Source organism: Notechis scutatus, chromosome 1 (assembly GCF_049901735.1).
Source record: "Notechis scutatus isolate UNSWTSFEM ecotype Mainland chromosome 1, rNotScu1.2, whole genome shotgun sequence".
NCBI classification, from domain to species: domain Eukaryota; kingdom Metazoa; phylum Chordata; class Lepidosauria; order Squamata; family Elapidae; genus Notechis; species Notechis scutatus.
This window is the reverse complement of record NC_142009.1, coordinates 327,180,220-327,287,056: the sequence shown is the minus strand read 5'-3', so window position 1 is coordinate 327,287,056 and position 106,837 is coordinate 327,180,220. Positions and strand designations below refer to the sequence as shown.

Here is a 106,837-nt window from a genome sequence, read left to right as displayed (position 1 = left end):
TATATTATATATATTGGGTTCTGTTTTTTTAAAAACTAGGATTAGCAATTCTGTTCACACAAAGAAATTTTCATCTAAAACCAGAGGAATTTGGAAAAACAGTGAAACTCTGTGTCATAAGGCATCACTATGAATACAGCACTTTTTATAAAAGGTCTTTTAAGGTGGCAAATATTATGCGCAGTTTCCAAAACGAGTGCTCCAAAAACGTTGAAATAGGCCATCTAATGTACAACTTCTTATTCTGAAGAATCTTTCAATCCTAAAACCTTTTTCCAAAAGACTGAACAGAGTATTTCATCTGACATTACATAAACACAGCTTATACTTCCAGTAGCCAAGGTTCATTTATTTTTAAAGGGGAAAAAAAAACCCTGAATGAATGAACACCACACCACACCACATCACAATGCAAACAATCTACAACATGATGCAGAATCAGAATAGTAGAGTTAATTCTCCACAACATCCATCTCTTGACCCAAACCCATGTTGTTGGGAATAATGTAAACATTTACAATTTTTTTAGAGTTGTAAGTACATTATATTAAGACAATGGCGGACATGATACATTGGCAAGCGATTTAGTTCTCAAAACGTTATTCTGAAGGACAGCGTGATTTGAGGAGAGCTAAGAACGCCAGAATAGAAACTGCAGCAGGAGGTCATGGTTGGCAGGGTTCCTGGAGTGGGCAGAGCATGGCAGAGAAATGAGGTGGTCTTGTGAGATACCCTCACCCAAATATTTGTCAAGACCCTTTGGCCACCATTTTCTGCTTGGATAATTTGATTTTGCAGATCTCATCTAGGGCATTTTCTTCTCTGGTATTAGAATTCCCTACAGGTACCCAGAAAGGCCTACGCTACAAGCCCGCTCCCCGCCTTACTGCAAAATAGTCCAACAGGAGCAATATTTGCTGCTGCTGTTTAACTGGCGTTAAAGAACTTGAGGGGTCTTTGCTGACTGAGACTCCTGCAGAAGGAACAGAACCCCTCCACAATTTGGCAAGAAGTCTGGTCCCACTTCGCCCCACTTTTGAGAAAACGGCCATCCATCTGGGAGTCCACCAAGATGCTTTTAAGGCAGCCTTGTACCCAGGAGTTGCCTGCCTGGATACCCTGAGTTTCAAGAACCAGTCAGCTCATTTCTCTTCCCAGCAGCCAAACTGGGAAGTCCAAAAGTGCAGGGTAAAAAAAAAAAAAAAGCAACTGGTGGTACTGAGGAAATGTTTATCTTAGGGCTGGGATCTGGAGGAGGTTCCTCTGAGGAAATGGAGATGGGGCATGCCTATAACAGGGACCCTGCAGGGTAGCTATTAGCTAGGCAGCATTTTTACCCCCCTGTGGCTCTATATTTTTTTTTAAGCAATTAAGGCAAAGGCAGAGAAAGTAAAGCTCATGCAATGCAACGGCATGATGTCAGCAAGGCAATTTTAAAGCGACAGCTCACTGGCACTTTGGAACAAATGTAATGCATTTTAAAATGGCAGGTACCGTTTTTTTTTTTTTTTTTTCAAAAACCACGTTTGGAATGTATCAAGAAATCTCACAAGGAGAAAATGAGAGAGGAAAAAGAAAGAGGCTCATTTTCTTTGGCTCACTTGTTAACATACCCTTGAGGGGGAGAACTTGGCCCTTGTATTTACAAAACAGGCAGTTTTCCAATGGACCAAGAGGGAATCCTTCCAGGGTCACTAAATATGCAAAAAAGGCTGGGATCTGGAGGAGGGGGGGGGGGAAGAGAATCAGACCAGAGTAGGTAAAATCAGATAAGGCACATATTACAACCCACGTCTCTGTCCTATCCCTATTTTCCATTCTGCCTGGAGCTGCTTTTTCACATATATTTTTTTTGATAAACCCACAACATTTCCCCAAAAAGTAATGTATTTTGTAAAGAAGAAAGGGGGGAAAGAACCAGGACAAGCCTGCTTCTCGGAAAGGAAATAAAAGCAAAGGTTTGAAAAGGCAACTAACCGTTGGATGATGGGGGAAGGCCCAGATGACTTAACAGACAGCTCTCCTTAAGACTGTGCCCAAGATTTCGGAGTCTGAATGCTTTGAGGCAGCCTGGACACATCCGGCTGCTTCCAGACATATGGGGAGCATAAGCCACGAAATCCTTCACCAGCATAGCTAAGGCGCTGCTGCTCCAGTGTGTTGGATCAGATTGGACAAAACTGGCCCGAGGTAGCACAATAACTGGTACCTTCCAAAAAGCATCCTTAGACAAAGAACTGGATCAAGTTCTGGGGAGGATTTTACCTCCCAGGATGCCAGAATTAAGACTCACACCGGTGAGAAGAAGAGCACTGACTGAACAGGGCACCCCCAAAGCCATAGGAGACCCAAGATCATTGGAAAATTGTGGAAGAGATGTGAACTGCTGAAATGTCAAACTGGCCCAGCCAAAGCAATGTTTTTCAACCTCAGTAATTTTAAGAGGTATGGACTTCAACTCCCAGAATTCCCCAGCCAGCCATGCTGGCTGGGGAATTCTGGGAATTGAAGTCCATGCCTCTTAAAGTTGCTGAGGTTGAGAAAGACTAAGGGCTCCTTGAGCTCAGTAGCTATTGGACACCCCACCACACACACACAAAAAAAAAATCTGAGGAAAGAAATACTTGTAGATGCGGCCTGATTGTGGATCTTGATACTTTGCAGATTCTCATCCATCTGCTCTGAGGTAAAGTGGAATATCTGAACAGAATTTGATCTGTCAGTACCAGCAATGAAAAAAGGTCTGTGGTTTAATTATGGGAAATTTCTTTTTCCCAAGAGGGACAGGCTCAGACCAGGTCATAGTCACCTTCAATGTTTCTATTTTAGCAAGCAAGTTAATAGCCAGCAAAGTAGGAGGCAGAGAGCCTAAAGCAACACACTCTAAACAAAACAAATAAGCAAAATGAAGACCTGTTAATAGGTCAAAACTTCCAGAAAATGGATCCTATTTTAGGAGAGCAGGGTCCATATTTGGACTTGTCCTCCTTAATTAATACAGTTCTCCATTCCGGAAAGCTAGCAGTTCATTGAGAAGATTAAATCATGCTGCTAACTTTCTGTTTCTAGGAATTATTTTCCTGGGAGAAGGATTCAGTTACAAAACTCCTGCTCTGGCAGCAGCAAACATCAAAAAATAGTTGTCGTCATGAACAAGCTGTTCACACTATCACACATTTCCTTTCACAATGATCCCTTGAGCTGCAGGACCCCCAAAAGATACAGGGAGTCAGGATTAGCACACAAGCAAGCTCAAAAAAACAGGGAAAGGGCGGAGAAAAGTTTAAGTCCACTTTCCCAAAATCTTCAGGGGAACCTGGTGGTGAACGAGGCAGTCAATAGAAATGACAGTTTTAACCAGTCCCTTGTGCATCCATTGGCAAGAATGACCTACGTGGGAGAAAAAAAAGGGGATTCCTATCAATAAAAATAGGACTAATCCAATTTTATGGGCAACAGCCATGTCTTGGCACGAGCTGCTGCCATCATAAAGGGAGAACCATAAATAAAACCATGATTAGGGGAAGAAAGTGCACTAACCCTAAAGGAAAAAGAGAAAGAGGGAAAGAAGGAGACAGAGAGAGAGAGAGAGAGCTTCAAATGAGGAACCCAATGTGTTTCTTGCAACAACTCAAACCAAACTATTTGAGCAGCCCAACAGCAGGCCAGGATCAGGACCAAGGGTTTCCGTAATTGGGAACTGTTGGATATTCAGGGAGGCTGTTTCCTGAAAAGTTGCTGTGCTGGGCTTCCCTGCTCGGAGGATCTTTCCATGACCCACTCTGCCATTCGTTCTGGGCTTTCTGAAAGCTTCCACCTCCGCCACGGTAGATCCGGTGAACCTGATCGGAAAGAGAAAGAAGGAAAATAGGAACCCAAGCCTCTATCTCTGTGATGGCGAACCTATGGCACGCGTGCCACAAGTGGCACCCAGAGCCATTTGTGCTGGCACGTGAGCCGCAGGAAGACTTACCTCACTGCCCATGTGCTTGCCTCACAGCTGATTTTTCAGCTGGTTTGAGGCCTTTTTCGGCCTCCCAGAGGCTTGGAAAAAGCCTCTGCAAGGTTTTTCAGGCCGAATAGGCCCATTTAGTCACTTCTTGTAATACCAGAAGTGATGAAACGGGCCTATAATTCGTCCTGAAAAGCTTTGCGGAGGCTTTTTCCAAGCCCCTGAGAGGCCGAAAAAGGCCTCAAACCAGCTGAAAAATCAGCTGTGAGGCACAGTGCAGATAAAGGGGTGGCGGGTGGGGGTGGCAGGGGAGATTGTGCGCAGGGGGCGTGGAGGGCACGCATTAAATTCTGGCTGCTGGCACGTGAGTGCGCGTGCGCTAATGCATGTGCAAATTTTGGCACAGGAGCCCAAAAGGATTAGCTACCATTGCTCTATCTGTTGGACATCTGTTTTGCACTTCTGTCCAAAGCATTGACTTTCTTTCCTTTAACCTGGCTTAGAAAAAAAGAAGGAATCGGAGGTGAGGATGCAGGGGTGATGTTTAGTCTGGGATACAGGGACTAAGATCTCAGAGTGGTTTTTAAATTGCCCCCTTGTAGTTCCAGTTGGCTTTCATGTCCACATTGGTTAAATCACAATATGTATTGTTAAAGTTATTAATTAAGCTTCCTTTCAGAGAAAAAATTACTGTACTTAGGAACATTCAAAAGTTATGTGTCAAATAAATAACAACGCTCCTGGAAGAAAATAGCAAGCCAATCGCATGTTTAGAATATGAATATGAATAGAACAGAACAGGAACAGAATAACAAGAGTTGGAAGGGACCTTGGAGACATGTAATGCAATTTATATAATTTATTTTCTTTGGGACCTGATTTTCAGCCCACCCGGCCAGTTGGAGGAGACAGCCAGGAATTAGAGCATTATATGGTAGTGTCATGCCCTTGTTGGAGTCTGGTTCTGAGGGGGATATTGAGCAGCTGACAGGGAGTGGGAGTGTGGCTCCAGTGGCTGTGGAAGAAACGGGGGACAGGCACAGTTCGGCTGGGCATTCAGAGGAAGACCCAGGGCCATACCCTCTTCATCCTAGGGCACGCAGGGAGGAACGGAGAAGGGAGCAACGTGGCTTATGGGAGAGAAAAAGGCCCTGATCCCTTTCATTCATTGCAGCTGGGAGAACAGGATATAAGTGGGGCGTTTACACACAGCTCCTTGCTGGAAGCAAAGCATGCATTATCTTTATAGAGGCTTAGCTAGGTTTTGGCATCCTCCCAACTGTGGTTGCTGCGTTATCTTGTGGAAGTCTGCAATTTATCATCCTGGCCTGCCATGTTAATGACTTCAGTGTGGTTTGTGTTGGTTTTTTTTTATTTCTAATTATCTTTACTTTGGGTTCGGACTGCATTTACTCCCTTCGTAGACTGTTTTTGGAAGAGTTTGATATCCAGCCGAGGATAATTAGACATTGGGGCCCAAGCTGGAGGCATTAAAGGGAATTTATTCTTCTTTTGTTATTTTTGTGTCACGCCCCGGGTCATCACAGATGCACATATGATGGCCTGTGCTTAATGGAGTCTCAGAGTGACGCTCTTTTGCACCCCACCCCTGGAGAGGCACAGGATGCACCACAAAATAAAAAAAAAACCCAAACCCTCTGACTCACCCGGATGAGACATATAAGCATCCCGATAGCGCACAAGGTGAACATAACTGTTGGGAAGAGCATGACTACACCAGCTCCAACATTCGTGCCAATTAAACGTACGGTAGCAATCCAGCCACTAAAAGAAACCAAGAGAAAAGTGGGTTGCAATTTTCAGAAAACATTTTCCTGCTTCATTGGGACAAGGCAAATAATTACATACATTTATAGCAAATAAATGTATGTAAAGTGTGTTGACAATAGAATAGATGAGATAAAATATTACAGTAAAACCATGATAAAATTACCAAAATATGGCACCATAGAATTGCAATAGGATAGATGTTACAATTCAATATCTAAGGAAGCTAACCATCTAACTGCTTCTGGTGTGGCGGAGATGACATCATCCCAGGTGCCTTGAAATTTTCCCGAGGAGACCCCAAAGGTGCTTTTTCAAGAGGCAACTGGACTTTGTTTTTTCTTTTGAAGATCTTTCGCTTCTCATCCAAGAAGCTTCTTCAGTTCTGACAGGAGAGTGAGGAATGGAAGGATTTATATTCCTTGCAGACAACTGGTCATCTGCATCCTTTTAGAGGATTGTTGGAGCATTCAGAGGTTTATGTGTCCTCAGGGTCACCTGAGTAGTGCTCCTGGTTCCTGTAGTCTGGAATTTTTCCTTTGGAAATCCATTCCTATCCCCACACCATTTGAAGAGTGTTCATCCCAAATTGTATAGCTAAAGGTCTGTAGAGATGCTCAGTTATCCAGATCATGTTTTTCCCAAAAGGTGCTTTTTCAGGAGGCAACTGGACTTTGTTTTTTTTTCTTTTGAAGATGGAAGAGAGACGGATGACTGAGAATCTCTACAGACTTTCCTGAGGAGACAGTCTTGAACTACATGTGGTTGTAAGCAGGGGTGGGCTTCAAAATTTTTAGCAACCATGGCTTCCGGTTTTGAGCTTCCCTGAAGACAGACCGCTGACCGCAATTGTGCGTGGCTTTAGTCCGTGCTTCGGCGTCGGAGAGCCCTGATCGACTAGATTTGGGGCAGAAGCCGCCTTGTAGGGGCGGCGGAGAAAGGGGAGACCGTCAGCCGGATAGAGGGGAGACGCAAATCCCCTCCCCGGCTTGGCAATTGCTCCCTCCCAAAGACACCTGAAGCGGTGATCTAAAATGGCCACCCTGAAGGGGAAGATTAGACTGGAATAAGATTGTGCAGGAGAAAGAAGCGAACAGCAGGAGGAACAGGACGATATAATTAAATGGAAGGTACCCCCAGGATTAACATTTCAAAGAATTTTCAAGAAAGAACTTAAAGTGGCAAACAGAAAGAGGAAAAAAAGGTGTGAATTGCTTTTGACAGCGGCGGGGCTTTGAACCGAGAAAGGTAGAAGCTGGAGAAGGAACCATCTAATCAATTTGGATAAGTATATTTTGATTCTATGTAAGCACTAATAAAGCTGAACTATAGATTGTTAAAGAGAAAATTTAATATCAATTGGATTTGACCCTTTTGGAAGATTGTGGTCTGAATAATTGGGAAGAAAAAAGAAAAGAGGGGGTGTGGACTTGTCAGAATAAAGAGTGCCATCTTAGTTAAATCTAACTTGTTTAAAGACTCTGTTTCTTAAAACTGTAAGGAAAATTGAAACAATAAAACAAGAACTTTGAAAAATGAAACAATGAAACAAAGAAAGAAACAGGAAGATTCTGCCCTTGGATTAATTGTTGATTGTGATATGGATTTGGCATTGGATTATCTAAGGATTAAAACCTGAGAGGAAGAAAATAAAAGCCGACAGTTGGAAATTAACTTTAAAGACACTATTTTGACTAAATTGTTAATTAGAAAGCCATAAAATGGCAATATCTCTTCTGGCATTAAAATGGAACTTAGGAACACAAAATAGATATTACAAGAATGAGGTGAAATGCTGGGTTTTCATTGAAAATGCGATTGCAGAGTATGAACAACAAAGACAAAGGACAGAAGAGGAGGTGGAGCAAATCACAGAAGGGGCCATCTTTAATCACCATTGTGAACAAAGAACTTTGAAAAGAAAGAGGAAAAGAGTTGGAAATAAATATTGGAGATTTGGAAAATTGAATAAAGAGGGAAATATCCGGAAAATTAAAAAAGGGAAAAAGAATCAGCAGAAATTTGAAGGGCAGAAGGGAGTTATAAATAGAGAGGGAGATAAAAACTGGAGTGAAAGAATAAAGGGGAAAATACTAGGGGAAAGAAGGGATAAGAAACAAGACTTGGGAATAAAGAAATATGGGAATTCTAAAAAATGGGAAAAATTGTTTAATTAGACATAGAGATAATGGCTGATTGATATTTGGAGAGGGGATTCTGCAAGGTGCTTGGGGGTAACATAAATATATTTGTAGTTGTGAAATGGGGGCATATAGATTGATAAGATGGAAAATAAAACTGCTATTTTTTGATAATGAAATTCAATGTTCTTTTCCTTTACGTATAGAGATAATTGTAACAAATAACGGAATATGTTTATTATATTGAAATATTTTAAATATACTGAAATAAATGAAATGATATAGGAGAGCTGAAATGAAATTAACATCAGGGTTTGGATTAAATGAATAGATCAATATGTCCTTTTCTTTTTTCCCCCCTGAAATTGTAGATAAACCTTATGAAATTAAAAAGGGGAAACCATGCAGAATCTGATTTATATATGCTATGTAGTTTTAAATGGGTGTTTAATTTGAATGTTTTAGGTAATAAAATGTTAAACATTTAATGGGATTTAAAAGGGGAGATAATTAATGAATATGTAACTTAGAGATGGCGCACTTAAACTGATATTTTAGGGGGGAAACCAATTTATAGAAGGAGTGTTATTAATCAGAATTTTAGAGGAATATACAAATGTGACCGTTAAAAGTATAAAGTATAATAATTATGAAGGTAATATACATGTGAATTAAATAATGAGATAAGCATTTGGAATAATATAATAAAATAGAAAATGTACAAAAGCATTGTTAAGATAAGAAATTGAATACAAAAATTTAATATGTAATTATAGTCATATTTGTATGTATATGTGAAACCTGTAATGATGCCGTTTGCTAAAAAGAGATGTTAAAATGTGGAAAACTGAATAAAACTTGTTTAAAAAAAAATTAGCAACCGATTCTCTGCCCGGTGGCTGGGTGGGCGTGGCCATGGTGGACATGGCCTAGTTCAGGGGTCCCCAAACTCAGCAACTTTAAGACTTGTGGACTTCAACTCCCAGAATTCTCCAGCCAGCTATGCTGGCTGGAGAATTCTGGAAGTTGAAGTCCACAAGTCTTAAAGTTGCCAAGTTTGGAGACCTCTGGCCTAGTTGGCCTCCTGCACCACAGCAGAGGAGCTGTTTTCACCCTCCCCGGGCTCTGAAGGCCCTGGCATCCAAAATGGGCCACGTGGAGACTCCTGGGGGTGGGGGGTGGGGGGGGGGGCAGGGTGAGCAGGGCCAGCCAAGGGTGGGATTTGCTGGTTTGCTGAACCGGTACCAGCCCACCCCTGGTTGTAAGTCAAGGACTACTTGTGTACAGGTATAAGCCTAGTTTGGCAGTAGCATCTGAGAAGGATCTTGGTGTCTAGGTAGATCACAGCTGAAGCCTGAGCTGTGATGTGCTGCAGCTGCTAAAAAAAGCCTCTTTGACAGAGATATAATTTTAAAGTTATGGAAAATGATCGGTCCACTCTACCCTGTCCTAGTTAGGCTGCTCCTGGAATGCTGAGATCATTTGGGGTCATCACAGTGCAAGATGCTGAAGAACTGGAAAGAATGTAGAGAACAGCCACAAAGATTGTGAGGTGCTTGGGGGACTAATCCCTAGAAAGAACATTTAAAGGAACTGGGACTGTATAGCCTAAATACTATTTTTTTCCAAAAGAGTTTTCAGCTTTCAGAGGACATGGGAATGGAGGCCAACCTTGCCTCTGGACCCAAGCTATTCCACAATAGCTGTACTTTCTGGGCGGGAGGTGGGCACCCTTAATAAGTGCTCCATAGTTGTCTGGGACAGAGAAGCAGATACTATCTAAGAAAGGTGGTTTCTTAATTGTCCAGGCACTGAACCATGTAGGGCTTTAAAAGTGGTGACCAGCATCTTGAACTGCACTTGCAAATAAATAGAATGGAATAGAATGGAATGGAATAGAATTCTTTACTGGCCAAGTGTGTTTGGACACACAAGGAATTTGTCTTTGGGGCATATGCTCTCAGTGTACATAAAAAAGAAAAAAATACATTCATCAAGAATCATAAGATACAACACTTAGCGATAGTCATAGGTTACTAAATAAGCAATCGAACGATACTAGGAAATAAATAAAACAATATAAAGCGTAAAGATACAAGCAACATGGTTATAATCATAAGAGGGAGCAGATAGGTAATAGGAAGGATGAGAAGAATAATAGAAATACAGTCTTAGTAAATAGTTTGACAGTATTATGGGCATTAGTTGTTTAGCACAGAGGTCTCCAACCTTGGCAACTTTAAGACTAGTGGACTTCAACTCCCAGAATTCTGGTTTAGCAGACTGATGGCATTCAGGAAAAAACTGTCCTTATGTCTAATTGTTCTGGTGTGCAGTACAAGTACTGCAATTATGTAATGTAGCATTAGAGCAGGTTTGGGCTTAGAACGCGGATGTCAAACTCGATCACATCACTTGACGTATTATGACGGTTTTTTTGCCTTTGCGGAGCCAGGGTGGGCATGGCCTATGCGTGACACCAGTTTGACAGGCCTGGCTTAGAAGCAGAAACAAAACAATACTTTACAGTACAGATGCTCCCTGATTGATTTGATTAAATTTATAAAATTGTTGAGAAAATTATTATACCGTGTTTCTCATATAATAAGGCCGGGTCTTATTTTTTTTTGAGCCCTGAAAAAATGGCTAGGCCGTCTTTTCGGGGGTGACTTAATTTCCCCCCCCCCTTGCATCTTTGGGCGGGCGGGCAGCGACGGCTTGGATGTTGACCTCGGCATTGGTGGGGCACTTCGTATCGGGGTCAACGCAGGCAGCACCATATCCGGGTGTGCCACAAAAGTACTTCCTAACGGCAAGCCCCCCCCCCCCCGCCATTCCCTCCCATTTCACATGTTTTAATATAGGCCTTAATTTGGGGGGAGGGGCTTAATTTCATTTCATGCCTATAAAACATGCTGGGACTTCCTATTGGGGGAGGCCGTATTGTTGGAGAAACAGGGTAGCAATATTGTCAACAACTATATAGCAATATTGTCAACGTTGCCTGATCAGTAACAGAATGCCTGTAAAGTTGTACATCATCCTAGGGAAAAGTGGCCTTTTTGTTAAAGATCTGGGTTCTTTAATAACGGGGACAAATGGAATCTAAATTAAAAGTGATAAGAATGTCAAGAAGCAATTGAAGCAAACTAATTAGATCCCGTAACACCACTGTTTTCTATTGTATGGGTGGATACACTTTTTTTTTAAGGTCTAAAACAGGGGTGTCCAACCTTGGCAACTTTAAGACTTGTGGACTTCAACGCTTTGCTGGCTGAGGAATTCTGGGAGTTGAAGTCCACAAGTCTTAAAGTTGCCAAGGTTGGACAACCCTGGTCTAAAATGAGGGGGGGAAATGGAAGGTGTGTAAAAATCAGTTGCTTTACTTACCACGCTCCCCACCCACTGAAACCAATTGCCTGGAAGACGGTCAGGATAAACTGGCCTCCAAAAAGAAAGAAGAACGCCATGAAATTAAAAGAGCTGTCTGACCTGGGGGAAGCATGAGGAAGAAGAAACATAAATTTAGTATACAAGTAAATACCTTGACTTACAACCATTCATTTAGCGACCGTTCAAAGTTATAGCAAGACTAAGAGAGTGACTTATGACTTTTCTCGCACTTATCAACCACTGCAAGCATCCCCAGGGTCATGTGATCAAAATTCGGACGCTTGGCAACTGGTCCATACTTATCATACAACTGGTTCAGATTTATGACCTTTTGACAAGCAAAGTCAATGGGGAAGCCAGATTCACTTAACAATTATGTTACCAACTTAACAACTGCAGTGATTTACCTAATAACTGGCAAGAAAGGTTGCAAATTGGGGCAAAATTCATTTAACTCTCTCACTTAGCAACAGAAATGTTGGGCTCAATTGTGGTCATAAATCAAGTACTACCTGTAAATGGACAATCATTCTATTAATTATTTCCTTTGGGTGGCCTCTAATTCTAATGTAAGAAATGGCATAAAATATATCCCTGCTCAGTCATGCTTTATTGTGCATCAATTCATCTCCCTGTGTCTTTTTCTTTCTCTAAACAGCCCCAATTGTTGCATTCTCTCCTCAGATGGAAAGTGTTCAATCCCTTGATCAAAATATTGCAATTAAGATTGAGGGGTACGATGAAGGAGGGCGCTCCAACCTATTTCTTTATTCTGCAGCCCCAAAGCTGGAGCTCTGATTTTGGAAATTTAAGGACAAGAGATAAATACACCAGTGTGAAATTTACCGGAAGGCTTTGTAGACTGGCCGGAACCAACACACATAACTACAGGGGCTGAAGAGGACAAGCCAAAGAATTGCCAAGCCAAAATTGACACCCTCTCCACTACCGATCCACCAAGCCAGACAAGCAATGAGGTTAACACACAAGGTGATGCAGTAAACTATGGAAGAAAAAAAAAGGAGAGACATTTAAAGTACTGGGAAAATCCAAGGCATTTTAAAGCAGGGGTCGCCAACCTTTTGGACCTCAGGGATCACCAAACTCATAATTTTAAATCCTGGGGACCATTAATATGAATTTTGACTGGCAGTGGCTTACTGATGTTTTCCCAGGATCTCTGCAGAAAGCAGTAGAGACCCTGGGAAAATCCCCCAAAAAGTCTGTAGGAAAATTCCCCACCCCGTTTTCCTACCAATCTATCTTTATTTGGGATTGCACCGTCTCCGGGGGAGAGAGAGAGAGAGAGACTGACTGACTTTTGGCTTCATGCAAGGAAAGCAGCAGAAGCAGCAGAAGTCTTTCTTTCTTTCCCCCAAACTCCACCAGAAATGAGTCTTTGTGAGACTTGACACACTGGCACAGCCTCTTGGAGCAGGATGCCTTGCAGCGTCCCAAAGACTCATTTCTGGCAGAGTTTGGGGGAGAGCAAGAAAGACTTCTGCTGCTTTCTTTGCGTGCAGCCAAAAGCAGAGGAGAAAGAAGCGGAAAGAAGCAGCCCAGTGGTCAGGCCAGGCCAGGCCAGGCCAGGCGCGTGGGGCAAGTGGTGCAAGCTCCCCCCCTCCGCCCTTTCCCCCCTCCTCTCACTACCTCACGTTGTTTGCAATGCAAGCGACACAAGCCTTGTGTTCCCGCGGGCCATGTGGGCGGTGCAGCCTTGTGTTCCTGCACAGCCTGGATTAATTGCTTTGGGGGATGCTTTAAGGGGGGTGACATTTCTCTGCAGACCACCAAATTTTCTCGCGGACCACCAGTAATCCCCGGCCCACTGGTTGGCGACCACTGCTTTAAAGCAATGATGTACAATATGGAGTTTAAAAGCTTAGTGGAGAATTGGATTTCACAAAAGGGTGAAGGTTGAAGGTGTGGTAAGGAAAGTTTCTCTCAACACTACTTTGACAATAAAGCCAATCAGCCAAGGACCAGAAGTCCTATTCCCAGAAGATGTCCTTATGACAGAGGCTTCCTTGGCAATCAACCACAGCTGAGATGATCTGCTTTGTTACCATTTTTAACTTAGTAAAATATTTTTCTGTTCCTATATTGCTGTGTTGTTATTGTTTTAGTATATTTCGATGTTGATAAGCTTTCTTGGCTACCGAGCTGATTTTCTCAGGCAGCAAAGATAATTAATGAAAAACTAAAATACATCTTAGTCTCTTCTTCTGATAAAGGCTCCCGGATCTTTATTTTCGGCAAACCAATTTTTTTAAAACGATGTTAAATTTCTAAAGACAAAAACGACTGTTGATAACCCCATAAAAAGATGAAACTAAGGCGGGGGTCTCCAACCTTGGCAACTTTAAGAATTGCGGACATCAACTCCCAGAGCTTTGCTGGCTGAGGAATTCTGGGAGTTGAGGTCCACAATTCTTAAAGTTGCCAAGGTTGGAGACCCCTGCACTAAGGTGTACAAATATGCACAAGAATACACTCTCAACCATCAGCGCGCATTATGAAAAATCAGATCCAGGCTCCCGGATCTTTTGTTTATTTGTTTGTTTATTTATAGGATTTATACGGCCACCCGTCTCAAGTACATGTTATCTGAACTATGTTATCAGTTCCAGCTAGTGTAATTTGGATTCCCTGCACTGAAAGAGGGGTAGCTGACACCAGCTCCCCTCCCCTCGGTCAACAGTCTTGCCTTTCCCTTCAGCTGCGTTTTGGCTCACTGAATCCCTGGAAGTCTGTCTAGCCTTCTTGGATTTCCCTAAGGAGGCAATCAGCTAAGAAAAGGCTGGTATGAAAAGACTACACGGCTGTTTTGAATTCAATGATTCAAGTATAGCAACAGCGTTTATATATTGCTCCATAGTGCTTTACAACACTCTCTAAATGGTTTTTAAAAACAGCATGTTGCTCCCGACAATCTGGGTCCTCATTTTACTGACCTCAGAAGGATGGATGGCTGAGTCCACCTTGAGCCAGTGAGAATTGAACTGCTGACAGTTGGCAGTCACCAGAAGTAGCCTGAAGCACTGTATTCTAATCACTGCACCATCGCAGCAAGTATGCTTGCTTTATACAAGTCCATCACTTAGCTTTGATTTTATATAGTTTTAAAATTTTAACCTACATAGTTTTACTATTTTAATATACTTTAATTTCTAGTTGTTTTATTACTAATCAGCTCCCCAAAAATCACCTTGTAGGGGAGATGGTCAGAATAAAAATCAAATAAATAAATAACGTGATAATGCCAAGTTCAATAACACAACAACTCTTAAGAAGTAGTCCCTTTGTTGGAATAGATTTAAGCTAATCTTCTTTCCTAGAACAGACTTTGCTGGCAACCACACTTTTAGGAAATCCCTTCATGGGCATGAAGGAAACAGACATCTCCTGTTGATTCGCTTAGTTCCTAGAAAAGACTGGTCTAAACAAGGACATCTGGCTGATGAGTCATCAATAAATCACTTCTTCTAACTCTTATTTGGAAAAATTAGGCAAGAAGTCCACAATGCTGAGGAAGGCGGAGGGACATGACAACCAACGGCAAAGTGGAGAGACCTCATTATGGTACTGAGGGGTTGCCCAAAGAGCCAGGTTGAAGACAGATTATCCTGTAGAAAATCTATCTAATGTGAGGTGCTGAGAGGTGGCACTTCCTAGATAGCGTATAATCACTCAATTAACACTTATTAGTGTAACCCTGCCTTTTACAACTTCTTGCCAGCCAGATGCATTTGGGAAGAAGCAGTATCGATATCTCTGGAAAGGCTAGATAAGAAGAAGACTGATCTAATCTTTCCAGACTTTGGGGCTATGAAATCTGCAGGGATCATTCATGCATTATGATCTTTTTGCCAATGCTCTGCACATATTTTGCAAGATTGTTAGATACACATCTTGGCTCTTAGCAAACTATCTTCCCATATCACTGGAAATCAGCCATTTGTCTGGATGGAAGTTTTTTTTCCACTAGGTTTTGTGTTAGCTTTCCACTCTATATCCCTAAAAACTGGCATCTTACTATTTAAAAACAAAACTGAAAACTGAAACCTAAAGATAAAGACAAAAAAAAAAAAAAGCACCAGATTAAACTCAGAAAGATACCGAGCTGCATTTTTAACCTTCCTCCACTTTCTCTGTAGACAAGGTTTCCAATACAGGTGAACTTACATATCCACAAGCGATAGATCCGTCTCACCAGAGTCTGGTAATCAATTGGGATTTCATCAGTGAAGTTCTGGTAGAAGCACGGCTTCAGCGGGATAAATTTAGGAAGTGGGGGGAAATTGTTCACTTTCTCTACAAAGAGAGTACAAATCAGCTAAGTTAACAGAGAGAATGGCAACTTTAGTCATCAGCACAGTAAACCGGTCTGAAGATAAATACTGAAATAAACCTACAGAGTTACTGAGGAACACAAATAAAAGAAGTCACAAGAGAAAGCCTAACATAATCAGGAATGCAAGAAATTACGCAAAATTATGTTAAGGCTTTTAGGCAATGCAGCCATGAACAAAGTAGCTTTGTAGAGACATTTTTAACAGAAAGATGTTCATGTACAGCTCAACAGGAACTAGGGAAATAAATGGTTGTCGTCCAAGTCAATTTTAGCTTTGAGAAAGAAAATTTGAACTGCTCCTGTTACCTGCCATTCCTTCTTTTAAGTGCCTTGTCAAAAAGTGTTAAATCATGAAGAGCTGGATCTAAAACAGAGGAAAAGAAATGTTACGTCCAGGGAGAGATTTAAGGCCTTCATTTCCCACAGATTCAGCACTGATAGAAAAGGAGGGTTCAATTTGTCAAGACCTCTCAATGAGTCAGCAATTGGCCATCGCTGGACCAAGTCTATCACCTTAACTGCCAACCCAGATATCCCAACCCCTGCAGAAATCAGCATCACAGAAGATTTATTTTCAAGCTGGAAATTATTCTGAAAGAGATGCTAACATGAAAGGCCATTTGCACACATCTGTATTAGCATAGAAAAAGCAACAAGTGCATAATTACTGGTGTCTGGAGAATATATCAGCCATTATGATTTGATTATTATTGCAAAACTTAGAGCACTTTGCTCTAACACTAGCTTTAGCCAAGAGATACACAATCTGCGTAACGTAGGCCTTGTTCTATGGAACGGGCAACAAGTCCTCCCTTCAGCAGATGGACAGAAGACCCCTTGTGCCAATTCTAAGGCGGCCTTTAAAAAAATGAAGAGAATACAAAGAGGCAAGTGTCTCCTCCTAGTAGCAGCCAAATCTGTCAGGAGGAGGGACAGCAGAAGGAAGATTCAGAAAATCAGATTCAGAAAATCAGTACTGCTTTAAGAAAGACCAAATCATATATATATTCAGAAATCCTAAGGGAGTTGGTCTTCCAGAGCATCTAATGAAGCAGTTTATGTATACATTTTTTAAAAATCCAAATAGGTATAAAAGGAGGAAATACCTACATTATTCGAAGTCTTTGCCTGTGAAATGGAATCTTAGAGACTGAAGTCCAGCCTCACCAATCTGACACTTGTTGGGACTTCAATTCCCAGAATTCTCTGCCCACTGTGACCATTGGTCAGGAATTCTGGCAGCTGCAGTTCCAACATATCTGGAGGACATCGGGTTAAAGAAGGAAAAAAAATTGAACTACGGTGGAGTCTAGAATAATTACAATTGCCTCTTTCCAGTCTATCCTGTTTTTTCACTAAGGTTTATTTAATTAGAAATGCAACAGTTATTCTAATGTCTATGAGAACTCACGTTTAGGTTATATGCTGAGTTTTATTTCTGCAGTACCTCAGATATGCAGCAAACATTTTGTGGCATTTAAAGACTTAAATGTTTGTTTTTGTGAACTGAATTCACTTCAGGACATAATGTTCGCCAAGCTTCATTTCCTAATGAATTTTGGAAATTGCTTCCAAATTGCTTTTTAGCTATTAGGAATCTTTGCAAAACAGATGAGCTTCAGGTGAGTTTCCTTCAATCCTAAGTAAAAGAAGTTTCAAATGCAAAGTTAAGGACTTTTTTAAAAAAATAAATAGCAAGAGAGAGATTAGAACATTGATTTTGGAAAATTAACGATGGAATAAAGGTCCAGATGGGTTTGAAATAAGATTTTTGAAAATAATTAGAAGAATTCTTCCTGTGGGAAAATGCTGTTTTGAATCCTTTAAAAAAATACAGCTAGTCCTTGACTTACAACAGTTCATTTAATGTCCATTAGAGGTTACAATGGCACTGAAAAAATGACTTATGACCATCTTTCACTCTTACGACCATTGCAGCATCCACATATTCATGTGATCAAAATTTAGATGCTTGGCAATGGACTCATATTTATGACAGTTGCAGTGTCTGGAGGTTATGTAATCATCTTCTGTGACCTTCTGACAAGCAAAGTCAGACACATTCACTTAACAACTGTATCACTAACTTAACATCTGCAGCAGTGGTTGGATTCAAATTTTTTTACTACTGGTTCTATGGGCGCGGCTTGGTGGGCGTGGCTTGGGAAGGATACTGTAAAATATCCACCCCTTCCTCACTCCTGGGGAAAGGATACTGCAAAATCCCCATTCCCTCCCCACCCCACTAACCTGCTTTCCAGCTCCATTCTCTTGTGCAGGGCAACCAAAGAAGACCCAGCCGATCAGCTGGGACTCGGGAGGCAGAGAATAGATGAGGGCAGGGGGGCTAGTCAGAGGTGGGATTTGCTGGTTCTCCAAACTACTCAAAATTTCCGCTACTGGTTCTCCAGAACTGGTCAGAACCTCTGATCTGCAGAGATTCAATTAAACTTAAAGCCTGTTATGTGCTGCCAGCTACTTTCCTTTGCAACCAGTGACAAATCTGCCTGACCAATAACCATCCAAGACACAATGAAAGCCTTTTTGTTTCGTTTATTGCAATAAGCGGGAACAAACTATCATAGCTTGGTTCTCTCCAGTTTCAACTCAAACCATTCCCTTCTTTATACATCCTCGTTCCTCATTAGTTGAGGTACTATGAGGTTAACACTCTTTTCTGACCGCCTCCGTTTCCTGAGATCCTCACTAAATCCACATCACATACATGTGCAGTATAATTAGTAAATTATATATGAAAGGCATGTCAATTAATATTTTAAGCATGCGCTTTGCTTACTACTGTGACCCACTTCTTAGACAAACCACCTACTTTTCAGTATATCAGGTGTGTGACCACTGAACCAAGTGTGCCGAGATGATTTACCCGATAAAGGAGTCCTTTGAGGAAGTGTCTGGCCTCAGGGTTCTGATTTGCTTGGGCCAGAACCTGGGACATTGTGCTTGCCACAATTTATATGTACCTCTCCTATGGCTAAGCTAGCGATTTCCTCCGACAGCTCTTTTGCAGCTCAAATATTTCCCCTTTCCTCGTTCTGAAGCCCCTTCTGGTGTTTAGGCTATGGGTTCTTGGGAGTTGCAGGTACTTTCCTGTTATTCTATTTACTTCTGCGGTTAAGTTAGCTGTTTACTCTGGCATTTGTACTTTCCGAAGACCCTTCATTCATATTCTCTATCGCAACGGTGCAAAGAATGGTTGTAAAATGGGGCAAAACTCACTTAACTATCTCACTTAACAACATAAATTTTGGGCTCAACTGTGGTCGTAAGTCAAGAGCCACCTGTAATGCATAAACTGAAGGATATTTGTGAACAATGGATCCAAATGTCAATTTTAAAAGTGTCTCCCATTATGGATAGACTACCTCTAAAAGAAGGTATGGAAAAGAAACAAATTTTACTGGACAAGAGAATGGACCTTAAAAAGGCAGGCTTATAAGAATGGTGTGGAAAAAGATGCTATAGTTGTCATACAAAAGAAACCAACAGATAATTTAATAATTAAAAAGAATATACAAATAACAAACCAAGAGAGTGTCCTGGATAACTTTCCTATACTGGATTCAGAAAAGAGACCTCTTAAGGTTTTGAAACATTTTCTGAGGAGGAGAAAAGAAATAAAAATGAAAAGAAACCAAGTTCTATGACAATATTTGAAGGGAATAAAGATCAAGACTGTTAAAAGTAAAAGGAAGGAATACAAAGTTGCTTTATCAAGGTTAAAGCAGATATGTTATCTCTGCTAACACTTAATGGGCGTTTGCTGAACAGGACTGGATAACAAAGTTTTAATTTTTTTAATATAACTAAGAAATGAGATATGGGAAGAAAAGATAATTTGTTGTATTTTAATAAAAATTGGTCACATTAAATTGTTTATACTTGTGATGAAGAGGGAAATAATTTATGTATTTCCTTTTTTCTTTTCTATATTCTTATTTTTCTTGTCTATTTTTCCTCTTTTGCGTTTATTTTAATTCTTTTTTTCAGTTTGCATTAGTTCTTGCATTTTAACTGTAATGTTTAATAATATTATAAAAACACAAACTAATATTATTTGCTATTGATACCAGACTGATAGATACACAATTCCCTGATTCTGCCTGCATCTTCCTGAAGGAAGGGACAAATACTTCCCTCCACTATTCCATAATTTCTGAAAGATAATACAAAAAACTTTGGCTAGATCTTCAGTAACCTTCTTCAGTGCACTTACATCCTATTACTTCTGTAAATTTTAATTCATTCAAAGAAAATAGATATTCCTAGACCATATTTCTATCAAAAGGAATCCTGTTTAGACTGTTCTTCAGAAATGCTTAGTAGAATGTGCATTTTCTTAAATGAAATTAGGTGGAAATGGATATTGATTAGTTCCACCTTTAATTTGCTATCACTTAACATTTTATCATTTTCTCTGAGTAGCTGATACACTTCTCTTTTATTCTGAATCTATCCAAACAGGCTCTTTTGTTGTTCCTAATTTACTTAATTAATTTTAGCTCACCTTGAACATTATAGTGATTCTGATAATAAACCTACAATTCTGGTGAACTTTTCCTCGGTTATGAAATTCTATCTCCTATCAGGTTTTTCAATTTTTAGGTCTTCCCTCCAGTTACTGTGCATAAATTGCTGGCTTCTTCTGCTTTTTGACTTATTTGCAATTCAACTTTCCTATCTCCTCTTTTAAAAGGCTGTGCCCCCACCCTCTCAAAAAATATCGAGTTATTCCCATCAGCTTTTTCTTTGACACTACTTATCATAGCTCTTGGAATTCATTTATTTGATTTTAATCCCACCTTTATTAATTTATAAATAACTCATGGAGTTTAAACATAATGCTCTTTCCTCTTTTTCCCCTTTTCGTCACAGCAATTATGTGAGGTGGGTTGGGTGGAGAGAGAGTGACTGGTACAAAATCATCCAATCAGCTTTTATACCTAAGGTAGGATTAGAACTCACTCTCCTGGTTTCTAAGACCAGTACCGTAACCATATCCACTTTTCCTTAAAATCAAGAACGTAAGCATGACATGATCATTCACCCCTCACACACACATTTGTTATTGTTGTTTGCTTGCTGCTTCTATTCCTTGACTAAATGTTCCCTGCTGGTTTGCAGCAGGACAAGAATGGCTAATGCACTTGTGCCTTCTTCCACTCTATGAAATTTAAGTTATCAGCAAGCCAAGCCTGGAAATTTCCTGGAAGGATAAGGTTTGGCAGAGTAACTCCCTACAAATGTCACTGAATAAACAAATTTTTAAAAAGTCTTTCACTGTTGTACTATTGTGATCTTCCTCCAATTTCTTACTACGACTTTCTAGAATGTCTTAGCACTCAATAAATTTTAACCACATAATATTCAGGTCCAGCCAGCTTTAAAAGAGATGCCAGGTGTATGCATATTAACTATTTCTAAACAATTTATCACTGCATTTACCTTTAATTTTAAATTTACTTTTTACATTAGTGAGTAGGCAAGAAGGTTCAGCATATTACCATTTTCCCCCCACATAGCAGGTGAAAGTTTAAAAAAAGTTGTCTTCTTTGTAGTGACATTGGTGCCTAATTTGATATATCACTCTATATTAACATTTAGACACCAGGCAATTTACATCATTAGGTTGCATCCCTCACCAAATGGCATACTGTAAGTTTCATATTCAATTCACAGTGCTCTATTATTACATTGACAGGCTGTTATCATTTTAGATTTGCCATTTCCTGATTTCACTTCCTTCAAGCAAAGCTGCACAAAAAATATGTGCATTAGCAATCCATGTCCTCCTTGGCACTCAACCACAGCTGAAAAGTTCTGATTTGTTGCCATTTTAATTTAGTAAAACATTTTTTCTACTCAAATGTTGCTGTCTTATTGTTGCTTTAATAAATTTTTATGCTGATATACTTCTATAGCTACTGAGCTGATTTTCTTAGGCAGCAAAGATAATTAATTAAAAATAAAATATATCATTAGTCTCTTCTTTTAATGAAAGCTCCTGGATTTATTTTCAACAAACATTTTTTTTAACAATGATAAATTTCTAGCAGGCTAAATCTCTTGATAATCCCATAAAAAGATACACAAAAATGTACAGATATGCACAAAAATATCCTCAGCCATGAAAGTACAGTATGAAATATTAGAGCAAATTAAACAAAAGTACTTCCTGACTCCCAATTACCTAGTCATAAACCATAATTAAATCATGGCTTGCTGAAAAAACTATAATTGCCTTGACCATTGATACATGATCAGTGTTTCTTAGCCTTGGGAACTTTAGCATGTCTGGCTATGGAATTCTGAGAATTTAAGTCCACATATTGCCAAGGTTGAGAAATACTGAGCTATAAACTACCATTCAAAGCCGTAATAGCTCAGTTCTCATAATATGAAAAGCCAAGGCCAAGTAATTTATAACATGGATTTGTATGATTTAGGAACCAGGTAAAAACTTCACTCTGTAGAGAATGTAAGTGGATTCATCAGGAGTGTATTTGGGATTATTACACTGGTAGGCTTGGTTTTGATACTGAATTGCTGAATAAAGCATCCACTAATGCCGGATAGATCTCACTAAGAGCAAATAAATCTTGCAAGCTTGACCATCATTGGGTGCTTCCTCACTTTAAATGAATGGAGCAAGTCTCACTAGAGGTTTTTTTAAAAATACAAATTATCTCTTGGCTTTTAGTTCTCAGAAAGCCATTCCCCATGACATTCCATTGGTTTAATTTTTTCCAGATGAGCTGGCAGAAATAATGTTTCAATAACTAGTCCTTCTATCCTGCTAGAAGTACATACATCATATAACTGAAGAAAATATATATCCTTCCACAATAGGAGTCTCTAAAATTTTTGTTTATGGACTTTAATCTTTAAAAAAAAAACCTTGGGCCTGCACTCTGCACATATGTATCTTAGCTTTTATTTATAAATTATATACATGTACTAATATGTACATTATAAAACATACTTGCATATATATATACTCCATACATTAATTAACAGAGCATGAGATAAAAATATAGACATTCTAATATTTTCTTCCATATGCCAAAGGGTCATTTTACAAGCCAAAGACCACAATTCTACCAGAATTGTTTTGCTTCCCAAAGCTAGGTAAATAACCCAAAATTGAATGGGGAGTAACAACACACAAACCCAATACCCCTATCACAACAGGGATATTTAAATTGATCCAAAATGTTATCACCTACATTGAGTAAAAAGGATTTTATGATAAGTGGTTTGGAGGGGAAGTCCTGTAGGAGGCTGAGCTTATTTTTTTCTCAAAATATGGGGGGGAGGGGGGAAGAGAGAGAAGGGGAAAGGTTCCCACCATGGATGGTGGCAAGGCTGAAACTGGTTTCTATTATCACGTTTAATTTTTTTTTGGGGGGGACACAGACCTATGCGTAATTTTCACTGGTTGAGATGGGCAGCTATAGAAATGGAATGGAATAACTATTTTTTTAATAAAAGGGAACCCTGCAGGCCACAGTATCCTCCCCGAATAAATTTTATGGTAGAATGACCACTTCAAGGACCAAACTTCACCTCACAGTTCAGATAACAAAACCTTTCAAGCTTAGTAACTTTCAGATCCGCGGCACTAGGTCATCCCCATGCTGGCTGGGGATAATGGGAAGTTGATTACATAATATATTGGGAGGCTGCTAGGCTGGAGAAGCTTGGCCCACACCATACCTTTTGCAGGACGTACAATTCCTGCAGGTCACGCTTAGGAACCTGCTTCCTGAGGGCAAAGTCAATTCTCAGCCCTCTTGTTTGCCTTTTAAGTCCGCCACATTTCTGCAAAACCGCTCCAACCGGAGAGCCTGGGATCTCCTCCCAGGATCCCTGAAGCAAGCCAGGAAAGAGGCTTTTCTTTGCTCAGAACAGTTCGGCTCCACCTCAGAAGTCCAGCCAGGAAAGTGCTCCCTCGGGGCACCCTGTTTTTTTTTTTTTTGCCAAGCCCAATTCACTACCCCCTCCCCAATTAAGCACCCTGGCCCCACGATGGGGGGGAGGGAGCACGAGTTTTGCACAAGCCTCGGCTCGAAGCTCAAATACGGGCCACCTTCCCCAGTTTGCACAACCGCTTCCCACGCCTTTCCCATTTTCCCCGCCGCTTGTCTTCCACAGAGCGAAGCACATTGCATACGCGTGGGTTGCACGGATTCCTGCTATTCAAATCACACGCACGTCTCGAAGCCATATAAACCTTCCACCAACCTGCCAGCTACGCCCACTCGCCCACCTTCCTTGCACCTACAGGGCGATCCGAGCGTGCAATGGCTCCCTGGTAACAGGGACCGCTTGTGCAAAGCCCCCTCTCTTCTAACGGCGCCGGCTAGTCTCCGGTCTCCCGCAACCAACGGCTGGGGGGTGGGAGGTAGGAAAACAGCGCCGCCCCCTCAAAAGCTCTCCGAGATAGGCACCACCACGTCCTCCGCTGTCTTGAACATCTGCCGCCGTTGCCTTTGGCTTCTCCCGAAAGCTTTTTCCTCCGAAAAAGCGGAGCGCCGCCGGGAGTTGTAGTTCTTCAGACGACGCTGCCGGTAGCGCTGAGTTGGAGGCTAGACTACAAGTTCCGGCATGCTCCGCGAGCGGACTGGTTGGGAACCGCCCTTCGAGTCATTTGACGAGGGGCGATAGGCTAACGGATCCGTCAAAGAAAAGGAACACGTAAACTTTGTATCCGATAGAAGCATACGAAAAGCGTTGATTACGGGTTTCATTTGAATGTTTCGCCTCTCTTGAGAAAATGTTAAAGCTTATTATTGCAAACATCCCGTTTACCGTCCTATTGGAAGCATGTGAAATCTGGTGACCTCCAATGATTTGGGAACGCAGCAAGCGGCCTCAGAATCGCCAGCTGAAGATAGCTGTTCTGCCTTTCAAGGTCGACTGACAATAATAAAGAAATAAAAAGCCAAGAAATATGCTGCAGGCTAGCACTTTATAATTTCTAACAGTTGTTTTCTATCAAACACATCAAGTTTTATTTAATTACAGTCAATGACCACCAACCTCCCTCCCTCCCCAACCCTAAGAACAAACTGTCACATGAAACCTCAAAAATGAAGATTTAAAAACTGAAAAATGGGAAGAATTGAATAAAATGGGATGGATAAAATAGAAATTGGGAAAAATGTGAATACAACACAATAAAAGGGGGGGAAATGTCAGAACTCCCAAGATGGTATCATCTTATGCCTTTTTGGAGGCATTAAATTACTGACAGTTGAAATTGTAGTCAATAATTTATGGGTCCATTCTTCTAATATTTCTGTTATATTTGTGTCCTTATTAAATAACATCCGACTGATTTTCCTCTCTCTCTGTGGTTAAAATCTTTAGTCCCCTCTAGTATTCAGTTTCTATTTTTCATTATGGCTTGTAGTAATCAGAATAGCTAAAAGTCTGTTTTCCACAAGAGGTTATTCATTTTTTATAGTTAATTCCAAAATCTTATAGTAAAAGTCAATATTTCAAATTTGTCCTAATCCAGTTATAACTTTTTAAAATCTAAACCTTATTTAGCTTTTGATGTTTTATTTCAAACATTTTAAGTTCTTAAGCTTGTAATTAGTTTTTCTTTTAATTCAAGATAACCTCACCTAATGAAGACTTTTCAGATTTTTCATTTGGAGAGTCTCCAATAGCTTTACAATGATCAATAGGCAATTTCCAAAAGTGATTAGATAATCAGAATGTATAGTCCTTCTGCAGAAGGGTCTTCAATTCACCATACCTCTCCTGGAAGACCAGAGAGAGCCTGTCTCCTGTTCGTGTTAATGGCTGTTTTTTAAAGAATGCTGTTATTTTTGTTATATATGTTTTATCTATTTTATTGTAAATTACCCATGCAGTAGGTTATATTGCTATTATCCTTGTCATCTTCTCATCTTCCTCACCTGTCAACTTTCCTACTACTTTCTTTCTATTGGTATATTATGATTTATCAATTTTATCTTATGATTGATGATCTATGACTTATCACTCTGTTGTTTGAATGTACACTGAGAGCTTAAGTACTGGAGACAAATTCCTTGTGTATCCAATCACACTTGGCCAATAAAGAATTCAATTCTATTATATTCTATTCCTATTCTATTCTATCCTACCCTACCCTATCCTATTTTCTATTCTATTCTAATTCTATTAATGTAGCTTTACAATTCTTGCTCACTTAACTAGAAATGTTGACACAGATAGAATAATAAGTACTGAGCCTAAGATTCTACTATTTGCAGATAATAACTCATGTTTCACAGCTAAATCAATTCTATTCCAAGTTTCATTTCATCCAGAGATAATTAGCTTCCTCTGTGATGATGGTGTCACGTAGGGTCCTGGAATTGAACTTGCACACCTATTGTGGGACAGGAGAAATAACTTCAGACAGGCAAATTCTTTCTGTCCAAGAATGTCCCCAAAATAAGTGGCTGGGGAATTCTGGCAGTTGAAGTCCACATATCTTCAAGTCACCAAGGTTGAGAAACACTGATTTAGAGAATGTCATGACGTGTGAATCCAGTTACACTCAAGGAATCATAGTTAATGGAAGAAACTAAAATGAAGCAAACCGCTGCCAAGAATTGCTGTTAACAGTGAGATAGGCGACATAAAAATTTAATAAACAGCTGATTTAGCACACTATCTGAATACCATATTACTGATGGCACTTTATAGCTCAGATATAGAGCGATGAATTAACCTTTGTTCCATGCTACATACTAAATGGCAGTTATTTGTAACTATTGTTTTTAAATACAAAAAAGTTTGGGGAAAAATACTCGATCCCATTTTTCCATTCCATAAAACACTTTTATTTTGCTCGACTCAAACGTTCTTGTGTAATACTGTATACATCTATCTTTCTAGACATCTTATCGAAACATTTTATTTAAATACATAACATTGTTTTTTAAAGTTTTTCTGAAAAAGTCCTGTTTTTCTGCGCTGCTCCCTCTCCCTCCCCGCTTTTAAATAAACATTTAGGCTTTCATGTTTCAAAGCAAATTGGCCCCTAATAGAAAGTATAGGACTTCTTTTCCTTTAAAAAAATAGAAATTACCATTTTACACAACAAAACATTCAATGCAAACAGAAGCTGTTCTTCACCCTAAGTCTAAAATTATTTTCTTGTCTGTACTTTAATGAGTGTGTATGTGTGTGATGCATCCTTCCCCACTCCAATAGCCCTGCTGGCTGAGGACTATGGGCCCTGAAGTCAAAATTTTTGCAGAGCACCAGGTTGGGAAGATCTACATACAGTTTAATAAATGCACACTTATGGTACCCTATGTTTCATTCAAAACAGAAAGCATAAAAACCATACTGCAGATGTATGGGTTTTTCTGTTTGCACCAATATTCACAAGTATAAATATTTTATACCAATCAACCTTTTTTTTCCTCTTCATACAGAGTAGTGTGAGGGTTCTAGAGGTGATAAAATGCACATCTAAGCTTTCATTTTTTTAAAAAAAGAATTATATAGGTATATATGCATGTGTTTATGTAGAACTATATAGAAAGCATCACTTAGGAAGGAATGGCCCTTCATTGTATGGCCTGAAAATTCATGTCTTTATAAACTCCCGAAAAACTGTTGCCCACTAAACGTTCTTTCTTTATAACCTATTTTTTAGGTTCATAGTGAGTCATGGGCTAGAAACATAAATCTTTTTTGCTTTTTAGAATTTGAGAATTCAGAAGATTTCCTTCAGGAATCACGTTCCAGAAATATACAGGTATGTACGGAGGTGCTGAGTTTCACGCACAGTAATTCTCTCCTACACTGTCACCATTTTATTGCTCAGAATCAAATTCCAGATTTTGGATGGTTCACAACTAAAAAAGGGATTATCTATTCTACAAACTTATGCTTGTTTCAAACAGTTTTGGTTGTTATGGTTTTCTGTAGTCAAGCTCAGCAACTATACTCGAACAAAAGGCTTGAAATTGTTTTTTTTAAGAGATGCACTCCAAATCACAGGTCTTCTAGTTTCCTGGGTAAAGGAATGATTATTAAATTAATCTTTCACAAGTTGGAAAATCTGTCTCAATTTCTTCCTATTGTCGATAGGCTCTAAAATACACAACATTTGTTTCTGATTAATGTTTAGAGCCTACTGCATTTTGGTTGGAAAATTTAAGCCATAGACCAATGAGCTAAGACCAGCTATTACAAAGCAGGGGGAAAAAAATGAAAAATGCCTCTGGATTTTAACTCCATGAAAGCTCCAATCTCACCATATGATAGAGACATGTTGATATGTTGGCACTGTACAACCAGATACATGCCAACTAATCAAAGAATACTTTTAAAAATTGTAACTGGGGGAAAAGAGAAAGGTGCATATTTTTTTTTAAAGTAAGAATCCCATTTGGGGCTGAGAGGAAGCCAAAAACATATAGTTTATTGCCAGCATAACATAAGCAGTGATTTGTAAGGGAAAAAAAAGAATGTTAAGATTTTTTTTATATACATTTAGCTCACAAGAGATTGTTCAATATAACTTCTGGCCATGGTTCTATTACCGTTCTTTCCTTTAAAAAAATTAAGCTGCCATTTGACCCAAGAATAGATGACAAAAGTGCATTTTGCAAGCAATAGGAAAATCAAACCTGCAATGCAAGAAGTCAAGCCACAATGGATTGGGAATCTCTCCTGCTTGTAATCTGAAGCACCTCCTGTTGCTTTAAATTGAAGTAAACAATGCTTTGTCTGTTCCAGGTAAGGGTATTCATGTCCTCCACCTACACCTGTGTTTCTCAACCTTATCAACTTAAAATATGTCTATACGTCAATTCCCAGAATTTCCTAGGCAGTACGGCTGGCTGGGGAATTCTGGGAGTTGAAGTGCACACATCTTCAAGTTGGTAAGGCTGAGAAACACTGACCTACACAGATAAAAGATTAAATTTCTTCTAACCCACCACCAGAATGCTGCAGAGGCACCATCTTTATGCCTCCAACAACTCATTCACCCCACTGTCTCAACCCACAGAAATAGAAATGGTGATTCATAGCCTGTAATGTCAAAGATTCCCAGCATTTAGCTCACCAGCTAAAAAAGAAGAGCAAATGAAATAACTGTTTCATTGAAAGGCAAAAGTCCTTTGTTGCAGAGAGCAATAGTGAATTCCCGAGAGAAATCGTTATACAACAGATTGAGAAGTTAAAAGGAATTTAGAGTCAAGGGAATGTAGAATTGATCTCAACCTTGGGTAAAAACTAAAGAAGCAAAAGGCAAGATCCTAAACCCGATGAATAATTCACAGGGCTGGTAGAAATGGAGTATTTTTTGGAATTCTGAACATCTAATTTCTTCTTTTACAGTATCTAAGCAATGCAGCAATGCCATTGCAGATAATCCTCAATTTACCACCATTCATTTAGTGGCCATTCAAAATTACAACGGCACTTAAAAAGTGACTTATGACCATTTCTCACATTTATCACCGCTGGAGCACCCCCATGGTCCTGTGATCAAAATTCAGACGCTTGGCTAATGACTCATATTTATGGTGGTTTCAGTGTCCCTGGGGTGATAAACTTTTGTGACCTTCTGACAAGCAAAGGCAGTCAATGGGGAATCCAGATTCACTAAACAACCGTGTTACTAACTTAACAACTGCAGTGATTCACTTAATAACTGTGACAATAAAGGTTGCAAAGTGGGGCAAAGCTCACTTAACAACTGTCTCACTTAGCAATGGAAATGTTGGGCCATTGTGGCTGTAAGTCAAGGACTATCTGTATGCCTTGCCTTGCTAAGGTAGCTGAGGATCCACCCCACATGCTAATTCAGAGAGCTGAGAGCTGAGAGTTGAGGGAAAGATATATACCACTCTCTCCTTGATCCCACAGTGATGGTATTGCTTACTTTAAGGCAGTGATCCCCAACCTTTTTTATGCCGCGGCCCGGTACCGGCATCAGCTGGGCGCCGCTCATCTTGATGATGAGCTTCCGTGACTCAACCGGAAGCACTTTTCATCAAAAAGATGAGCGGAGCGTTAGTTAAGCTCCGTGAGCTTCCAGGCAGAAATGGCTTTCTACCCGGAAAAGCTCACTGACGCCGATGTATGCTCTGACAGGGCGTTTCCCGTGAGCTTATCTGAAAAGTTTCACGGAAGCACTTTTTCATCAAAAAAAGATGGCGGCGCCCAGCAACCAGCGGCCCAGTAGGACTTGTTCCGCGGACCGGTACCGGTCCACGGACCGGTGATTGGGGACCCCCTTAAGGAGTTAAGAATTGATGGTCCTCCATAAACTGTAAAACTACCACTGCCAGAAACACCACCAAACAGGACCAACAGGGTACAGGTAGTCAGATTAACAGAGTTGGAAGGGACCTTGTGGGTCATCTAGTCCACCCTGCTGCCCAAGCAGGAGACCCTACACCATTTCTGACAAATGGCAGTCCAATCTCTTCTTGAAAGCCTCCAGTGATCCTTGATCCTTGACTTACAACCATTCATTTAGTGATCATTCCATGTTACAGCACTGAAAAAGAGACTTATAACCAGTCCTCACACTTATGACCATCACAGCGTTCCCCAGGGTTACATGAATAAAATTTGGGTGTTTGGCAACCAGCATGTAGTTATGACAGTTGCACTGGCCCAGGACAATGTGATCGCCATTTGCAACCTTCCCAACTGCCTTCCAACAAAGTCAATAAAGCTGGATTCACTTAACAACTGCAGTGAGATGTTTAACAACCGTGACCAAAAATGGTTATAAACTTGGGCACGATTTGGTTAACCACCGCTTTGCTTAGCAACAAAATTCCTGGTCCCAATTGTGGTCGTAAATCTGTCATAAGTTTAGAACTATTTGTTTTGGCATGTAGCAGCATCTGAAAGGGTGCAGGTTTGCCATTAGTTTGAAGAAAGCAGCCATGCCTTTTAAACCGGTGTTGGAGGTGTCATTGAGTATGAACAGGAGAAAAATAAACCACCTTACAAATGTGAGCAATTGTGTGGGTCTTTTTGTCATCTGGCTGATTCTACAGTATTAGGCAGGACCAAAAGAAGGCCCTCTGCATTTAGCTGCAGACCTGTTCATCATCCATGTGGTGAACCGATACCAAGCAAGGTCTTCTTCTAATAGGCTTCTGCACTTGAATGAAGCTTTCTTGGGTTCCCAAAGGGTTATAACATGGAGAAAAAAACAAACATAATGTATCGATAGCCTTAGAAGATAAGAGACTGGTTGCTGTAGAATCGTATTTTTCAAACTTGGGAAGTTTTAAGATATGTGGACTTCAACTTCCAGTTAGCATGCTGGCTGGGGAATTCTGGGAATTGAAGTCCGCACATCTTAAAACTTGTGTGTTTTAAAAAAACTTGCTTTAGAAGCAATTGCATCATTCATCATCTAGCTTGGCAGCCAGGTATGGTTTAGCTTCAATATCCATCCTTGCCAGCCAGGCCAATCACTGAGGATAATGGGTGCCAAAGTCCAATGTCATCCAGAGGCCATTGGTGTTTTTCTTTAAACTGATGCTTTTCCAGTTACTTTGATAGCAGCAGTGTTTGTTGATGAGAAAGACAACTTGGTTTGCAATAGAACTGTACGCTTCTTTTTTCTCTCTCTCTCTCTCTTAGAGGGTCCAGCCCTCCAGCTGCCCCCGAGAGCTGAAAATACAATTAAATTAAAAGTTCTCCTCCCCCACATTTCCTTCTCCCCACCACCTCTGTCCCATAATTTGGCAGGATTGTAATCCCTGTGTATGCGTGTGTTTGTGTTTCTCTTCCCACATATTTCCATCCTCACGTTGAACAAGTCCACAAGAACTGGTTTTCCTTCTTTACGTCCAGCGTCCCTATCATTCGAACCATGCCAGGAAAAAAGCAGAAACCAGCAAAAATATACATATTTATCCACACGGGTAGGCCTAAAGAGGCATTTTTGGGTTGGGCATCAGTTGGCTGTAAGTCTCATGAGTTTTGGGTGGATGTATTCACATGCTAGGGCAGAGAAATGTGTTCTGCAAAAACATGCTTTTGAGGAAAGGATAGGAATACTTAACACTACTTAATGCAGGATCTTCTCTACCGAATAGCATTTCACATTCATTTCACCAGTATGCCCAAAGTCCGCTGGATCCTTAAAAAGGTGCAATTACATTCAACAGTGACTGCAGATCACCGCAGATCAACTGCAAGAGGTTGAGGAGGAGGAGGAGGAAAGCCAGAGACACACAATCTTGTGGTTGATCCTTGATTTAAAATAAGCCACAGGGGTCAATTCTGCTTTCTCCATTCCAGAAGCCACAAAAAGTTTTGCTCTGCAAATTCTGCTTTAGCTCTCCTGAGAGTTGCTGTAATGGAGCTCCGAATTGAACACTTCTTTGTAGAGAGGAGGGAAATTTTTGGCCGTCTCCGGATGGACAAGGCGAAAAAGCTCCAGCTTATCTAAGTGGAGGCTGCAGATTGTCTTCATCAAGGGGAGCTTGGCAACCATCTGTGGGAAGAAAAAGGAAATGGGTTAGAGCAGGGACCTTGGAGGCTGTTAATTGAAAAAAAAAAACAAAATCTGGAACTCCTGATTGAGAAGCAAAGCTGCATGATAGAAATTTGGCTGTTTTTGAATGTTCCCTTCCCAAAATCTCATGAAACTCCATCAAGTTCTCATTGAAATTCAGAATACAGTTGGGAACAACTTGTGGTTAGATAGTAGGGCTCAAAGTGAGATCTACCAATGAAGAAATAGAGGAAGGAAACCGAATGTATATGGCCGCATATCTAAAATATATATAAAAGCGAAATACCCACTCACGCATCATCACAAAATCTCCAGAGCCGTAAAGCCTACAAACTTGAAATTTGGCATGTATGTTCCTCTTGGCTTCTAGGTGCTCATTAAGAAAGGATTTTTTGAAATGACCATCAGAGCATTAGTATTTCATGTATTATTAATAACACGCTCTCATGCTAAGGAGTTCTACTCCCCCTTCTCACCCAAAGAGAAATCTGTTCCAAATGCAAAACACAAGCAGAAGAAAGGAGTTTCAGCCTCAGTTTCACAGCAGCAACCAGCTTTAATACAGAACAGTTGAGCTAAGCCACGTCCAGGCTCCTTGCTGTCTCCTTTTTCACACAGCAAATACTGTTTCAGTTTTCAAACAGCCCTCAACTCTCTCACACACTGACAGGATGCTAGTGAGATGAATACCGATAGATGCTGGTAGGCAGAGGCAGAATTATTTTTTCCTTATTTTCCTCCTCAAAAGCTAAACCCAACCACATAGTTTCACAGCAAAGCATGAGTATCGAGCTAGTACTAAATAAAGTAAATAAAAAAATACAGGTAGTCTTCAATTTACAACCATTTTAATGACTGAAGTTACAATGACACTGCAAACATGACTAATAACCAATCCTTGCAATTATAACCATTGTAACATCCCCACGATCACATGGCCAACAATTTGGGCACTGGGCAACCAGTATGGATTTAGGACAATTGCTGTGTCTTGGGCCATTTGTAACCTTCCCATCAGGTTCTGACAAATTAAGTCAATAGAGGAAGCTGGATTTCTTTAACAACCATGTGATTTAACTTAATAAATGCAGTGACTTGCTTAATAACTGTGGCAAAAAAGGTTGTAAATTGGGCACGCTTTACTTGCCAACCACTTTGTTTAGCAATAGAAATTCTGATCCCAGCAGTGATTGTAAATCGAGGACTATTTGTGCAGTAGTCCTTGAGATAGGACGGATCACTTAATGAGTATTATAATAGATCCTCCCCACCAAGCTATTTACAACCCCATTTCAAAGTTATGGCCCTGCAGCGCTCTTGCAGTCATTCGCCCTTATGATCGAGTGCAGAGATGCTGCAATGCTCCTCTCCCTCTCTCCACCCCATCTTGTGTCTCTGGGACTGCACAGGCCTTGGGCCTACTCCCCACAAGCCTGTCAGCCATTGCACACTTATCTTTTGAAAAACTCCAGACCTCATACTGGGAAAGGAGGTCAGGCCATGTCTCCCTAGGACATATGGCTGTGTCCTGGAAGTGGCCATCATTTTTAGTGCAGCCGCAATTTCTCGCAGGTGGACCAAAATGGCGTCCGCTTCCATGAGGCCGCTGCATAGCCAAAGGTTGAATTGCTCCATTTTGCTGCCTTAACACAGTCTCCAAGGATCTCCCTCACTCTGTGCTCTGCTTAACCTCCCACAAATTCTTCTAACAGCTGCATTAGGGAGAGGAGGAGGTGGAGGTCATTAATTGAGGCCGCCTCACTTAATGGCATCACCACTTGTGACCATAATGGGCAGGCTCCATTACGCTTGTGTCTCGAGGGCCACCTCAAGGATTAGCTGTAAAGCACTCTCTATTGCAGTGGTAGCTAACCCTCTTGGGCTTCTGTGCCAAAAATTGCATGCGCACCAGCGCACACACCCTTGCGTGCCAATACCCAGAATGCAATGCACGCCCCCTCCCCACGCCCCCTGCTCATGCACGCATAATCCCCCCCTCCCGCCACCCCCTTACCTGCATTGCGCCTCACAGCTGATTTTTCAGCTGGTTTGAAGCCTTTTTCGGCCTCCCAGAGGCTTGGAAAAAGCCTCTGCAAGGTTTTTCAAGCTGAATTATAGGCCCGTTTCTTCACTTCCGGTATTACAGGAAGTGACGAAATGGACCTATAATTTGTCCTGAAAAGCCTTGCAGAGGCTTTTTCCAAGTCTCTGGGAGGCCGAAAAAGGCCTCAAACCAACCGGGGGAAAAAATCAGCTGTATGCCTGGTGAGGTAAGTTTACCTGCGGCTCGTATGCCAGCACAAATGGCTCTGCCTGCCACTTGTGGCACGTGTCCCATAGGTCTGCCATCACGGCTCTATTGCATGCTGAAAAAGAACTAAGGAAACACCCCAGCCTTTAAAGGATTAATTTAAAGAGATGGCCTTCTCTTTGTACGTCATTCCATGACATCTGTCTCCTAAGGGGCCTACAGGGAGGTGAAAAAACCATGCCATCAAGCCATGTAATGTGTCAACACACGTAAAAAGAGACAAAGTTCTGACAGCATGGTTGTGGCCATCATCTTGACTTTTTTGACCCTTCCTGCAAACACCCCTGTCTGCCTCCAAGGGTTCCCCATTCATTATATCTATCCCTCATTTCCCTGGACTCCAAAGTTGGCCAACATTTGGCCTGTTCAAGCCAAACAAGGTTGTTCTGAGCTCCCTCCGTTTAATTTATTTTCTCATCAATAGCTACTGAATGTTTGGAAACCTTGGAATTAGCCCTAGTGTGTATCAATAAGTTTCTCTTGTGTATTAATCTGCCTCCTTCCCATTTAACTCTTTAAAATGTTATATTTACCTTGGAAAGTCTGTCTTCATTGGCATTTTTCTTTTGAATCTCATGCTGGAGAGCCATGTAGAGTTTATCCTGGAGTTTTTGTACCTTTTTGGACTCAGAGAGCCAAGGCCGATCTGAAAAAGGACAACACGTGTTGGAATTTTTTTACAATTGCAAAATTGCAGGAAAAATAATCTGCTTTCTGTTATTTTCAACTATAACAAATATTCTACAGAAAGCGTGAATGTGTATGAAGTGAGATTCACAAAGTACACAAATGGCACTAAGGCATAATATGATTTGTTTATTTTAGGCCTAGCTATAATTCAGTGTGGCTGATAAAAACATAGTTTATGGCTTATGGGAACATGGAAACTCAACTATTGTGGCTTACTGAGGAAAAAAAACATAATTAAAACCAATGTTTAAGCCCAGACTCTGTGAATATGTGTGTGAGAGAGAATAAGTGTGCAATTGTGAGCACATGTTGCAGAGGATGTCAATAACACATTAACCCCCTCAAGAAATGTTACCCAACCTGATGCCATTCACTTGAACTAGAATTACAACTGTTGATTCTAAGAAATCTTGAAGGATCTGGTGGAAAAGGATCAAACTCCAGACTGTGGGCAGAGTTTGCCTGCAATATTGCATTTTAACTGCTGCACCACCAGGGCCATGGTAGGGAAGATCAGAGTGACAGTCTAACATTGTCTTTTACCCATCTCTGTTCTATAATCTGTAGCAGGGGTGGGCAATTAATTTTCCCAAGAAGCCACATGAGAAACTGGGTCTATTTTGGAGGGCCACCATCGTCCTACCCCCAAACACTGCCATCACCCTATCCTCCTCTTGTCCCCCTGCTCCAAATGCCTCACACTTTGCCACCAATACCTTGGGCAAGACTGGAACTGCCCGTGGGCCAGATGTGTACCACGTGTTGTAAAATGCCCAGGTCTGGTCTATGGTACTATCTGTATCTACAGACAACAATATTACCCATCTCTGTTCTACAGACTACAGTACTTCCCATATCTGCTCTATAATCATGTTCTATTTCTTCCCAGAAGAGACATAGTTAGGTGACAGGAAACCTGATGGGCATATGGGAAATTCCAGGTACTCCTTCTAGCATTTGCAGGTTCCAGTTGTCTCTCCGTTGGAGATGTTGAAGATCTATATTGCCAGTCACAATAATCTCCCAGAATAAACTAGTGCTTTCCAAATACTTTAGACCAGGGGTCCCCAACCACCGGTCCGCGGACCGGTACCGGTCCGTGGAACAAGTCCTACCGGGCCGCTGGTTTGCTGGGCGCCGCCATCTTTTTTTGATGAAAAAGTGCTTCCGGTGAGGTCACCGGAAGCACTTTTTCATCAAAAAAAGATGGCGCCCAGCTGATGCCGGTACCGGGCCGCAGCGCCCACCTGATGCCGGTACCGGGCCGCGGCATAAAAAAGGTTGGGGATCACTGCTTTAGACTTCAACTCCCACAATTCTTTACTACTGGCCATGGGATGGGAACTAATGAGAATTAGTCCCAGACATGTAAAGTCCAAGCTATCTACCTGGAGAATGGACAATCCTGACTCAGCCAGGTGTCTGCAGTAACTCTGTAAACTCTGGGAAACAGCTGTCATCACTGGCTAAGAGGAATAAAATGTTGATGCTGCTAGATAAACCAACTATCCATTCATTTTGGACAGTGACAAGTGTTAATCCAGTGTTTCTTCCCCTTTTGATCACATACCTGGTGTGAACAGGACAAGTGCAGTGAAGAGTGCTACCTCTTCATCAGACAGCTGCAGTCGGCAAAGATTCTTCCCCAGCTCAAAGATGGAGTTGATCAAGTCATCACAACCTAAGGGAATAAGGAGCCGTTTAGTTGGGATTTGAACATGAAGTTGGATAATTTCATATTTTCAAATCAATGCATGCACTATCACCTAATAGTTCTGCAGCACCGCAATTATTTTAAAGTCTGGAGAAGTATCTTTCCATATACTCCATTTAATACTGTGTTAAAGAAGTGAGCTAGTATATTTTTCAAATTTTTCAAATTTATTTTAATCACTGGTTTTTCTCACAATGGAGTTATAATTATAACCAACTGACAGGCTGATTCTCCATGCAACTACCAATACATGTTTCAAAACAGCTGGGGGACTATAAATACACATTCAATTAAAAAATTCCAAAACTTCTAAAGGCATGATGTTCCAATATCTGAGGAGCTGCCACAAAGAAGAGGGAGTCAAGCTATTCTCCAAAGCACCTGAAGGCAGGGCAAGAAGCAACAGATGGAAACTAATTAAGGAGAGAACCATCCTAGAACTAATGAGAAATTTCCTATCAGTAAGAACAATTAACCAGTAGAATAATTTGCCTCCAGAAATTGTAAATGCTCCAACATTGGAAGTTTCTAAGAAGAGATTGGACAACCATTTGTCTGAAATAGTATAGGGTAGTGGTGGCTAACCTTTTTGGGCTCCTGTGCCAAAAATTGTGCACGTGCTCACGCGCGCATGCCCTCATGCCAGCACCCAGAAGACAATGCGCATGGGGCCCCACACGCCCTCTGTACATGCGCATGTGATCCTCCCCCCACCCTCTTACCTGCACTGCACATGTGCGTGCCTCCCAGCTGAATGTTGGGCCTTTTTCGGCCTGACAAAGGCTCGAGGGAAGCCTCTGCAGCCTTTGGAGGCCGAAAAATGGGCCCGTTTTGTCACTTCCAATATTTCCAGGAGGCCTAAAAAGGCCCGAAAATCAACTGGAAGGTGCGCGCATGCGCAATGAGGTAAGTTTGCCTAGGGCTCGCGTGCCCGCACAAATGGCTCTGTGTGCCCCCTGTGGCACACGTGCCATAGGTTCACCATCATGGGTATAGGGTTTCCTGTCTGAGCAGGGGGTTGGACTTAAGACCTCCAAGGCCCCTTCCAACTCTGTTATTCTATTCTACTCTATTTGTTCTGTTATACACAATGCAAAAGAGGGGGGTCTTTTCCTGTCCTGCCTCACCTTCATTAAATGAGTCCAGTGGGTTTTATTGTCTTGAGAAGAGGACAAAAACTCTCCCATTTATTTTCTCAATCCGTAATTTTATTTCCCTCTGCACTTGCCTCGATGCATAATTTTATGGCGGTCTAATTTATCCACCTATTCTTTTAATTTAAAAAAACCCCAAATATTGCAACATTTCTTCCAATTGCTTGAAATAAATAGTTGCTTCAATTCTACATCCTTTCCAATTCTATTCTTCCAATTCTATTGAATACATTATTTTATGTACTCAAACATGCACGCACGCACATACTGTGAGAAAGAGCACACATAGAAGCAATCAGAAAGTTAAGAAAGGTGTTCATTCATAGAATACATACTGATATCCTGATTATTGAATAAAACCATAAACATCAAAAAGTGAAGGTTTGCACAAAGTGCTAAACCATGCAAGAAATAACTGGTTAACCTAGCCAAGCTTAACACGTTCTGCAAATGCAATGGCTGGGTCTTTAATTTGGGTGTCTGCAGGGAGAGGCAGTCAGAAACATCAATATGATAGCCACAACTGTACAATCAAGGCTGTTCTCCCTTTTATGTGCATCACACCAAAACACATAAAAAACAGATGGATTTCAATTGCACAGCTGCTGTATTGATTGTTTTCATGCCTCACGTGGACAACCTGTGGTATGTGAGCACAGCCAATGTATTATATATAGTGTAATTACCCAGCAGATTTGTATAAACATAATGAATATATCAGCTGTTCCATGAATTTCTCTATTTTCCCCTCAAATTTCCACCCTTCTTGATGGTAAACCTAATTCCTCTCATTTTAGCCAGAAAGAGGTTAGGATTGCAATACATGATCGTACCAAGATGGCCACCAATCAGCTCAGAATGTCTCATTTACATCTTCAGAAGGGCACCCCCTCTGCTCTCTTACCAAGTGACTTAAACATCGGCATCCCGCCATATTTTCCTGCAAAAAGTACGGTGTTGTTCAATGGGTTGAAGGCCCGCGTCATTCGGATGAGGAGAATCTCTAGACAACCTGATGAAGTCCAAGGGTAGCAAAAAAAGAAGGGAGGGAGGGAGCGAGGGAGGGAGGAAGGAATAATATTTCCAAAGTTGCAAGAAGAACAATCAGGAAAAAGGAAGGGTGGGGGAAGTAGAGAAAAGGAAGTCCACCCACCAAGTCCACATGTACAATTCCGTATTATTAATTGATATCAATGGTACATGTAATCAGAAATGTGGAAAGGTGAAGAATTGAAGGCAGAAGAAAGGAGTGGATGGAGCAGAAGACAAAGCCAAAAAAAGGGAGAAAAGGAGAAGGAGGAGGTTAGCGGTATCTTAGACTATTAGCTACTTCAAGCCATGAAGTAGTAAATTTCAGCAGTAAGTAGCATGGGGCAAAGGTGTCTTCATCTCCCATCTCTGCTCCCTTTCCTTGACAATTTGAACCCCCTGCCTACCCAGTAACGAGATGCTCCCAAGTTTCTTATCAAAATGTCTATCAGGATTGCATTGACTTGTCCAATCACATGTGTCCTTGGAGAAGGAACAGAACAGAAGCTTCCTTCTGCAAGTGATCTGATCTACTTCTCCTCCTCCACAAAGATTAGGGTTTCACTCACATGAGCATGACCCCATCTTGACTTTTTTTTTTGATGCCCCACAAAATGCCCCTTTACACTCTATGCCCAGTTTCTCTTATTTCTTAAACAACCACCAAATCAGGGTTTCCAACCTTGACAACTCTAAGACATGTGGTCTTCCAACTCCCAGAATCCCCCAGCCAGCATGTCTTAATGTTGCTAAAGTTGGGAAGTCCATGCATCTTAATTGGGAAACCCTGATCTAAACAAACCCTAACCCCAAAATCCAAACCAGGTTTTCCGATCTTGGCAATTCTGAGAATTGGAAGTCCATGCGTCTTAAGGTTCCAAGGTTTGGAAACCCGGATCTAAAGAAAACTAACCCCAACTCTCTTACCTGCTTTGAGAAGAATGATTTGGTCATTCTGGCACAGCTCCATGAAGCCATCAATGCGCTTGGCGAACTCCACGATGTACTGGATGGCATTGGAGATCTGGACGGCACACTCTTGCCACATCACCTCGCAGTTCTGCAGAGCAACAGACGGGAGAAATGTTCATTAATATGAACAGTGTTGAATGCTTGATGACACACAGCGATTATATGCACACGGCCCTCATTCCTTCTGGGTCCCAAGGCTGAGATGAACCTCCATCCTGGCACCAGCCTAGCGTTGGGGCAAGTAATGGCCAGATCGAAGAGATCTAATAGTACCAGCTTTGCTGGCTGGGGAATTCTGGGAGTTGAAGCTTAAAGTTGCCAAGGTTGGAGACTCCTGCAATAGTGCTTTCCATTAGAAAATGGAAAGTACTGTCGGCGTGTATGGGGGGAGGGGCATCACAAAAGTCAAAGAAGTGGCCACCACCACATGATTGAAGCCCTGTCCTTTCTATGCATGTGATGCATAGAAAAGGGGTAGGACATCCATTGCACAGTTGTGACCACCATTTTGACTTTTTTTGGCCACTCAAAAATGCCTTCAGAATAACAGTTTGTCATGGCCCCGTTGGAGTCTGAATCCGAGGAGGAAGCCGGACAGCTGACAGGGAGTGGGAGTGTGGCCATTGGCTGTGGAGGAGGCTGGGGAAGGACAATGTCCAGCTGGGCAGCAGGGAAAAGATAGAACAAGGGAGAAGGAGTTCAGAGGAAGACCCATGCCTGCCCGCTCTTCATTCTAGGGCACACAGGGAGGAACGGAGAAGAGAGCAATGTGGGTTGCGTGGCTTACGGGGGAGGAAAGGGCCCTGATTCCCTTCATTAGCCACACCTGGGAATGAAAGTTTATAAGAAAGGCAGGCTGCGTGCGGCAGGCTGCTGGGAGCAAAAGTGACTTTATCCTGTGTTGTCGTGGCTTATCTGTGTTCCTGGCATCTTCCCAACCATGTGAGTTTTGCCTTCAAACCTGAAATTCTTGCTTCTGCCCTGCCAAACTAATTACTTCAGTTTGGTTTGTTTGGACTTTAAGTTACAGTTTGTGTTGCTCATGTTTTGGACTTAATTTTATGCAGTCAAAGACTGTTCCTGGGAGAGTTTTTCTCCAACCCAGAAGGTAAACTGGACATTGGGGGCAAAGTTGGAGATAATAAAGGGACTCTTACTGTTTATCTGACTGTGTTGCCTTTGTGCCATGCCCTGGGACATCTCACAGTTGTTATAATGGCAGCTAAACAGAAGCTCCATGTCTAGAAGCAGTATACCTTGCTATGGACAATCCACTAAGTATGTTTTCTCCAACCTGGTTTTGTGACACTTCTAGCACAGGGGTGGGCAACTATGGCCCCTTTATGATCTGTGGACTTCAACTCCCAGAATTCCTGAACCAGGTTGTAAAGGTACCATAGTTGCCCACCCTTGCACTAGTAGCTCAGACTAAGAGGGATTCCTAACCCAATCTTGCAGGAAGTACTTACTGTGTTCTGCATGGTCCTTATCTCCTCCTGAGAGTAGAGTGCCCAAGCGAACTGCTGCAGCTCCTCGCTGGTGTACTGCGATGTCTCAAGGTGCGACTTCACCACATTCTGGGCTAGGCGCTCTGGGAATGCAACATTGCAAAGGTTCTTAAGCATTGTGCTCTGTCGCCAAACCGGAAAATTATTTGGCAGCTCTGACTGTCTCACAAAGGTCATACGGAAATCACAGTACTGTTAAGACTGTTGTTTGAGAAAAAACAGCCTCCTGGTTTTGCATTAAATGATTCTTTGCATTATCTGATTGACTGATTCATATTGATTCATTCATTATTTTGGGATTCTTTTATGAATGGATTTAGATGAGTATCTCAACCAACCCAAAAGAAATATCCTGAAATTGAACATGAAATTAAAAAATATATATAAATATAAAGCCAGTTTGGTCTAGTGGCTTAAGGCGCCAGACTAGAAAGCGGGAGACCGTGAGTTCAAGACTAGCCGTAGCTATGAAAGCCAGCTGGGTGACTGTGGGAATGTCAATTTCTCTCAGCCCAAACCATCTCACACAGGATGGTTGTTGTGGGAAAATAGGAAGGTGTGTTGGATATGTTTGCCACCTTGAGCTCTTCTTTTGATTACAGTATCTAACCGTTATGAGTCAGAAAGCAACATTTTAGTGGGTTTAAACTCCAACATCTATCCAGCATATAACCCATCTCAATATGTCATGTCATGTCATAAACTCAGAAGCACAAAATATTTGGCACCTCTGCATGCCAACTATCAAATGTGGGGAAAGGCAGAGAAGGAAGGGGTGGAGGATGGGGGCAGGAATAATCCCACTAATCACTGTATGATCATTGCTTACAGTTACATGACTGAGTAACTGAGTACGAATAGATACTGCAATCAGAAGAGGAGCTGATGCTAAACACCAAAGCAAGATAAATGGATTAGGCAGAAGTCAAGAACATAAGGTCAGTTATTAGCATGATCTATTCTGATTAGCTGCATCTTCAGGATGATTCACAAGTGTCTTTCCCATCAGCGATAGCCAGATCTCAGGAATTAAATTCAAGATCTCTGCTCCCAAGGCATTTGTTCCACCCCTAAAATCAGGCATCACCCATCTTTTGGGGATGCTGCATTGGCCTCCTCCTCAGATTCAGAGGTGGCGAGGCTTGATCCAGAAGATCTGGTTGGCGATCAATTGCAGCAGGTAGGAAAGGAAGGTTTCTCAACCTTGGCAACCTAATAAATATGTGTGGACTTCAACTCCCAGAATTTCCCAGCCAGCCATGGTTGGCTGGGGAAGTCTGGGAATTGAAGTCCACACACCTTCCAATTGCCAAGGTTTCTCAAACTCTGTTCTGAAAGATCACCCAGCTGGAGGGCACATTGGAAACTCTGAAGAGCTTAGCCAAGAGACCAACTTTAAAAGGATTTAGAGCTGACATTAGGAAAGCCATTAAGGAGGGATTTGCAGAAGAGATTGCACAGTCCAGAGACAGATGTGAATGCGAGAGGGAAAGTTAAAAATAACTGCTTGATTGCTGTTCGGTATAAAATGGCACAGACAGGAACTCAGACACAACAATGAAGTCTCATTGTGGAATCCCAACTTATGTTGCTTCTCTTTGCCTATCTCCAAGGTCCGATATGCATGCCTTTCTTTTTCTTTCTTTCTTTCTTTCTTTCTTTCTTTCTTTCTTTCTTTCTTTCTTTCTTTCTTTCTTTCTTTCTTTCTTTCTTTCTTTCTTTCTTTCTTTCTTTCTTTTTTCTCTCTCTCTCTCTCTCTCTCTCTCTCTCTCTCTCTCTTTCTTTTCTTTCTTTCTGACTTGTATGCTGCCCATCTCGCTTAGGTGTTAGATATTACAACACCCACTAAAAGTTGGCATCTTCTTCACTTTAAAAACCACCTGCACCAACCTCGACTCTGTGTTCCTGCATTTGTTATTCTGTTTGCATCCTGAGCCTCGGCAATTTTACCCTGGACCAGTTGATCAATCCTCTGGACAACTGGACTTTTGGACTATTGGGGACTATAATTACCCATGCTCTGTTTTGGGGTTTGGATGTCACTCTCTCAAAACCACAATCTCCTTGTAAATGTTGCAGGAATGTATGCAGTTCCACCCACCAACTCTCTCCCTGTTGTGTGTATGTGTTTAATGACTGGCTGCTTAGAGACTGTTTGAAGTTACGGCGGACCTCACCAGAGCTACCTACGACCGGCTTGCAGAGTTCCAATGGGCATTCCTCTCCCCTCCCCAACACAGTCACGCGACTGCATTTCAGGCACTTGGCAACTGGCTCACCTTTATGGCCAGTTGCAGTGTTGCAATCATTTGACTGGGATTTTTGGCAGGCTCTGCTGATTTCCAGTATTTACTTTTAGTTTCTGGCAAAAAACACCCATTGATTACAATGGGTTTGTTTAAAGAGCATAGTGTTCTCTTAAGAAACTACCACATTTGTTTGCTTATGAAAGTGTTTGCTTCACAACTGCCACAAAAGTGTCATAAAATTGGGCGCGGTCATGTGGTGACCTTCTTAACAACTGCCATGACTTCTGACTGTAATGCCAGGTTCACTTATGGTCAGACACATTGAGGGCTACCTGCAATTATAGTCAGACACATTGAGGGCTATCTGCAATTGCTTGTTACGCTCGAGTAAACTACTTAAAAGCCAGTTCAATGCACATGCAATCAGCCTAAAACTGGACAGTTCAGCGATTATATTTAATTCTTTGGTGATCTGGCCTTAGTGAGCAAGTCAATGAAGCAATGTGGTTAGCTTAGGAAATATTATGTGATTGTTTTGTTTTTAAACTGTTTGCTCCCTTTGATAGCACAGACAACGGTTTTTAGATGTTTCCCACCTCAAAATACAAGGAATTTGGACCACTGACTTCTAGCAAATATAGTCAGAAAGAACAAAAACCGGTTTTAGGGTTATTTCCAGTTCTTGCGCTGCAGATAGCTTAACTCTTTTAAAATTGTTAAAGTGTCAAAGAACGATCAGGACTAGAAGCATGCATGAACGCAGAGAGGGCAAATAGGTGCTGATACAGCATGGATAACACTAGCAGCCTTTATAATGGCTAGCAGTGGCCTTTATCCCTCCTCCTGTGTGTTGGAAGAGATTTGACTGCTGCAAGCAGAGAGAGCATTATACTAACCCATTTCCATCGCTGAGATGTCTGAAGTCAGCGCGTTGCTTTCAAGGGGACCATGAGGAAAGAGGCTAGGTTCCAGCATGAGCTCGTAGATGGACTCCTGCTTAATGAACTTGGTGTCACTGACGTCGATACTGGACTGGTCGGGCGATGGCTGCGCTGAGGTTAGGAGATCCAGGTTGTAGTAGCTGCTGTTCCCGTCAGGGCTCAGGGGAAAATCAAAGAGGAAGCTGTCCGACAACATGGAGATGTCATCCAGGTCAGAGAGTCCGCTGCTCACGCTGGTGGTGTAGACCCTCGACATGGTCTCTGGGTCGTCCTTGGTTCCCACGCTTTGTTCTTGGCTTTGTTGGTGTTTCTGGACCTCGGCATAGAGGCTGTCCCGCTGCTTCTTCGACATGCGGCCGAATTTTACTGCTGCAAGCCAATTAGGGCAAAACAAAGCAAGCAAAACCAAGCGTGAGGATAGCAATAGCACTTATACACCGCCTTACAGAGCCACAGTGGTGCAGTGGCTAGAATGCAGCACTGCAGGTTACTTCTCCTGACTGCCAGCTGCCTGCAATTTGGCCGTTCAAATCTCACCAGGGTCAAGGTTGACTCAGCCTTCCATCCTTCCAAGGTGAGTTAAATAAGGACCCAGATTGTTGGGGGCAAGAGGCTGACTCTGTAAACCGCTTAGAGAGGGCTATAAAGCAGGGTTCTCCAACCGTGGCAACTTTAAGCTTGGAGGACTTCAACTCCCAGTATTTCCCAGACAGATTTGCTGGCTGGGGAATTCTGGGAATTGAAGTCCTCCAGGCTTAAAGTTGCCAAGGTTGGAGACCCCTGCTATAAAGCACTGTGAAGCAGTATATAAGTCTAAGTGCTATTGCCATTACAGCCCTCACTAAATGGTTTACAGAGTCAGCATATTGTCCCCAACAAACTGGGTCTGCATTTTACCAACCTCGGAAAGATGGAAGGACGAGTCAACCTTGAGCCTGGTGAGATTCGAATTGCAGGCTGTCGGCAGAATTAGCTGCAATGCAACAGTCTAACCACTGAACCACCAGGGATGAAGACTGTTGAGCTCTCCTAAAGAGCTAGAATAGTGATGGTGAACCTAGGACACGCGTGTCAACGGTGACACACCACAATGGTTTGGGTGACACTTTAGCGCTTGCTTAATGACAACTGCCAAAAAAGGTCATAAAAATAGGCTGGTCTTGTGGGTGACCTGCTTTACAACCATCACGACTTACAACCATGGTGGGTAGGCTCCATTATGTTCGTAAATCAAGGCCTACAGGTATTCCTCAATTTACAACAGTTCATTTAGGGACTGTGCAAAGTTACAACATCACTGAAAAAAGTGACGACCATTTTTCACACTTAAGATCATTGCAGCATCCCTGCGGTCATGTGATCAAAATTCAGATTCTTGGCAACTGACTCATATTTATGACGGTTGCAATGTACCAGGGTCACACGATCACCTTTTGACAACTCAGGTCAATAAGGAAGCCAGATTCACTTAACAACCATGTTACTTAACAACCGCAGTGCTTTATTTAGCAATGGTGGCAAGAAAGCTAATAAAATGGAGCAAAACTCATTTAACAACCGTCCCGCTTAACAACAGAAATTTGGGGCTCAATTGTCGGAAGTCAAGAACTACCTGTGCTGGCGCAACATGATGAATCTGAAACTGCAATATTTCCTTTTGGCCAGAGATGGCACTGCGGTACAGAAAAATTAGAACTCCCTTGTTTTCCTGCCTAAACTCTAGGATCTCTTTCTGATTAACAGAGGTGGAAGGGACCTTCAAGGTCCTCTAGTCCAACCCGCTGCTCATGCAGGAGAGGAGACCCTATGCCATTTCAGACCACAATGACCAACTAAACTCCTAGATTAGCTTACATCCGACACGCTTCGTGGAGGAACTTGTGGCTTCCTGCACCCATGTTTAAAACCCTGTTTGCCGCCTCCAGGATCCTTCCTCTCCTTTTCTAATCCTGAGCCATTCTGACGTTGTTCCCACACTGGCTCACCGGTTTTCACCTGCCAGACTAAATCCAGCACTCACCGTCACGGGACATGCCCAGGGCCAGGCACTTCTGCAGTCGGCAGTGCTGACACCGATTTCGGTTGGTCCTGTCGATCAGGCAGTTCCTCTGCCGCGAGCAAGAGTAAGTGGCGTTATTCTGTTGGCTTCTGCGGAAAAAACCCTGCAGAAAAAAAGGAGGAATATATATGCTCAGATTTGCAACAAACTGGGGGACTCCATATTACGGAAGACGGCTGGGTGGCAGCTATGGCTGTGCGACACTTACGGCCCATTCCAAAGGATCTTCAAATGAACTGCATCATTGGCCGTTGTCTCAAGAATTCAAAGAGGAACAGAGACTTGAGCAATTCAGAACAATTGCCTCCAGAAGTTGTAAATGCTTCAACACTGGACGTTTTTAAGAAGAGATTGGACAGCCATTTGTCTGAAATGGTATAGGGTTTCCTGCCTAAGCAGGGGGTTGGACTAGAAGGCCTCCGAAGCCCCTTCCAACTCTATTACCTTGTTTCTCAGAGCTGGATGGTGAATGGGAGGATGCAGGACCAAGTTTTCCATGCAGAGCCTATGAGTAACTCCAGCCAGATCTTCTCATCCTTTCCTACTCTGCAGGGTGAGTATTGTGCTGATTAGGGAGTCTGAATACAGTATTCAACTTGGGGAGATAATGTATATGTTTGTGTCCTTTTTCTTAATGCATTTTTTCCAATGTCTTGTTTATTTTTCTTTTGGTTATGTAAAAAAATATATTGGTGTTTTTTTTGGGGAGGGGGGGGGAGGTTGTATTTTAACTTTTTGAATTAAAAAAATCAAAAAGTTTTAAACAAGAGATTAGAAGGAGTCTGATAGCACCTTTTCCAACTATCTTCTGACGGTGAGAACAATTAATCAACGGAATAGTTTGCCTCTCAGAATTATGGGTGCTCCATCACTGGAGTTTTTTTTTTTTTGTTTAAATAGACCAGACAATCATTTGACTGCAATGATATAAAGCTCCTGCCTTGCCTGGACTAGAAGACCTCCAAGGTTCCAGCCCTAATTCCACTGTAACACGTGTTACTAAAAAGCATAAGCTGTTGTGAGCTGCAGCTCATTTCATTAGATGCACAGAATGATTGGACTGTTGGAGGGTTTAAACAAGGGGTTGGGGAGTGAAGGAAAAGGAAAAAAGAAGTGAAGGAAAAGGAAAACCATCATAGTCTGGTTATGTATGCAGAGGGTTGTTTTTAGTCAGCAAAAGTGCTACCCAGACCTCTGGGGTTGTTTTTTTTTTTTTTTTTGGACAGACCAATATTATTCAACCTTGCGTGCCAATGTATTTATTTGATGGATACCATATTCTATTTCCCTATAAAATATGTCTAGGGCAAACTAGCCAATTATCCTAAAAACCATATGAATCATTTTATAGGGAAAAGGTGGGTGGCATAAAAATGGAATAAGTGAATTAATAAGCAAAATAAAATATGAATGAAACATAAGAAAAAAATTAAAATGGATGTCAATATTGCGGCTAATTCACGCACAGAGTAGCAAAAGAAAACAACAACTCATCTGTAGAGGCAAACCTCCTATTTTAAAAAGAAGACTTTACTTCTGTTGGTAGAAGATTATCTCTAAAAGGAGCTTAGACAAGCTTCTCTTAATAAGGGTTTCCCAAATCTTTAGAACAGCTGAAGTACACACTAATTGCACTCCAAACAGTATTACAGCCTCTTCTAGAAAATCTTAACATCAAGGCAGAGAAATTGCCTTGAACCAGGGTGTGGTAGCCATCCTGGTCCTGAGTGCCCCCTTTCTCAAACTACCCCCAATCTTACACAATTTCTAAATCTTACCAGATTCTTCCAAGATGTCCTGTGAGGAATCCAACTCTCCTAAAATCGCTTATGGATTTTCAATCTAAGATTCCCAAAGTTCCAAAACTCTTGCATACAATCCATCATGATTTACCAATCTTGTGAGAGGTTGGCCATTCAGAGAAATTATAAAAACTTTGAAGTCCTGCACTCTTTGAAGTATAATGGACATCATCATATCTAAAGGTGCTGCTGGGTTGCCAACCACTGACTTAAGTGGTTTAAAGCTTAAATACTCAAAACAGATACTGTTTGTGCTTTTTAACAAAGGATCATTGGCTCCTATAACTAGAACTAGCCAAGAACAGCATTTTACGTAATTCTGAATAATCTTCAAAGAAAGAAACATATTTAGGGATTCTTTTCTAAGATTTAATCTTTCCAATTTTCTTGCCACAACTAAATTCATTGTAATTTTTCTATTTCTAATAGTTGCCGTTTTTATAAAAGCTTCTCTTTTTATATAAAAAGGTTTGGTTTAGCAAACAATTCTGTTCATATTTTTTAATGAACAGAAACAAATCAAATCCATTTAAATTAGAATGTGAAATTTTTACATCTCAGGGTGACATATTATTCTTAATAGGTCAACAAAACGTAAACATCTTTGGGGTGTAAATGATTTGGGGCCTGGAATGTGTCACAAAAATGGGTACCGTGTTACATATGGTGTTTTGGAGATTACATGACCTTTAAACGCTTTGTAATTACTAATGAAGTCCTACTAAAAAGATTTTAGATAATGGTAAATCTGTTTCTATTATAATATTTGCAATATATCATCCTTTGCCAATCTGATGTTCCAGGTGTACTAGGTTTCAATTGACATTATCCTCATATTGATAGTATTTATTTATTAGTTTTTCTGAGATCATTAAAGGGTGGTTAAGAACAGACGTTAGCTATGGGCTATATACATTGATATGGAAGTTTCATAAAAGTTAGTAGGTTTAATTTCTCTATGGTCAAGTACAGTTGTGTTCTGAGCAGGTTGCAAAGTTGGTAAGCTGTTCACTCCTTCACCCAAAGCACTCCCAGGCTTCCAACTTACTTTGCATCCTTCACAGGTGATGACTCCATAGTGAATCCCTGAAGACTTGTCCCCACATATCTTACAAGGGATAACTTCAATTTGTGCTGTAGGAGGAAGAGAAGAATGAAAAGCTGAATTTCATTGGCAGTATTAATCAATGTTTTAAATTTAAAATACACTCAAAAATGAAAAAAAAACACCTTCTGAACATGCGTTGAATGTATGATTTTGTACATGTGTATGTGTGGGAGACAGGGAGAGAGCGAAGAAAGCAGATGAAAAAAAGAGAAATAACACGAGCTCTCAAAGGAAATAACCACCGGAGGCTGCTAACTGACCATTTTGGCTCACCTTTTCCTATTTAGCCTCTGCTGGATTTGTAGAAATTACAGTATTTTTTTTGAAGGAGGCATATTTACAGTTAAACCAAGAAACTATTAATGGTCTAGCTATACCACAGTAGGCAGATTTACAGATAATCAGAGTTGGAAGGGACCTTGTAGGTCATCTAGTGCAACCCCCCGCCTAACCAGGAGACCCTACACTATTTCTGACAAATGGCAGTCCAATCTCTTCTTGAAAATCTCAAGTGATGACGCTCCCACAACTTCCGAGGACAAGCTGTTCCATTGGTTGATTGTTCTCATTGTCAGAAAGTTTCTCCTTATTTCCAGGTTAAATCTCTGCTTGTTCAGTTTCCATCCATTATTCCTTGTCTGGCCTTCAGGTGCTTTAGAAAATAGGCTCAAAAATGTGCAACTGTTCTTATTAACATCACATCTTAATTAGTATCTTTTATACTAAACAAATATAAATAAATAAATAAATAGTAACTAATTTATACTAATAGTATTTAGTAATTAGTATTAATTAGAATCCACTTCCAATTAAAGGGGATGTAAGTCCATCTAAGGCCAGGAGGGGGCAATCGAGTACTTTGAACAAACTAACATAGTGGCCTACAAGTATGATAAAGACAGGGAAGAGAAACAAACAATCTTGGCCACTGAGATCTCCCAATCTCCCTCCTTGCCCAATCTGTGTCTCTGAGCCTGCCAAAATAGAAGAATAAAGCAACCACAATGGGGAATAATAAAGAACAGATCCCACTCAAGCCTCCAAGAGCACAAACTCCACATCAGTTCCCCGTGGAGGGGGCTCGTGCCTGATGCAGATTTTTTCTGGCCAAAGAAGAGTACAGTATGGAGTATGAACAGTACAAACATGGGATTTTGTACCAATTTCCAAAATCAGCCTAGAAGTTCTCATAATAGTCCAAATGATGAGATATTTTAAAAAGCGGAAAGTGAGCAAAGTTAAGCCCTCATGATTTCAATTCGGTTAGAACACATTGCAAACACTTCATAGCATTTGCTTTTTAATCTCCCTGTTCATTTTTGTTGTTGTTAAGAATTAATGTTTTATTTATTTAGGAAAACATTGGACAGGACAACATCAATAGCTACATAAAGGTGGGAAAAAAGATAGAAAACGACACAAAAAACAAATCTTGGTGCCAGTTATAGGCAGTTTATAGTTATCCTAATATTTAAAATTCATCTTTCATTTGTTAATTAATTAAAGGAAAAGAACTAAGTTTATTGCATCTTCTTAAGAAATAATGAGAAATCTCTGAACATGTATTAATATTGATGTCACCACTGCTTTTCATTTTTCAAGATTCTATTTCACTGTAATCATGTAAAAAGAAAAATAGAAAAATGGGAAAGGAAAAGGAAAAAGAAAGGAAAGGAAAAATAGCTTATTTATTTTTCTTTTTTAAAATCTTCCTGTAGTTTCCTATTGCTTTTAAATTACCAATAACCTGAGAATAAATGTAAGTGGGTGTTCACGCCCACACACAGAGTTATATATTCACCCCCACATATGTATATACGCATATATGTTTGTTTTCTTAAGTTTTCGCGGGTATTTATATGTATGGTATTCAGCTTTGTTTGGGTATTTTCCCACCTCATTATAGTTGTGCTTTTAAAGTTGTAGCAACGTTTCGGCAGAATCTCATCTGCCATCATCAGGCTGTATTGTGTTCGTCTGTGAGTCAGACTTTCACAGCCGTTTCTATTTTAAATTTGGTGCTAGCCTACTGCTGTGCCAGAATGGTTTTTTCTTCATCCTGATTGGTTGGGAGTCTTGGTCTGTGTTTATTGGTCTTGGAGTTTGCTGTGTTCTGCTTGATTGGTGTTTCTAATATCTTCTGTCTGTTTTGTAGCTTTTTTTGTCTTGATTGGCTGGCAACATTGTGTTTCCTGTATTGGAGGCTTTTAGTGCGGCTTGGCTCTGAGTAAACGGACGGCTATCATTTATTAGGAAGCTAGGTTTCATCTGGTTGGGGTGTGTTTGAGCTGGAGGTATCAGGGGGGATCTGTTTGTGCCCAGGTGTTTGCCTGGCTTGTGGTGTGGAGATTTTTTTTGTTTGTGAGTGCAGGCTTCCAAATAATTGACAGTCTGGTGGAATCATCTCTTCTATTCATGCTTTCAGGTCTTTTTTCAATCTCTATGGCTTCTCTGATAATTCTGTGGCTGGGGTTTTCTATAGTGGCTAGGGTTTTGGTGCCATTGAAGTCGATGCTATGGCCTGTGGCTTTCATGTGTTGGACTAGTGTTGGCTTTCATGTGTTGGACTTTCATGTGTTGGCTTTCATGTGGCTTTCATGTGTTGGACTAGTGAGCACCAAAACCCTAGCCACTATTCCATTATTCCACTATATTGGTTAATATTAGCGGGATAATGAGAGATCCTTTCTGGTGTCAGAAGCAGCCTCATACTACAAAGAAATGACCGTGCTTCCTGCACACACAACTTCTGCTTCATAACCTGTACAGAGCAATACTGGCTGAATACAAGGCCTACATGAGTCATAGCCCTGTGGGAAAAGGGAAAACCATGAGCTTTTAAAAGTTTGCAGGAAAATGTTTTGTCAGTCTTTGGTAGCCAAAAATCAGAAATCTAGCAGCCCTTTTTCCAACAAACCAATTATTAAAAATGTTAATTAGAAATTATCAAATGAATTTTATTCAAGGTCCTATCAGACTTTTTCTAACTAGAAAGTTGGTTCATTTGGTTCTTATACCTCACAGAACTATAGCTGAGAATTTAAAATTCTTACCATTTTTAAAGTCCATTGAATGTCTGGGGACACCTAAGTCTATGAAGAAATATTTATAAATTAAGTTTTGTGCCTGTTTGTAGGAGGCCCATCCCATCATCAATGTTAGAGCCAGATCTTATCTGACAACTCAGGGTTATTATCAATTTCATAATCCCTTTTGCTATGAAGGAAAACTCTGGTTTGTTTTTTTTCCCCCTTGCTTGCACTATGCAGCATGCAGCTTCCTCTTAGTAAATTTATTTAGTGTATTTATTTATTTTGTTAAGTAGATTAGTAATCCAATCTGATTTCATTTAATCTGTTCTTGACTCAGATCCAGCTGATACTTTCTTTTATTTTTAGATGTAACCCAATGGAACTTCCATGGTTAGAGGCACTTTACCTCTGAATAATATAGTATATGCAACAGTGGAAGGTTATCTGTCAGCTAGAAACAGAACGCTAGACTAAAAGTTCTTTTTTTTAACTCTAGAAAAGCCCTTCTTATGTACTTACATTATTTTTTCTAATAATTCATTCATAAACTCTTCAGTTTTTCAATCCATCCCCATTCTCTTGCTCAAAGCCATTTCCACTTTTATTCTGCTGTCATTTCAACCAATGTTTCTTTTTACTTGAGGTTAATATTTGGAGGTGTTCTCCCCCCCCCGTAAATTCTCCTGTTATTTCAATTATTAGCATATCAAAATCCAATTTGAATCAGACAAAGATCTCTTGTTGAATCACTATTCCCACAGTACTCAGATAACTTAACAAAACTCATAATCAGACTCCAGAAGGTATATCACCCTGCTAGGCGACAACATTTTCAGCTTTTTAAACACATAGCAAAAAAAGGGGAAAGATGGAAAAAAATCTCTAGTGTATAGAACTAACAGGATTATTGCTACATTTCAGGTGAACCTAGAAGGAGCAACCTCAGAGTTGCTCCTTAAAAAACACACAGCAGTAGCTAATAGTTATATCGACGGGAAGGACTGCGGTGTGTGTGTTTGTGTAAGTCACTTCTGGAAAAAAAAAACAAGACAACAATGCTCAAACAGTGTTCACGGATGCGTGGAATCACAATTTCAAGTTGCTCTTTCTATATAATTTTTTATTTTCTTTCTCCTACCCAAAATGAAAAAAAGTGATGGGCATTTTTCTCTCTCAAAAAAGATAAGAAAAAGAGAGTTCACCCACCAAATAAAACATAAACCTGATCACAGAATAAAAATGATTTTAAGCTCCAATGAATGTGTGAATGTATAAGATATATATATATATATATATAATGAGGACTAGCAGCCTCACTACAAATCAGTCAAAATCAGTTAGAACCAAAATCTAGCATTTGTTACTAGAGTCAGATAGCACTTGCACACACACTGACTTTGTTTATGCAACATTTAATTTGGCCAACTGAATCGTTCTCTGCATGCACTTGACATGACATAAATTCATCAATCAGGATGCATTTTATCAAAACACCTACCTACAAAAAAAAAAAAAAAATAGTGAAGCTTAACGCTAGCCAAGCTTTACACATTTGAGAAAAGCATCCCTGCTTATTTTCCTGAGCCTGTTAAATCTATGTGTAAACACAATTTCTGGGGCAGGGCCAAATCATCCTTTAGGCACCCACAACAAGACCATTAGATGCCAACAAAGAGTTGCCCAACTGAGAGAAGATCTTTAGAAATAGAAACGGTGCTTTCTTTTTTTTCCTCAACGCATTGCAAAAGGCCGGCCTTGCACAAGGGGCATCATTCTGCTGGGCATGATTGTTTCGCCGAGTGACTAAGTTTATTGCAAGCAATTATACAGTGGCATGGATTTGTTTTAGTGAAATCCGTGGGCAGAGCTGCCATTGCTATCTGGGGAGGAGGGAATTTCAGCTGCACACTGGCGGTGGCTGTTGTATTGCCCCCAGTCCCTTTCCTACCACAGAAGGATACTCAAATGCATCGTCTCGGCCTTGTTGTCACACTGCTATAGAATAGAATAGAATAGAATAGAATAGAATAGAATAGAATAGAATAGAATAGAATAGAATTCTTTATTGGTTAAGTGTGATTGGACCTACAAGGAATTTGTCTTGGTGCAAATGCTCTCATAAAAGAAAACATACATTCGTCAAGAGTCAAGAAACATAAGGTACAACACTTAATGATAGTCATAAGGTACAAATAAGTAATCAAATCATACTAGGAAACAGTCAGTATAAATCGTAAGGATACAAGCGACAAAGTTACAGTCACACAGTCACAAGTGGGAGGTGATGGGTGATAAGAGTGATGAGAAGATTAACAGTAATAGTACTGCGGACTTTATAAATAGTTGGACAGTGTTGAGGGAATTATTTGTTTAGCAGAGGGATGGCTTTCGGGGGAAAAACTGTCCTTGTGTCCACCCTACAGAGCAGGGGAGGCTGCCTTCTACATGGTGAACCTATACAGGTAGTCCTCAACTTACAACGGTTCATTTAGTGACCATTCAAGGTTATAATGGCCCTGAAAAAGTGACTTATGACCATTTTTCGCTCTTATGACCATTGCAGCATCCCCATGGTCACGTGATCAAAATCCAGACGCTTGGCAACTGACATATTTATGATGGGTTGCAGTGTCCCGGAGTCACACGATCACCTTTTGCGGCTTTTTGACAAGCAAAGTTAATGGGGAGGGCAAGATTCACTTAACAAGCATGTTACTAACTTTAACAGCTGCAGGGATTCAACTTAACAACTGTGGCAAGAAAGATTGTAAAATGGGACCAATCTTACTTAAACAAATTGTCTCACGTATGAACATAAATTTTCGGCTCAATTGTGGTCGTAAGTCGAGGTCTACCTGTAATGGTATGTGGGAATAGATCTTGAGAGACAGGAGGAAGAGCTGCAGAATAGACAGCAGTCAGATAAGAGGCGCAAGTCATAAAAAGTCCACACTTCTTAAAAGTTGCCAAGTTTGGACCCCTGTTTTAGAACATCACCAGCTGGTGGCCATTGCTATATTCCACTGTCTAATTTATGCAGGATGAATGAGCTATTCCTTTTTTCAATCCCAAATTAACTTCAAGAGGTGTCCCCATTATATTCCAGTTAACAATTCCAGAGAATCTCTTCCCTCTTACTCATTTCTCTTCATTCTGTCTTATTCATGAGGCGTGAGAAGAAAACTAATCCCCAGGCCCCGAAAGCAATTTTTTGATGGCAGTGTCACCCTATGCATGCCTATCCAATCAGTGCTGGAGTACTTCTAGACCGGTATTGCTCAACCTTGGCAACTTAAGATGGGTGCATTTCAACTCCCAGAATCCCCCAGCCAGCATTGCTGGCTGGGGGATTCTGGGAGTTGAAATCCACCCATCATCTTAAGTTGCCAAGGTTGAGAAACAGTGATTTAGACAAATAGCAGGGTCTTTATGCTATCAACTAGAAAGCACTCCTAACCCATTCGTGGATTTTTCTGTTGCAAGAAAAGGCAAGAAAGAAACAAGAGGTCAACACAGCAATTAACACCAGAAGGAGTTGGAGACACAGCTCAGTAATATTCCTAGGAATTATGTTCATGTAATTCGTAAAATGGAGGGAAAGATGAAAAAGAAGAAGAGGACAACCAGCAGGAAGGTGGATGGCCTTCTAACAGGTGCCCCATTAGAAGACTTGAAAGGATCCGGTTAGGCCACGGATCCTCCTGCAGAAAATTGATCTATGTGGACACTAAGCCAACTTGGTGGCACATCAGAGTTCAGAATTCAAGCAGATGTTATGCTAGTCCCGGTGCTTAGAAGGCTGCATTTATAATGCTAGCAATTCTTGGATAAGTACCCTTGTCTTCCCAGAGGTCTTGTTGAGCTCCATGGGATATACAGTATTCTGTATTCTCTAGCAAAAATTGCACAAGGTTGTCTCCGTTTCAACACTAGGTATGTTTATTCATATGCAGTTTCCTACCAATTTAAGCTTTTGCCAATGCCAACATGAAATATCTGGAATCAGATTTCTGGTGGGTTTTTTGGACCACACGAATATTTGTTTATTTGGAAATTCCATCTCCAGCAGATGTTCTCATGGAGCTGCTCTCCCTCCCTCTCCCTCTCCCTCTCTCTCCCTCTCCCTCTTTTCTCTTTCTCTCTTGTGAGTGGGGGTTAACACTTGCAAAACTGCTGTTTTCCAAAGGGAAAAAAAGCTTGCTTTTTATGAAGTGTAGAGTTAGCAGTTGCTGGCTTTTATCATGTTTCCCCCACTGGGATTCTGTGAAAAATGCAAATAATCCTCCAACTGTGATTCCTTCCAATCCTATGGATCATAGTAGGTCTTCCGCGGAAATTCAGTGCCAGACTTGAGTTGAACTCAGAATTCAGAGAGAGCACCAAAACTCCCATTAGGAATAATATGCCAGAAAGAAACAATAAATCATATATATCATAGTATCTCCTGCTTACTCATACTGCAGATATTCATGGTGAACCTTTGGAACTCTGCCTCAGAAGGCAGCATTGACCACTATGAATTGTAACCCTCCAAGGGATCTTCTGGATTTACTTAAACATTTTCAATCAGTTCAATAATAATAACTACAGATAATCTTCCACTTACGGCCATTTGTGTAGCAACCATTCGAAGTTAAAATGGTGCTGAAAAAGTGACTTATGACCAATCCTCACACTTACAACCATCACAGCAACTCTGAAATCACATGATAAAAATTTGGGTCCTTGGCAACGGGCACGGATTTATGATTTATTTACAGCGTCCTGGGGTTAATTGATCACTAACTGTCACTTTCCCAGCTGGCTTCTGACAAAGTCAACGGGGAAGCCAGATTTGTTTAATGACCATGCAAATGGTGTGGTGAATCATTTAATGACTCTGGCAAAAAAAAGAGTTTGAAAAATTGGGCACGACTCATTTAACAACCATCTTACTTAGCAATGGAAGTTCCAGTCCCAATTGTGCTCATAAGTTGAGGATTGATTGTATTAGATTTCTTGAAAACAAGAACCTGCCTTATCCAGCCAAATGAACCCTCTGTACTTTGAGATCCCGGGACAAAGAACAAGAAGGCACCGTGGCCTTCAAGCACCTGAGTAGATCAGAGGTCTCCAAACTTGGCAACTTTAAGACTTGTGGACTCCCAGAATTCTCCAGCCAGCATATTTGCAGTACATCTTGAAAATGCACCTTTCCTTTGAATCCTTACAAGCTGATTGTTTACAGAGATTCTCAATCATCCAGGTCATGATTGTCCCAAAGGAGACAATCTTTTTAAAAAGGCAACAGGGCTTTGTTTCTTCCTTGAAGATGTTTCACTTCTCATCCAAGAAACTTCTTCAGTTTTAACTGAAGAACCTTTTCCACCATTCTGTCAGAACTGAAGAAGCTTCTTGGGTGAGAAACGAAACATCTTCAAGGAAAAAACAAAAAAGCCCAGTTGCCTTTTGAAAAAGCACCTTTGGGCTGATTCTTTTACATTTTGCGAACAGGTCCATGGATAATAATGGGTGTTAATGGTATAAATGGCGCACTGATGATTTCATGACTTAAGGTGGGAACAGTATTTTGAGCCATATCTTTGAGGGTTGGAAATTATGGTGTGGCAGGGTGTGTGTGGAAAAGAGGTGATATAGTACATTCTGGTTCTGGGTGATTCTGATTCTGAGCCACCACCTTATTCCTATTTCCATGAACACATTCAGAGTCCTTCCTGTGCCCAATACAGCATATCACATTGTTTGTCAACCATGGCTCAGTAGCGCATTTCATGATGAAAGGACTTCAACTCCCAGAATTCCCCCAGCCAGCCATGTTGGCTGGGGGATTCTTTGAGTTGAAGTCCATACATCTTAAAGTTGCCAAGGCTGAAAAACATGGGCATATTTGCCTGAAAAAGATTCTAATTCAACCACTGATGTCACTTGCAAAGCCCAAATAAAAGAGGTTGCAACCTCTTGTTTTGAACACAATACTTTCTACTAGGCGTGTCTTGTTGTTGGGTAGGGTTGATTCATTCCAAGAAGGAAGTGGAATTTTTTTTTTAATTGCCTCCTTTTCCTCCCCCACCCCCATAAAAAAGCTTCTCCATTACAAAAGCTTTTGGAGCCGGATTTTCCTGATGGTTTTCTTTGTTCCACTGCTGATCAGCTTTAGGTCTTGTAGAGGGTGTGGGGGGGGCATACTGTACCCATTTTACAGGTGGCACCATTAAGATAACAAACACAACTACCTTCAGCCATTTAAATCTTCCTCAGGGTGTAAACAGGGATCTGTTGAAGTCTCCTGTCTGTGATGGAGGGAGAATTGAGTAATACAGCAGGCACCATAAGAATGAGGCAACCAATGTTCCCCATAAGCACCTAATAATTTTCCACATCTGGTAAGATTTCTGCCAGTTCTGGCACACTCATTCCCTCTACCCACATAAGACAACTTTAGACCATCCGAAAAACACTAATCACTATTTTCTATCCTTTGATATTTCTATAATCCTTGCCTCTGCTGGAGAATAGACTCAACCTTAGCATAGGGATGCTCCATTATTCCCTCCTTTATGTTTACCTGTTAATTTTACTTAAATATTTGAATGAACTGAATGCAGGCACTGACTGAGTAGCCAGGAAAAAAAACCTGCCCCTCTTATTTATTTATTAAACATATATTGCAATCCAAACCATTTTCAATGTCTCTTTCTGAAAAGTTCCTTTTGCACCTGGTATCTCAACGCTCTTGGTGAAGTTGTTTCACAACCATCGCGGAACCACAGTTATTCCCCATAGAATAATATATAATTATTCTATACTGGAATAGCACTCAGCATTGCATGCATAGAGAAAAATATATTTGGCAGCTTCAGATAATTTTAGAAAAGCCCATAGCCTGCAGATGCTTTGAGATAGTACAGATAAGACAGGCCAAGTTAGGACAAGGATCTGACTCAGTCTCAGCAGCAGCTTCTTCTGTTGCTGCTTAAATCTATTCTCTATTGAAAACCATGAGGTTTAGAATCCTACTTTACTTTGAGGGGAAAAACCACAACTCAGCAAAAATACTCTGAATGCAGAAAATCCCACGAGCAAATTCCATTATCTCCAAATTGCATTAGGAAAGAGTACCCACTCCTGATTCTGCCAAGCTTTAGCCAGTCATTGGGATTTGCCATGGGCCCTTTGAAATAACCTGCCTTCTCATCATTCTAACCTCTAATTTCACAAAGGTGATGCAAGGCTTGAGTGCTGCTTCTTCTTATTTATAATTATTAAGACTTTTACCTAAAGTAAAAGACAATAATAAAAAAAAAGAAAGGAAAGAGGAACAAGAAGAGGAAAAAATAAATAAACTAAAGTTGTAAAAGATAATAATTTCTGACTATCTCTCCGGCAGAAAATTACAATCTTGTAAGCTACTAGATCTCCTATTGTGCCCATTTCCCAATTTTTATTTTCTAGGATGCATGGAAAATGGAAGATTCTCCAGTATGAAATGTTCTCATATTACTTTCTGCAAGATGGCTACATTTAGCACTATGCTAAGCTCCCAGCAATAATTGGGTAGGGAGCAAACCATCACTGGGAAGGAAGGGGGGAGATGGAGAACAATTTACCTACTTTAATATGGCAAGTACACCTCTGCCTGGAATAGCTCTTGGTACAGGAGGGCCACATACAGATAGTCCTCATCTTACAGCCATTTGTTTAGTGACCAAAGTTACAATGAAACAAAAAAAAGTGGCATAACTCATCTTTGCACATGTATTTATGATGGTTGTAGCATTCTGGCATTTGGGATTGCTATTTATGACTTTTCAAGCCAGTCTCTGACCAGAAAAATAATGGGGGAAACTGAATTCACTTAAAAATTGTCATTTCCTTAATGACCATGGCAAAAAAGCTTGAAAAATCAGGCATGATAACATGATGACTCGCTTAACTTGAAAACTGTTTAGCAATGGAAGTTCCGGTCCCAACTGTAATTGCAAATTGAGGATACCTGTATGTCTTTATTGATGTAACTTTCCTTCCAAATAATTCTGAACTCTAAGACTTTAGGTATTTATCTCTAGGTGATCTCTATCTTTCTTTGGAGATTAGAGGTGTCAGAGTGTGTTCACAGCATGTTGGCTTGGTAAGTCTGCATGAAGAACAGCAATGTGCCTACAGCTATGATACCACACCAGCTGTTATGTGATGTTTCTGGAAAAATGGCCATCTCTGCTGTCAAAAATGAAAAGGATCTGCAAGTATCCTTTCTGGTAATAAAAGTGAAGGAACAGAGTGAAAAAATGCGACAAAAATTAAATACTAGGAAGAGCAAGCTAATGACAATAGATACAACCACAAGTCCTAGAACTGGCTATGAAGATACTGAAGTGGTAGGTAGCTTCTGCCTTTTAGGATAAAATAAAGGCAGTAAAGGAACAAGCAGTCAAAAATACACTGCAGACAAGCACTTGGTAGAGTCATGGAAAAGACTTCAGATGCTGGGATGTGTCTATTTCTACCAAGATCAGAATCGTGTGAGCTAGTGTGACATGCTATGGAAGCAAAATCTGGACTTTAAGGAAGTAGGATAAGAAGATCATTGATGCTTCTAAACTTTGGTGTTAGAGAAGACTTCTGAGAATGACAGGTCGTTAGTACTCTTTGAACTTTGTTGTTTTTTTGCAAACATTTCATTACCAAACTAGGTAACAGCATAAATCAGTGCACCAACTATGTTACCTAGTACGATTGGAACAAAAACTTCTGTTGCTAAGCAAGGCAGTTGTTAAATGAGTTATGCCGGATCACCATAGTCACGAAATGAATCACACAGTTGTTAAGCAAATGCAGCTTTCCCCCTTGACCTTGCTTGTCAGAAGCTGGTTGGGAAGGGGACCAATGGCAATCGTATGACCCTGGGATGCTACAACCCTTATAAATACGTGCCAGTGGCCAAGCATCCAAATTTTCATCATCTGATTATGTTGTGATAGTCATAAGTGTGAGGACTGATCATAGGCCACTTTTTTCACACCATGTAATTTCAAATAGTTGTTAAAAATAAGTGGTCATTCAACTGAGAACTACCTGTAGTCAAGTTGGGAAAAACCAACCAGTTTTCTTAGGGATGATTTGCAAAAGCAGTTTTCCTTTAAAAAAAAAAAAGCGGGGGGTGATTGTGTGAGAGACCTGCAAATATCATGCCTTTCTGGGTCACTTTGCAATTTTTTTTAAACCAACTTTCCTCCCTTCTTTCTCTCCCTCTCTTCCGACCAGGAAAAGGAAGAGGAAGAGAGCTCTGAAGAAACAAAAGAAACAGGGCAATTAAATATAAAGGCATTTGCTGCTTCTCCCACTTTGAAATGCCTGTTGCCCAACTTCCCGGGAAAGCTCCTCTTCGTTGTCGTAGTTATTGTTGTTATTGGCACAGCTGGCTGGCTGAAACCACACGGGGTTATATAACCACCATCTGCTAAACACTTGTGACGTACCAAGCTGGCTCTGGAGGAAGAGAGAGCCTGGCTGGGTTACGCTTGCTTATTGGACTGCCCAATCTGTTGATTGACTCGGAGGCGGGTGCTATTGGCTGTCGAGCCTGCCCGTCAAGCTTGTGCTGAGCGCTGAAGTCATTGCGTCCTACTGACATACTTTCTGCTTCTAATAGAATTTAACAAAGTGCTTGTGTAACGAAAGTATTCACTGAATTTAACCCTTTGCTACGCCCAAGTCTACAGAGAGCCGTTCCGTTTTATTGTTGGAGAGGGATCAAAAACACTTCTGCTCAGAGAAACTGAATCAAATAAAGTCAAATAACATAATAAAATAATATAAATTTTAAAAAAATACTGAAATGAAACAAAAGGCAGTTGGGAAGAAAGGGAAATTGATGCCTATTAACAATTCTGGATAAATGAAACTTTTCTGGACCAATATGTCTGATCAGATGCCAGAAATCAAGGAAAAATACTTTCAATGGGCCCTTCTTGGGAACTTGGGAAAGACACTTGGGATAGACACCTCTCTATTCAATTTTATATGTTTATCCAATAAATTGATTAGAGCCTACCTGTCCAGGACTGGCTGGCCTTTCTGTATATATATATAGCTCTAGAGAACAATGGCTGTATTCACTTATTGAGGCTGGTTACAAAATTAACTCATTTTCTGGGTACACACTAAATAATGACACCCCCCTCATACTAAGTAAACAGGCTTAATCCATACAAAATGCTAAGTCCCCCACAGCTAACCAAGATTTATACCAATGTTTTTCAAACTTGGCAATTTTTAAGATTCAACTCCCAGAATTGCCCAGCCAGCATAGGTGGTTGGAGAATTCTGGGACTTGAAGTCCATACATTTTAAGGTTGCCAAGTCTGAAAAGTGTGGTTTACACCAACCAAGTTTATCCTGTCCAAATGCCCATTTTATTACCCTGTGTGAATACAGCCAGGAAACAACAGGTTACTCCCTTCCCTTCATGTTATAATTATGTGGCTTCACACTGAATGAAGCTGCTTCAAATGTTTTATGTGTTTTTAAAGGAAGCCAAACTATGAATCCTCCATATTCATGGGATAAAGGCAAATAATAGGGGAATGTTGTCATCTTTGCAAATTTGTTAAGCTTTCTTGAAAACATAACCATAAACAAGGTTGATTCTCAATTTAACTGAGCAGATTCTTCTCATGCTAATAAAGAACTGGCCCTGAAAGACATCAGATGCATCATACTGCCAACAACCATGTGGGCATGAAAATGTAGACATACTCCCACTGCCCATTTGAAGTTACAACTTCCCACAATAAGAAACCTGCAGCCAACTTCAGCAGCTCATATCTGCACTATCTCACACTTCCAACCTGACACTTCTAACCCCTGCTTGTTTGGGGGTAATGAAAATTATGGCTCTAATTTTACTGAAAGTTGCCCTTTTGGAGAAATGTCATTCAGACTATCCCCTGCTCTCTGATTGTCCTAATGGAAGATACTGCAGAAGATACCGTAGATGGAAATGTCATGAATTTATGGACTTTCTCAGAATGGGAGGGGGCCTTGCCAAAAGGAATAGAATACACCATCTCCCAAAAATGCAGAGAGCAGGAATGGGTCATCTATGTGCCTTGGGCCTAATTTTATTGGCCTCCTACAAAGAAAGTTCAGGATCTAACAAGAGTGACCCACTCTTTCTTAGCAGAGAGCAGGAGACGGAGAAGGAGATAAAGCTGAAGAAGAGAGAAAAAGAACAGAAAGATTAAAAGTGGGTAGGAGAGGCCTCCTATCCCAGCCACGGTGATTTCCTCACTGGTGTGACTTCCAGCATTGTTTGGGTAATAAAAAATCTGTTTGTTATTGTTCTTATCATCACAGTGTTGATAGTATGATGCTATGCGGACTGTGGAATTGTGGGAGTTGAAGTCCATTCATCTTAAAGTTGCCAAGTTTGAAAAACACCATGCTGGAGTCACCTAACTTATCATTGGGCCAAACTAGCAGCAATGAGAACAGGTTCTGCATCAATATATATGGCTAACTCTGAAGACATTAGTGCGAAAATGGCCAAAGTTATCAAAGAGGATCCTGCTGCAGATAAGAATGGGATCTTGGCAAGAAAAGGGACTTTTAGCCCTGGCATTATAGGATGCTCTTTTAGGCCTAAACAGAAAGAGATTTGCCTCATCTGCTATTTGGCAGCAAAGTATGAGGGCATCTTCAAGATGGGCAGTCAAAAAAAGTTAAGATGGTGCTTGCAGCTTGCAATTAAAGCCCTGCCTTATGCGCGAAAAAGTGAAGCTTTGATTGCATCTTGATTTCTCCTCATGTGGCATAACTCATTTATGAGTTAACTACTGAGATAGGAGGACTAACACATATATCTTCCAAATCCAACACATAGGCTGGATTCATACAGTACACTAAACCCAAATCCAGATTCATGAACTACAATGATTGATCCTGCATCATCATACTAGGCCCAAAAGAAATAAACCACAAGACATCTTAGTGTAATGTCTGGATTCCCACAGCATATTGAAATACTAAGTACTCAATTCCATTTTTAGCTTGGTGTAGCCCGTAGGGTAAATTCATCCAGAAGATTTCATGTAGTCAACACAGAGATGTATTCTCCACCTCAGCATAACTCTCTAATCCCTTCCTTAAACAAATAATCAAAGCTAACCATCTCTATACATCGTGGTGGCTTCTATAAGTGAATGGATCTGTGATTCATATTGGTTGAGTTGCACCGGATGCAAGACCTCAAATGGCACAACTGAATTAAATCTAGCTTATTATGATGAGTGAACTCAGAATGGGAAGACCCCAACATTCCTTCCTTTGTCAGGTAACTAAAGCCAAGGCTGGAAAGTTTCAGCTTCCCAAAGGCTAACAGATGAGCTGAAGCTCCTTGGTGTCAACACCCAAAGGTTTAGAGGGAGCAGGCAACGCCTTCACCCAGGTAAGGTCTTGGCACTAGCTGTAGCAGCCGATCCACATTCCTACAAAGCTAGGCGAAGCAGCCAAGGGCGTGCCTGCCAACTCATCCTCACAAGCTTTCTTCGCCTCCTCCCCGCCATCCCCCTGTGCCAATCCAATGGTATTCCTATAAACAAACAGGGTGGGGGGCCCATGACAAACTAACCCTTCAGCCCCGCCCGGGGAAGTGTCATCTGGGCACACCCTGGCATTTTGCTAATGTGAGGAAGGACACCTTCCCTCCACAGTGGAAAAGGGGCCTCGTTGTGGCTTATTTTCTCTCATGACCAAGATGGAAGCCAATATGTGCTGGACCACAGAAGGTCCAAGATGGCAACTGTCCACTTAGATCAGGGGTGGGGAACAATGGCCCCTTTATGACTTGGCGACTTCAACTCCCAGAACTCCTGAACCAGCATGACTGGCTCAAGAATTCTGGGAGTTGTAGTCCCTAAGTCATAAAAGGGCCATAGTTCCCCACCCCTGGCTTAGATGGAGGACAGATAAGACAATGTGGGTGGGGGGCACTTAGACGTCAAAATAAAATTGGCAGTTCCCTCCATTTTTAGACCTGGGAGCTACTTGTTTTGGGATGAAAATTGACATTTGTATCTTTACTATAAAAAGGAATGAAAGGTGAACTTCTTCCAAGCACTGAGATGCACAAACTGATCCACACGGATGGAAGTTATTTCATAGTTACGAACATATTTCAGAGATATCATCATACAGGCTATTTCATCCCAGATATGCTGGGACAACTATTTCCATGCCAGAAGAGAAGTTTAGGAATTGTAGTCCTTCAACATCCAGAAAACAACTACCTGAAAGCTTCTCCTGTGAGAAGCAGGTGGCTGGGCCAGATGACTGTGCAAAGCCCAAGGTTTCAATGGGAAGAAAAATATGTACAAGTTAGTGGTAGAAGTAGATTATACCTCTATAAGTGCAGTCAAGCTTAATATTTCTGCCCTGGAGCCCCTGAATCATGGATTGTGTCCAAACCAGCAGGCACACAGTAGAAATGACCTGCTCTCAGTTGGAAGAGGAAGGACAACATTTCTGGGAACTTCAAAAGACCTTCAGCTCATCAGAACAGAATCTCTAACCTCATCATGGTTTCATTAATTCACGAAAGAGCTAGAAACTCAGCTTGCTCTGGTTAGTAGCAAAGGGGGGCAAAACACCACTGTCCTTTCCAATCAACTATCCCTCTAATGCATTTTCACGGGCGCCAGGCTTAATTGGCCAGCAGGAATCCTGGGAAAAATAGGTCTCTGGCCCACAATGCTTTGCAGAAATGTGTGGTGGATCAATGCTGTAGAGCAGAGGAGAGGAAGGAAGTCTCAATTAGGACTTAGAATCCTGCCTGTTCACAGTTGGGGGAATCATCAGGGATTCAAGAGAACGAGACTCGTGGAGTAACACGTTGGTAAGTGGAGAAAGAACTATGTTGTAACTAGTGCATTTGGCCTTTTTGTTTATCACTCTTCCATTAACTCCATCCTCTCTCCCATTTCATCCATAGTTTATAGACATATAACAATTTCAAACATTTTATTTTAGAAACAATTTTAAAAATGAACTGTCCACATTTCAACTTCCTCTTGCCATGGAGACTCTGCAGCGTGGACTCACAAATTCATATAAGCTCACTATCACTCATGATCCAGCCTCTTTTTCTCTCAGGAAATACACGATTGCTTCCCATTCTGAATTCCACTCCCCAAAAAACTCATGCTTGGCATCTTCCTGATGTATAGACTTCAGTACCCAGAATTCTCCAACCAGCATGACTGTTGCTGAGAATTCTGGGAGTTAAAGACTGTACATTTGAAAGTTGCCATGGTTGGGAAACATTACTTTACAATCAAAGAAGGAGAATTTGTAGTCCTTTAGATCAGCACCGTGGAACCTGGCATGTTTCTAGATCAGTGGTTGCCAACCAGTGGGCCGGGGACCACTGGTGGTCCTTGAGAATTTTGGTGGTCAGCAGAGAAATGTCACCCCCAAACCACCCTCCAAAGCAATTAATCCAGGCTGCACGAGAACACAAGGCTGCGCCGCCCACATGGCCCGCAGGAACACAAGGCTTGCGTCGCTTGAGGTAGTGAGGGGAGGGGGGAAAGGGTGGAGGGGGGAACTTGCCTCACTCACCCCACACATCTGGCCTGGCCACTGGGCTACTTCTTTCCCCCTTCTTTCTTCTTCTGCTTTTGGCTGCATGCAAAGAAAGCAGCAAAAGTCTTTCTTTCTCTCCCCCAAACTCCGCCAGAAATGAGTCTTTGAGATCCTGCAACGCATCCTATTCCAAGAGGCTGCACTGGCACAACAAGTCTCACAAAGACTCATTTCTGGCAGAGTTTGGGGGAGCGAAAGAAAGACTTCTGCTATTTTCCTTGCATGAAGCCAAAAGTCTCCCCCCCCCCCTCCGCCCAAGAACAGAGCTGGAGGTGGTATCCTGTTATCCCAAATAAAGAATGATCGATCAGTAGGAAAACGGCATGGGGAATTTTCCTGCAGACTTTTTGGGGGATTTTCCCAGGGTCTCTGGTCCGCAGGTTTTAAAATTATGAGTTTGGTGGTCCCTGAGATCCAAAAGGTTAATGACCCCTGTTCTAGATTGGTATTCTAGAACCTGGTATTTTACAGTTATTAAAGAAACCGTAGATGCATGCACTGAAAACTCTGACCCTGATTTGCATTGAAGATGGCATGAGGTAAAATTTGGGATGCCTTGAAAACAACCTCAGAATGGTTCCTGAACATGGATAAATGCCAGAGGTGTGATTTTTTTTTTCCTGTTTCAACTATCTGAGTCAGAGGCTGTTTAACTGTATCTTAGATGATACACAGCAATGCATATACATGAGTTCTAAGGTAGGACAAGCAGAAGATAATTCTAGATCATCAGGATCAAAATCCAACCACATGATTGTTGAATGACGTCTAAGAAGTCTATATCATAGGTCACATCAGCAACATAAACTGATACCTCCTTTCTGAAATTAGGTAACTGAAATTAAGAAAATATGGGATCAACCAGGAGTGATTGTTTGTGTGGGAGGAGAACAGAAAGCTGAGCAAATGTCAGAATGCTTGTCCTTGCCCACTCATCAAGAGTATGTATAGCTTGTGACTGGGTTCACACACCGTAATGTGATTTGTTTAATATCAGATTTGCTATGTTGTATGAATCCAGCCAACAGTGGTTTGGTGGCTCACACTTTAGTGTAATATGTGAACTCCGCCATTACAGTTTATTCAACAAATCACAGCTGAAGTATAACTTACTGTAATGAATGAAATTAGCTTGTATTATTTTGTTCTCGGTTCTACTTGGAGCAGTTCTAATAAAGTACAAAGGAAAGCCTGCAAGTTTAAAACCTGAGCAACCCTAATAAAGGCATCACATAGATTCTGGCAGTCTTGCTAGTATGAAGTGCATAGTAGCTTAAAACAAGATAACGTTCTTGGAAAATGAAGCAATTCATATAGCCATGAGATCTCAAATAATTGTGCCAAATCTCCAAACGCTGGTTTTATGCCAATCTGTAACAAAGATGAGAGCCTTGCTATATCACCTCCAAAGATCCAAGTAAGATAACATTTTTTTCTGAATGGACAACCAGGCACAGATTAACATCATACTGGAATCATAGAAGTTAAAAATGTACTTGCACAACACATTCCAAGAAGCAGGGGGCTCTATGCTTCAGCCTAGAAACCCAGCTATTATCTCAGCACGTTGCATGAATGAGGCCGACATAATAAGCTGTAATAGGGTTTATTTTGTTGGCCTAGCTTGTTGTTTAAGTACAGCAATTGTGTTTTGCTAGCCCAATTGCACGAATTAGTATGTTGTGTGAGCACAGCCTTAGACTGGAAAGCAGCCACATGGATCACTGTTTCTCAAACCTGACAGCTATAAGACAGGTGGACTTCAACTCCCAGAATTCCCTAGCCAGCATGGGGAAGATAAAGTTACCAAGGTTGAGAAACATGGATTTAAATAATCAAGTTCAAGTTTCTCCTTTTTTTTAGCCACAGCTGCCACCTGCTCTTCAAGCAACAGTTGTGAGTCTAGGACAGAGGTGGGCAACTATGGCACCTTTACGACCTGTGGACTTCAACTCCCAGAATTCCCGAGTCAGCCATGCTAGTACTAATATGTAAAAGGAGAGCACACCCCACACCTTTTAGCACTGATGATGTTACCTACTTTGGTAACAAAACATCTGCCAAGTTCAGACAGCACAAAGGAGCCCACAGAAATCACTCATATCGGTACTATAGTGTGACCACTAAGGTTCTTTCTTTCTTCTTAACCTCAGTAGATGGTGAATGTTCCCTGGGCTTGGTGGAAGATATAGCTTTTTTTGGCAGTTTCCAAAGCCATATTATCAAGCTGATTTCCTTTGTGAATTATAAGTGTCTCCACCTAGAAAATATCACATCCTATAAAGCTGGAAAAGCACCCTAAAATCAGGCGAGTTGGGAAATTATAGGAATGCACAGGAGTTACATTAAGCAGAGGTACGGATGCCAAAATAAATATTTGAGGGATGCCAAAATAATTTTTCCCTGTGTTCCCATATTAATTTGCAAGGGAGAAGATTAAATCTGCATAAAATGTTGAATTGGAACACGTTTTGAAACATCGGTTTTCCCCCAAAGTGCATCTATCTATACTGACATACCTTATCTAATATGCATTTAATTTTTTAAATTGGAAAGATGTAGATTTTTAAACACATTTTGGTACAGCGAGATACACTGCCCACTGTAGATATTAAAGGACTGTGCAATCGAAAGGATAATTATTTTCCAGTTTATTTATTAGTCTGGGAGGGAAAGATCATATCAATTTCCATCAAGTATATTTAAGCAATCATGGATGAAGCAACTGAAATGTAAACAAACTGGGGAAACCAATGTTCAAATTGTCACTCAAGCCATGAAGCTCTCTTGGATCAATTTAATGATGAGACAAAGCTGCTGGGCAAAGATAGTACAGGATAAAGTAAGATATTTAGACTTCAATGTCCATAATTCCCCAGCCAGCATGATTAGGGAATAGGTGGCCAGGGAATTCTGGGAGTTGAAGTCCACATATCTTAAAGTTGCCAAGTCAAGAAACACTGATACAGAAGATTAAGAAGAACCACTTGTTGAAGGGTGGGATGTAGAAATACAAATACAGGTAATCCTCAACTTACAACAGTTCATTTAGTGACCGTTCGAAGTTACAATGACACTGACGACCGTTTTTCACTTATGACCACTGCAGCATCCCCAGGGTCACACGATCGAAAGTCAGACGCTTGGCAACTGACTCATATTTATGACGGTTGCAGCATCCTTTTGCAACCTTCTGACAAGCGAAGTCAATGGGGAAGCCAGATTCACCTAAGAACTGTGTTACTAACTTAGCAACTGCAGTGATTCACTTAACAACTGTTGGATGAAAGGTTGTAAAATGGGGCATAATTCCCTTAACAACAAATTCACTGATTTAGCAATAGAAATTTTGGGCTTAGTTGTGGTTGTAAGCTGAGGACTATCTATCTATACATGATCCAAGATCCAACCTTTGATGGGAAAACAAACGAATCCATTTAGGTTAGATTTATTGCAAAGGGATGAGACGGGAACTGCAGTGGAATACAAGTTAAAGACAAGAGAAAAATCACAAGAAGCAGTGAAGGAGAGAGAAGCAAGATCAAATTAAAAGTGAATGGCTGTACAAAGGTAGAGTTGCATAAGGTCTGTTATATAAGGAGTATCAGAAAGGAAGAGGTACATAATTTGAGAGAGCCGGTTTGATGCTGTAGTTAAAGGCACTGGGCCAAAAATGGGGAGGCTATGATTTCTAGTCCTTCCTTTGGTACGAACGCCATTTGGTGACTTTGGGCCAGTCTCTCCCTTTCTCTCATCCCGAGGAAGAAGGGCAAGATAAATGGCTTCCGAAAAAAATTGCCAAGAAAACTACACTCGTTGCAAGACCTCAAAAAATAAATGCTATAGTTTCTTCCCCAAACCCCAAAAACTTTAACCTTAGACTGTCTACTATTGACCTCACCCCTTTCCTAAGAGGTCTGTAGGGGGCGTGCATAAGCGCACCAACGTGCCTACCATCCCTGTCCTATTGTTTCTCTTATTCTTCTTTTATTTTTCTTATATGTACCCATTTCATGTATTCACAACTATGTATACACTTATACTTATTATCTTGTAAACAATTGGCAAATCAAATAAATAAATAAATAAATAAATAAAAGAAACCCTAACCCCACAGTTCAAATCAACCTTAAAGATATGGGGAAGTATACGTGGCAAACCTATAGCTTATATAGTAATAAAGTTACACTACAAAAGCCGTATTGTATACATAAATAAACAAACCTATGCTCAGATTCTTTTGCAGAGCATGTAAGAAAACAAAACTCTCATTTGTATTTTGCCAGTTTTTAAGGTTCTACTAATCTGCTGTCACTCATTTTCTTCTCTTCTTGTCAGATGCTAGGAAGACCATCCTTTTCCCAACAACTAATTTTTACGAAAAGACATAAGCTTTTCATGCAGGCTAACATGGTTCCCCTCTTTCAATGAGAAGATCATAAACAAAGTGCTGAAAAATCAATATTTGGCAACTGGGAATTAGGAAATATAGTGAACCAATAAAATTAGATTTAAAAAAACAACCCACAGGTTTCTAGTCCTCAGTACTGCAAGAACATCATGGCTTTTCTTCATTGATTTAACCAAGTTCAATACTGTGAGCAATAACTGTCTATCACCCTATCCCAGATTTGGCCATTTTGTGGATTATTTTCTAATGTGTTTGTGTTTCTTAATAACAGCTAGAAAAGCGGAGCTTTTTACATTTATTTCTAAAGGGGAAAATAGATATTGTTCATTCAGACTGAAATTCAGAACATCCTAAAGGCTCTTGTGTATTTTCAGCTGTCCCCTAACAATGTAGTAAATAATAGATTCTACGCATTATGCAAATATTTGTACAGACAATTTACATATATTTTCCAGATTTCCCAGGAGCTCCAGAACAGAAATTATTCATTTAATGTCCTCAGATAGCTCTCTTATTGGAAGTATTGGGTGGGCCAGACTAGTTGAAATGGGACTTTTCTTTCATTGTTTTAACTAGTTAAATAATGAATTCTGATTTCTGGTGATATTGAATGGTAATCTGGATTGGGTAGTGCTTCTTTCAGAAATGTCTAATGGGTTAGTTTTTTGCTATCTAAATAAGGGGTGATAACTTTTGGTAGTTAATAGTTTTTAATTTCTTTTTCTTTTTGTAATGTTTAATTGTGAATGGAGGAATCAGGGGAACACAGACTAAATGGAAAAGGGAATTTTATATTTATGTTTCATTATTTAGATATTTTTACCAGTTGCATCTTTGCTGATTTAATTAGGAGAGTTGAAGATTTAGAGATGAATTTATAGAAAATGAGCTAAGGCTGTGATGGCGAACCTATGGCATGTGTGCCAGAGGTGGCACGCAGAGCCCTCTCTGTGGGCACACGCACCATTGCCAGCTGTTCTTCTGGTTTCCAGCACATGCATGTGCGCTGGCCAGCTGGTTTTCACATGTGTCGGAGCACTGGAAACCCGAAGACCAGCATGCTCGCGCCCAGCCAGCTGATCTTCAGTTTCTGGCGCACTCGGTGCCAAAAAGGTTCACCATCATTGAGCTAAGTTATGGAAAGAAGATCTATCTGGTTGTATTATAAGAAACAGTGATGAATTCTTAAGTGGACTCCTTGTGAGAAACCAAGAGAAATTTAATTCTGATTTTGGGATGCAACCATTAGAATTATGGAGGATCATAGAAGTAATATTGTTAATTTCAGAGTAAGAGTTGGATGTCTTTTTTATCTATATCTATATCAAAAGAAAGTTGGAAGCCATTCTCTTTCTTTTTTCTTTACTTTTCCCTTTTTTTCTCACTTTTATCTTGTTTTTAGTCTGTTTTTCTATTTTCTTCCTTGTTTATCTTTTATTCACATTTTCAAAATTTAATAAATCATATTAAAACATATGGGGCATTTCTTTTTAGACTTAATTATTTAACTTCATAAATGTATGTGTTATGTTTTTATCACACCTAAGGAGTGCTAAAGAAAGTGTAAGTGGTTTTCTAGTCTTAGCCACTCAACAGCCTTTAAGTATAGGACACAATAGAGAGAGAAACGACTCTAATCCACTTCACCATATTTGAATAGGGGTTTGAACCTGGGTTACAGTACTAATTCCAGTCACTGTTACCTTATTAGTCCTATCTTTCTGAGGTACCACCCTCATTACAGACCCTGTAAAATAGATCAGAGGTATTAGCTACATACAGCATAGTGTTTATGCTAAGCATGTCACTTTACCATAAGATGAATTTCAAGGATTTATAGCAGGACTATTTCACCTCAGTTTCACTAGGTTGGCTATTCGGTTTTAAAAACTAACTCTCTATTCCAGTGTTCCTCACTGGAACTTAGCCACTTTAAAATGCACGGACTTCAATTCCCAGAATTCCCCCCACCACTCTGAGGCATTCTGGGATTAAAAGTCCATGCATCTTAAAGTGGCCATGCTTGAGAAATACTGCTCTGTCCAAACTGCAATAAAACGTTGGGAATACGGGAATGTGGATCTCCGTAGGCAGCCCAAAGCAAAACTCAACATTAATTTAAAGTAGCCTCCCAAGTCTCTCCACGTAAATCACTTGCCCACAATATTGTGTCCTTGCCCTGTTGCTGACGCACTTCTGTGTCACCTTTTGCCTACAGACAAAAAAAATTATAATAATCAGAAACCATAATCTCCCTGCAAAAAAATTTTTTAAAAGGAGAGTGGGCAGAACTTGGACACCTACTGAATTTTTTAAAAGAACCCCACCATAGAATGACCCAAACAGTTGCAAAAGACACACGCTTCAGGTAAAAGATCAAAAGGTCAAAGGTCAAATCCTTGACAGCCACCATCTGTTTACGAATTTGTTTTGATTTTTAGAATGGTTCCGCTGACAGGAAGGCATAACTGAGATGCTGAAATCTGTATTTGGCTACAATCCTCTCCTCCCCTATTCGCAGATCCCAATCAGCCATCCTGGCTTTAAATAATCTGAAATCTGCCTGAGCATGTTGTAAATCTCTTACAAACCTCAAGGGAGACCATCCGCTTTGTTCCCTGGATAAAGAGATCCCCGACTGAACGCACCAAGCAAATTAGCACATACACATGTTTGCGCGCGCACACACACACACACACTAGAAACATCTCAGGACTCGTAGGAATTCTGATAGGGGAAAGAGAGGCCCAATCTACCCTATTGTGGTTTTGTTGTGTTTTTTAATAATTTCTGCACATACCGTACACCTTTCAATAGGCTGGATTCCTGCTGCCTACTCAGATAGCTTGTTTGCTTAAGCAACAGCCAGGCTGCAAATGGGAAAGAGCTATGGTCCTGTTGAGTCAACGGGTTTGTGTAAAAGGCAAGGAAATTTGACAGGCGACAAAGTTTTTCTGGACTCCCAAACAATGAAAAAGAACTTGTCAGGGAATAAAGAATCTAGAATCAAGATTTACTCCTTGAAAATGTGCTCTTTGTCAATACTGATGTTGTATTGGGACAACTGCCTTGGTCAAGCTTTCTCTCAAAACCTTCTGCCTTATCTTCTCTGAAAATTTGGGTGAAAGGAATTGTGTTGCTTTTCTTTACAACAATTCTATGAATGTTCAGCATGTGAAATGCCCCACATTGGGCTTGTGACTTTCAACATTCTCCTAAAATGTGATTTTAGTTGGCTAGGAATTCTTCAGGGCTGCAAAACAAACTTCTTGAGAGAGGTTTTGTTCTCTCTGGAGATACCCCTAGACTGACTGGTGGATGCTCAGTTGATATTTGGGGACATCATTAACGCCATTGTTTGCAATAAAAAGATAAATGGCACCTAGAAATTGAAATACGTTTCAAATCCTGCTCTTCCAAATCCTCAAAATATTACAAATAGATTATCTCCCACAAGAGTTACAACAACTTGATTAGGTAAGTAGTACCTCTAGGCTGCAGCTGGGCCAGCTAAGGAGGAAGCTAGCAGGGTAGTTAAACAGCTTAACAATATATGGGCAGAGTCAATCTATTTCAGTGTTTCTCAACCTGACAACTTGAAGATGTGTGGACTGCAATTCTTAGAATTCCCCAGCCAGCAGAATTCTGCTGGCTGGAGAATTCTGGGAATTGAAATTCACACACCTTCAAGTTGTCAAGGTTGAGAAATGCTGGCATACAGTGTAATACCTTCTGCACATTAAAAAAAAAAAACCTCACTGTGTTCAGTGTGACTTCTTTCAAATAAAGGCATTTGTAATTGAAAGTTTACAGCATAATCCCATAAAGTGAATAGGACAGCAAGCACGAACTGTAATTTTGAGTACATTTACCCAAAAGGAAATCCTGCTGCTTTTCCTGGGATCCATCAGCAGTAAAGGAAACTCAGCATATTTTAGTCTTTACAGCAGTATTTCTCAATCTTAGCAATTGAAGATGTGTGGACTACAAGATGTGAAGATGTTTGGACTTCAACTCCCAGAATTCTCCAGCCAGCAGAATTCTGGCAGTTGAAGCATGGCTGGCTGGGGAATTCTGGGAGTTGAAGTCCACGTATCTTTAAATGGCCAAAGTTGAGAAATAGCACCTTAGTCTGTAATTCCCAACATGCTTACAAATGACCATTCTGGATGGGGAACTCTGAGAGTTGCCCATATGTTTTGAAAGCGCCTCGATTGGAAAAATTTGATATAAAGGATGAAAGTAAAGGGAGAAATTAAATATTGCATTCACTGGATTGGGTCAGAGTTCCACCTAGCCTGGCCAGCAGTAGCCTTTTTCTTCTCCCATTGCCCTCTAATGGGGCATATTTAGAGAGGAGATTCTGAGTTGTTACTGAGTATTAAAAGCTTCCATGAATTTGCCCAATGTTTTTGCAAAGCAAGCCAACATACCCACATTCCAGCACTGGGAATTCCATAGATCTTTTTTGTGTCACATTAAGAATTTGGGGCAAAACTCATGTGCTGATGTGCATCTTCCCTGTACATGTATCAAGAACCTTTACTATACAGATAGTTCTCAATTTACAATCATAATTGACCAAGAATTATGGCTGTAAGTCATTGCAGTTATTAAGTGGATCACCATATGACCAGACCCGACTTTATGACTTTTATTTGCAATGGTTGTTAAGCAAACCATTATATCTAATGAGCATTCCCTCCCCCCCAAAAAAAAGCTGGAATTAAATGCTAGAAACCAAAAGAAAATGATAGAAATTGCAGTCACGTGGCAATGGGACACCGCTAAAGACCATAAAGGTGAGCTGGTTGCCAAGCATCAATATGTGATCATATGAGTGTGGCAGAGGTGTGGTTGTCATAACTTTGAAATCAGGTCATAAGTACTGCGTCTTTGGGGGGGGGGGGGGCTGTTGAACAATTGCAAACAACCAATCATTAAGTCAAAGATTACCTCTACCCACTTTTACTGAAATATCAAATTTCAAATAAGTTAAATTAGATATGATGTCAAGGGATAAATGGTTAATCAGTAGGGGCTATAAATACATAAATAAGGCAGGATATAAACCAACAAAATATAAGGGGAAAATAAGTAAATAAATATCTTTGAAAAATGTGGTAATACATCACTTGAAATGTTCTATACAAGAATTGTGACACAAAAGAGTCACACAAAACCTTTTATGTGATCTCAGAGATACTGTTCCCTTAGATGCTGTCACTGAATATTTCCTTTTGTTTAAAAACAAAAAACAAAACCTATGTTTACTTGAATTGGCCTGCTCCCCTAGAGCAGTGTTCCTGAATCTCAGCAACAATTAAAATGGATGGATTTCAGCTCCCAGAATTCCCTAGCCAGCTGGCTGGCTGGGGAATTCTGGGAGTTGAAGTCAATGTGTTTTAGCAGTTGCTATGATGAGAAACATTGCTCTAAATTACGGTGAGGGCAATTCTTTCTTCTGGCTTCCTATTATTGGGAGGGGGATGACTGAAAATGATGACACACATGTGTAGGAGGGGCCAGGTGTTCAGGGGGCTGCAACCTATCAAAGGAAAGTTAAAAGCTTCCTCCAGCCTTAGCTTTTGCTTCCTTGCAGAAAGTAAGTGAGAAATGGGGCTCCTGACATTTGCAGCGATCACCACTCCTCCATCTAGCAGCAAAATCTTAACCCTCTTGTATGGAAACTGGAAGGCTGTCTCCATACTTTAGGATTATCCTTCAGCATTAGGATTATCCTTCTCCTCCTTTTCCATCTTAAATCCCTCTGTTCACCCTATCAACGTATCTTTACGTTGTACCTCTATTTCCTATTATTTGAATGTATCTGGACCCTACTGCAGGAGAAAGGAAAAAAAATCTCAGCTGTTCGACATTTACTGGTTAACCCGCGTTCCGTTTTTCTACTTAGCATTTATTATAAACTTGAAAGACTGAATTTAAATTTGAATATTCACGTCTATCACCAAACTGGATAACAGTGTTTTATATACTAAACAGAGGGATCCAGAGGTGGGCAAAAAGATCAAGATGGTGGCTGGGACACACATTAAAAAAAACAATTACAGGTAGTCCTCGACTTAAAACAGTGACCGTTTGAAGTTAGAACGGCACTGAAAAAAATGACTTATCACCAGTTTTCACACCATTGCAATATCCTCATGTGAACAAAATTCAGTTGTTTGGTAACTGACTCATATTTATGACGGAGTCATGTGATCACCTTTTGCAACCTTCCGACAAGCAAAGTCAGTGAGGTAGCCACATTCATTTAACAACCATGGTATTAACTTAACAACTGCAGTGATTCACTTAACAACTGTGGCAAGAAAAGTCGTAAATTGAGGCCAAATTCATTTAACAAACGTCTCGCCTAACAACAGAAATTTTGGGCTGAATTGTGGTCATAAGTCGAGGACTGCCTATACAGTCTATGGCCATATCTTAATTTTTCCCCCCACTTCCCATGGATGTCTCTGGTAGGAGACACTCTCCACATTTAATCTTCCTTCTTCCCAATTCCCAGGATCAAATTCAGGTGTGAAAGTCACGGTAAGTGACTAAACAGAAACAAACCTCCCTGTTCACATCGCTATTCTGTGTTTTAACAACTTAAGAGCCAACAGTTTGCACATAATTCGCATTTTCACATCAAGGCCAATGCAATGTTGCTCCAACATCTCTTGGGATGAGCTAAAGGAGCGTAATTGTCCACATTTCTACGCAGATATGCTCCACTTCCTTTCTTCTGAATCTCAGAACAGACCGACATGTTTTAAAGCTTTTCAAGCTGTTATTCTAGCTTTCTTAGAAGACTGACCACCAGCGTTCTCCTTCAACTTAGCGAAAATCTTATTCTGTACCAATTCGCCAACATGGAGAGAGAAAACATAAAAGCCTTGCTCGAAGGAACCAACCCTACATTCATTTTTCTGTGGAAATTTCAGCCAGGCTTTTTGAGGGGCACCCACGATCTCACTTAGCTTTGTGGCCACTCTGTTCCCCAAGGGAAAAATAATCTAGTTCAAACGCAACTGTCTAATGCAAGGATAAAAAAATAAAATAAATAAAATGGTTTAGAATTGCATGTTAAAGAGGAATATTAAGAGGGAACCTTTGCCCTCCAACACATGTCCCTTTCTGTTCATAATGAAAAAGCACCATAAAAATATTTTGCTAGCTATGATTGGAAGGATGGAAAAGGCACACCCAGAGCTATAGAGATGTGGATTTTTGCTCCTTAACTAGCTACAACATGGCACTAAGATATATTCTTGGGTTTTACTGATTATAGCATTACCATATGCAATTATTACACTGAAACAAGTGATTTTCGTGGAGAGAAATGTTTTCTTTCCAAACTCATCTCCTGAACATCAGATACTGTGCAAGTTGCTCACATGCTGGTTTGCACCTAATCTAAACGTCTAAGTTAAAAAAGAACACATTTTCCCCAGAATTCCATTGTCCATCCCGATCCCTACATCCTTAAGTCCCTCACACAGCAATCCTTCCCCACCCAATGCCTTTTCGCTTCACTGTAGTGATGCTTGAGAGCAGAAAGCATACCCAGGCTGCAGATTAAAATGGCCGCTGGAGAGGAAAAATGGCGGAACTTGTAGGATTTCTGACAAACACCAACGAAGTACACACACCGGAAAAGCAGTGCATCTGCCTCTGCAGTGATGTTCAGGGATGGGCAGAAGAGCCATATCCTCAAATGCTAATCTGCTCCCAAACTGGGAATTGGAAATTTGAAAAACTGGCCCCATTCTACATCATCTGCACTGCAAAAGACATGCAAAAGGCTGCAGAAGATACAAGATTTAAATCTGGAAGAAGGATAGGAAAAAGATATAAATGGAAATTATGCTTGGAGGTGGGGAAGGAATATGACATAATTTATTTTGGCATTCGATCAGGCAAGCCATCGGTTTATATAATTTCCTTCTTCCTAGTCCGTTGTTTTACATACAACCAGAAAACAAAAACTCAGAATAAGGAACTGAGTCCAGCAAGCTGGCTAGTCATGCAGAATTGCGATTCCTACAAATTTAATAAATAAATAAAACTAGTCCCTTTATTTTCTGAGAGCAACACAATAATGCTACTCAATGGTGCTCTATGCCAAAAGCAAAATTAGAAATTATTTTCCCCATTTTTGATATTGTAATATGTCAGGTTTGGGATTACAAAGAAATGTTGGTCCAATTTTGCTCATTCTCTCCTAGGCAGAGAAATGGATTCAAGACCTCCTTTGGCCTCAGTCACCCAGTTCGATCTTACGCAGTTTTTCTTAGCAAAGATATGGGAGTTCAGCAAGAGTTTCTTTTAAGCTAAGCCACTCCAAAGATCTCCTTTAGCGGAGTTTCTCAATTTTGGTAAGTTACTGAAGGGTGAACTCTAATTCCCAGAATTCCCCAGCCAGCTGGCTAGCTGGCTGGCTGGGGAATTATGAAAGTTGGAGTCCACCCATCGGAAACCTGCCAAGGTTGAGAAATGTTATACTCAGGTATGCATTTTCCATCCCATACATCATGACTCTGCTCAAAATGGGTCAGCAGACGGCATGAACTAAAAAGGAGGAAAAACAACAAAAATGTTGGTGTGCGATGAAAGAATGGACGATTTGGCTCATGGAATGATTCATCAGCTAAGCAAGGGTGGGACAGGAGGACCAGCCAAAACGGGCTGTGGTTGTCTCAGAACAGCTTTGTGTCGAAAGTACCATTAGCCCAAGGCCAGTTCAAGGTGTTCCTTATTTGTTTATTTAGTTTATTAATGATATACCTCTATGCCGCCGCAATTGAAACGACAGGGAGAACAGAGCGGCTGGAGAGTGACAGTTCTGAAAAGTGGGTGTCATGTTTTGCTTACTTTCTAGTGTTGTTTATGCAAAATGGTTCCTCCTTCCTGATTATATTGAACAATCACCACTGTAAGGTTTCAAAAAATGATGGCCTAGAAGTCTTTCTCTACTCCCTTCCTTTTCTGTTAGCAGGACATATTCAAAGCTGCACTTATTCTAATCAGAGGGAGGACAAGTCAAAATATGTACATGGAAATCTGCATGCACACAAAATTGAACTTTTCACAATATATTGGATGGCCTATTCTACCAAACAGAATAGGAGCTTTATTATTTATTGAAAGATTTTTTTGTTTTTTTAAAAAAAGTCTTCTGCTATTTTTTTCTTCATCCCATCCTTGCTTTCCAAGGCTTAATTTCGGACATGCTCTCATTGTCTATTGCTCTTCTATAATCTTTGCGTATACATTAAATTGTAGAAAAAGGAGAGGAAAAAATCACATTGCAAGTGCTAAAATTATATGTGGCTTGCTATATGTCGTGCACACGCAGACAAAATAAAATTCTCAAGTCCCCAAATTAAAAATTATAAATCATTGAAAAAAAATGTCCTCGTGCACCATTGCATAAAGCTTTATAATATAAAGCTATTGGAGTGAACAAACTTTAGTATTTTCTACGAGGACTTATTAATAACATATGATAGGGGAAAAAATAAAGTCAAATAAAATTATTCCTTTGCCTATGGGAAAATGTTAGTCAAAGCTCATAGAATGTAACAGCAGTACCTCTGAACAAGTACAGAGTCCCTTATCTACAACACCTAAGAACTAGATTTGGAAAAAACATCCTCTTACTGAAATCTATACCTGTTTTATATCTGGATATGTTGTCTTTCATGCTTACGCATTCAAATGAAAATAATACGGATCAGATTGCATTCTGCTTTCCAGTTTACTCACGCTGAGGGCTAGCAAAAGTCCTTTAGAACTCATCAAATTATACCTTAAATGACTTCCCAGGATAGAGATAAGTAACCGGAAAAGACTTCAGGGTAACCCTAACTTTATTCAAAGGTAAATCTCACTGTGATCAAATGGATCTATTTCTTAGCAAAAGGATCTATTCCTTCATTATTTTTAGGGTTTGTCTCAGGATAAAGCCTAAAATATTTCTTGGCAGGAAATATCACAAGGTCATGTTAAAAAAAACCCTACCAGGTAATATAAAGGTTTTTTTTTAAGGAAAAGAAATCCATAAAATAAAAAGGGATTAGAGATGAGGGTGGAGTGATGGATTTACACATACAAACACATGCTAGTTTGCATATGGAAATAATTGATCTCCTTAATATCTATTTCTGCAACATAAAACTGCTAGATGCGAGTTTCTGCAGATTATGTTATTATAAAAATAAAAAAAAATTCTCCATCCTTTAATGAGTTTTGCACCCAAACACATTTTTCCTTATGTCACAACTCATAATAACCACAATAAATAATAATAATAATCACAACAAAGATGCACTGGGTTTTTTTTTTAATACAAGTTGCTAAAGAGAGCTCAAAATGCACATCTGGAAGAGAACATTCCCTCCTATTCTATATCACAATGTCCTGCTTGCTATTATTCAACCGCCAAAGATGCGTTTGTTTTCCTAGTTGCTGGCTAAACTGTTTCTCGATTGCATTTCTGTCTTTTCAAATCTCGTGTTTAAAGTACGGCAGCTTCATTTGGAAGAGAATACCCACGAGTGAAGTAGCTGGATGTCGGAAGAAAATATACGATTATATATTAAAGGGGGAGAGAGAGCGCGATCGCAAACCGAGTGCTTACAACTAAGCTCCTTTAAATCCGGCGACCCCCACCCCCCCATCTCCTCCTTTTTTAGGAAAGCCCCAAAGCAGAGTGGGATCTGCTTCCGAAGAAACGCTCCCACTTTGCTTCCATTCCCAAGGGAAGACACTTCGGATCGGCCGCCCTGCAAGTCGGCGCGATGGATCCCCTTCTCCCACTGGCCGCCAACAAGAGAGGGATCCGTAAAAGAGATTCTTACCTCGCATCTTCTACGCCGAGGTTCCCTTCTCTTTATCTCTCTTCTGGAAATAATAGCATGGAAAAAAAAACAGGCTGTCAGAAACAAAACTCCTTGCCAGAAGGAGAGGAGGGGAAATAAATAGATACGGCGGGGAGCGGAGGGTATAAAGTTTCCAGCGTGGGATCGGGCGGGTGGTTGGTTTCCCGCGATTGCTCGATCTGCTGGCTTCTTCTCTTCGGCTTGTGTTTTGCAGCTCGCCCAAACGATTAATGAGAAGTGGGTTGAAGAAGCGTCTTCCTTCTGACGTCTCCACACCTTCCTTCCTTTCTCCTTCCTTCGCTCCTTCTTTCCCGGCCAAGCGCTCTTGGACAACTGCTAACCTACTTTCTTACAGAGGTTGGTATGTACAAGAAGCATGGGAAACTCACATGACAAATCCCTGGCTCGGGCTCCGCCCACCTCCTGTCAATTTCAGCCTTAGCCCCACCCCTCTGGGTCCGGGGCCCGCCCCTTCGCTTTGCATCCTCGGATTTGTGTTGTCCTGATCGGTTTTCCGTCGGTAAAGAGACTCCGAACGTGATTTCTTTTTCTTTTTCGTTGCATTTACACTTTTCTCTGTTTTATTCTCCACATCCAGAAAAAAAAAGTATTTATTGCATTTATTTATATTCGTTTACCAGTTTTCTCTACAACATTTATTTACTGTATGTTTATTAAATATTTGTTAACTAGATTGCTGTCTGAGGAGTTTCATTTTACAAACAGTACTTATTTTAGTGACTGACTCATTTCGTGACTTCACTATTTTGATGGCGATGAAGAAGTAACTTTCCGACCAATCTCTACATTTACAACTTTTCCAGATCTGAAAAGCCACGAAAAGCTAGAGTATAATCACTTCCACTTAGCAACTGCTTCATTTAATGACCAAGTTGCCAGACTCGGCTATAGTCATTAAATGAGGACTATTTGTTTTTGCATACTGTGCTTTTTCATTTATTCATTTTGTTTACGATGTATTTTCTACTCTTGACCAGAAAGATATTAAACACGGTGTTTAACACAGCAACGGACTGAATAAGGACAAGAAACCAAACTAAAGAATAAACTGAACTAATATGTACAGCTTTTCTTCCAAATGCCTGGATGGTTTTCATTTAGTCTTGGAATGATTGTAATTTTAGTGCCCATTTAATCTGTCCTGGAATAGCAGTCAAGAATCAGAAAGGCTGGAGCAGAAAAGGCCCTGCTTTAAAATTGCATTAAAATAAGGATAAACTTGGTAAACCGCTGATGAAGAAGCAGAGTTGTATACTGTTAGCAACAAATCATCATCACAACAGAAATATTGGGAAAAAAATATAAGATGCTGTTTCATAACAGACCCATTTGGCTTGCAATTTGGAGTACAGATAAGCCTCGACTTAAAACAGTCATTTAATGACTGTTCGAAGTTACAATGGCACTGAAAAAAAGTGACTTATAACCATTTTTCACACTTATGACCCTTGCAGCATCCCAATGGTCATGTGATTAGCATTTAGAAGCATAGCAATTAGTTCATATTTATGATGGTTGCAATGTCCCAGGTCATTTGATCACCTTTTGTAACCTGACAGGCAAAGTCAATGGGGAAGCCAGATTCACTTAGCAATCTCATTGATAATTTAACACCTGCAGTGTTTCATTTAACAACTGCGGCAAGAAAGGTCGTAAAATGGGGCAAAACTCACTTATGAAATGTCTCACTTGACAGAAATTTTGGTTTAATTGTGGTTGTAAAAGTGGAGAACTGCCTGTATCCTCAGATATTCCTTGTGTAAAACCAAGATCTGCACCTTATGGTGATGAGTTCCACATACTAATATAATAACAACTCATTTTGTTTTGTCATTAGTATTCAGTGATATAGTGTACCTCTGTAGAATATTGTGTCATTAAGTATAAACTTTATTGGTCAAATGTCCCCATTGCTTATTTTAATTCCATTTAAAATACTTTTGAGGCCAGTGGCACTTTGGTTGATTTTATCATTTGGGGGGAATAGCATTGGATCGCCTTTATTTTAACATGGGGAATAATTTAATTTCACTTCACTTTATCACCACTTATGTGTATTTTTTATCACACTCTTTCTCATTGTATTCTTGAAGTAAAAACAGAAAGAAGTCCTAAGTTTCAGCACTATTAGTTATCCTTCTTGCACCTTTTTAAACTCTCTTTTTTGTTTAGAGCTGGGATGTAGGTTTTCTTTGAAGCATTTTCTTCAAGAGGACTAGCACCTTGCAAGCGGCAAAAACTAAAACTGTGGGGCCAGAGGCAGTGATTTAACCCTAAGTACGCTAGTTATTTTAAACCTCCATAGTGTCACCTAGTAAGAGGGGAAAAACCCACAGGCATTTTGAAAGTCATAACAGACTTTAAAAGTTCCATGATACACCTGTACTTAATGACATGCTGTTATTCAGGTTAGTTGGAAAGCTTTCAAATGATCATCCAGCATATTCTTATGACCAGCAGAGCCACTAATTTTGGCTAAAGGAACGAAGTGGAAAAAGATCGTCCTTACCCCAATAGATGATGGCTAGCAATATTTCTTGCTACTTATGTAAAAATGTCTGAATAAAGTATATTTACTAATTTTTAGAAACTTGAGCTGTTTTTCTTGTTGGCTATAAATTATATACCATGCAAATTATATATATCTGATATTTCTGCATTCTATTGCTCTCATGCAGAACTTATCTAAGCAGTAGAATAATTATTTGTAAATTTTGAAATTTGTTTTGGCCAGTTGAAATTTGGGCCAGGCCAATACATTAAGATCACTTCTTCTAATCCAGACACTTTATGGACTAGTGGGCGGCTGTAGTGAAATGAAGAAGAAGCTGTCTTTAGGTTTGACATGCATTCCCACAAACTCATGGACATCCAGTATTATACTGAATAACATGGGTCATTGGATGACATGATGCATCAAAGGCAATTAACAAACCAAGGCCTACTTTCAGGAATACCAATACCAAGTCTTTCCAAACGAGGTTTAGAAATTGGAAGTCACTGCCAGGAATTGGAAATAAAATGGAGAGTGGCAGGTTAGACCTGCAGTTATCCACAGACCAAATTTAGCAAAAGAAGTCAGCACACAACATACACTGAAACTGTCCTTATGTGACAATTATGCTCCAATATGGAATCTGGCTAGCTGACCCACATTTTTTTACTATAGCTGGGCTGCAGAACTCAGAATGACCTTTAGATTGCAGCAGAGTGAAAAATAGTTGAATTTTGCTACCTGGATATGGTCGGTCGTCTTAGAAACTGAAAAATTGTTGCTATGGGTAGTCCTAGACCTGTGATGGCGAACCTATGGCATGCATGCCACAGGCAAACTTACCTCACTGCGCATGCGTTCGCCTCCCAGCTGATTTTCAGGACTTTTTCAGCCTCCCAGAGGCTCGAGGGAAGCCTCTGCAGCCTTTGGAGGCCGAAAAACAGACCCGTTTTGTCACTTCCTATATTTTCGGAAATACCGGAAGTGACGAAACGAGCCCATTTTTCGGCCTCCAAAGGCTGCAGAGGCTTTCGTCGAGCCTTCAGGAGGCTGAAAAAGGCCCGAAAATCAGCTGGGAGGTGCACACATGTGCAGTGCAGGTAAGGGGGTGGGGGTGGGGCGCATGCATTGCCCTTTGGATGCTGGCACGCGAGTGAAATTTTCGGCACAGGAGCCCAAAAAGGTTAGTCACACTGTCCTAGACTTATGGTTGTAATGGAGCTTGCCCATTATGGTTGCAAATCATGATGCTTGTAAAGCGAATCGGCTATGTGATTGATTCAATTTTTTGACAGTTGTTAAATGAATCATTGCAGTCATTAAGCAAACCCACTGTTGCCAAGTAAATGCCAATTTTCAGCAAAAAATGTCAGAAATCACAGTCTCTTGACTGCAGCATGCTACGATTGGCCATAAATGCAGACTGGTTGCCAGGGACCCAGAATGAGATCACGTGAGCCTGCGTAAGGGGATAATTGGCATAACTTTGAGTCATATGTACCTTTTGGTGGGTCTGTCTCTGTCATAATTTCAAATTTCCAGTAAGTGACCAGTCATAAGTTGAGGATTACTTGTAATAAGCTTTAGTTTCTGCCTCCTCTCCCATAGGGTCTGTTTCCTGTCTGGTGTTTCTGCTCCAGATCTCACTGTAGCATATGAAGTAATCAGTGGCCAATCAAAACAAAACAAAAACAAAAACAAAACTTGAGAAATCCAATATATGATGCACCAGATGCAGTTCCATTTTATACAGAAAGTTATGACTTGAATGTGTGCTTATCAAATTGTCCGTCATGATAATGCACAGAGAGTAGCTGGGTTGGAGAGGGGGGAGGAAAAGCAAAAATGCATGGATACACACATGAACCAGCTGTGTACAATGTCACCATCCCCCCATCCCTTATGTGCATGCTCACACTCAAACACACACACACACACTGATGGATTTAAATTCTGCAGTATATAAGCTGGCTTTGTAAGATCAGGAATTCTGAATATCTACCGCCATTTTAATGCAGCTTAACAGCTAGCAAACTAACAAATGTAAGGGAATGAAGAATTTATATCATGGTTATACAGGATATCTTGATCTTAAATGAAGAGGCTACAAAACAGTAGCCTAGGAGGCCTGGAAAAGCCTTGTTATCTGTCAAAAAGGCGAGAAGATAGATCCTATTTTAGCTTCCATCATTGCTCAATTAATGGAACACTGCAGAAAGACTCCCCAAAAGCTCTCCAAGCAGAAGGACTAGGGGAAACATGATAGCAGTATTCCAATATCTCAGGGGATGCCACAAAGAAGAGGGAGTCAAGCTATTCTCCAAAGCTCCTGAGGGTAGGACAAGAAGCCATGGGTGGAAACTAATCGAGGAGAGAAACAATCTAGAACTAAGGAGACATTTCCTGACAGCTAGAACAATTAATCAGTGGAACAACTTGCCTCCAGAAGTTGTGAATGCTCCAATCCTGGAAGTTTTAAAAAAGATGTTGGATAACCATTTGTCTATTCTATCTCTAGGGGAAAAGTCACCAAAAGAAGGGAAAGCAGAACAAAAGAGACTGGCTGGAAAAATGAGAGATTTCTCCAAATCAGTGTTCCCCTCCAGATCAGTGGGCTATCACCCTCTTCTATCCTTCTTTGGTTTTTTTTAAAATAACAAATGTAATTGTTCTCCAAAGATACAGATTTTCCCCATAGACATCCATCATACGCTATAACCAAAAAAACCAAAACAAAATGAAAACAAAGGAAGGAAGAAAGAAGATGAGTTTAAATGAGGCAACAGGGAAAGTTCATGTAAACCCCAAAACAACTGCTCTGTAAGGTAGGTTGGGCTCAGAGTGATGGGTCCCCAAATCTTCCAAATTCAGAGGTGGTATTCAGCAGGTTCTGACCTAGAGAACCGGTAGCGGAAATTTTTGAGTAGTTTGGAGAACCAGCAAATACCACTTCTGATTGGAGATTTTACGGTATCCTTCCCCTGCCACGCCCACCAAGCCACGCCCACAGAACCGGTAGTAAAAAAAATTGAACCCCATCACTGCCCAAGTTGCATGACTGAAGATGGATTTCAACCCAGAGCTCCAGTCCCTTCCCTACTATATCACACTGACTTTTATGTCTATGGAGATTCTCATCATCCAGGTCATGGCTGTCCCAAAGGTGCTTTTTTCAAGTGGCAACTGGACTTTCTGGTTTGTCTTTGAAGATGTTTTGTTTCTCATCCAAGAAGTTTCTTCAGCTCTGACTGGATGGTGGGGAAAAAACGCTGACTTTTACTTTGATCAGCTCATTGGCCCCTTCATGAAGTTTCAGGTTGTTCATTAACATGCACCAATGTTTAATATATGAAAATAATTTTTAAAATGCTACTTTAACTAACAGTATTATGAATAATAATAATGGAACAACTGTGGCAGAAAGAAGCAAACATGGCACCAATAGACACCTTGGGTGTAATCCCCAAATAACTGGAACACCATTTGAACACCACCAGCATTGCCAACATCACAATCAGTCAATTGCAAAAGGCAGCTTTACTTGGAACAGCTTACATCCTGGCACGATACCTTTAATACCCCCAAACATCCACATCTGTTCCCTGTTCCTTGGAATAGGACTCAATAGGACTCAATGGGACATTTTCATCCCTGTTCCTTGGGTAGGACTCAATAGGACATTTTTATTAATAGGATAAAAATGTCAAATCCAGTCTAAACATCTGAGTGACTTGACACGAACCATATAATAAAAGCAGATAGTCCCATCAAAGAGAGTCTACTTTGGAAAATAGATCACTTTGGAAAATCATCCTTATCATTATTTTTCATAGAATGTATAGCCTACCTCTGATGGTTCAAGGCAGTATATTCCCTCAAATTCTCTCCACAACAGCCATCATATGAAATAAATGGAACGGACAGACCCCAAGTCTGTCATATCAAAACATTCTTAGTCATCATTCCTGGTCGGTAAATTTTGCAGATTGCGACTGTCACTGAATGACAGTGGGAGTTTCTACTGACAGAATTTATTTGGAAGCACCGTACTGCTGTGTGAGAGTGAGGGAAAGTTGCCATTGTGAACTATTGATTAGAGCTTGACACTGAATCAAATGGATGGATCACACATTTGTTATTTATTTTATTCTAAGTATTTTGAGATAGTGGTTAAGGCATCAGGCTAGAAATTGTGAAATGGTGAGTTCTAGTTTTGCTCTAGGCACAAAGACATTTGGGTGATCTTTAGCCAGTCTCTCTCTCTCTCTCTCTCTCTCACTCCCTCCTAGGAAGACAGCAAGAGCAAACTATTTCCAAAAATCTTGTTAAGAAAATGGTGTGTGAACCTGTCCAGGAACTTGCAGGAATCTATATTTGACAGTTCTCAATCTCCCAAAAGAAGCATTTTGCCTTGGAACAATGATTGAAGGGGAAATGTTTAATCATCAATTAACCAGTGAATTAAGTAGCCAATCTCTATTAAAACACTTCATATTTTCTCCATTAAAAAGGTGAATATTTTATTGGAGAAATGGAATGGAAGGGAGTTAGGAGCACTTACTCTGCTCCCTTCTCTCTGTTAGATGAGGAGCTAAGCATGAAATGTTGTATGACTTTTTTCCTTCCTGAAATCTTTCTTTTGGCTACCCCAAGATGTAGAAAAACATTACTAAATTTGTAAAGAAGAGATGAAGAAAAAAAGGAGGCTTTGAGAAAGAAAGAGAGAAAGAAAGAGAGAAAGAAAGAAAGAAAGAAAGAAAGGGAAAGAAAGATAGATAGATCATGTCTTATTGACAAGTTTTCATTTTGTCAATAAGGCATGATCTTCCTTCTTTTCTTTCTTCCTTCTCATTCTCTTCCTTTCTGAGTGGTGAGGGTGTGGGTATGAATATTAATAAATATGTGTTAATTAGAAATGTTGAATTCTTGCACTTAAAATACAAAATCTACCCTAACTGTCATTTTCGTCTAGGAGGTGATAAGGAACGCTCTCTTGACAAGGTTATAAATCCATATATCGTGTCACTACAGAGAGGAGATTAATCTAAGTGAAGAGGGCCAGTACTGTGAGAATATATACATTTCAAACCAGACCCTTATAAAATTTGGGAAGATGATATCACAAAGTCCAGCTAAACAGCCTCTCTGCATTTTGTGATGCCTTGATCCCTGCAGATTGGTGTCAAGAAAAGACAACACAAATTTTAGGCCAGGTTCCCTACCTGGCAATACCTATGGCAGAGGCCTGCAAACGTAGCAACTTTAAGACTTGTGGACTTCAACTCCCAGAATTCTCCAGCCAGCATAGCTGGCTAGAGAATTCTGGGAGTTGAAGTCCACAAATCTTAAAGTTGCCAAGTTTGGGGACCCCTGACCTATGGCATATTCACAGAAAGTGATGGGATGGGATCATCATTAGGGAAAGAGATTTAAGTACTGTAGTAGCTACGTTGCAATCTGCCACTAATACTGCTGTACATGGCTTGAGCCTCACAGGGTCTTGTGGAGAACAGAATTGGTGCCAATGACTTCTAAGATCATTTCCAACATTTTGACATCATGAAAGCTTTGTTTTATTTATATTTCCAACCTGTTTAGAGACGTTAGACAAGGAAAGTTACAGGATGAAAAGGACTCCTTGCAATAAGCAATTTGTCTGCATATTCTCATGAAACTATTCTATACTAGCTCAATACCCGTGTTATCACTACAAAACTATGTGGTCGGGCTTAGTTTTTGGGGAGGAAAATAAAGAAAAAATAATTCTGCCTCTGACTACCAGCATCCATCGGTATTCATCTGGCTAGTGTCCTGTCAGTGTGTGAGAGGGTTGAGGGCTGTTTGGAAACTGAAACAGTATTTGCTGTGTGAGCAAAAAGGAGACAGCAATGAGCCTCAGTGTGGCTTAGCTCAACTGTTCTGTACTAAAGCTGTTTTGTGCTGTGAAACTAAAACTGAAACTGAAACTCCTCTCCTCTGCTTGTGTTTTGCATTTGGAACAGATTTCTTTTCAGGTGGGAAGGGGGAGTAGAACTCCTTAGCATCAGAGCATGTTAATAACGTAATAATATATGAAATACTAATGCTCTGATTGTCATTTTGAAAGTCCTTTCTTAGTGAGCACCTAAAAGCCAAGAGGAACATACGTGCTAAATTTCAAGTTTGTAGGCTGCATGGTTCTGGAGATTTTGTGATGATGCGTGAGTGGTATTTTGCTTTTATATATATATATATATAGATGTGTGGATTTTGAAAGTGATGTAAGAAGATTCTGGTCCTCCCTGCCAACAGTCCTAAAGTAATATACTGTAGACCCAGTAACAATTTTACCAGCCATTTAAAAGTACAAGGCCAGAGTTTAATATATATTTTTCCAAAGGCTGGTAAGTAAACATCATGGTGAAAAGACATCTGGGATTATATTATTTTCCCCCCAGATACTTCAGCATCTCTGAGGGCAGTTTTTTAATAACTACAAATATGGATTTTAATGCTGACAACCAACCAGTGGTAAAAATTAAAAGTGGTACATTGAGGTGCAGGGAGATTTGCAAAAATGGAGAAGCCCAGAGAGTTGATTATAGCAGAACTGCAAAGCTGGTGAAGCTGCAATCCTTTTTTTATTCTTGGTCTCCAATTTCTGTCATTGACAAACCAGCTGGTCTAACAAAGGTTTTCCCAATCTGATACCATCTAGATGTGTCAAGAAGGAGAAGAGAGAAAAACCAAGGCAATAACTGCAACTGTGCAATTGCCATTTTGACTTTTTTGACCTGCTTGGATGCCTCAGGTTGGGACGGCAGTTTCTAGAATTCCAAGGTTACCATTTGAAACCTTCTCTGAGAGATGTCTGTGGAGATTCTCAGTCAAGTTAGTCATAGTTGTCTCAAATATGTTTTTTTCAAAATTGATTCTGCCAGAACCAATGAAGCTTCTTGGAGGAGAAGCGAAATGTCTTCCTTAAAGAAAAAAGTTGCCTTTTGAAAAATCCCCTTTGAAATCTTCTCAGAGACTTCTGACAAGCAAAGTCAATGGGGAAAGCAGCCAGACTTGCTTAGCAACAATGTGATACACTTAACAACGGGAGTTTTAACAACACTCACAAAAATGTCCTAATATTGGGTGCGGCTCACCTAACAAACTGCCTTCTGGTCCCAATTACACTTCTGAGTTGAGAACTACCTGTACATATCTCAAGCTCCTGCCTTCTATTCTCCTTACAACAAGCATTCTGTGGGTTGGGCTGGAAAAGAATGAAGATCCCAAAGTCATCCACTTCTATTCCTAAAGAAGCATTAAAATTCATGGCCTCCTGGTTTTTAATGCTTCATCACTAGAAGAAACTTTCAAACTTGCTCCTAGAATATAAGAAGAATAGGTGACTTTGTGCTTCCTGATATTTTCAGCAACAGCTCTTATATATTCTTGTAAGCAGTGATGGGAAATGGAAATGATAAGGACTGATGAGAGATGAAGTCCCAAACTTCTGGAGGACACCATATGACCCACTTTGGGGCTATGGATTTTGGATCATGTTTGGATATCATCTTTTAGGAGAATATAAACAGACACAGAGTAACAGCGTTGGTAGAGGGCATGGGAATCTTCTATCTAGTCCAACCCCTTGTTCAAGAAACAGACCCTATACTATTTCAGACAAATGGCTGTCCAATCTCTTCTTGGATACAGACGGTTTCTGGAGGCAAACTGTTTCACTGATTAATTGTTCTAAGTGTCAGGAAATTTCTTTTTATTTCGAGGTTGGTTCTTTCCTTAATTAGTTTCTATCCATTGCTTCTTGTCATGCTTTCAGGTGCTTTGGAAAATAGGTTGACCTTTTCTTTATAGCTGCCCCTCAAATATTGGAAGACTGCTATCATTTCAACCAGAGATGGTATTCAGCAGGTTCTGACCAGTTCTGGAGAAATTTTGAGTAGTTCAGAGAACCGGTGGTAACCTTCCCCCAGGAGGAGGGAGGGAATAGAGATTTTACAGTATTCTTCTCCTGCGACACCCACCAAGCCATGTCCACCAAGCCACGTTCACCAAGCCACACCCACAGAACCAGTAGTAAAAAAATTTGAATCCTACCACTGATGTCAACCCTATTCTTGACTATTACGGCAGCTAAAGGATTAGGAGAAACAAAAACTGGTGGTTTGGACTGATATTGGAGAGAATATAGTATTACTATGTATTCTCAAATAATATTGTTATTGGCATTAGAATGGCACATTGAAATACTGAACAACTAAATACTGAAGGATTATATCTAATACAAACATGTGTATTAACTCTAAGATTACAAAAGTTTGACTAATGTAACAAATATCATTAACGTTATTATTGTTATTTGTATCAAAATGAATGATATCCAGATGCCACATGTTCATGTATTGATGTTGATGTATATTTAAAAATAAAATAATAATATATACCACCACCACCCCAAAAAAAGACTGACATAATTCTTGAAAGCCTGTCCAAATATCTCTGTGTCCCAGAGATATTATACTAAGTGGGACTACTTTGAGTTTGAGAATTAAAAGAATTAAAAATCAGCTCATCCTATTTTAGGGGCTCAGCTCCCCTACCTTAAACCAGTTCTAAAATTTGGACTATATCTTCTTGACCTGCGAATGTTGGAAGCTCGTGAAGTAGACCTGAAAGGAAGATGGTCTGGAACTGGGAACAGAAACAGGGAAGAGGTGAATAGCAAGTCCTCATAGCTCAGCTGAAGTGAAAATGCAGAGCAGGACAATGGAGCTGGCAACATTTCCTGGCTTCCTGGCCCGTTAACCTACTTCAAGCATAATCACAGCACACAGATAACACTTCCACAGTGGTGGCTTGTTTAGAAGCAAGCAAACAATGGCAAAAAGATAGAAGAGGCCAAGATTGGGTTGAGAATATATACTGACTTCTATCAATATATACTGACTTCTGTCAATTGGCAGCAGGGAAGGATTGTTTGCTAGCTCCAGGCCTGGCTGATAACAAAAGCTTCTAATCGGGCAGTCATTTTTTAAGAAAATGACTGAGATGATGGAAAGGTAGACCAGCTTGTAACAACAACTCTCCGAAAACTCTGAAAAGAAGATCCAGTAGGCTTATGAAATGGGAAACTGATTTGCATCTGGGTAGTCAAAGAAGGAAGAGCAATAATTTATATCAGTATTTCCCAACGCTGGCAACTTTTAAGACATGTGGACTTCAACTCCCAGAATTCCCCAGCCAGCTGGTTGGGCAGTTCTGGGAATTGAACTCCACATGTCTTAAAGTTGCCAAGATTGGGAAACACTGATTTATATGAAGCAATATCTGGACAACCAGCAGCATCAAAGCTATACTTAGACCTACAACTGTCTGAAAATATGGTGTAAAAAATCAAGATGGCAGCCACCACTGGGCAGCCAAAGTTCTGTTTTATGTAGCTGCACATAAACTTCAATTGTACCATTGTGACCACCATTCTGTCTTTTTGTTAACCATCTCCTGTTTCTCGGTGAATATCAAGCTTCTTTTTATGGATTTTATAATCCTGTTGGGTCACTATTGTTGAAAACTAGTGACAAAATACCTTACCAGCATACTGAAGAGCCTCAAGTTATCTTAACATGAATTTAGAAATCCTTTGAAAAACTCTCCCTAGCAGAAAATCCCAGGTCTCCCCTGACTGTGTAGATGAGATGCTCTCACCCTCTTCATTTTACTCTCCCACCTTCTGTGATTTTTCTTTTAAGTAGAGGAATCAGGATTGAATCTTTGGTGGAAAGAACATGACTCTATGACAGACTTGGACTGCCTCTTGGAAGACATTTAAAAACATCAGATTGGATGAAGAGAGGTTGATTTTTCACCCTACCCGTTGATTTCCTGGGATGTTCTTTGTACTATACACTACAGTAATTTATGAGAGTTATTTCTCCATTGTCTCTTGACCATATGCAAATTTATAATCCTCAGAGCTATTTCCCTTAGCTCTCTTTCTTTCTATATTGAGACACCCATATGTTTGTAGATAGATCCAATATTCCTTATCTTATTTGGGCTGCAGTTTTTGGTATGTTTTCCAGTTCTGTAATACTGTGTATTCTTTGGACAATATACAAGATTAGTTCTGTATCTTTAGATAGCCTGTCTAAAGCCTTCCTCTTCCTCTTCCTCTTCTTCTCCTTCTCCTTCTTATTCTTCCTCCTCCTCCATCTCTCTGAAACTTTTCAGCCTAGCTTCTGAAGATGAAAAAACCAACTTCATGGCTAATCAACAGCTTCAGGAATAGCAATTACATGGGAAAAATATCTGTGACAGTATTTTAAACTACTAAGTATTTCTATGCAAAAACATGATGGAAGATTGTGGGGTTTTCCCCCCTCCCAATCTGTATGTATTTCTCTATTTCAGAACCTTGATAAATAACTTCAGCAAATCCTCTAGTGTAATAATTAAGGAATGAGAGCTGGAAAAGGAGGAGGAGAATCAGGATATTTCTTGTTGGTTGATTCCTCCGTGGCTGAGAGAGATAAAAAAAGAAAGACAGGTGGGAGGTTCTTCAGCTCTTCTGTATAATTTTGATTGAATCAAACATTTGCTCCCTTTTTTCTCCTCCCTCCTTCCAGTTTTATCCATTTCAACTATCCAAACTTAACTTTATAAAAAATTCTCATCTTGCCCAATTAAGGTTCATGTCTTTGCATCTTCCTTGTCCAGTCAGAGATATTTTGCTGCCCAGACAGAGGTTTATGTAAGGGCTACCCCAGATGCTGGTTTGTTTTCCCTACAACTCAAAAGTGGTTCTGAAGATCTTAAAACCTTAAAGGCCTCAAGTGCAAAACACTTTATAGATTGCTTCCTTTCATGTCATCCAGGTTTGGATCCAATATGTGATGGAGAGATTCTTCCTTTGGCTGTGTTCCCATCCAACCCTTTCTGGAGATTCACACAAGACCAGAAATTGCAAACTTATGTTCACAGAAGGGATGAAACTATTGAAAATTTAGTCATGATTAAACAAGCTTAGGATGGTATGCAATTGTATTGGTTGGGATTTTGACTAGCTTGGTTAAGCGTGCCATTAAAACACGGGAAAACAGGGTCTTCATTGCAAAGGAGAAGAGAAGGCACATTTTCAGGGCCTGCATTTAAGCCAATGTTTCTCCAACTCAGCCACTTTAAGCAGTGTGGACTTCAACTCCCAGAATTCTACAACCAACATTTCTCGCTGTGGAATTCTGGGAGTTGAAGTCCACCCTGCTTAAAGTAGCTGAGTTGGAGAAACATTGATTTAACCTATGGAACTCCCCACCTCAACAAATCAGCTGGCACCCTCTCTGATAAACTTTTATTATGGGATCCTTGGTGCTTTTTGAACATGGTGGTTTTCTTGCAGATGTTTCATTACCCAGCTAGGTAACATCATCAGTCTTTTACTAACTGCTTAAGATATCCCTCCTACAACTTGCTCTTACTGTAGTTCACTATATAAGCTAATGTTTATTCAAATTTTAAATGTGCAGGTAGCCCTCAACGTACAGTCTTTCGTTTAGTGACCAAAGTTACGACGACACTGAAAAAAGTAACTTATGATCATTTTTCACACTTATGACCATTGCAGCATCCCCGTGGTCACATGATCAGAATTCGGAAGCTTGGCAACTGGTACATATTTATGACAGTGGCAGCATCCCAGGGTCCTGTGATCATCTTTTGCGACCTTTTGACAATCAAAGTCAATCGGGAAACCAGATTCACTTAGCAATTTTGTTATTAATTTAATAACTGCATTGATTCACTAAATTCATTTTTTTGGGGGGGTATTCCTGAGGCAGGTAGGTAATCAGACAGATGCAAGTAATAAACCAGTAATCTGATTATTGTATGTCATTAACAGGGAGAGACAGAAATGTTCAGTCCCTTTTTGGAGGCAATGTCATTAAAGGAAAATAATCTTATCTAAATTAATTAAATGACTTGGATTGGCAAACCGTACCTTAAGGCACCAAAAAGATTAGGTTTGAACCCAAATCAGTTGAATTAATATTAAACTACATTAATTAAAGGTTTGATATGTTATCATTCCCCACACATTTAGTAAATTTCCCCATCTGTCGAAATCTGCCAGTGACATGTGGAGGAATTGGGGGGAGGAGGGCAGAGGGTTGGAGGTTGGCTGAAGGCCCAAGGCTGCCCACAAGTCTCTTCTATTGGGGAGAATTATATCAATTTCTATTTCGGAGTTCCTTAAATTTTCAAGCCCACAAAATTCCAATGCATTTCTAATGAGTTTTTTTTTTTAATGAAGGGCATCTGTATCCTTTCTTGAAATAAATAAATGGCATCTCGGAATATCATAACTTATAATATTTAAAATATTCAATATAGTAATCTTTTTATTTCCCCTTGCACGGAATACATTGATTATAGAACGTAAGATCTGAATTTGCACACGATGTTTCATCAAAGGTTTGTTAATAGAAGGTTTGGAGTCCGGCATGATTTTTGGCTTTGGCTGTTAGTAAATGCTGAAATGCTTGTCACGAACCTAGGTAGAAGGACATGTCAATACAGGTGGTTCTCATCATACGACCACGATTGGGAGTAGAATTTCCATTGCTTAAGCAAGGTGGTTGGTAAGTGATCTGCATCCGATTTTATGACCTTTTTTGCCACAGTTATTAAACAAATCAGTGTGGTTGTTAAGTGAACCATGCAGTCATTAAACAAGTCCATTCCTCCCCCCCTTGATTTTGTTTGTTGGAAGTTGGTTGGGAAGGTCAGAAATGGCAATCCCCTGACCTTAGGATCCTGCAACTATTGTAAATGCATGCCGGTTGCCAAATGCCCAAATTATGATCCCATGACTGTGGGGATTCTCCAATAGTTGCAAGTGCGAAGACTAATTCTAAATCCCTTTCTTCAGTGCTGTTGTAACTTGGAACAGATGCTAAATGAATGGTTGTAAGTCAAGGACTACCTGTGTTTTTCTTACAGCTGTGCAGTTTTGTGCTCATACACATCGGATGCCAAAAGCAACAAGTCATCTAAATCAGTGGTGGGATTCAAAAAAATTTTAATACCGGTTCTGTGGGCGTGGCTTGGTGGGCGTGGCAGGGGAAGGTTACTGCAAAATCCCCATTCCCTTCCCACCCCACTAACCTGCTTTCCAGCTCCATTTTCCTGTGCAGGGCAACAAAAGGCGACCCCTCCGTCAGCTGGGACTCAGGAGGTAGAAAAGAGATGGGGGCGGGGCCAGTCAGAGGTGGTATTTGCCAGTTCTCCGAACTACTCAAAATGTCCGCTAGCGGTTCTCCAGAACTGGTCAGAACCTGCTGAATACCACCTCTGATCTAAATGTTGCAGGAATTGACGTACAGCCTATTTGGCCTTAGATTGATATTTTTATGTGAGCTCTCAGGATAACTCCATAGGATACAGGTAGCCTTCGACTTACAACAGTTCATTTAATGACTGTTCAAAGTTACAATGGCACTGAAAAAAGCGACTTATGACCATTCTCTAATTTTACAACTGTTGCAGCATTATCACATGATCAAAATTCAGACACCTGGCAACTGACTCATATTTATGACGGTTGCAGTGTCCTGGGCTCATGTGATCCCCTTTTGTGACCGTCTGACAAGCAAAATCAATAGGGGGAAGCAGGATTCCTTTAATGGCTGCCTGATTCACTTGATCAATGCAGTGATTCATTTAACAACTGTGGCAAAATAGGTCGTAAAATCAGATGCAATTCACTTAACAGCCACCTTGCTTAGCAACAGAAATTCTGGTCCCAATCGACCTATTATCATATGTGGAAATGTGTAAAAGTAAAAAAATACTGGTGGAAAATAAAGGTTTGGATAGAAGAGCTGGTTAACCAGAAAATAGAGTTCATACCCGAAACGTTCTTACTGGGAATTATTAATGAGAAATACAGTAAAGGAACAATATATTTAATACATATAATAACGGCTGCGAGATTGATGTATGCCCAAAACTGGAAAAATGAAGATACCCCTAGAGAAAGTGAAATAATAAGGAAAATGTTAGTCTGTGCAGAGATGGACAGACTAACTTTAGAAATCAAAGATAAGGGTAAGACAGAGTATTATGAAGTCTGGAGTAAAATGTATCAATGGTTAGAGTCAAGGAAAAAGAAAGAAAGGGTTGACGCTTTACAGGAATGAAAGTTAAAGTTTTTTAAACCAATGAGAATGGAATATAATGGACAAATATGAGATGATATGAATGCATGAGTGTAAAAGATGGTTGCAAATATGTATATAATTGTATATAAATGTATATAAATGTAAATAGAAATAACATGCAGCTAGCACTATACTTAATAACATAAGCGAAAAAAGAAATTAACTGTTATGTGTATCTCTATACTATAGCTTGTATGGCCAAAATGACAGCCAAGAAAGTCGCACTGTGTTCAATTGTTTTTAATGTTATTCAATAAACTTTATTATTAAAAAAAATTCTGGTCCAATCGTGGTTGTAAGTTGAGGACCACCCATACTAACATGTCTTTCTACATAGGTTTGTGACAAGCATTTCAGCATTTACCATAGCCAAAGCCAAATGTTGTGTCAACTCCAAGCCTTCTCTTAACAAACCTTGATGAAATATCATGTGCAATCATGGATTTGCGTAATGACTGTGTGATTCACTTAACAACTGCAGTGGTTTGCTTAACAACTGTGGGGGAAAAGATCATCAAATCGGGCTCGGCTCACTTAACAACCTCCTTGCTTAATAATAAAAATTATGATCCCAAATGTGGTTGTAAGTTGAGGACTACCTGCATGTAAGTTTTGAGAAATCACACAGAGAGGAACATGCTAAAAAAACATATAAAACTTATAAAAGATATTGATTGGGAACAATGGAAAACCCTTCTTTGGCAATTACTGCGCTGACCCCAATTGCAAATTTTAAAGTATTTGCTGTACCAGCACAAAGGTCTGTAATAAGAATTTTATAATGTCCTTTCTTGGCTGCCCAGTTTGTGAGGCGAGGCAGTGGTGGCAAAGGACGATAATAAGAATGCAAACAGCAGCTTGTGTTTATAAGCCTATTAGGAGCTTATGTAATTTGCCATCTCTGGGTTACAAAGCATTCTGTTCCTACCTAAATAAGGGCATTGGTCTCTTGATGAACGGGGGTAGCAGTGCCAAAGAAACACAAAGGGGAAAGGGAATTGGGTAGTCAAAATGGCTTCTGTCTGCTTTGGGATGTGGGTCTGGTAAAGGGCCCTGTGCCAAACCATCTCTCTGGTTGTCATCATCATCGTCATCATCATCATCATTCCAGCCATTGTCTATCCACTGCAGAATAACAATAGCAACAGCATTTAGGCTTATATGCTGCTTTATAGTGCTTTACAGCCCTCTGTAATGAAGGCCTCTTCCTCCTATTTTCAGCCCATACAATCCTGAGCTTTCTTTTGCCAATACAATCCACAATACTTGCTGATGTCACCGAGGCATTTTGTTTTAGATCTCTTTTGTGGACACTTGTTATCAAGTGGGAGCCATTCTGTGGCTGCCTTGGTCCACCTGCCAGAGATCAGTTCTTCTTGCTCTGTGACCAGCCCATTTCCATTTCCATTCTTTTGTTCTCTTGATGATATCCTATACCAGTGATGGCAAGCCTTTTCGGCACTGAGTGCCCAAACTGGAATGCATGGGCATGCTTATGCATATGCGCATGCCAGAGCGCCGGAAAACCAAAGACCAGCTGGCCAGTGCCCACATGCCTGTTTTTCATCCGTTTTTCAGGCCGTTTTTCAGGCCTTTTGGGGGGCCATTTTTGTCCTGAAAAACGGCCTGTTTTTTGGACATTTTTGGGCTGGTTTTGGCCTGTGTTTTGACTGATTTTCAAGCCGTTTTTCAGGCCATTTTTTGCACCAAAAACAGCCGTGAAAATGGGTGGTAAACAGCTCAAAAACAGCCAGAAATGACCTGGAAACCAGGCTGGGTTTTTGGCCGTTTTCAGACCATTTTCATGGCCATTTTCAGGCAGTTTTTCATCAAAATAGCCTGAAAAATGTCCCCAAAACAACCTGAAATTGTCTTAGAAAATGGCCTGTTCTTTGGCTGTTTTCCAAGCCGTTTTGTGGTGCTCCACACCCGCGAAGTCCAGCTGATTGGCGCACATGCCAGAAACTAGAAGAGCAGCTGGCGATGATGCATGTGCCCGCTGAGAGGGCTCTGTGTGCCACCTCTGGCATACGTGCCATAGATTCACCATCACGGTCCTATACTTTCATTTCTTCTCTGCAGGTCTTTCTATCTTGTTTTGTGATGTCGAGCATGTATTTTTCCATGTCTCTCTTTGCACTACTTGTAGCTTTTCTACCTATTGTGAGGTTGGTATCCATATTTCACCAGCTTCTGTTAAAAATTGTGGCACAATATGCTCCAGATGCAGAATTCAGCTTGCCGGGAATGTAAGCTTTCATTCAAAACAAAACAAAAAATCAGATTCTAGCTCTGCACCTTTGACCTTGCTTAATTTTTGTCATTGCTTCATTATGTACAGGTAGTCCTCGACTTACATCCATTCATTTAGCAGCTATGCAACGTTACAATGGCACTGAAGAAAGAGACTTACAATCAGTCTTTGCATTTACAGCCATCACAGCTCCCCTATGGTCACATGTTCAAACTTGGGACACTTGGGCAACCGGCCGTATTTACAATGGTTGCAACATTCCAGGATTATGTGATCGCCATATGCAACCTTCCCAGTTGGCTTCTGAAAAGCAAAGTCAATGGGGAAGCCAGATTTGCTTAACAATCACATGATTCACTTAACAACTGCAGTGGTTCACTTAACAATCATGCTAAACTGTTTAACTACTTCTAAACTTTTTCAACTCCTTCCCTCAAAACGACGCTATAGAGCACTGCACATCAGAACAACTAGACACAGGAACAGTTTTTTCCTGAACGCCATCACTCTGCTAAACAAATAATTCCCTCAACACTGTTCGACTATTAGTCTGTACTACTATTACTGTTAATCTTCTCATCACTCCTTATCACCCATCCCCTCCCACTTGTGACTGTATGTGTGATGACCCAGGGTGGGATAAAAAATAAACACAGTCACAAAAAAACAGATAAAGCCCCTTTTATTCCTTCAAGCTCCAAATATCCTTGACTGGAGACAAAAAAACTCCCACAAGAGCAGTTACAAGAAGGAGGAAATGCCATTTAAACTAAAAATGCCTATAAATTATAAAGAGTTAAAAACAACACAAACCAGGCAAGATAAGAGCTTGAAGACATCCACAGATATCAGAACACACACTGGGAAGGACACCAAATTCAGAGAGGAACAATAAACTAGAGATATTTCCACACTTTGTTTCCAGCACTCGCCCATACGCATGTCCGTCCTCTTATCCAGTTGTCACAACTACAGGCCATAACGAGGATCAAGGACCTCTCCTCCCCAGTAGACCACATCTCTCCCTTATCCTCTCCTCCCTGTGTGCCCTACGATGGAGAGGGAATGGGCCTGGGTCCTCCTCTGACTGCCCAGCTAGCCTCTGCCCTTCCCCAGCCTCCTCCACAACCTCCGGAGCCACACTTCCACTCCCTGTCGGCTGTTCCTCCTCTCCCTCAGAGTCAGTCTCCACCAGGGGCATGACAGTATGACTGTAGCTTTGTTGCTTGTATCCTTACGGTTTATATTGACTGTTTCCTAGTATGATTTAACTGCTTATTGTACCCTATGACTATCATTAAGTGTTGTACCTGGTGATTCAGGACTCTTGACGAATGTATGTTTTCTTTTATGTACACTGAGAGCTCCTTGTGAGTCCAATCACACTTGGCCAATAAAGAATTCTATTATATTCTAAAAAAGAATATAAAATTGGGTGCATCTCAATCATCTTGCAAAGATCTTGCAAAGAAAATTCTGGTCCTAGTTGTGGGCTTAAGTGGAGGACTACCTCAGGTAGTCCTTAACTTACAACCATTCATTTAGTGACCATTCAAAGTTACAACAACAGCACTGAAAAATGTGACTTATGACCATTGTTCATATTTACCACTATTGCAGCATCCCCATGATTATGCGATCATAATTCAGAGCTTGGCAACTGACTCGTATTTATGACGATTGCAATGTCCCAGAGTCACTGCAACCTTCTGACAAGCAAAGTCAACAGGGAAGCCAGATTCACCTAACAACCGTGTTACTAACTTAACAACTGCAGTGATTCGCTTAACAACTGTGGCAAGGAAGGTTGTAAAATAGGATAAAAACTGACTTAACAACGGTCTCGCTTATCAACAAAAATGTTGAGCTCAATTGTGGTCATAAATCGGGGGCTACCTGAATATCTCTGAAAGAAGAGTCGGATTAAATTCTCAGATTTTAGGGGTGGGAAAAAGTACCCTTGAGCCTCTCGGTTGCTCATCCCAAATTTACAAGTGACAAAATATTCCCTTCTGACATATCTATCTCCCTTCCTGCTATGAGTGTTGTGAACATCCGATGTCCTTACCTACAAGTTCTGGACACAGGCTGAGCTGAGTATTACCGAGATTAATCCTATTTGAGCTGCTAATTCCAAAGTCCAAAAATAGTTTTGTTAGCTCTCTCTTTATTACTCAGATACCTAGCCAGCTACTTATCTATCTATTTATCTATCTGCCTTACTGCCTTGTCTCACTCGCATGTCTTCTGCTAGAAGATTATTCTATTAACCAATTGCTCATGGCAAAGGGATGTGTTGGGAGAACTTTTGGCTAGTAAACATCACCTCTTCTGAGTCCCAGGGCCATCAAGGAGGCATGAAGGTTGCCCATATCCCAGAATCCCATAACCTAAAACAGGGGTTCCCAACCTGGGGTGCTTGCAACCCCTGGGGCTGCGAGACGATATTCCAGGGGGTGCGAGAAAAGTCCAGGTAAATAATAGATATTGGCTATATGTTGGCATTTTTATTTATTATGCAATGGATTAACTTTGTTTTCATTTTAGAGTTCAGTATCGTTATTTAGTGGCCGTCACATACATAGCTGAAAAGATTCAATCCTACCATACATTTAACGCGTTCAGTAGTTCCTAAAGTCTAAATTTCAGGGGGTGCGAGGTTCGAGTGAAATTTCTTTAGGGGTGCGGGGCGAAAAAAAGGTTGGGAACCACTGACCTAAAAGGACACTTCAGAAATTTACTTTCAGTTTTCCTTTGCATCAGATAAATCTCTGTGCAATTAAATAGCTGATGTCTTTGGCAGGGGTGGGATTCAAATTTTTTAACAACCTGTTCTGTGGACATGGCTTTGGTGGTGGGCGTGGCTTGGTGGTCATGTGACTGGGTGGACATGGCTTGGTAGTCATGTTATTGGCTGGGTGTGGCCAACTCAATATCACTCACATCGAGGCACGCATCTCCTCGCCTGGCCTCTCATGACTGTGGGGATGCTACAACAGTCATAAGTGTGAAAAATGGTCAGAAGTCACTTTTTTCAGTGCCATTGTAACTTTGAATGGTCACTCCACACAAGCAAAGTACCAGCAAACGAGGGGGGGAAAACTCCAGAGAAGTTCCTGAGACAGGAAGTCTAGTCCTGCCAAGAATATAATAAGGGTTAATGGAGAGGCAGTTTCTGTAAGCAACACCAGAATGTTTCCTTTCTGCCTTCCTTACAGGATTAGTCCAGTAATTTCTTCTAACAACCAGTTCTCCGAACTGCTTAGAATGTTAACAACCGGTTCTAGCGAATAGGTGCGAACTGGTAGAATCCCACCCCTGGTCTTTGGACATGAGAGTTTATTTTGGAGACAATTCAATGATTCTACATGGCCACAGAGAGGCCCAAGGTGCTAATGCTAAAATCAGTCATTGGACATCAGGTTTTATGCAACCAACATGGCATACTGAAAGGAAAGGGACTTCAAAAGTTGCAGAAATTAGAGGTGCACAAAGCTACTGTGGTTGTTGCTAGAGGACTTTCAATGTCCTTCTGATCATCCTGAAGCTTTTGAGCTTCAGATGGGATTGTGTTAAGCTCAGGATAATTCTGGAGTGGCAATGTCAAAATATTTTGTACAACTCTAGCAGAAACAAAACAAGCAAGCAAAACACCCATGAAATCTCTTCCCTGTTTTAAAAAATAAAACAATACAATACAATAAAATAAGAATTTCTTCCCTCCCCCTCAAGAAAATAGATTAAAAACAACTTAGCTTTTACAAAGGAGCAGAAAATTGAGGAAGGAAGGAAGGAAGGAAGGAAGGAAGGAAGGAAGGAAGGAAGGAAGGAAGGAAGGCAAGGAAATTGAATATTCTGGAAAAACTTATGGCAGAAAGAGATTCTGAAAGGGAGCAGCATTTTGTTGCAGAACACTTTTGTTAACCTCAGAGGCAGAGAAAGTGTAACTCTTCAAATGCTTCTGAACTAGATTTCCCAGAATCCCCTATGACTATCCTAGCTATCCTGCCAGGGTCTGCTGGGAATTGTAGTTTCTTGACAATAGGATCGTTACAGGACACTCCTCTGCCCCCTTTAAAAATTTGGAAACCTGTCAGGTTAATCAGGACTCCTTTTTTTAGAATCAGAACCGAATGGAGTTGTAGCCAAGAGAAGCAGTATGGAATGCTGCAAAGGGTCCACAGGCCAAAGAAGTCAAGATGGCAGTCACAACTCTTTCTTAGGACTGCAAAGATGTAAAAAAGAACGGCCCAAGGATTGAATATATTGTTGTACATTAGGGGACTGGAGACTAAAATATATAAATAACCGTTGCTGGAATTAGGTATATCTAGTCTGATGAAAAGAAGGACTAAGGGATGACATGACAGCAGTGTTCTAATATTTAAGGGGTTGCCACAAAGAAGAGGGAGTCAAGCTATTCTCCAAAGCACCTGAGGGCAGGATAAGAAGCAATGGGTGGAAACCAAACAAGGAGAGAAGCAACTTAGAACCAAGGAGAAATTTCCTGACAGTTAGAACAATTGATCAGTGGAACAACTTGCCTCCAGAGGTTGTGAATGCTCCAACACTGGAAGTTTTTAAGAAGAGATTGGACAACCATTTGTCTGAAGTGGTGTAGGGTTTCCTGCCTAAGCAGGGGGCTGGACTAGAAGACCTCTAAGGTCCCTTCCAACTCTGTTATTCTATTCTATCCTGGATTTCTTAATTCCATTATGGATGCCCCTATCATGCTAGCAAATTTAGGGAATCGTGCAGGCCTTCAAATTTATGAAACTAGATGAAGTCAGTTAGAGCTGCTCTACCTAGGCTGCAAAAATTGGGCAATCCTTAAATGATGGAAATAAGATTTAGAAAACTCTAGCTCTCTGCTCCCATCTAGTGATTGTCCCAAAGTAAATCTTTAACCCAAATGCTTCAGGATTACAAAACGTGAGTAGTACATCCTACACAATTGTACACCACAAGAATTCCCATTAAGTTCAGTGACGTTTGTTTGGAGGCAGGTAAGTTTCAGCTTGTAACCTGAACTCCAAATTAAAAAAAAAATCCACATGGAAACCTTGCCTGACCCAAAATTAATTACAGTATGACTTTCAGTAAGTTGGTCATTCTGCCTCAACTTTAGCCCTTCCATCTTCAGTACAGAATAATAATAATACCCTTACAAAGTTGTTGGCTTACAGC

General features: G+C 40.5%; 2 protein-coding genes across 4 annotated transcripts; both read right to left on the bottom strand.

Moving 5' to 3' along the window:
* Nucleotides 1-328: 328 nt before the first annotated feature.
* SCAMP4 (secretory carrier membrane protein 4) lies at nucleotides 329-24,156 on the bottom strand. 3 transcript variants are annotated; one of them, XM_026681127.2, is made up of 7 exons: nucleotides 23,891-24,156; nucleotides 15,935-15,992; nucleotides 15,460-15,588; nucleotides 12,121-12,277; nucleotides 11,272-11,373; nucleotides 5,620-5,737; nucleotides 329-3,842 (listed from the first exon to the last, which is right to left on the bottom strand). In XM_026681127.2, exons 2-7 carry the CDS (start codon nucleotides 15,939-15,941, stop codon nucleotides 3,672-3,674), a joined length of 684 nt encoding a protein of 227 aa, XP_026536912.1. In that variant the 5' UTR covers nucleotides 15,942-15,992; nucleotides 23,891-24,156; the 3' UTR covers nucleotides 329-3,671. The 3 variants fall into 3 exon arrangements, with proteins under 3 accessions (XP_026536912.1, XP_026536913.1, XP_026536914.1); XM_026681128.2 differs by having other exon boundaries at nucleotides 23,916-24,156; XM_026681129.2 differs by having other exon boundaries at nucleotides 23,931-24,156.
* A 5,876-nt stretch (nucleotides 24,157-30,032) lies between these two features.
* LOC113420945 (nuclear receptor ROR-beta-like) lies at nucleotides 30,033-83,034 on the bottom strand. Its single transcript, XM_087952634.1, has 10 exons — nucleotides 82,651-83,034; nucleotides 49,640-49,725; nucleotides 46,751-46,892; nucleotides 44,686-45,099; nucleotides 41,502-41,623; nucleotides 39,988-40,120; nucleotides 38,936-39,043; nucleotides 36,734-36,844; nucleotides 35,007-35,119; nucleotides 30,033-32,141 (listed from the first exon to the last, which is right to left on the bottom strand). The coding sequence occupies exons 1-10, from the start codon at nucleotides 82,655-82,657 to the stop codon at nucleotides 31,980-31,982; spliced, it is 1,398 nt and encodes a 465-aa protein (XP_087808760.1). The 5' UTR covers nucleotides 82,658-83,034; the 3' UTR covers nucleotides 30,033-31,979.
* Between the last annotated feature and the right edge of the window lie 23,803 nt (nucleotides 83,035-106,837).

Bases quoted from the DNA above. Each gene is read 5' to 3' on its own strand.
- SCAMP4 (XM_026681127.2), bottom strand. The intron at 12,278-15,459 runs GTAAGTTCACCT...TTTCTTCCATAG, and splicing joins GATCTATCGCTTGTGGATAT to TTTACTGCATCACCTTGTGT. The intron at 3,843-5,619 runs GTGAGTCAGAGG...CTTTCCGATCAG, and splicing joins TGCTTATATGTCTCATCCGG to GTTCACCGGATCTACCGTGG.
- LOC113420945 (XM_087952634.1), bottom strand. The intron at 36,845-38,935 runs GTAAGAGAGCAG...TTATTCCCTTAG, and splicing joins GCCGATGTTTAAGTCACTTG to GTTGTGATGACTTGATCAAC. The intron at 32,142-35,006 runs GTAAATATAACA...TTCTTCCCACAG, and splicing joins ATGAAGACAGACTTTCCAAG to ATGGTTGCCAAGCTCCCCTT.